Genomic DNA, 144,179 nt, shown 5'->3' on the forward strand with positions numbered 1-144,179 from the left:
GAACATAGCTCTTGGCCTCACTGTGAGGAGTTTCCTGAAAGCTTGGGGTAAAGCAGAGCCAAGTCTGGCGTGTTCTGCCTCTCCCCCTGAGCACCAAGCAGACGCTGTGGAGGGGATTTTATTCCAAGAGTGTTTAAAACTGTGTGGCTTTGCTTGGGTTTCGCTTGGAGTGTTCAGGTTCATTGAGCTTGCAGGCCATTTTGAGGAACCTGGCCCTCAACAATAAGGGTTCACTATTTCCAGCAAGAAGAGGCACCTGGGAGGCTTGGCCAGGGCCAAGCTCAGCCCTGCCTTTGTATTCTCTCCATGGGAAGACCAGAGCACCAGAACTGAACAGACTTGAGTCTGCAGGGAAAAGATTTAGCCCGACAGCCAGGTCAAAATGGTCAGAGGTCTTTACAGCACCCACCTCATTTCTTTCACGCTATCCTTTGACTAATCCAATATGAATCGCATGTCTCTTGGGATTTTTTTTATTATTATTATTTGCTTTTAATTTAATGAACAAAACACTATAACCCAAATATCTATACACTTTGGGGATTTTCAGGCTCTGAAACAAGCTTTCCAGCTGCCTTCTCCCTCAGCAAAGCCTAGGGGCCTCATGGTTTTGTCTATATTAGCAACTTAGGTGGTGTGATAAGAACAGGTCTATAGAGCAAAGCAATCATTTGGTCCCATTTCAAGGGTTTTCTTTAGTCTAGCTGTAGTCTTGTCCTAAGGACTGAATTGTTATTTAGCAGCTGGAATACATGCCCTTCTGGAGTTCACTTTATGACTTCGTTTCATCCTAAAGCAATCTAATTCACACAGAGACAGCTCTGCGATGCAAATTAAATAGGGATAGGGCTTCAAGAAGCCCGCTCCAAAAGCACATCCCTGATTCCAGTTAAAAGCCTCATTAATGTAGGTGCAACCTCAGAGCCGCCAGAGCCAGGTCCGTAACCCCCCTGCCCCCCGGGGTACCCGCCCGCAGCTCCCCGGGCTGAAGGCGAGGGTAGGTGCAGCAGCCGGTTTTGGTGTATTGGGGTGCCCTCTAGTGACTGGAGACTGGGCACTGGCTGAGACTCCAATACCATGGAAAAAGCCTTTCCTCAAACTTCCTTTGTATTTTGCTTTTGGGTTTGAAAAGTCTTTTTTTTTTTTTTTTACAAACTACCCCCAGCCCCCCTTCTGTGATTATTCAGGAAGTTTCTGAAGGTTGGAATTTTTTTAAAATGCTTTTTTATAATTTAAGAAGTCCATTATTTTATTGTTGCTTTGGAAAAATCTTGTTGCCAATTAAAACCAGGAATATAGCCATTTTAGGAAAGAGTAACCACAGAGTTACATCACATATAAGTCCAGAGTAACAGGTAAGATAAAAATGAGCAAGAAAAAAAAAGAATCGGGCAGGAGGGAAAGGTGACCATGCTGTGTGCCCAGAGCAGGCATTAGTGCCTGGGCAGCATACACACTGAATAGACAGAGGGTTGATGAGGCCAATAATGTAAACTAAACCTAGTTTGTATTTAGAGATTTGTTCTCTGGGCTACGGGCAGATGTGTTAATCTCACATTGAAGCGAGATCCAGCAAACAGCTTGTTTATGGTGATGGAAACATTTAATTTGCTGGAACTGTTCTGACATTCATCATCTAAAGTTGCCAGGTGGTAAAAATGTTTAGTTTGCAATAAACAATCATTAACATCACCTAACATACATGTCACTCACATGACAAGGGCACGTGTCTTATGGGACCAGACTTAACTGGGATGCGGGAGACTGGGACATGCCAAATCCTATCATTTGCTTAATTGCTGGAGTTGGGTTTTACTCTGAGCCTTACTGGATCTTATAACAAATAGCTGATTGCATAAACTGAGGCTTTAAAAGCCAGCTCCTAAAACTTTGCTCACTTAGAGGGAAATACTTGGCCAGAAATTAGTCCCTGAAGTATACACCCATGACCTGCTGCTCCCCCAGTATGTTAGCAGAACTATCAGCTTGGTCTTGTGGCTGTAGCTACTCTTCCTAACTTCTCCTTCAGAATTCAGGCCCAAATATATGTTTCAGGAGATTATCACCATACATACTGAAACACAGAGGGAATGAAACCAGTTGGTACTCCCACAGTATCTTTCAACATAATGGATCCCCAGCTGCTTATAAAACTTCAACCGTCCACAAAGAGCATCAAAGAGTCACTCAGTTACAAGACCTGGAGAAGTACAGTAAAGCCATCTAGACCTTTTTTCTCACAGTGCGGGGTTGTTTCTGATTGAAAATTTATTGCCATTATGTTCAATCTGTGCTTAAAAGTTTTTAGAGATTCAGCTTCTATTTCTCACCTCAGAAGGCTTTTCTATAGTCCAATACATCTTACCATCAGAAATCTTTTTCCCCTAATGTCTCTATTTTTAAATCCTCCCTTCTGGAGTGTAAAAATTCTACTCATACTCATTTACTACTTTACAATGTTCCTCTCTGGAGAGAGCTTCTATTTCTTCTTTGACCCACACAACCAAATGATAAATGCCCATGTTATTTCATTGCCCTATATCATGAGTCCCCAAAATGTTGCTCTTTTATCTCAGTTCACAAACAGGGACTGACATTTGCTGGTGTGCAGGTGGTTTTATATTTTTAAGCATTTGTGGCGTTGTTAGCTCACCAAAGACAGTTTGGCATGCTACTTTCAACCTGGCAAAGAGCATACAGGTAAGGGACTCATCCAGACTGAATTTCAAGTCAAGAAGTTTAGCCATGATTTTAATTGACCAGACTGGAACACAGTTGTGCAAACGGCAAACATTTGACAAGAGCACATGAGAAGGGCTTGTAATCTCAATTTTAGGAGTTGCTCAAAATTACTGACCTCAGAAAAATTAGTATATTTGTAACTATATGTTTGCAGTAATTAGTTCCTTAAGACTTGCTTCATTCGGTAAAAAAACACTGAGATCTAAACAACAAGGCAATTTAGAAAAAAATTGTCAGTTTTACATTCCTCCTCATTTACAGTGATTGCTCACATTTTCAGGAAAGAGACCTAGCTCAAAATGCTTGTATGTATGTAAGCCCCCGCACCTTCTCTCATAAGAAATGTGAGAGTCATCTTGTTTCATGGCATATACATTAAGCTAAGCTCTAAGGTCATCAGCCTCCCACAAGGGAATATAGTAGGTGTTTAAATTTGGCATAGTCACCCCCTTCACACATGCATACAATCAGTTCCCCAACATCTGTAGCACAGTTGACTTACTGCTTTTTTTGGTGTGTGTTAATTTGGCGTGTACACAAAGCTCTGACAGCATATCCCAGGCTGAGGGCCCGATCCTTGGCCCCGCTCCCCCTCCGAAGAGCAAACACAGCACAGAGGTGTCAACATTTGTTAGAGCTTCGCAGCTGGAAATTCCCCACGTGCGTTGAAGTGCCCAACACAAGTCCACCCAGTGCGTTAGAACTCCTCCTGCCCTGGTGCAGCTCCCTCGGTGGTGTTTGGGGACAGGACTGGTGTTGGACCCAAGCTCGGTGTGTTGCAGTCTTGAGAGGGGGAGGACATCACCAAAGAGTACAACCAGCTAACAGGCACTGCAACATTCACGGATGCAAAGAACCGAGAGGAAGATGCATGAGAGCAGTACAAAGGCCACACTATTTGAGATCAAAGGTCTACGTAACCCAGAATCCTCTCTCCAGCCACAGTCAAGAGCAGATGCTTGAGGGTGGAGGGCAAGCATGGCTGAGCCTTCCTGCAGCATGCCCTCTCAGCACATGGGCAAGAGTCTGGGCTCAGCTCCAACAAGGATGTGGAGCTCCTAACTTTCCACTGATTTCAGCAGTTCCAAGCAGATCTCACATCATTTGATTTTAGCAGGGAGTCAGAAACTTCAGTAGAAATAAAGAACTGTAGGATATAGACTCTACTTTTTCAAAATTTTGCACCACTCTCCCTGAAAAAAAACCCCAGCCTCATTCCCCCACCCTACCCCTGATTATAAAGAGCTTTTTCCAGCTCCCTGCAATATCTGAAAAACCGCAGACGGAATTTATGGAATAGTAAATGTCTGCTCTGAAGATAAAGTCAAGAATACCTGGAAACAAGAATAATATTGAACCTTCCTCTTCCAGCAGGACCTGACTGCAGTATCCCTGTGCAATAAAATACCCATCAATAACTTCATGGGAAAAGCCAAAATGGTAGAGTTGCCAGGTCAGCATGCACCAGAAAGCCAGAGTAAAGAGAGGCTTTAGGCTTGCAGGATTGGTCCTAGAATGCTAAATCCAGAGGTTATAATGGAGTTTCTCCCTGTGTCCAGCTGGCAGATTATAGCTAACTAGCTTTTCTTGTGAGGAAGAACAAAATGAATTTCTGTAGTGTGCCCATCTAAGGACATAAACGTTGTTTCTTGCAATCCCCTTTCTCAGAACAACATCACAGCAAGCATCCCCTGCTCCCGTAACTGGGAAGGAAGGGAAGGAATGTGCCTGGACCAAGCCACTCTGCACGAGAGGCCAGTATCTGATGTGCTGGCTCGTAAATGACACAGGAAGATTTTCTCTGAATATACAGCCTTGTCAGTTCTGCAGGGGCCATAGTTTTCCCTTTTACATTTCTTGGAGGTGTTGCATGCGCTTTCAAACAGGAGGTCTGATGTGCAAACAAAAGCCTTTCAGATCTCCCACAGAAGGTAGCTTTTTCCTCCCAAGCAAAAACCCTGACCAGGTGGACTGCCTGCAGCTGGGATGCAGGAGCAGCAGTAAGTTGTTTAAAGGTCATAAAAACCCTTGGGCCTAGCTTTTATTTCTGGAAGAAAAACCCAGGTGGCAGATGCTTCTCTGCACTCCTCCTAACATGTGCCAGCGAGAGCAAACCTGCCTGAGAGTTGTCTACAATGCAGGTGAAGAAGAAGTCAGCTGGGTTGGCTGTATAAAATATATCTTTATGTATACATTGCTGTGGAGTTCTTTATGGGGATACCTTAGCACCTCATAGACCTTAAGAAAGGGGGTCACTTCTCTGAGTGTAGACATCTGGTCATTCTAGGTCTGTGGGGTACCTGCCTGGCCTCCAGCTGCCATCTCAGAAACACATGGGTCTACAAGTTTCTTATCATCACCTGGCAGGCATGCTGCATACCTGAGCTTTTCCAAACAGCACTAGGACCCTATATCTTGGCACCCAAATCCCAACCAAAGGATTCTATCCTGGCTTTTTATTCCTATTTTAAGGACGGAGGAACCAAGGTAGAGTGTTATTCTGGACAACGGCTGCAAGAGCGTCCTCTTGTTCGGGGGGAAGCAATGTCTGGGAGGCCAAACCTTGTTTGCTGAGGATGCTGGGTGCTGCCAGCTTCAGGTGACCACAGTGACTGCTGTGAGTGTTCTGGTCTTTGGAAAACAGCTGCTGAAGGAGCACTATGGCACTAAGAGCTATTTATGGAACTTGGGATCACGCAGAAAGTCTGTACTAAAGACAAGGCTAAGCCCGGGCTCTCAAGCAGTGCAGTTTACTGCCATAGCCGCAGTGATCCTCAGCTACAATGGCTCCTTGTGAAAGCTGAGAGACTTGCAGATGTTGCCAGAGATAATTAATATTCTCTGTCTTCCATTTACCCACTCCAGGTCGTGGAACAGACCCCAAGCCCCCTATGGGACACAGGATGAATATCCATACAGCACATGCATGCTCTTGCACACTGCACTGAATTGCCCTGGACACGTCTGTGCTGCCTTTAACCCCCGTGAACACATACACACTTACACACGCAGCTCAGCAAGCACCCTTTAACTGCTCTGTACCTTCAGCTCTGCCTAAGTCCAACCTGATTTTAGTTCCATGCTTGGGGCAAGAGGGCAAGGGATGTGTTGCAATGATCTATGCAGCTTACAGCCAACGGCCCTGGGAAAGTATCTTGAGTGTCTATGGGGAAGCGTAGAGTTTCTGGCATGTACATATGCAAGGCAGCAGCAACATAAACAAAAGCAGCTGAAGCACATGGCATAGCATGTTCTGTCTTGACTGACACAACGACAGTTGCACCGGAGCATTGACTGGGAAAATGAGGAATGAAATGGCTGATCTGTATTGCCCCTGCTTTGCCGCCTGGGGCCTCAGGAGGAAATTGCTGGGAAGAGATCAGCACTAAAAAGCAGCAAGCACGGTTCCAGGCATGGAGAGTTCAAGGCTATCAGATCCTTGGTGGCCTGGGACTGCTGCCTCTAGAAGGGTCAATACAGAAAGGATTAACTCACTGGCAAAGGGCCCAGTGAGTGTGGGGCTTCCTTCCAAAACCTCCCAGCCTGAAGGGCTTTATTCAGCCCTAAGTCCAGATGCTACAAAACAAGAGGAACAGGAATTTCCCAAACATTTACTCTACTAGGGCTGTGAGGCTGGAAGAGAGAGGGGGAGGGTCATGCTCATCAGGGAAAAACAGCCCAGAGCAGCAAGGCAGGACACTTCTGTGAAGAAGGGGCAGAGACAGGTGAACAAGAACTACCTGGTACTTGTGCTGGGACCTGACTCAGAGAAGTCAGCTTCCTTAATTTCCACTGCCTGCAAGCCCAGAGGTTGCTTATGGCATGCTCAGCAGCCGGCCTTCTGTCCGCCTCCGCCCCCCATTTCTTATCTCTGTCACCGTCCGTCCCATCTTCCTTCCCTCCCCTTTGCCTGCTTCACATTTATACGTGGTTGACTTCCACATTTCTTTTATATTTGATCTTCCAGCTCTCTACTTGTCCCTGCCTTTTCCTTCCTTTTCTCTCTTCATTGTCCTGCTCTGCCTCTGTTCTGCCTCTCCTTTTTCTCATCCATAGCTTGTCCTTCCCAGGTGCTCCACTCCATTGGAAGCACCTACTAGAAGAGCGGGTCCCACACAGCACATTAGAGATGTGTAAGCACTAGCATTGCCCTTGGGCATGTAGAACCTGCACCTTTATGAGGTGCTGCCCAAGATGTCCCATGAAGTCCTTCCTGAGCAATGGCCCTGCATTCAGGAAGGAGGGCTCAGAAATATGTGCCATCCATGTCCTCTGCTCTGTGGGAGTGTCTCTGTTCCATCAGACGGTTCTTTCAGCATCACTGTGTGACCTTCAGACAATACTAGCTCCTCTCTCATGTTTTGTTAGAAAACATTTAATTTATAAGAGTTACAAAGCTGTGAAGGTTAAAAAGTACATCAAGGTTTGTGGACTCCAAGGTTACACAGTACAGGGAAAGATCTTCTGGGCTGAGTCCAGACCCTGTTATCACACAAATAACCCTCTTATCCCACACCTCTTTCATCCAGTCTGCTGGCAGACTCTTCCAAAGCCTGGCTGATTAAAAAGTTAAGGACTTTCTCTTAATTGCTCCCTCAACTTATTCTTCGTCCATTATCCCTAACTTGTTCTTGCACGATACGGTCTATGGTGTAATGAATCTCTTCTCCCTCACTTACAGACAAACCTTTTAGCTAGACTTTTGGGGAGTTTTTGCAGATTTAAGAATGGCAGACTTTTTGGTGTTTGTATGTGCAGTGCAGTTAGTACAGAAGTCACAAGCAGGACTATCAGCTATGATCCCACCATGCAATCTTCAGTGTCATCCTTCATCTACTTCTACTTGAATGGGGTTATCTAGCTGGTGCCATCTAACTCTGGAAGGTTACACTTCATTTAGATGTATTGAGTAAATTCTCAGCTGCACTGATACTCCATCTTCTAACGGCAGGGGTAAAAGGGCACAGGATTGTTTATGTTGGTTTCAAGCTCAATCATAATGTAGGGTTTTGTCTGAGTGGAAGTGCAGAATTGGAGCAGCTGGCAGAATTCATGAAAACTATAGGATTCCCTTCAGATCAAAGGCAGACACTTTCTTCTTCATTCCCACAACTGATGTTAAGGAACTCTGTTGTGTGCTTCAACAGAAAAAAGTCATGGTTTCCTCCCCCATCTCTTCTCTTTTTTCATTGGATCTGATTGAAAATTTCTCATCAAAGCTTTTTCAGTGGACATTTGAGCTCTTCATGAAGAGAAAAAAAAGGTCTCAGTGCCCTTGGAAACATTCAATTTTTCACTGAGTAAATAAACCAAATTATTTTTAGATAAGAACGGCAGTGTCAGGGGAGAAAAGCAGGAGGATATTGGCTCTCAGTGGAAAGGCAGTATGTTTTGTGTCAAAATGGAATATTTTTCAACAAGCTGTACGAGCTCATCAAATGTTCCTGAATTTCAACTTCAGAAAATCTCTAATGCCAACCCAAAAAAAGTGTTGAAAAATAACAATTGGTGTCTGCTTGCCAGTCTGTTGACTCCATTGCTCTTAGTCATAAGACAGGCTTCTGAGTGGGGACTTGTGTCTGTGTCTGAAGTTGAGACACATGCTTTTACCTGTATTCCAGAGTTAAAATTTTGTTTCAAGGAATCTCAATCTGATCCCACTTCTTGACATTGTATGGGGTTTGGGGAAACTGTTAGATGGCCATTTGCTCATTACTTATCAGAGAGGGCACATGCAGTATTAGGAGAAAGCTCCTTTCTCTTCAAAAAGCTCCCAATCCAAGGAGAAACCTTCCTCTTCTCACAGATGGCCGACAGCAGAATATTGTGCTCAGAAGCTGAGAGCCCGTGTGATACATAAGCCTGCCTCTTCTTCAAGCACCTGGGAATTATCTGGTGTCTGGGTAATCTGTTTTCAAAAATAAGGGGTCTTGAGCACTTAATAAACAGAAAGAATTGTTGCCAGAGCAGAAGCAAGAGTGACCTGCAGCTAGGCAGATCTGGCAGCAAGAAGATGCTTGAACCTGCCTAAGCAATCCTGGCGTCCAGCAGCCGGCAGTACTCATGGTTGGACTCCCAGATACTGGAGATGCAGATACATTCATGCTGCCGGCTGGAAGAGGACAGTTAAATCAAAAGTTGGGTATTTTTACAAAAGCTACCCAGAGGATATGATGGCCACCAAATCCCAGTGACTTGAATAAGAACTGTAGTTCAGCTTCCCACCCTGGATTCAGTTTGGTACGGGTTGTGAAGAGAGGAATATCCTGGAGAACAAAGCCAGGTGAAGTCTGTATGGAAATGTAATGCAGGTCTGGTACCAGGGCTTTGAGGCAGAGGGGACTCTTGGAGGACTTTCATTTTTATGTCAGGCTGCTCTCCTTTGCAAGAGCCGGTGATGAGTTTTGCACTGCTGAGTTATGCTGTCCTATGTGACTGTAACTCTGTTTATTTTGAAATCTTGCTGTGGTGGAGGGAATTTACGAGCCAGCAATATTTCTACTTTATGGCACTTCCTTCATCCACATTCCTTCGTCTGGTCATTTACACGGGCTGGGCCCATGAGGAGAGGTCAGGGAGGCACCCGAGTGGTATCTAGAGGCTCACAATGGAAACATGTTTTCTCACGCAAAAATAAGTAAGGGAGAAATGTTTCCATTGCAGAAGAGGAACAAAGGCTGGGATCGCAGCAGAAACTAACCAGGGCACAGCAGGCTGCCCAGCCAAGGCAATTAACAGCATTTAATGACAGGCACACACTGTACATAATGTGTCTATTCTAGTGACACCCTCTTTGGCTTTGGCACATTTAAGTTTGGTTGCTTTAAATAGTCAGCAGCTGAAATGCAAAATACAGATGCAGTTATATCTGAATCTGAATGAACAACCAAGGAACTATCCGAGGTGCAGGCACACGTCTCCCCTGGGCTGCATCTGAACATAAAATGGCTACTCCCCTTGGATCACAGCTGAGGATTTTACATTTGAAGAGGCAATAGATAAAAAATAAGTTCTCTATACTGATTCTCCATCCCTGCCCTTCTCAGGAGTTGAATGAGCATCCCAGCTGGGAATACTATTCATCCAGAGCTGCCTGAAATCTGTATCTCATCTAATTTCCTCATTTAAAAGTCTGCAGCAAAATGAGAAGGAGATATGTGAATTTTAAGTATATAAACCCCCAGACAATCCCACCAAAAGATCAAACAACCGCCCAAGCCTGAGAGGTCTACAAGATCAGCATAGTCTTACTAACGTACCAAGAGCACCCAAAAGAGCAATGTGACTAGCATCATAGCTGGGTAGTTCTTCTGATTAGGCTCCAGTTTCCAGCTGGGTCAGCAAGGTGCCACACAGTGGTGTAAACCTACGGGACGCTCTGTCACCATGCCCTGAGCTCAGTTGCTGTTTCTTGGCTGTGTATACCTGCACTGCACATCTGACCTTTAGGGCAGAGGGCTTCCCTCCTCCACGTGCATGCAGAACACCACCTGCAGTGGAGGGTCTCAGCCACTTCAATACTTTCCACATATTTCCTACGAGTCCTGTTAGTCTTGCTTCTGCCTTCCCACCCCCAGAAGGCTGTATTTCTGCTTTAGATTAAATAAGCAATTCCCACACAGGCAGTTTGTTAAATGTCCTACAATGACAGACAATACCTTAGAAAGGCACAAAGCGTTGATTTATCTGAGGTTACTAGCTGCAGCACGTGGTTTAAATCAGATCTTGGTCCATGACAGTGATATAAGGAAGAACTCCACTTAATGGTAGTGAAGGGAGCACATCTCCCTTCCTTAATCACACACAGATTTCCAGTTTGGTAGAGGCTGGGTTGCCTATTTGTCCTTCATTATATAAACCATAAACACACACTCGGATATGCAGAGCTCATCCACTCCGATCATCTATCAAGAATTCCAGATTCCTTCTCTGCAATCCAAAGACCTTCTTTACAAACTAACTTCTGTTCTCATCCTATTCTCATCTTTTCCCAACTGAACTGAAAAGATCAGGTTCCCAAGGAAGCTGGTTTTGAGGCTTCATGTAGATGTTCTTATTTGGGTAAGTACAGCAGTATCACTTGCAGAGATTTTAACATTCAGCAGGCTTGATTCTGTGACATCCCCTTTTACTCTACTGCTGAAACAGCACATGAGAATGCTCTTCCTCAACTCCAGTGCAAAGCCAACCAGATTAGTCTATGTGATCTCTGAACAGCAGCTTGGTGTTGCACTGAAAGACACAAAGAGTGCTCATCTAAGTCTGTTTCACAGCTGGATAGTTGTGAGATAATCTCTTCTCATTGAAAGAGGTTCAATGACAAATGGTTGGACAACAGTGTTACCTTAAATTGCCATGCCATTTTAACAGCTATGTCAAAATCTAAATCAGATGGGACATTTCTAAAGGTACAAAGCAGAATTAAGTGCCTGTTTCTCAGTGGCTCTCACGGGGAGTTGGACACCTCATAGATATTTGTGGCTTTGAAGAGAAAATCCAAATACTGGACATTTGGGTCTTGCCTGAAATATCCTTGCAAAGTTTTTTTTGGCAAAGCCAATTCTACCAGAAAGATTCAGAGAAAGCTTTTAAAATTCCATTTACCATCGGATGTAACTCAGACACGACATTTGTAATGTCATCAGAGCAGGACTGCTGACGTGAACAAGAGTGTTGGCAGCGACTTCCATGGGACCAGGATTGGGTCCAGTTTTCACATTTCCAAGGCATTCTTTGCAAAACGTTATTTTACATAAAGAAGCATTTGTTTGGACTCCAGATGTTCAAGTAACCTCCTGTCATATTTTGTCTGCATCCCAGCTCTCCCATCTGTGATCTGAAGTGTTACAAGGAAAAAGTGGAAGGATTTATTTTGATCTCACTTCCATCTGTTTTACACTCCACTGACTCCCTTCTTGATTTGTACCAGTGTTTGAGAACAGGGCCAAAGAGTAGCGGGTGCAATTCTGCACTGCTCATACCAGTGTAAATCCAGAAGACAGGGCATTCGCTCTGAACCGACCTTAGGCAATTATTTGCAGAGTTATTTGGGATAAACAGTTGTGATCCAGGAAATCAGCAAACCCTGTGCGGGCACTTGTTCAGGGAGAACATCTGCTATGAAACACTTCAATTGTTACCAGTGCTTAACAGATGGGCACTGCTGAGGCTAATGATTGTGAAATATGAACTTTACGATGTTTCTGAGCAGCCCATAGCAAAGTTACTACAGCATATCCAGCGCTAACATCTCTTTATTGACTCACAGAGTGCTCTGAAGGCAGCCCTGACCTAGAAGCCCTGGAGCTTTTGCATCAGTGCCAGCCTTGGTTACAGGATAGGAAACTTAAGAACACTTCCCTTAATGACTGTGATTATAACCAAACTTATAAGACAACCTGATCTGGGCCAGAATGGCCCCTGGTCATCGACGACAAATGCTCCTTATGAGTGTCAAAACAGCTGTGTATGCTGGGGGGTGGGGATCTTCCCTCTCCAGTTCCTAAGAAATGCTCCTCTACTCCAGGGATTGCCTGCACCATAATTCTCCATGGCTGATGCAGACAAGGGATGTCTGAGGGCAGAGAACCATTCTCACTAGCTTGAAACCAGCCAAAAATTAGTGTCAGGAAGATCTGTGTGGGCACCATAGATGAATCTAGAGTTTGCACCAGCTTCCATAATTCAGGTATTTGTCTAATGCTGCTGAGTGGGTGAAGATGCTTCTGGAGGCAGTTAAAGACTCCTGGTTCCAGTACTTAATTCTGTACGTACTTTGTGTTGCAGAATCCCCGCTGGAGGCAGTGGGATCACCAGCATAGGAAACCGGGAGACTTGAATTCCAAATGGGTAAAAGGTATCCAAGAACCATACAGAGAAAAGCAAAACAAAACAAAAAAACCCTACTGTCCAGGAAACTCAGAATGACAAAAACCTTCTGCTTCCATCTTCACTCTGGTTCATCAGAAATGGGCAGCAGATCCAAGGCAGTGGGGGGTGGTTTTTTATCCCTTTATGCTGCAAGAAAAAATTCTCAGAGCACTTTGTCAGAAAGAAATCATTAACACAGGAAATAAGAATTAACAGAGACTGCAATAATCCTTCCTACAAATGAGATGGACCCAGTTTGCCTCCCAGCTGCATCATTGGAAATCCACCAAGGGAAGCTTTTTGGACAAAAAGATTCTCCAGGGCCTGGTGCACAAACCATGTCACAAAGATTACAGGAAGTTGTCTGCAATGTAGCGTTAACATTTTTTACAGGAGACCTGAAAATTTCCAAGCCTGGTCCAGAACAGAATCCCCTGATGCTTGGCTATCCTGTTCCTCCCCAGGCCTGGCTGCTGGACCAATCCTAACACAGCCAGAAGCCCAAGGTGATATCACTTGCTAAGTATGAAGTTTGGGATTGAAATGCCTTGTCCTTTCTCATTTTGCTTGCCAGCGCTATCCCTCAGCTCTAGTCAGGGCCTCTTATTTGCCTGAGAACTAAATTTAACCAAAATAGTAATAAAGATACTTCGCATGTTCTTCTGACACTAAGAGAGAAGAATTGGTGGACAGATTATTGGCATGTGGAATGATCTCTTTTCAGACTTTCTGTAATAATGTGGCTATTAAACTAAAAGATCATTAATAATACACCATTTAGCTTGTTTTTGAAGGGTGGAGGAAGGATTGAGAGTATACGGACGAAGAGACTGAGGGGAAGAAGCTGGAACTTTACATGCTCCTGGCAGCAGGCAGGGAGACAAACTACAGCTGTGCATGTAGCACACTTTGATGTATTCGTAAGGCGTTGCGATAGCACAGTCATTTCCAAATGTATTTACTCACGGTGGTAGTCCAGCCAGCTGGTGTGTCTGTGTTCCAGGCTGGGAAAGATCCCTGGTCAGCAAAAGATGATAATACTGGAACTAGAGCTGTGAGGAAGCCTGGCTGTTTGTCTCTGTTATAGCTAGTGTCTCAAGGTGAAAATGTGAGAGTTTGCTTTTGAATTTTGCTTTTATGACAGCAAAACATGGTATGGGTTTGAGGGATGTAATATTCTGCTGCTTTGTTTTCCTTGCACTGAGAAGGGAGTGTAAGAGCTGAGTTGCTTTGGGCTCACTTAAGCACAAAATGCCAATCTTCAGATTTCTTTTTTTCTCTCTTTTTGGGCTCTTTTTTATTATCACCAGAAAGATACTCCCTCACGTCTGAACTGAAACTGCATATCAGAGGGAAGAGGTGTGTAATAATAGCAAACAGGAGACAGAGTTCAAGCTTCCTCCCTCCACCAAGTGAGGAATTAATTCTGGGAAAGCACCTCACAAACCCTTCCAAATCTTCCAAACCCCTCCAAGTCTCAATATTGGAATTAGAAATGCTGTACAAATGAGGGCTGTGCAGAGCCTAGGTTCTCAGCACTGTTAGTGCATCACAATCCATTTAGCTCACACCATTTCTCTGCCACCTGATAGTGCACGTCAGCCGAAGCGGGCCTGCCAGTGACCCCAGCTTTCTCTAGTAAAGAAGGGGGGGCCTTTGGGCTAACTGGAGACCCACGAAGGCACCCATGAAGTTACCACTCCATACAGGTACTTACTTCATGGCATAGCTCTTGATTTCTCTGGCTAACTGGTTGTCTTTGTGGACTCTCTTACACAATGTTTAATGTGCCAAGGCACAGAAGGATCCTGTAAAACCATTTGACATTGTTCAGCCCCGGGACAGGTAAAGGTGCTGGTTCTCACCTGACACATGCAACAATCTCTACTACATTCACACTTTCCACATCTTCCCTCACATTCTGTCCGAACTGTCCTGATGCAACTGAAAGCTATGTATGTATTCAAGGGAGTAGCTCTTATTTACGTAGGTCATTCAAGAAGGAAAGTGCTGGCTACACCTCTTTACAGCATTGAGAAGACTGTACTTGGTCAGGATCAGCCAGGTCACAACCCCCAGGGTGCTCAGCAGCAGCCTGTTTCATTGTGCCCATAACACGGTGGCCACTCCGGATTCACTCAGCAAACTCATACCCAGCTGACAGAGAGCATCAAAGGGATTTGGTAATTATCTGCTAAAGCCTCAAGCTCTCAGCAGGTGCCACCTGCTATGGCAAGCCCTGCCATGTTTAAAAAGGGCCACTTTGCTCCCCATCAGTTTTGAAGCTCTTTTTGTACTCCAGTGCTCTTCTCAGATATGGCAGTGTCACCGCAGGTGGGAGGGGGAGAGCCCTGCAGTGGGAATGGATGCTGCTTTCTTTACAAATCCGTTCTATGAAAGACTCCCCTGGAAAGGAAGCTTTGCCTTTGGCTCAAGATGCCCTGTGCCTGGGCAAGTCATCTCAGCAGACAGAGTGTCCTGAAATAGAAATAATGGAAACAGTGACAGCGCCTTCACCTAGCAGGCAGGACTGACGCTGCCGGAGCAGCGGACTCTTCCCCTGCAGCATGAGAACACGGCGCGTCTCATGGGAAACTGCAGACCTGTAACCCTGACGTGCGAGTGCCCGGCCTCACGAATGGGTTGTGACGGGCTGACACAGCTTCACAGCTTCTCTCCTGACTGATGCCCTTTCATACCTCATTATTCATGTTTATTCTGAAGTATATGTTTTGGCTGGGTGGGAGAATACAGTGTTTTTCTTTACAGTTTTTTTCTTTCTGATTTTTTTCTGTCTAGTAATCAGCAATCAGAGTTCTTATTCCTCTTGTAGGTCAAATTCAAAGACTGATGTACAAGACAGTGTAAGATGGTCTTCTTATGCTTTTCTTATCACCTACCTACAGCCCCAGGCAGATATGCAAAACACTCTAAGTATATACCTAGGGCAAAACCAAGCATCATTTCAATTAGAAAACTTGTCTCTGACTGGCATCTTTTTGCATGCTTCTCTTATTTTTTTCTTTCTAGTCTTTACTTCTCTGAGCCAAGCAGGTGATGAATTACACCAAGCTATGAATGATACCACTCTTACCCTTAACTTCACAGATAATTCAGGTCAAATTCAGAGGTGATACAAAGGAGTCAAAGTGGAAGTAGTAATGGAAGAGTCCAGAGCAACCCTCTCCCACATCATGCACTGTCAGGAGCTTGGAGGAAGACGTGACACATACAGACCTGAACTCCCTCTATGACCTTCCTTTACTAATGTAGCTTTGTAAAAATTATCAATAGACAAAGCAAGACAGTGCTTTCTCATACAAAGGCTTTGCAGTAGTTGTACTCCTGCCATAAACTATTGATGAAATTATTCAGAATGGAATAATCATTTGATTTCCTGCCTTCAGTCACATAAAGACAAAACATCCTGACAATAAGGCATCATCATACAGGAAAAAGCAGTAAGACAGCCCTCTCCTCGTGACAAATAGCATGGCTGTAGCATTGCTGATTTTGCACTGTTTGCATTTCATTCACCCTAGAGACTTCCAGAATGGACCTGGATACTACTACGCTAAGGTCTGCACACCCACACACAGAGGAGGCAGTTCCTAACCCTATAGGACTTTCAGGATTAAGTCAGTTTTAATTTCTGTAGCTCCTTCTCATGCCACCCAGAAGAATCCCTGCTGCTGAAGGTCAGTCAGATATTGTCTTTTTTTTTTAATGGGTTGCATAGATTTGTGAGCAGTAATACTGTTTATAGCTGTGCAGGTAAGACAGGGTTAAACAAGTTTTATGTTCAGAGCACCTAAAAGGGTCAAGGGGTCATTTCCTTCATGTGTAACCATTTGACCAGGTGCAACTGTGGAATTTTCCCTTCCTCAAAAGCCTCAAGGTATAGATTATTTCCCAGAGGTGCATAATTAGATTTAATGGCCCAATATTCTTTGGATATGGCAAAACTTAAAAATATTGAGCACACAATGGCTGGAGAGAGTGCAGAGATTTGTTTGACAAATACCATCATCAGCCCTAGCCTCACTTTTACATGAATCATCATTTAGAATTAGAGAGAAAACAGAAAGGGAAAAGTCTCTGTCTCAATCCCACCAAAGTGTGTGAGTTCAGCACTGATTTGCATGACTTATTTCTGTGTTACCTTTTTAAAGTAGCTGCTCTTTGCCTTGGCACTTCAGTGATCCAGTGCCCAAGAGTATATGATAAAAGTGCACCAGCTTTCAGTGTCCTGGAACCCAACTCTTCTATCAGAAGCAAGTAACATCTTTAAAGAATGCTAGTGAATCCCTTTGCTTAGGAATAACCTGAGAAAAAAAACCCATATGACATATATTCTTTTTTTGGTTCTTTATTACGGATACAGTAGACCTGAAAGGTCTTCTGACTTAAAAAGTTATTTCCCCATTTTGTTTCTATGTAGGGAATGACATACACACCTTACTGGAGCCAAAGGGAAAACTCCTCTTTTCTTCAAGAGGACCAGGATTGTACACCAGAAATACAAATTCTGGGTAAGAATTTCAAGACCATGCAAGCAGACAGCACCAGCCCAGATGTCGAAAGACTCCACTAGACACTGTAGGGCCTAATGCACATTTCTGCAAGTGCTGCAGTCCTAGATCCTGAGTGGTACTGAGGTAATGTGGGGTGTCAACAATTCCTAAACTCTCCTGAAAATATACAGAGTCAAAGCTCCAATGTAAGTTAACTGTTGGTGAATGAAACACCTACACCCCACTTAGCCTGAGATTCAACCAGTCAAAATTTAGATGTCTAAAAATGAGGCATCCAGTAGAAGCATGTTTTCCTAAGTTGCCTGTATCTGCATGGTGGCAGCTGATGAAGGCTGGCACTGCTCTAGAAAGTGATTTATTTCACTTGACTTAGGTTGCCTCTTGGCCCTATCAGTCTCCCTCTACATCAACTGAGGATTAAGACAACCAGATTGAGTAGGAGCTTGACTGTTACCTGCTTGGTTAGATAAATGGTATCCCTGTTCTACTACCTTTGAAAATGTTGCCCCTTTTCCATCTTAGAACGTCATGGATATTTCAGAACTGGTGGCATTATATCAGAAGATATTGACCTTAGACTCATGCTGAAATTAGGGTGGACTTAGGTTTTGGCACATTTGTATTTTCTGTTTGGTTTTGTTTGCTTTTTATTAGTAATGGTTTAACTCAACACCTGAGAAACCCTGCATGAAAAGAAGGTCTTCATTAAAATTTCAACACCATGGCTGCTTCAGTTTAGAGTCAGGAGAGCTCCCACTATGCATGTAATTGTTTTTCCATAGTAAAACACTCTTTGCTGAAGGATAATTGATATGAGGCTTAAAATTCTACCACCGAAATACAAATAAAGTTAATAACTTCTCTAAGTATTCATACAGGCCCTCGATTCCATCCTCTGGAGTCCCATCATGTTCTTCAGGGGTGGGCTAGTAAATTGTCTTCTTGGCTGCCGCATTGGCCAAGTTCACCCACACATATGTCATGTTCCAAGGAGTCTGATCCCATAGGTCTGTGTAACGTAACCAGCTTCTCCCCTGCAAATATGCAATAACATGATACCATTTTCTTTCTGATGTTAGATCACAGGCACAGGCAATTGACTGGCCTCTGAACTGATGAAGAAGGGTCATCAGGCACGCAGTCTGCATAGGCAGAGATGATTAATCAATATGTAAATGTGTGTCCATATACACAGACCAGACTGTGACTGTATCAGTTAAAAGCTGAGAAAATGCAAAGGCATAAAATGACTGCTTACCAGCATCACCAGATGAAACTGTCCATGAATGCAGGATTTTGCTTGCTATTAGCAATTTCTCTCCTGATTAGTCCATTCCTCAAAACCACCAAAACCATGAGAGCCCTTCTATCCACCAGTTCACCAAGCAATGTCTCTATTCTGCTCACAAACTGGGAAGTCGAGCTGGGCTGAGGGAACCCTGGGAACCCCTCAGCCTTCATTCTACTGATCCCCTGCCCTTGCTTGCTGAGGGAAAAGCTGGTGCAGTGCATACAACATGCTCAAATTCTTACAACTTCCCTCATCCTACGCCATATGGGCAGCATTACAGTCTGCTCAGCTAGTCACAAGAATACAGACACTTTCTAGCCCAGAAAGCCCTACCAGTCACACAGCTCTATTATGTTCTTGCTTATACAACCAGGCTAAGTCCCCAAATTCCTTGTTCCTGCAGCAGAGACCTCCCAGATGAGCTTGGTGATGTTATGAATGAGTGCTAGGCACTGGTAATTCCTTATAAGTCCTTGACCCACCCTATCTTTACAATGTTTATGGCCTTTTCTTCTAAGCAAAAGAGGTAAGGAGAGTTCAGTGGAATAAAGTACCAAACCTGCTATTGGGGGAGAGGGCAGACTGTGTTAAATAATACCAGTTTTAGCCAGATTACAGCATAATGGGTTTTATACTGATATTTTCCAGCATCTGCCCAATCTAGGAGTAACTCTGAGTGAGAACTTTCTTCCTGTGCTAACTTTTACACCCTATAGAGGATCACGGAACTATGACTGGGCCAGCAAAACTCCCAGTGGTGGGAGCATTCCCAGGACACCTGCTGCCTCCCAGGATCTGCTGTGGAGGGTTTCAGGCTGGGGATGACTGGTATATTCTGGTGTGCAAATTCTGTCTACAACACTGAGGAGTTTCTGAGCTACATGTTAGTTCAGAAGACATGTTCAACCAGGCTGCCTTAACTTTGGCCTCGGCTGCAGCACGGTTCTCTCCAACTCCTGGAGTAGGCTGAGGCTGAGAAAGCACAGAAGTAGTTTAAAGACACTGTCCTGCAACCCTTCCCAGGGATGGGATTCGTGTGCTATATCATCTGGAGGCACACCACGTAACCTCACCCTGTCAGCCCAGATCTAAACACGGGTCCCTAAAGGCATAGTTGTCTCTTTGCATGCAGTCTGTTCAAAGCTGTGGGAGCAGGGGACGATGTATGGCCACAAACAGCTCAGGACACCTGACCAATGTTTTCCTCTGAAGGATGGACCTGGACTTCAATAAAAGCAATCAAGAAGTGGAGGAAGCAGTCTATGTTGACTAGTAAAGCCACTCATCTTGTAATCCTTTAGGGCTGGCTTTGGTGGATCTGCAACATTGATGTATAGTAGTATTCTGTTGGGTTGGAGCTGCTCAGCTTGACAAAGTGATCTAGGGAAGGTGTGGAGTCACTGCAGTTATTTACAGATATTGAAAGCCTGTGTGCAAGCACCATGGAGGACAGACAAATTCACTGGGGTGCCAGAAGGACACATAAGAAGGTATAGAGAAAGGAAATTAACAAAACAGCATGGCTGTCAGGAGGAACTTGCTGATATTACTCAGAGGAATAATCTCCTTCCTGCTTCAAACACATAAAACTAGACTGGAAAAAATACTAAAAAAATATACAGTAGAAAAAGAAAACTGGGCTCAGCTTCCAAGGGTGGAGTGAGAGAGACCCCAGGAAGACTTTGCTGTCTATCATCTCCAGGTTTCTCTGAAATTCAGGCTCTCCTGGGAGTGCTCATTCAAATTTATGCAAAGTTGAATTAAATAACATTTGTCTACTACTGTGTATTTCACCATAAATTCCACTCAGAATAAAATGAAAAGATGTTTCTGGAGATGTGTAAGATCTTGTTAAGTGAACAAAACCAAGTGGGACTTCCTGCCTGGATGTCTTTGTCTTGAGATTATCCAAAAGCTCGCTCTTGATAGGGATTCCCCAGATTATTATTATTATCATTGTTGTTTCCTGTAATAAAAAAAATTCCTCAAAAGTTAGTTTGAATGAATGCTGAATCTGTGCTTCTCCAGCCAGGGAGCACTTCCCCAAGATCACTGGAGGCTGTTTACCACTGTTTTATGTCAGCCTGTCACTGATAGATTGACTGAATGCCCAACTGTGTCCGCCTGCCAAAGATCAATGGCTTCCTCCAGAAAGAAGGAGCCTGGGGGGGGAAAAGAAATGCCTGGACCAGTTTCCTGGTCTCCCATGCAGTTTATGGGTCTGATACTCTTCTTGCTTATCTCAGGGCAACAGCAGGGTTCATCCCCATCCAGATGCAGTAGAGATATGCAAGATAGTGATGCTATCAGTGCAGAGGTCATTGGTAGCTTAAAAATCACACAGATCTATCTTTTTTAGGTTTCCTCAACATTTTATTATCAGAAGAACTTAAGGTAAAGTAAGACAAGGAAGACAACAGTCTGGCAGACTTCCTTATGCAGCAAGTGATAGGTGAACTTTACAAAATTTAGATATCACTTGGTCTGGATCAATAGCTGAAATACACTGAAGTTCACTCTTGTGCCACCGTATGTAAGAGAGATACTGACAACTGTACAGAGTCCCAAGAAATGCTGCTAAGACAGTCAAGAGTCTAGAGAACATTAAATATGAGAGGCTGAAAGAACTGGGTTTTTCTAACCTGGGGAAGAGGTTAGAGAGGGGAGAAACTATTGCATCTTCTGCTTCCTGAAGGGTCTTGTAGTGAAGATGGAACCAGACTCTTTTCAGAGGTACACAGTGAAAGGACAAGACACAATGGAAACAGGTTGCAACAAGGATAATTCCAACTGGATGTATGGAAAACATCCATCACTGGGACAGCAGTTAAGTATTGGAACAAGCTCACAAGAGATGACATGGAATATCCATTCCTGGAAATTTTCAGAACTTCCTTGGATGACATCCTGAGCAACCTGATCTAATGTTGAAGTTGGGCCTTCTTTGAGCAGACAGACTAGGTGAGCCCCAGAGGAGCTTTCTGATCTAAATTTATTTGTGATTCTACAATTGCATTTATACTACTTGAGCCTACTGACTCAGGCTGAAAATGCCATTGAAAGCCATTGTATTTTGCTAGCACATCTTCTGGCTCTCTAACTGGAAGAACAAAGTTTGATTTGGATTCTAGAAACTGGACAGATTTATGTATGTATTGATTTTCCCATAGCTGTGTTCAATATGTGATAGGAGGTCAGGTACATTTGCTGTAGCATTTTATTCTTCACTGAGTTCAGAACACCTGAAGCAGCAGCACAGTATGATCCAAGCTCTCTGGCAAAAACCCTGCAGGGCCTCAGAAAACTTTCAAATCCACTTCAGATTTTAGATTAGGTTCAGACTGAATCTTGTTTCTTGTTAGGAATTAATTTAAAACCAGAGTAGTGGCCTTTTCTTTGGCCTCTCCTCACATACTGGCTTTAACCCAGTGCTCTTCCATTGAATCCAATGAATTTGTTACTGACAAACATGAGGATAAGTGGGCGGAGCATTTACAGACCTCTGTAAGAACAACAAAGAGAGTTCTGGCTGCTGCTTTGTGCTGCTCCACCTTACTAATTCATCCCTGAGCTAACAGCCTTATCACTCCCACTGTGGACAGCTGTATTACTCTTTTTTGCCTCCAGAAAGAGAGGGCAGGAGATGCAAAGGAAGAAACAGTGGGAGAGTCATTCACTTACTTTGGGACCCATTCCTAGCTCAAAGCCTGCCCTATATATCCATCTGTGGTTAATTATGAAGTCACAGAAACTAGAAGAAAGAAAAAAAAGTTTAAGTCTTCTATGACAATAAGGTAGATTGTTCCTATCACTCTTCCCCCCCACCCCCTTCTCTTATGCCCACTGACTTCTCCACTCCTTTTTTCAGGGAAATCCTGTATACTCTCACTGGGGAGTCTAATATATGCAGCAGGAAGGGAAACTAACTCAGATATAAAACTAAATACACTCCAGGAAAGAAAGGAGCAATTGCCTTGAACACAGCAGTAAACTGGATCCATTGCTTTTAACTAAAACTGAGCCCCTAATCCTATTTCTGTAAATCGGTTGCCAGTTTCAATTTCTTAGAGATACCAGTGTGGAAAACTGCTGATTTGCCTCCATGAACTGCCCTGTTTCAGCTGGAGATATGATCTTTCTTCCTCTTCTCAATTGTGCCAGGCACCAGGAAAAGGTTAGAGTGACCTGCCTGAGGGATGGCTGCCCCTTCCTATCACCTAAGTGATTCCTGCTCTGCACAGAGCACTGCTCTTGGGCGGCTGGAGCCTTCAAGGTGAAAAAGGAGATCACCAAAAAGCAGGAAGGCATATAATTTGCTGGGTAAAACTGCTGGAATGAGTTTGGGCCGTTATCTCTAAATACCATGTTTGGACACGACCTCTGCAGAGCTGTATCTTTGAATGGCAGTGCCAGACGAGGAGCCAGGCGTTTAGGCAGCACAGCTCGGAACCACTTGGACTGACTTCAATGGAGCAATGCTGGGTGACACCAGATGAGAATGTGGCCTCACAATATTTGACATCTGCCCCTCTACGAAGGAAAAGGATTTCTTGGCAGCTATCCTACCTTCAATATTTAAAAAAATGAAAATAGCCTTTATTGCTTTTTAATTGGGATGAAGGAGGGAGTATGTTTTCTTTGGATCTTACTTCAAAGCAGATGATCATTGTTGCTGAAAATAAAGAGTCTTGTTTAGGCCTCTTCTGATCTTACCCGCTAAGCAAAATAAACTCAGATGGAAGCATCCCTCTCCACTTGTGCTCTCAATGCAGGTCACTTCCCTTGCAGGTTTATTTGAAAAACAAGAAATGCCAGGCTTCAGTTGCCCATTCTCAGGAGATATTAGCACCCCTCTCCAGCCAATGCTTTTGTCCTTACACACTCAAAACAGAAAGAGAATAGTCAAGAGCCCTTGTCTTTGAGCTGTTTCTTTCTGCACCTTCATGTGTTACAAGAAACCACCTTGAAAGGCCACTAGCTCCATACAGGACATCATATGAGAGCTGTCATATGAATCCTACCCCTCCTTTAACTCAGTGTTTCTCCTGTCTAAAGGAGAAAAGAAATTAATTGATGAGGAGCTAAGATTATTTCCTTTCCCTGGCCTTCATATGTGCATCACCTTTATTTAAGGCAAGTACATTGAAGATTGGAAATAATATTGTAACACTGACAGGGAGCTTTCAAATTCGTTCTTCCTTAGTTGTCTTCTTTAACTAGAAATACAGCATTCAAGCTGAGAGGACCATTTCCTGCCCTTTTTCCTTCCCCTGAACATGGAAAACTGGATCCTCCATGATAATGTTGTGCCTCCTCCAAATTAAACTCAGGACTAAGTGACTGACAGTGTCCCAAAGGTACTACACAATCTAAACACTAAACAACAGGAGCACATCTGATGACCAGAATGTTTGCTGTACTTCTGAAGAGCCATTTAACTGCTTGCTAGGCAGAATTGGTTCCCTATAGCATATACTTTCTTCTTTTCGATGGCAGGGCAACATGCTTTGAGAGTCACCTGGATTCATCAAATAAGGATGTGGGGGAACTTAAGGATAAATTTCAACCTGATAGTCTACCACAAGATCAGAATACTGAGCCCCAGATACAGCCAGAAATGACCAGAAAGTGTATGCACATTAGCAGTTTAATAGCAAGGAAAAAGTTGAACACACCTCTGTCACCTCCTGTTGCAATACAGCTGAGGTCTCAGTATAGGTTTCTTTGTTGATACGTACTTCACTTTACCAGACACCAAGTAACAAGTATATTACAGAGTGCTAATTAATTTCTCAGTCTAGTACAGGGCATGTTGTTATTTAACATGTACACACAGGGTCTGGGAGTGCGTTACAGCATTTTAGAAAACCTGAAAATTTCAAAACCTGAAAATATTTGGCTGGAAACCATAACAGCTCTGTCATGGAGGCCCTGTGGGACCTTCTGGGAGCTATATTTCATGTGTTTCACACTCCCATTGTCCCCCAGGCACGATCCTAGGTTGGGCTAGATCTCCTGTGATGCATGATCTTCTCTCCTCTTGTTCTCTTCTCAGGCCTTGAGGGTGAAGCAAGAAGCAGTAGATGACATATATCTTGAGTTCAGTAAGGCTTGTGACACTGTCCCATGTGACATTTTCATAAACAGTGAGGGAAACACAGTCTAAATGAAACTTCTCAAGACTCGATGCCAAAACGATTCCCCCTCTGCCCCCACCGCAAAAAAAAATTAGGGAACAGTTATCAATTGCTTATACTCACCCTAAAAAGATATATTGAGAGGGATTACTCAAGGGTCTGTTCTGGCTCTGGCACTACTCAGTTTCTGTTAATGATTTTGGCAATAGAATAGGGATTACCCTTATAAAGCCTGAATATGATACCAAAGTAGTAAGGTGGAACAGAGCAAATAAAGGCTGGACGTTGTATTTAAGTTAAAAAAAAAAAACAAAAACAAAAAACAAAAACAAAAAAACAAACCAAAACAAAAACCCCCAAAAAACACACCAAACAAAAACAAACACACAACACAAACCCCAAAAAACCAAACACTTGGCCAATTGAAACAATTATTAGAAAGAAAATTTGGGAATTACCTGGTTGCAAGTCTATATTGACAAAGACCAAATACTATACTTAGGCAGAAATAACCAACTGCACAAAAATCAAGAGATGATGAATGACCAAGGAAACAACAGGTCTGCAGAGAGTGTTCTGGGGATCGCAGTGGATAAAAATCTGAAAGTCAGCCGACACTCCCATCCTGCTGTGAGAAAAGCCAACTTGAAACAAACAGAAGTGCCCTATGAAAGACTTTGCAAAAAAGCCTTCCAGTCTGTTCAGTAATGGCAAGGTCTTAACCAGAATATGGACTGCAGTTTCAGGCACTGAACTAAATATACAGATCAGTTGGGGACATTTCTCTGAAAACAGTGATAATGATTAGAGGATTAAAAAAACCCCACACAAATAAAAACAAAACAAAAAAACCCCAACAACACCCCCCACAGCCCTTACATGAGGAAAAGAATTTTAAAACTTGTATTTAATATTTGGAAGAAAAGCCTGGAGGCCAAAAATCTTCAAAATCATAAAAGGAAAACAAGAAAACAAAAACTTCCAATAGCCATAATTAAAAAAAGTACTCGAATATATGGCCTGGGGAAGTTTGAAGCTTTCATTGTTGCAGATTTTTAGAAACAGACTGATAAATATGTGTGAGGAAGAGGATGGGTGCAATTAATCTTGCCTTACAGCAGTGGGATGGGCTAGATGACCCATTAGATGAAGGTATCTTTTCCTGTTATATTGACAAACTTATGATTCTACGCATGATGAGCACAGCACCTAGACCACAGAGTTGCACAGGGACATGAAGCAAACAGCTCCCGTAAGACATTATGAGAACATTTCAAAGTGGAGTTCTGTCTTTTAGCTAGTATGTTTTGGTTAATATACTTCAGTTTTCAGGCATTCTAGGTTTTGACAAATATAACTGGAGATTTCTGCAGGAAGCAGACCATTTCCCCTCCCCGGAGAGTTTCCTCCTATTTAAGTCCCAAATTCTACACAGAAAAGTATTTTTGAGGCAGTCTTTCCACTACCTCCTTGTATTGGGTGCTGCATACTGGAAACATGATGTGGATTGCTAATGCTATAGCCTTCACAGTTTAGAAAGTGGAGCAAGGGAAAGATGATAGCTTTCACGCTGGAGAGCATACATATTTGTGAAAGGTGATTCCTCATTTCACAGCAATGCCAGAGGTCCATACCTTGGGAGCAACCTAGGAAGGAACTGGGTGACACAGCAGGGAGAAACAGCATGCAAGGTTTTGACTCCAGCATCCTCTTTCCTCTCCTGAGCAGGAAGAACTCCCTGAGGGTCAGGGCACTTAAATGCACAGCTTCTCTAGGCTTCTTAGGGAATCTCACTCTGAACTGACCTAGCAAATAAAATCACATCTACTGTGATTTCTGGCACCTCTGTGGTCCTTTTGCTATTGCCCTGTTGCTTTCCTGTCAAACAGGTTTAGCCCAGTGGCTCTGTTGGCACCTGGCAGTGAATCATCACAAAACTTTGCTGGTTTAGCTATCTTTTTTATCTAGTCCAATCCACAAAGATCCTCAGCGTTTGGAGTCTGATACTCAAATGGCAAAGTTGTACACCCTTCTCCATCTCAGTGTTAATGGTCACCACACCTCTCTCTGCCCCTTGAATCCTCCTGCTTGCACTGGAGTCCACACTGACAACTTGTGTCCCCCCTCCCTGTCCCTTCCTGGATGGCACTCAGGAGTGGGTGCAGTGCAAGGACCCCTGTAGCCTTCAGGAAAATTTCCAAATGGTCTTAACCTTAATTTGGGGTCTCATTCTCTTCCTTCCTTCCCCCTCCCTGCACTGGCTCTCCACATCCCACTGTCTGGGTAGTTGGGGATGGCAGCTAACCACAGTTCTGTCTAATGGGTCAGGAATGTGGCAGGGGCACCGAAGCACAGAGGTGCACTGTCCTGGTTTCAGCCGGGATGGAGTTAACTGTCTTCCTAGTAGCTGGTACAGTGCTATGTTTTGAGTTCAGTATGTGAAGAATGCTGATAACACTGATGTTTTCAGTTGTTGCTCAGTAGTGTTTAGACTATAGTCAAGGATTTTTCAGCTTCTCATGCCCAGCCAGGGCACCTGACCCAAACTGGCCAACGGTGTATTCCATACCATGTGACGTCCCATCTAGTTTAGGAACTGGGAAGGGGGGGGCAGGGATTTCGCCGCTCGGGGACTGGCTGGGTGTCGGTCGGCGGGTGGTGAGCAATTGCCCTGCGCATCATTTGTACATTTCAATCCTTTTATTACTACTGCTGTCATTTTATTAGTGTTATCATTATCATTATTAGTTTCTTCTTTTCTGTTCTATTAAACCGTTCTTATCTCAACCCAGGAGTTTTACTCCTTTTCCTGATTTTCTCCCCCATCCCACTGGGTGGGGGGCGGGGAAGTGAGTGAGCAGCTGCGTGGTGCTTAGTTGCTGGCTGGGGTTAAACCATGACATGCACCTACCGCTCCCTATCCCAAAAGGGAAAGGTGGCAACCACAAAAACTCCTCAAGCCCTGGAGGCTCAATGCTGCAGCAGCTTTTGCACAAAACCAACAACTTTGACACACGGTGCCATAGTGAAAACCCCAAAGATAAAGGAACAAAACCTTAGAGGTGTTTACATTCTTCAGATGTGCTGATTTTAGTGGGCAGCAAGTGCTTGATAGGCAAATCAGTAAATACATTCCAGGTGTCCAACTCACAGCGAAACCCCTTGTGATGCAGGGAATAAGTGCAGTTGAGGAGTTAAGCCTGAGGTCTTCTGTCCACAAGAAAGAGACAACTAAGGTTGCTGCATGGTAGGTGGCCCATTTATGCCTTCACCCAGCCCCCCAAGGAGGAAATAAACCTAAGCCTCCCCTTCCATTTAACTTTCTGTAAAGACTCCTAGTTCTTTCTGCGCCATCTACCCAAGACACACAGTGCACACACAGTCTCCATAAGAACAACTCTCCTTTGCAACAAGATTGACCCCACCATACTGTCAGAGCTCCTAAGGTGATAATGAACCTGAGTTATTTCTGGGGTGGGCTGAAGATACAGGCATTTGTTGCTTAAATGATTACACAAGGTGTTACTCTAATTACACATGGAGCCCACAGGGGGTGAATAGCAGCTCCCAGACTAGTGCAAAACAGCAGCCCCTTGATTCAGAGATCAAATTAGCCATTGGGTGTAGAGCAGAAGGGAAATGGTCTGGTGGCAGGAGGGAGGACAGCATGCTGGTGGGAAAGGAGCCCTTGCTTTTCCTGTCTGATCCTAGCACCTCAGCCTTGGCCGCGCAGCCCTGCTGGCCCCGGAGTTTCTCTTTAACCCCTCCGGGTTTGAAGAGGCTTTTATTTTTAGAAAAATCAGTGCCACATGCAACTGTCTTAAGCAAACGCAAAAAATAAACCCCAAATAAACTTAGGAGGTTTATAAGCAGTGCAAATCCAGGGTTATTCCTTCACTAATGGGGTTTGTCTGGTGTTACCAAGATCCGAGCCTGGGACGCTGGTTACAGGGAACACAATGGAACTTGAAGCCTAATTAACAAAAGAAATCCCTCCACCTGCCTTTAACCAGCACACATGTTTCCAATTGGGCTTACAGCCACAAACGGCTAAAATTGTGCTAAACAACTCTATTCAAGAGCACGTGGCAGAAAAATAGCCTCCCGAGTCATAAGCCAGATCCAGATGCTCAAGGGACCACAAGAATCAAAACAAGACCATGTTCAGGGATGTGGGCGGGGGGGAATGGGAAGGATAATTTTGCTAAGACCTTAATACTCAGCAGCCCAGTTAGCTGTAAATGGCAGTCATTACCAGGCTTGTGGTAAGATGTTGGTGCCTGTGCTGGTGACCACCTCAGCATGAAAGGAGCCAGGGGAACAGTCTTCACCACCACCCCTTATCTCTTTACTAACTGCAGTTAGGACTCTCATACAACCTATTACATGAAACCTACGCACTCCAAAGCACTGCAGCTGTCTTCTTGCCTCTGCACATAGCTAGGCATTTCAAAGGAAAACACACAGCAAATGTCCACTAAACTAACAACAGAGCCAAGTCAGTAACATTTTGCTCCTCAAAAGGAAAAGGTGTCTCTCGCTTTTGAGAAAGATAAAAATCTGCCAGCCATCTGCTTTTATCCTATGGTTGTGGTATGCTCAATAGCACTGTATGTTGACTGCCCCAAGTCTAGCTCTTTAGACAGACTTGGTGACAAACTGTAACAGGTCTACTGATACCTACTGTGACCCTGAAACAAAGGATTCACAGGAATCACTGCTGGGCTGGGTTGCTCCACTTCTGTAGTTGAAATGCAAATGTAAGTAGCTAATTACAAGCTCTTTTCATCCCAAACCAGAAGCTTTTAAGTTCTCTCTAATAATCACTAACAAGCTGCTGCTTGCATTTTTTTCTTATTTAGGAATGGTAGCATTCCCCGAGACTCACATAAAAAGTGCAAGGAGAATTCAGATAAAAGTTTTGGGTCCTGCTGTGTAGAAAGTGCTATCCAGCTGGATCATTTGCACCCAGCCCCAGCCCTGAAGTGCCCCCAGGAACCTGCTGTCTCCTGGAGACAGGAGAATCAGTGATGCCCAAGAGAAATAGTGATGCCCAGTGACACTCCCCCAGCTGGGGGCCCACCGATCAAATCAGGCTTGCTTCCAATGAAATGCCTTAGATTGAGCCTTCTGGAGTTTTCTAAGTTGTTACTGATGAACCAGAAACTTATCAGCTAGCCCTGGCTCTCTGCTTTCTACCAGTAACACAGACACTTGTGAACCACAGGCTCAGCCCCAGTATTCAGGGACTTGCCAAATACTGGAGCAGCCACTTCCATTTCAGGCACAGCAGGGCCAGCTCTGGAGCTCACTCACAGCCTGCACAGACAGGGAGGAGGATGGTGATGCTACACTGCGTAGGTGCAGAGTGCACATTCAAAAGCCTCTGTACGGCATGCGTTCAGTCCAAGAAGAGACTGGGTAGCTGTGGTTCAGGATACGTATGCTACGTGCATATGTGCATGGCACCAGACTGGCGGAGGTCTTTATGTTACTCACGATGAGCCAGAGTCATTGGTACAAGAGCTCAGTGCTGCCAAGTGTTATCTTATAGGGGGGAAGAGACAGCCTGATGGGCTGTCCCTTTGCCTGGGACAGCTGTTTGGTGTCAGTATCCTTCAGGTGGCTCCTAAGGACCTCTCAGGTTGTGGACAGGCTCTGGTTTGCAAGGCCCAGCATTACTGTTCTGCAAAAAGAAATGTAATAGGCATCTGGGATTAAAGAGGAGAAAAGCAGGGTTAAGGGTCTTTGCTGCATAGGCTTCCTTAGCTGAACACCACTGGTGTGATCAAAGCCAGCTCTGCTAAGGGCCTTCTCTTCCCAATAGCACAGCCTGGGAGGGTAACACAGGTCCTCTGCTGAAATTGCCTATTAGAGAGGACAGAGGTGCACTGTGGCACTGGGAACAGTCCTGCTCCAATCATTCCATGACCACTTAAATTATCATCCCTGGAACTTTTCTAAAGCTCTAAAAAATTTAAATATGCTTTCTAGCTTTAAGGTTGCTGTAAGTCCACTGGATTTAAACCTTGTGATATATATTTCATATGAAAGCTATAGCCAAAAATCAATTTAAAAGAAGCTGCAGCTTCTGATACCTAGTCACATATCTCTGGAAAGATGGAATTGGATTACTGTAGAGATACACGCTCCACCCTGCCTCAAACCCTGTGAATGCATGGTTGGGGAGGCAGCCAACCCACTGAACAAAGCCAAGTACAGGGGAGCTGGGGGACGGAGAAGGGGTGGGTTTTGCCTGGCCAAGTGCTTGAAAGTGACACTAGCTACGTGATCTGCCAATTCTGCCGGGGGCAAGTTTGGGATGCAGCCCAGCTTCTCAATAACCTTGCACTGTGCCAAGGAATCTCATGCATGCTGCACTGCTAATCAGCCAGTGTAGGTCCTGCTGGTTGTTCAGTCCCTGCCCTCACCTCTAACTGGTGACAGGAATGGTGAGGCTGCACCCACCAAACCTACTTCTAAAAGGGATTAGCAACCCCAGCTTTCTGCCCACAAAGGCTTTCTGTGCCAGCACACCAGTCCAAGGAGAGAGGGGCTGCTGAGCCTTGTTTCCTGCTGTAAAAGGGAAACGTGCTGCATAGCAGCAAGAAAGCAGGGATGTTAGTGATGCATCTACCTTTGAAATGCCGAACGTGCTGCCTGGAGCTGGCCAGTGGACTCATTACTAGCACCTGCTTGGAAATCTAGGAGCCGAGTGGAGTTGTCCTCTTCCACAGATGGAAAAGAAGCCATCAGACAGGGAAAACAGGGCTACTCTCCTGAAGTTTTCCTGGGAGAAGTAAGGTTTCTCCCTTGGAAACATCAGTAGTTGTCCTTATAAAGATCAAAGCAAGCCATGAGGCTATGTCCTCAAACCTCTCCTTCTTCCTTGCTGCTGTCAATCTTTGTTCAACCAAGCCTACAGTTGATGATACCCGCCCTTTGTTACAGAGCATGGTTGACAGGACTGCCTGGGAGCACAGGCAGACAGGATGACAGCAAGCCAGGGCAAAGAGCTGACAGCCCAGGATTAGCTAGGCATGTGAATTTGTGCATGCAGGCCTGCAGCGGTTCTAGGTCCCCGTACTCTCCTGGAGACTTTGTGACTCCAGTCATAGATGCAGATGGGACTATACCTCCCTGCTAGCAGAAGGAAGCTGGCTTGAAAAGAAAGGTTTCCTGGGAAGAAGAGAGTGATCACAGAAATCTCTGAGAAGGCCAAAACTGAGAAAAGAAATCTAGGATTTAGAAAAAAGGGGTTTGGGTGAAAAAGGACTTGGAATAAGATGCTTGAGAAAATAATAAGGTGCAGAAAGATAAAGAACAGGCATGAAGAGAAAGACAGAATAAGGAGGGAGGACAGAGAGAAAGGATGTGGGGAACGCAGAAGGAGGAATTCAGTATGGGGAGATACATCAGCATCAGCTAGGGAGGCAGAAGTGCTTGTGGAGACTGGATATGGAGGAGGGCATATGGAGTAGAGCAGCCCTGCTGGTAATATGACAACGATGCCTTGATGCCCAAATGTGGAAGCCTCTCTAAAACAAAAAAAAACAACCAACCAAACAAACAAAAAAACCAAAAAAACCCCATAAAAATCACACACGTTGCGGGGTCACAATATCCACCAGTGGAAACATATCTGTGGATGAGCCATAAATAAAGGAGGATACTTTGTTAGATTATTTTTAATGTCATAATTAATTTCTGTTCTTAAGTGAGATGAGCTATTGTGAAAAGTCTAGGGTCCCCGGCCAAGCATATAGCACCAGCTCTGTAGGCACAGAATAGACTTTTTCAGAATTTATCAGTCTGTTCAATTACTAGTTTCTGAACTGTAGTTCACCGAAAAAAACCCAAAAACCACAAAACCAAACAAAACCCAAAGAAATAAAACCCCTCAAGAAACCCTAATTAGTTTGGGGGGGGGGGGGGGGTGTGTTTGGTGTTTTTTTTTTTTAAGTGACAGACTACGTGGGTAATTTTCCTTGTTTCAAATTACATCAGGAAAAAAATATATGCATTTAAAACCTTCATGCTATTAGCATTAACTGAAATCTTCTACACAGCATGCATGGGGGAAGATCATAAGCAAAATAGTTTATCAGCTCTTGTTGTTTTGAAAGTTGCAGAGATGGAAGTGTTAGCCCAAGTACTCAATCTAAACAGACCTGACTTTTGCTTCACATACAAATCATGTTAAAGCACAAGTCTATGTCTGGCTAGAAGGAGAAACAAATGACACTTGGAAATGGAGAAGGGGATGGCTTTGAAAATTTTAGACCGGGATTTTCAGTTATGGCAGGGATTCAGATGCACCATCCCATTAATTTTAACAACTGCCTAAATTCCCTAGTAGTCTTTGAATAACCTCAAAGTTAAATTTTTGTTATTTTTGGATATTTCCTTTACTTGACCCAGGTTTGTCCTTTCACAGTGAAAAGAAAGAGGTGAAAAGAGTATTCTGTGCTTTCTGCTCAGAAAGAACTCTGCAGAGACTTCACTGCCTAGGTTAGCGGTGGTCATTGTCACTGCTGCCTTCTCTCCCAAACACTCATCTCAAGCCCACTGAATGCTCTTTGTTTGCCATGTTGCTGACAGAGATTGTACAGATCACTTGGGAAAGGACGGTAAATCATAACTATATGACAAGCTGCTTCTGACAGCAGGTCCCTCTTGTCCCGTTTCTGGAACCTTTTGGACTTTGTTTTATGCGTTTTTGTGGTCTGAAATATTCTATAAATCTCTTTGAACCTTTCAGAGCCTCCCTTTGTATCTCACTCACACAGTTCTGCAATTACCTATTGGACTGGGAAGGTCCAGGGCTGACAACTCACTTTTAGCCTGGCTACAGTTACTGCATCATTTCACTAGCAAGCTCCTCGTTTATTTTCCGTATTAAATTTTTATGAAGAAAAAAAAGTATTTGAGCAGCTATAGAAGATACATAAAGAGCAGACATAAAACCTTGAGCTCAACACCTTTCCATCTGCAAAAACATCCTTATACTTCTGGTTATTTTAATAAAGTTCTTCCTCAAAGAAATGTAAACACAAAAACGTGAGAGCTCTGTGAGGGAAAGGGGTTTACCTAGCAGAGGGCAGGGACTGAGGCTTTCAGCATTTTCACTGTAATTCATCCTCTTTGTGCCCCAGTTTTCTCCTCCATGATATAGAAATAATAGTAGTGCTCATTTTCCTTGGTAAAAAAAACATCTTTCTGACAGATTTGTTTTTCCATGAAGGACAAAAAATACAGTTTGTTTGAAAAGTGAAAAATGGGGGGGTTGCGAACTGAAAGGTGGGTTGCTTTGAGCAGTTCTCTAGGTAAAATTAGAATTGAAGAAAGCACTTTTTCTGGTCTGCAGCTGACACCCACAGGTGTTCCACACATTAGGGTTTAATGCCAACTCATATGCATCACCACAAGCTCCTGGTTCTACATTTTGCATTAACATAAGTTCATCTCATAAGCTTATTGGCATGCAAATAAAACACACACTTGAGTCCAAGGCAGCTGAAATGGCTGAATTACTGCAAAGTCAGAAGCCTACCAGGCAGTAGGAAGCTCAGCAGTGTGCCAGCAGAAACAGGGACAAATAGCAAGGAAACACGATGGGGAGAGGGAAAAGAGTGGCAAGTGGAGTAGTGTGAGGACCATGAGAAGGATCAGAACATTGGCAAGACTAGGAATAAAGGTCAGATCCAGGGTCCACTAGTAATTAGACAGACCATGGAAAGGAGAGGCAGCAAAGACGTTAGAAAGGGTACAGAAGATGTTTTATAGCTGGAGGGGAGGGGTATTGCTCTGTGTACAATTCTTTTGCTCCATTTTCTGACACTCTGGGAAGGTTCACAAGGAAGAGAGGCTGCTGAGACCTCCACGTGTTAGTGATACTGCCAAAAAAAAAAAAAAAAAAAGAAAAAAAAATCAAACCTTTCTCAGACTGGAGTGGTCTATTCTCTTCCCTGATGCTCTGAGGGCAGGTCCAGTTACTTCTTTTACCCTTCAAACTCTGCTGAGGCTGCCCTGCGATGCATCACCCACTGCCTGCTGCTTCTCCTCTGGGTCGGCAGCATGCTCGCTCTCCCGGCGCCTTCCTGAGCAGCACTCCAGTGCACAGTGAGCATCTCCTAATCGGATTCATATAGTCAATAAGTGAATACAGTGAGCTACTGGCAAAGGGCAATAGTAAATACGCCCACGCTCCCACCATCGCTCGCTCTTTACGCACCCATCTGCTTTCTTTCACAACACCACTGTATGTAAGCGCTTCCTCCCATCTGACAGATAGGACCCACAACAGGCAGCTTATGGGGTGGCACAGTGGTAGCGAGGGATGCTGTCCAGCCTCACAAACTAAACCCTATGGCACATTTGCAATGGCTTGCAGAGGTTGGTAACTCAGCTCAAAGTCCTAGATCAGGGACGTGCTCATGCTCCAATACAAGAAGGAAAGACGCGTGGCTGTTCAGGCTGGTAACGCTGTGTCCCAGCCACAAGTAGAGAAGGGGGTATGAGACAGGAGACCGTGATACAAGAAAGACTGGTTTGGAGCTTCAAGTAGGCAGCTGTTAAAACAACCAACCTCAGTCCTCAGCTCTACTCTTGAAGAAGCCCCTCTTTGTATTGGTTCACATCTGTAAGAGGTGAATTAGTAATGCTTCCACTCACTGCGTCTCTTTAGACATCAGGGCAGGGACGGTGACTATGCACAAGATAATCGTCTATCACCATGCTAACTCCAGACACTGGTGTACTCGCAGACCACAGGCCTGCCCTGGGCAGAGAAACCAGCTGCACTTCTGGGAGCAGGGTAAGCCTGGTAGCACAGCGCTGCACTGAAGCCAACGAACCTTGATGCTCAGCAGAGCTAACGACCTGGGATACAGCATCACACCAGCACACTTCTAGCACAGGCTCATCCACAGCTAACAGGAGGTCCCACACTGCATTGCCCAACCCCTGTAGATCAGTCTCTCCTGATTGTACCATGCTCAAGACAGTATGGCTTTGTGTTCAGCTGGACTTTCAGAAAGGTCTAGGACACTCCATAAAAATACATGCAAATAAGAAAATGTTAGATTAGTTAAGATTGCTTTTTTTACTAGCATTAAAAATGAGGAAACAGAAAACTAAGGATGAATCGCTGTATTAATGATGTATTAATGATGTCACTCAAATAGCAAAATCATACGTAATAACCTAAAAGTAAAATTGAAAGCTACCCTCAGTTCTACCTAAGGAGCATTTGAGAAATATTGTTATCAATACTTGCATCTAAATTTCAGAACCACCATTGTAAGCTAATTTCATTACAATGTTTACTCCTTAACAGTCTTTGAAATAGATGAAACATATGGTTTACATACGGTTAATTCACATCCTTGAAAGACACATGTAATGTCAGTCATTTGAAAAAGTCTTGTCCAATTCCATAATATTGAGCAGTACATTAGTAACACATGTTTTTGTGCTGGTTTTGGCTGGGATAGCATTAATTTTCTTCATAGTAGCTATTATGGCTTTGGTGCCCAATAACTCCACACAACACACCACCTCTCCTGTCCTGAGTGACCACCCTAAGAAATGGAGCCCAAAGTCATGGACTAAATGAACTCAATGGACATTTTGTGGACATTTCTGGATTTTACAAGGGTGGTCCATAGACTAAGGGAATTATATATGCATATTATGTCAAAGGATGGGAAGGGAGATGGTGATTAATGAGGATGTATTGGATAGTGTGGGACCTGAGCATGATGTAAATGGTATGGAAAAAGGGGTGCAGAATGTAATGGGTTTGGCTGAGATAGAGTTTATTTACTTCATAGTAGCTAGTATGGGGCTATGTTTTGGATTTGTGCTGGAAACAGCATTGATAATTCAGGGATGTTTTCATTACTGCCGAGCAGTGCTTACACAGAGTCCAGACCTTTCCTGCTTCTCACCCCACCCTACAGTGAGGAGGCTGGGGGAGGCACAAGGAGTTGGGAGGGGACACAGCTGGGACAGCTGACCCCGACTGACTACAGGGATATTCTAGACCTTATCACATCATGCTCAGTATGTAAAGCTGGGGGGAAGAAGGAGGAACGGGGGACATTCGGAGTTAAGGCATTTCTCTTCCCAGGTGGCCATTGCGCGTGATGGAGCCCTGCTGTCCTGGAGATGGCTGAACACCTGCCTGCCCATGGGAAGTGGTGAATGAATTCCTTGGTTTGCTTTGCTTGCATGCACAGCTTTTGCTTTACTTAAACTGTCTTTATCTCAGCCCACAAGTTCTCTCACTTTTACTCTTCCAATTCTCTCCCCATCCCACTGGGCAGGAGTGAGCGAGTGGCTGTGTGGTGCTTAGCTGCCGGCTGGGGTTAAACCACAGTTTAGTGTGGTTTATAGTTTTTGCCTCTGTATTAGTGACATAAGGAAATGCATGAGCACAAAAATCTTAAGAATGGGAATAAAAGTCCCACGAGTTTAAAAATCCACAGTAACCATAAAGCAATGGCTCTGAAGAGTGGCAAAGGACTTCCAGGTCTAAAGAACCAAAACTGACTGGTTGCAAAGTGCTTTCAATTGAAAATAGGAAAAACTTTGGAGACAAGGAAAAGGATTTTGTTCCTAAATAAATACAGTCAGATACCAATTCACAGTGGCTTCTGTGTCCTTCCTTATAAAGGGTTTAATTTTTAAATAATTCTGAAATAAAATAATACTCTTATTTAAATCTTTAAAGCTCCATGAAAACGGTACTTCCCATTTCAATTAAGACTACCATGCACCTGGGGTTCCCTGGAAATTAACTGTTTTTCCAGCCAGATACTTTATCAGGGTGAACATTGCCCAGGCTGTGCAGACTTCTGATATGCTGGCAGGTCAAACACCTCCATGGAAGAGCAGTAACTCCTACAGGGCTACCCATACAGCAAGAAGTCCTCTACAAGCATGTGGGTCAACTCAGTAGCAACTCCACTTCACACGTGTGCAACTCTTTAGCTCAAGAGAAGACCTTAAATCCCTGAATTCTATTTAAATCAATAAAATATATACCCTATATATATATATTCATAGTTCTGCAATACACTTAAAAAAAATGACCTCTGAAAGCAGACACTAAAAAAAAAAACCAAAACCCAACCCACAGTTCTATGGCCCAGTGTCGTGGTTTAACCCCAGCCAGCAACTAAGCACCACGCAGCCGCTCACTCACTCCCCCCCCCACCCAGTGGGATGGGGGAGAAAATCAGGAAAAGGAGTAAAACTCCTGGGTTGAGATAAGAACGGTTTAATAGAACAGAAAAGAAGAAACTAATAATGATAATGATAACACTAATAAAATGACAGCAGTAGTAATAAAAGGATTGAAATGTACAAATGATGCGCAGGGCAATTGCTCACCACCCGCCGACCGACACCCAGCCAGTCCCCGAGCGGCGAAATCCCTGCCCCCCCCTTCCCAGTTCCTAAACTAGATGGGACGTCACATGGTATGGAATACACCGTTGGCCAGTTTGGGTCAGGTGCCCTGGCTGGGCATGAGAAGCTGAAAAATCCTTGACTATAGTCTAAACACTACTGAGCAACAACTGAAAACATCAGTATTATCAGCATTCTTCACATACTGAACTCAAAACATAGCACTGTACCAGCTACTAGGAAGACAGTTAATTCTATCCCAGCTGAAACCAGGACACCCAGCAAATTTTTAGATGCAATATTTTCTAAAACAAAGCCTTCCCTCTCCCCATGTAATAAATAATCCAAATTTGTCACCCCTGCATCTGAGGTCTGCTTATGTCAGAAGTTCTAAATACATGAAAAAAAAATCACTATGCAGAGTGAATTAAAGCAGTGATGCCACTTTAGCTAAGCATTGTGAGTTTATGGATGAAATAGCACTGGCTTCTTATGGGTTGATTTTTCTGGGGCTTGCTAAGTTATAAGAATGTTGCATGTAGTCCAGGAGTAGCACTGGAGTAGCTTGAGCTCTCAGAAGAATAAACTTCCAAACAGCTATTTGTGAGCAGAGTTGAGCACATAGGTAATGCTCACTTGTGGCAGATGGCATCAACATTTTGGCCATTAAAGCAGCTCAAGGAACAGCACATGCTTCTGGCAGGGGGCCCTGAAGAAGAGAGACACCACCAGGTTGAAACTAATCACCTTTAGGATCTTAACCCAAAGCTTGCTATGCAGTTTCCAAAATGTGGGGATCTGCACTCTGCACTGGCACACTTCTGGAGAGACCCATCTGCCCTGCTGAGACAACGTCCTTCTCTTAAAGCAGTGCTGGGTCTCAGCTCTGTCTGCTAGTGCTCTAGTGGCTGCTGGGATAGGGAAGTTGAAGGCTGCTCCACTGTAGCAATCCCTCTTCACACTACGTATTCTAGATGTTACACTGAAATGAAAACAGCTGAGAAAACTCCCTTTTCACAGGACAGTGGTGTAAAGTTTTCCCTGCTAATTACTGTTTCTTAAATGGAATGATGTTGGCTGAAAATCCCCTGAACTTGAGAGTCAGGAAGCCACAGCTTTCTTTGCCAGAGGAGTCATTTGGCAGAAGAAACGTGCCCAAACAGCTCATAGCTCTCCAGGGGTGGCCTGGGGCTGTATCACCTGAATAAAAGGGAAGTATGGCTGGTGTGAATCCCTGTGACCATAAGCACCTCCTCTTGCTTTTAAAAGCTCTGTCTTCTAAAAGATAGACACACAGATGTTCAAATCTTAGCCAGGGTGTGCTGCAAGTCCACGAGGAACATGGTGACAGCAGTAACAGGATCGCTTTAGTCTCACAGTTCCCCCCACTCTGGCTGGCAAAAAGGAACAAAAGTTCTTTCCATGGCCGTGATCCCAAGTACTGACAGTAGTTTGCAGTCGTGCAACGGTCATTATTTGTCCTGGTGTCAAATTCCCAATGCCAGCGTCTCCCTGCAGCTCTACTCCAGTACTAGTTCTTTGTTCTGGACCATGCCCACAGCCGTAAACCAGGGCAATTCAGGTCCTGCATTTCTCAGGCTCCAGGACCCACCAACCCAGGGATACCTCAGCATTTAATGAGCTGCCTTCTCCTTTGACAGGCATGTCTCCAGACAGGACAGTTTTGACTACAGCAAATATATTCTACATATGTTTTTGATTAGGATCCACCCTGTTGTCCCAATATGTTCCCCTCATCGCTTTATGCTGTGTTACACAGGGTCAGTTTCTACATCTACATGTAACACGACATAATTATCAGTGACAGGGCACAAAGCCCCAGGGCAACACAGAAAGGGAGGCCCATGCTGCTCAGATCAGATGTCCACAGACAGCTGTTTGCTTGTCACCTAGGTGACATGCAAATAATATGTCAAGTTTCTGCCTGTTGCAGAAATTTGACCTTATCTTGCTAAATTGTTTGTTCTTCCTTTAATAGCCAGCACAGCCAGAGCGCCAGGGTGGCCACAAGGCATTTCCAAGAGATGTGTCCATGTTACCATCACCCTGATGCTCAGAGCTGGCTGGCATGCCAAGGAGCATGAGACCTGAAGGTGCTCTGGGATGTGGCAGCCATTAAAAAAAAAATTGCTGTTACGTACAAGCCACAATGGGTGAGCTGCTATGGGTCAGTGCCAGTGCTGACAGTTATGCTGAGAGATGCTGTAGGCTTTCTCGTTTTCCATAGATACACAGAGAGTTAAGGCTCAAACACTCCTTGTGGGAGAAGGAAATGGCCACAGTCCTCCTCAACTTCCAAATAAGGCTGGGACACCTCTCCCACTGAAACCATGGGCAGTTTAGGGTCCAAAAGCCTTCAGAGATGTTGGGGTGCAACCTTTTCTGCTACACATTGAGTGCCCTCCATCCCTGCTGTTTGCCTTGGCAGCAGTGTCTGAACTTGCTTTAGCAGGTTAGCTTTTCCCTCCTTATTTTGCAGTGTGTTGTCAGATGTCTGTTCAGAGAGGCTGACCCACATGCAAGTGTCAAACTTTACCTTAGCTTTCATGGGCTGAGTTCATCCTGAGATGAACCCGAGAAAAGGGTATTTTGGAAGCGTGCCCTAACTGCAGGCATGTTCACATTAGCCTTAAGTGATCCAGGACAGCCTTGGTACGAAACTGTGTATTACATGACCTGTAACATATATGCACTTGCCTTCTCAATTTCTATCCCACAGATGGGAAATTTGAGGCACCAAACAATTCTGGGACTTGTAGGTCCTCCAGAGAGCAGAGAAACACACTTGCCTTTGCGGACTCCCGCCCTGTACAGTGCCAGTGCTACCTCCACTAAGCGCACCCACCAAAGCCAGGAACCACAGGTGACCTGTAGAAATAGAAGTGCTAAAAATGAAGTGAACCCATCCCAGAGCAGGAAGGGGCCAAGGCCAGTCTGCAGAATGAGTTCAAATAGTTATCGGGGGGAGGAATAACACAGGGGACTGAAGCAGGTGATCTGACTCCAACTGGGCTACAGGGCTAGCCAATCCCCCTCTCCAGCAAGGGGTATCTCTGCAGCAGGGAAGATTTTCCCTTTCTTTTCTGTGCTGTGGTGCTCAGCTGCCCCTGCATTTTGCAGGTGCACTCAGCTGAGACTCGTCCCAGAGCCTTGCATTCAGAGCACATAAAAGCTTATGCCTCCCCCTGTGCCCATGTGTCACAACAGTGTCAGTCCATGTCACCGATCAGAAGTGAACTACAACAGGGCTATTGCACAGCCCCCCAGCACGGTTCTCACTTGCCAGCCACTGAAAGGAAGCTTAAAAACATGACTGAATGAGGCCCTTCTACAGGAAAGCAAAGATTCAGTACAGGCTTTTATAGCTTAGCATTTGCAATATTTTACCTGCAAAACAGGGTTCTTGAAAGAGTGCATTTGACTTGCTCAAAACACAGCCATTTCTCTAAACTTCTCCAGGCTGAAAGGCTTCTTCTAGTCTTGCAAAAGCATGACCAGAATCATAATTTGGCCTGTAGCCTATTCCCCCCAGGACTAGCCAAGCTGCCTGCCATACATCAGTCTGTAACACAGGGGCATTTGGATCTCCTGTAACCCACCACCTGGTAGCTGTTGAAATGATCCCATTTCCTACTTGCCTTTTTTTTTTTTTTTTTTTTTTTTTTTTTTTTTTTTTTTTTAAGAATTCAGTCATCTAGTCAGATCAAGTGGTTCAGAGAACTTCTTAGCAGTCAAAAACCACTGCTAAAAATGCTAAAATGCTCTTGGCTGTGTCCTGTCAAACTAAATCCAAACCTCATCAGTTTTCAACAAGCCTCTGAGAACACATTCAGTTGATATGAAATCAGACAGACAAGGACATTTTGCTGGAGCCAGTCAGTTTTGCTGAAGGTAAATCACACTGAGCTCTAACCCACAGCCATGCTCTCCAGCCAGCACAGCTCTTCTGGAGTCACACAACCAAGCACACACACACAAATGCATTATTTCCCATTAGGCCGTTCAGTAATGGTCTTTTTATAAAATCCTGGTTACACATCAGCTGCCTTCAGGAAAGAAGAGGCCACGTGCTGAATGTAAATAGTCTAAGGGCAACTTTAGTCCAGGACTTACGCTCTTTGAAGGGAGGTTTTGCCTTTGTTCATAAAGAAAAAGATGACTGGTAAACTGGAATACAGTAATTTTAACTCATTAAATGGTTAGGAGGGAAGCTAGGCTTCTTCTAGGGTATAACGCAACTCTCTAAAACATGCAATATGTTATACATCTCCTTACCTACTTGGTTTTACCTGAACATAGCCACCATCTTTTACATAAGATAAGGCACAGACCCATTTTTCTCAGGGTAGATACATAGCCTACATGCAGATGCACAGGCGAGAGGAGAGGGTCTATATGTGCCACATAACAGAGAACAGGGGAGGCACATGGGGCAGAGCATGGTGCTGGGGAGTTGGGGTGGGAGAGGCGCTGACACCAGAGATAGGGTTAGGACATGGCTACTACATTGCAAGGGGCAGCATGCTTGTAAACGGTGTGTCCAAGCCAATGCCTGCCCTCCTGTGCATGCTCCACAAACACCTTCTTCCCACCTGGCTCCATCCCCCAAACACACAGACCAAGCGGGACAATTTGGATCAAAGCAAACCCGGCACATGGCAAGGCAGGGGGACCCAGCCCACCAGCAGGGGCTCACCAACCCCTGACCACTCAGGAGCACCAGGATTCTGCTTTCTGCCATCCCCATGCAGCCCACAACAACAGCCACGGCACAAACCCAAAGTCCCCTCCGTAAGGATATACCTTGCCAGGAAGCCTTCATGAGTCCTCGGGTTGAGCAGAGGAGGCAGATCCCAGCAGGAAGGGCTACCACATCCAAGGACCTCCAGGTGCAAGCAAGCAGACCAGAAGGGCACGTGCATATCCATGTGCTCAGGGCTGGGACAACCCCTCCCCACAGAGCCCCCCATGCTGAGGGCAGGGGTCCTTCCCCTGCCCCTTCCCACCACGTGTGTGGGCCAGAGCAGGGCAAGCAGACACCACCCACCCCCAACCACATAACAGCCTGGACAGCCAGCCATGTGCTGAAGGGCAATTAAATTCCTCATTAGCTGTAATTAGCAGGCACCTGACACCCCGTAACAGAAGCCCAGCAGCAGAGGGGCCTCTGCCTAGCAGGAGAGGGCCAGTGGGAAGCCAGTTTTTGTGGCTTGTTTCATCAGCCCTCTTTTCTCCGAGCTCCCTGTGACTGTGCTGGAGCCTCACCAGAGGCAGCACCTGTGAGCATGAGCCTGATCTGCAGCTCACCAGAGTAAGGTGGGGACCAGACCTTCTCTGAATAGGCTAGAAATAACAGTCCAGGAGAGCTAAGCCTCAGGCTGAGCTGCAGCCACCAGCACGAGCTGCTCTGGGGGTTGGGGACTGCATGCTACTAACTGAACCAAGAGCAACTCCCGTTAATTATCCCACTTTTCCTGCTTCGTGCTTCTGACCTCTACAAAGGTACAAAACAAGGTCTACAAAAGTCTCCTTCTCTGGCTGAGACACCCTCTCACCCAGATGGAATCTTCAAGCACCAGGAACTTCACCTCATACCCCCAAGGCAGATAAAAATTTAACCTGGGCAGGGAGACCTGCCAACACTCTTCTTGTAGTCAGACATGTTACCCATTGCACTACTGGTCCTCAGCAAATCAAGTGGGTCAGGCAATATCATCTTTCCAACTTCATGGCCAGAAGGAAAGGGTTCCCTAAGTGGGCCACTGACCTTTTGGTACGACTTGGTTGCTTCAGCACATGTGGGTGGCAAACTGCTTTGTCTCCACAAGGCTCCTAATGTGTGTGGTCTGAAGGACCTTGCTTATTTTCAAGGCAAAATAATATTGGGGATGAAGGAAACCAAGAGGGAGCAATCAAAGAGAAGAGAGGAAAAACTTGCAAGTGCTCTTATTCTTGCTTCACATTGAATTGGCTTTAAATGGGGCTTTGCTAACTGGGTGCAAGGCTACGGGCTGATGCTATTCCATTATCAGCCAGTATCACGCTGTTTCTCATCATGACTTCCATGCTCTTACCAAGCTGGTGTGGAGACCTGCAGCGAGTGCACTGAGCAGCAAGTGGGAGCAGGTGGCAGGGCAGACAGGCATGTTGGGTGGCTGCGCCAGAACTACTTGGACAATGTTTGTTGAACAGTCAATAAGACTAATGTTCACTCTGCTTTTTGTAGGGGAAAAGCTTTGGATTGTCTTAAAAGCCTGTCCCATCAGCCACCACCTGTTTATTGTATGTCCACATCCTTTGATTAGTTCTTGAGCACCTGGCCTTCACTTTGCAGCACATGAGCTTCCCACAAGCTTTAATGCATTTATCTTCACAGATAAACGTGAGGGATGGGAAGAGCTACCAACTCCCTTGGACAGAGCAGATCTTTTGATGCAGGTCTTTTAAATCCTAGGCTACCCATTAAATCCCTCCAGTGTTTAGTGGTCTCTAATTGGTTTTTTAGGTCATTCATTATTTATAGTATGTGCATGGCTGTATGGTATTTCATTACCTCTGGAGAAGGATGGCAAATGCAGAGTTGGGAATCTCTGTGTCCTCCTTAGCTTCAGAGACACTGCAAGACTTCAGACTCTTTGGAGCTAATCCCATGCTCTTTTAACTCATTTGTAGAGTTACTCTTTATAAGAGGGGAAAGGATCAGTCAGCATCATGTACAGGTGCTATATTTTCACTTTGTTACTGTCATATTGAGCCTGCAAGTTGAATGTAGATAAAAGCTTATAGAAAGCAACATACCGTAAAAAAAAAAGCTATTATTTCTAATTCAAATTTAATCTCCAGCTGTGGTTCTTGCCATGACCCCACAAGAGTAAAAAGCCTTTCATAACTGGGCAAGCTCTTCCCATGAAGGCACCTACCAGTCTGAGCAAGGCTCCTCTTTTTTTTTTGATGCACTAAGTAGCCTGAGCTCTCCAATCCCCATACTGCAAAGCAATCACAAACTCTCTGATTATTTTTTGGAGTGTGTGTGTGTGTGTGTGGCTTTCCACTGCATCCTCTAATTTTTCAGTTTCTTTAAAAGTAAGCCCTGTTTTAAAATGTCCACAACAAACGTTCGGAAGGGGAGGCAGCGTCTTTTATTAAACTAAATGACATAGATGGAAAAACTAGACAAGACTTCAGTTAGTGAAGGCTTTTGCCTAATGAAAGATACTACTTTTCTCCAGCATCCCTGCCTTGCTTATAGCCTTAAACCACCTCATCTTCAGCAATTCCAGTACCACAAAGAAAGCATAGAAATCTTAGAAAGGCTGGACATTTAATCTGTACTGCCACAAAACAGCTTTATTATGAGGACTGCACTGCCTGGGCTGGTTTGTTGTTGTAGGATAGCTCACCAGTACTAGGCAGCTCCTATTTCTTAAACATAAATCACCATTAGAACAATTTGTTTGAGTTCAAAACCAACAATGGCATACTTGAATTGCAATAAATTAGTTACATAGGGTAGCACAGAGAAACACCAAAAACTACATTAAGTCAAGGGGGATATAGTAAATATTTTGATAAGCTGTTGTCAGAGCACAAGGCAGCTACTTTTAAGCTATATCTTCAATCTCTGTCCAGTTACAGATAATGGGTGAGCTGCCTCTGCCTCTTCCTGATTTGTCTTTTCCTCAGGATTTGAAAGTTAGGACTGGGGTAAAACATCCTCCCACCTTCAGGCAGGTTTTGAGATACAGCTGCCCAGGACATACAGTGGTTACCTAAACTGACACCCTGCAGTTTTCTTTCCCAGCAGCTAATGCAGTACCTGGGGAACAACCTAATGCCAAAATATCACATGTACAGAGAAAAAAAACAATTCAGGAAAGCGTCACTCCTAAAGAGAATGAGGCAGACTGTAAATCTATCCAGCTCAACCTCCCCTACAGCTGGGAAGGTCTCTCGCTTCAGATTCCCTCCATCTGTCTTTTCGGCATTGGCCTGTCACCACAGAAAGCTGCTGACAGATGGCCCCGATTCACAGAGCCATGCAGGAAATCCAGATAACCCATTATCACTGTGCAGGAATTCATCTTGAAGACAGGCATCCCTGCCTACCACTGTCTGCAATTTAATGCTCTGAAGTCCCATCATCATTGTAGCTACATCTTATTTATCTAGTTTAAAAAAAAAAATTGAAAAATTCAGCAGCACCGTGAGGCACGCTCTGCCTCGTTCAATAATGCTAGTGGCAGCTGCTTGTGCCAGAGGGCTGAGAATTGTTTGTTCTTTTCCTCAATAAAAATAGACTACAGAGAAGGTCATAAAGTTGCAATCAGAGTAGATCTGCCCTGCAGTCCTTCTTGCCCAGCAGCATGTTCCCAAGAGCAGCATGGATCTGGCAAAGCAGTTGTGAGATAATCCCTCAGCAGATCCCATTTGGTAATAAGGATTTCTCTACCTGCCCCCACAACCATCCCAGCAGACTTGCAAGAATACAGCCCTGTCCACCGCAGCTGCCCTGGTACCAGTGTAAGGGAACACATACTGCCATTTGTGTTCCTGCACAGCAAGGGAGATAAGTTGTACCAATACAAAAGGTGTCACATTGTCAACACTAAAGCTGAGTTGATGTAACTGCTTTGGCTTAAACAGAAAATTACATCTTTATAGCATTATTCTGACCAAACTTTTATGAGGAGACCAGGACATAGAGAGTGGCCTAGTGAAAAACAAAGTCTAATAGTACAATGAGTAAAAAAATTATATTCTGGATCAATTATTTATATGCTGCCCCCAAACACGCATCCTTAGACCTGTTAAGGAAAGAATGTTTATTTTATGGCTAAAGAAAGATACCAGCAGATCCAAAAAGCTGTTTCAGACATTAAATGAAAGCATTCCTGAATGGTGAAAACCATTGTGTATAGAAAGGGCACAGAGAAGGAACCTTTGAGAAACCTGAATAAGAAAATAAATCTCTCTTTATTTGCCTTGGAGAGTCTTTTTTTGATGTCAGCTCAACTTTTCTTTGAAACCTTTACCATCAAGTTGCATAGTGCAAAAGGGAAACAGAGATGTTTATTTATCAGCAGAGAATCGCAGGCCAGTCTCTGCCCGGGATGGCCTCTTTCCTCTTTACAACTGCTGCGATGGCAAATACATCTCCTAACCCTGGATAACGGGATTGCCCAGGAAAAGGAGTCCCAACAGCAGTATGCAAACCCCATCTAGATCTGGGGCGCCCAGAGGGACAGTGTGAAAATATTCACAGCAAAGGGTGAAACGGCTTGAAATTGCATTTGTCATATTCTATTCTTTATGAACATAGAAATATCCATTTTTTCCTGTTCCCTTCCCCAGGATGGTGGGGAAAATCACCATATTTCCTGAATGAATGAGTGGAAAAAAGGCCATTTGGAGTAAAAAATTAACTTGTAATGCAAAGCTAAAAAGACAAGGTTTTCTTGTGTATACTTCAATGCAAAAGCAGCTTTCCTGTTAAATTCCTTGGTAGTTTCATAATGTAAGAGTCACCCAACATAGAAGCACTGAAAAATACGTTAACTCCTTGAGTATCAGGAGGTTACAGCCTATGACAAGCTCAGTATTTTCTCTTTGCAGCTCCTAGCCACAGCACCCACCACCCTTATCATACATGAACCATGCAGAGAAACAAACTCCCTCCACAGTGAACTCCTCTCTGGGGTCTGAAGCCGTGAGTGCAGGGACCGTGGGTGGCTTGTGCTGCCAACACCTCCCGGTGGAACAGGGCCTGGGATCTCACACAGGCTGCTCTCAGATGGCAAACAATCTCCAGCATGAGCTGGATTTGGGCTGGTTCCTAGAAAGAAAAAATCTGAGCCGATTGGTTACTGTGTTTGGATTTTCTTCAAATGTGTCTTCACAGGCAGCGGGTGTGTTTCAACATGAACTCATTAACTAGCCTCCCTCCTCCCAGGGACTAGAACGCCTGAATGCATAATTTTCCTTTTACCCAGAAAATGTAATTTCTTATTGTCACCAGTGCCAGCAATTCTTTAATGCTTTAAAGAGAACCCTACCCTCTGGTACATCATTATGTTCTTCACGATCTCTCCCCAGTTGATAGCTCTATATAGTAGATGGGAAGCTCAACCAAGTGGTGGATCAAGGCCACTGAGAGAGTCCCCTAGCACCCAGGAAGCTCTGGGCACTGCTCCTGGGGTTACACATGGGGCAGGTGCAGTGAGGGGCCTGGAGAAGCAAAGGACACAGCCACAGCCTGGGGTAGGAGCACATAGCTGCAGTCGGTGGCCTGAAGCAGAGGCTGCAGACCATTGCACTGTTTGTCACCATGGGAGAGCAAATCCTGTCACTTCAGCAGGTGCCAGCCCTCCTGAGATCAGGTCTGAGGTGGCTTCAGACAGATCCTCTGTGCTGGAGCAGTGCTTTCTCAGCCAGGAAGGTCCTGATCCATTTTCCCCACCATCACAAACCTTAATGCCTTCAGCCAGCTTCTTATTTTCAGAGATTGGTTTCAGGACACCAAGATGCCCAGCTTACAAACTCAAACTGTTTTGTGCAGGTGATCTTTAAAACCAAAACTAAATACATCTCTCCTAAGATGACTTATTAATATTGATCCAGGCTCTGAGCAAATAAATGAATATACTTCTACTATTTGGATGGCTAAATATTTCCAATTAAGAGCGTTATGAACAATGCATAATATGTTTGCTTTGGAGGGAGGCTAAGGATTTAAAGCTCACGCTAGAAACATTAGCTGCTGTCACTAATGTGACTTGCTGACTCGAGTGTTTATTTTTTCTGTTTTTTCCCTCATTCCCTCCAATTTTTCAATTAAAACTTAATCGCCTGCCCCGCTTACTCACTGCAGAAGTGATAGGGAGATTATTAGCTGTCATAAAACCGTCTCTGGTCTCACACTTCTCTCTGGCAACACAGAGAAAAGGTCAGCTCTTGTACTGGCCTACACACTAAGCCACACTTTTATTGCAGTCTTGTGGCTTAAGCACTTGCTTTAGTAATGTGCATTGGGTGCTGGATGGTGTGTTCATGTCCCATATTACTTCAGCTTTGCCCAGGTGTCTTCTAGTGAGCTGCATTGCCACCTCATCAGCAGAAATCAGGATCCAGCTCCTGGGTGACATACTACTCTGACTTGAGTATGTTGATCTGCCTTTATGGCTTATTTCCGTATGTTGAATCAAACTAGGGTTGTCTCTGCATATGTGAGATAAGCAAAGAAGAGCAGACCTGTGTCCCAATTGAGCAGCTGTCAAGTGGAGAGAAATTTCTGTAAAGATCATTACCTTGCTATTGAAAGCAGGTCAAGTATGGACAGCACACCACCTTACCTGCTAGGAGAAAATAACAGCCTAGTGCTATTACATTCATTTCCTTAAATAAGCCTGTAGCTCTACAATGAGCAAGGCATTGTTTAAGCTTGTAACTAGAGCAGTGGCTAGAGGGAAGCTATAAAGGGAGTTTGTATATATGTGTAATGATAGCAGCAAGAGAAGAGATTAGATAAACAGAAGATCATTTACAGCATCATGTGCCTCACAAACCTCTCCTGGCAGGAGATGTATTACATCCACTCCAAAACAATTAGCTGGGCTGACAAGCAGGGAATATTCACCAGGGGTAGGTAGCAAGGGTGATTTGTCATAGAGACCCCTAGGCTATCAGAAGAGCAGAGGCCAGGGTTTTCCTGGACTCTTTTATGGCCAGTTGTTTATTTTTAAGAATTAATTTATTCTTCCTAGTGGGCTTGGTGCAGTTGCCATGCTAAAAGAGCTGTTGTGAGTGTCATATCCTTATGGGAGGACCTAGGGAGAAAAATGGATTTGGTTTCCCTGGTTTACTGAGTGGGGTTGAGGTCAGCAGTTTGGACCTACCTTGCACAAACAGAGCAACAGGGCCTGGAAACATCATAGTGATCCTCCGCACAGACACATGGGGCATGAGCTGCCATCCCCGAGCAGGCTTTCAGTCCCCCTGCCTCCAGAAAGGATCATAAAGTCTCCTGAAACAAGATTTTCACTTCGTACTGCTGTAAATGAAGAGATCATTCATCACCTGCAAGGATCTTTTCTCCCAAGGTACTGAAAATGGAAATTGGCTCAAGGCTTTTCAATAGCATGGAGAAAATTCCCCTTTCATCTGCATTTTTGGGGATGGCAAATTTTACAGGTGCAGCAGAGGTGGTCCTCCGATAGAAGTGTAAGGAACCGGTGGGGCTTTGAGGCCCCAGGAAATGTTTCAGAGTAGCAATTTGCTCCTTCAGCTCGCACCTATTTCGCACAACCCTAGACACAGCCCTACTGAACCCTTGCTATTCTCACTGGCTGGAACTGCCACCTACCTGGGAACCCCACGCAACAACCAACTACCCAAGCTATACCACAAAGGAACAAAGTGAGGCGCAGAGCTTGGTCAGTCTGCAGTGCCCTGGAGAAGATCACAGACCTGCTGGCAGAGCCATGGAGGCCTGATGCCCACCGCCCACGCGATGGTCCTTCCCATGGCCGTGGTTAGCTGCTGGCTATGTTGGGGGAGTGGGTGAGCCAGCATTTACCTGAACTGCAGATTCATGAGTACAGCCGCTCTGTATCTTTGTGAAAAATATTACTTGTCGTCCCTTTTTGCAGATAGTAGAGTGTTTTCATCTGGACCCTTTTGGCATTCCCAAGCATTGCCCAGATAGCAGCATAAAAAATATTTGCAACCACTTTCCATATCTAATTGCTTTTCCTCATTTGAGCCTGGCCTCTTAGAGGCCATGGCATTGTGCCTATTTCTGATTGGGAGGCTAAAAGACTTTTAAAAGGAGAAAAGTAAACAGCAGATAATAATAATATAACCTTTCTGCCAGGTGGTGTTAGTAGTAAGAACAGGCAGAATCAGACAGTGTCTAGAGTTTCTATTTAATATAACTAAAATAAATGGTTCTAGCCTCCACCTAATACCTTGCCCTCTAGAGTTTTAGGAATGCAGACTGTAAATCCCTGATCACCTTTAATGCCTGTTATTTTCTGAGCCCAGAGTTTATGTTACTCATCAACTGACTGAACTAAAACCCTTCTGAGAATTCCAGTCATCTTGGTAAAAATAACCCTAGACCCCATCTGCCCAAGAGTCCAGCGTCACTTCCTTCAAATAGTAACAAGGCACCTTAGCTACTGTCTTTCCTATGCAGCTCTGCCTTTCTGCCCTTGTAGGACATTCAGGCCACTACTACCACCTAGCAGAGACCACCTTAGTAAAGACCACATGCAACATGCTTCTTCAAAACACACTTGTGACTTGTCCATGGTCATGATGCTGGTTGATGAGGTAGCCGTCTAGCGTAGCCGCTAGTCCCACCAGTCTCCTTTAGGCTTCCCTCCTCTGGAGAAGCCTTCTCCACTGGCAGACAGTGGAGAAAGAAAAATTTTGGCCCAGAAAAGATGCGAAGATCTCACTGCTTGGCCAGAGGGCTGTGTGCCTGTGCAAGTGCATCCACTCAGCATCCTGGAAGAGGGACCTATGAAAGACGTGTTTCCCATGTAAAGAAAACCAACAGGGACTGCCGTGCTTGATGGTGACCTTTTAAAGTCCAATGGTAGGCCCTACTACCACTGAGGAAAGCATGAGCATCCATCCCCGAGAAGGCGTCACCAGGCAGAGGAATTTTATTTGGGAACCAGAAAGTCTCACTGTGGTTTGGGAAAGGATTTTCCTTCACTGTCCTCATTCCAGAGCTACAGGCAATCTTTTAGATAGACTGGATCCATGCCACAGCGTGCCTTGTAGATTTAGTCTGAAACTTGTACTTGATTCTTATGAGGAAAATTACCCAAATATGGCCTGTGTCTGGTGTGCAGAAGTCTTGAATTTCTTTATCCTAAGCAGCTCCTATCCTGACAAAAATGGAAAGGTAGCCTTGTCTGCGTGTTAAATATCGTATGAAAAATTCTAAACTTTAACTGCTTCCCTAATCTCCCACCAGGCAATATTTTTCAAAAGTTAATGAAATAATGACAGAAAATCCATTAATAGGTAAAAAATCTTCTATGGACTTCCAGATGGATGGCTTTTTCCTTTTTCCATGGACCAAACTCACATTCAGCATTTGTGATACAGAAGAAATATTGTCCATGACACCTCAATAGCAGAGTTTGCAAGGAAACTGTCTGGAGTGATTGGGCTTTCCATAGTGGCCTCCCACCTCCCTACTGAGAGTTGAATAGATCAAATCTGTTTCCAAAAGCAATAAGCTACTTAATTCATCCCAAAGCTTAAAGGTGCTTTCTAAGGCTAAGCAACTGGTTTCTTTTAATACAAGACAGAGCAGAAGAAGATCCTGCTTTACTGGATCAGCAGAGGATCCAAAGCAGCGGTTGCCTCCTTGCTAGATCAGGCTGTCACCATCTCCTCTAATGCCCTAACTAGAGCTGACCTGGTTGTCACATGCTGTGCTGCCTCCCTGCATGGAAGAGCCAAAAACTACTAAAGGCAATCATGTCCTGTGCCCACAAAGAGAATAACCCTATTTGAGACACATGTTTGAAGGAAAATATCTCCTTTGGGCACCTGCACACATGTTCCTTGGTGTGGGGATCCCATGGTTTGAAATGGACACCTTCTGCCTGAGCTCACTGACGCCTCACTGAGGCTCATTGCCTCAGATTCAGTTATGACATTGATTTGACTATTGTACTATCTTAATGCTCTTACAGCAGTAGTCTTAGAGCTGGGTTTGCTGAATTTTACACATATATGTTTATTCCATTTAACACAATCCACTGAAAACTCTCTTAAAAATACCTTTGCCCCTTTTTGCATCTGCAGCAGGACTGGTAACTCAAGAGAGCAAAGATACTCAACTAAGGTATTTAAAGGCACTTTAAAGGCTCAGTTTCTGAAAGAATGCCTCTGTCCTTCATTTCCTCCACATTACAGATGCTAGCAGATGGAGGAAGAGACAGGGTGGTCGTGCTCCTCTACCCTGGGCTGCAGAGGAGGAACCCTGCAGCATTCAGTACCCACTGACGTTTCTGGGGCTGGAGGCTTCATGACCAAGCATACTGCACTGCTGGAAAGACAGAAGGCAATGGAAGCACATACAGGGCTATGGCTTTATTTATGAGCCATATTTATGAACAACAACCACAGGGTAAAAGAAGACTTTAAAAGACAGACTGCTGCCCCAGGCAGAATTCCTACAAAGACTTTTAAGCATCTGAGTCCTATTTTCTATAGATGATCCAGATCTTAAAAATAGTAGCATTTTGGGAATAACAAAATACATCCACTTACGGATCTGCAAAAGTTTATGTCAGGAGTTCAGACCACTGGAAAAATACCTTCTCCCTGGGAGGAAAAGGAAACCCCAGAGACCTCACTGATTTTGGTATAGAGGCTGAATAGTTCATATTTCTTTGGAGGCTCATTCAGCCCTCTAATATTTATACAGCCACACTTTACCACACATGTCCAATGTACCTCCCTGGTAAACTCTTCTCCTTCCTGGCCTTTCAAGTGCAGGATCTCACCTGCTTGGATGTCTCTGAGTGATGCTCATAGGAAAACAACCCTTGAAATGCCAAACAGATGTGAAAATGCATCTGAGGAGGAATGTATGGGTAGTACCCATCTGTTGTCATCCCTTCCACCATCTCATCTCGTCCCCTTTCATCTGGTGCCCACCTCTGCCAAGCTACAGACAGGGGAGCTAGGTGAAATGCAAGACAGAGCCCTGTTTAACCTGACCTCTGTTTCTGCAGTGTGAGCTCTCCACTGGTCTTTACCTGGCTGTGTGAAATTCAGCTTCGCTTCACTGAACATTTACTTTAAGGTGGAAGAGTAGTGCTTTGGTATTTTGGTGAGGTTCCTATGAAGAGCTGGTCCACCTTAACAAAGACCATAAAGATATGAAAACTCAGAAGTCATTTGTACTTATATAGAAAAAGCACAGTCACCACCACCACCCACACATGTAGCCAGTCTAAGATGTTGTTACTTTTATCCTCAGATGCCCACGGGTTTTTTTCATTTAATTTTCTTTTTCCTGACCTGCTCTGAAAACTTTTAAACAAGCAGGGTTTTTTTGTCAGAGGAAAGTGCTTTTTTTTTTTTTTTCCCAAAACAGATGTTTTTGCTTTGAGGTTTTTTTATAACAAAAAAGGTTTTCTGGCAAAATAAACACTGCCCTTATTATAGTGATTATCAGAACTTTGTTTGATGGAATTATAAATGCAGGTAACGACTAATAAGCAGTATATGACTAGTTTCAAGTTTTTTTAAAAAAATAATCACATTCCGTCCCAAAAAGTACAAGAAATTTGCAGTGGATCCCTAAGGACTTTGTAAAAATACACAGATACAGTCAAAATGTCTCAGTACAAGTTAAAAATAAGATCTCTTGGAAACCAACAGAGTGACACCATCTTCAGCTTCTTCTAAGAAGGGGGTTTTTTTCTCCTTCAACCATTTTTCCTACATGGTAAATTCCATTTTCTATAGGTAATTGAATAGTTACATTAACCAAAACTCTCCTACAATCTTCTTAAATTATAGGCTTTTTTCTGCAAATGCTTTGAAAGTGTCTGATTTCCAGTGCTTTCAAAACAAATATCAATCCTCTCCATCCCATTCTTCAATGCCACATGGGACAGAAAGTGCATTCTTGTTGCCCATATTGAGAAAAGAGAGGACATGATTTGCTCCTTGCCTGTATCAGAATAGCTCCAATGCCTGCAGTAGAATCAGTCCTAAATTTTTACCACCACAAAGAGAGACTTAAAGTCTTCTTTTCACAGTGTCGTTTGCTCTTCTGTAGAAGTCCAGAGAGTCGTTATGGGGATTTGAATTACTTTGGTGCCATCCTCCCAGGGGACCCGCTGTTAACAGATTGTGCAGATTGTGCCTACCCTGCTCCAAGGCTGGGTGCTGAAGTTGTAGCTATGAAAGTGCACAGCTTTCTACTCAGAGAAGAGCTGTACACAGATGTGCAGATGGTGAGAAGACCCCAGCAGCAGCTGAGGCACTGGCTGGGTGCTATGAAGCCTAGGAGTTTCTCTCACCCTCTTACCAGAGGTGGCCTCGGACCACCATCCTCACTGTCAGCACATAGGAGCTCCCAAGAGCAGGAGAGACAATTCACCAGGGCTGGTTTTGCATTCAGTGCAGGAGGTACAAAGGCACACGTGGCTGAAAGCCAGGCTTTCAGATGTCAGCTTCTTAGACCTCCAGCAGGGATTTGGGGAACAGGGCTAGGTACCAAGTGAGGTCCTTCAGGGCAGTGTTTCTCCAGGGAGGCTCCCTTGGCCTCGGACACAGAGCTCGAAGCCTCCATCGCTTCCCACAGGTAGAAATGAATAGCAGTAGGGTGGTGGTGGTGTCTGGAGCCCCAGCACCTCCAGTGAGACACTTGTGAGAAGACAGTGGCTCCCAGTTCCTGTCTCCTGTCGAGGTCTGAATACTTTGGGAGCCAGGATTCCCACCACGCGTGGAGACAGGACACCACCAATGAATTCTTTGAAAAAGCAGCACTTGCCCTCACGTGCTGGGATTCTGCCCACCCCATACCGCCCGCCTCTCTGCTGGCTGCCTAGGAAAGCTTCTCCATTTCTGCTTCCTTGTCACTACAAACCATAATTACAAGGCAGAAGCAAGCACTGTTGATAAAAATAAACAAAGCAAATCATTACCTAGTAAGAATGGACTGGATATGATCTTAGTGTAGGGGAATTTGTGAAAGAAGCTTTACTTTAGGGAATAATATGTGACCTTTCTCTTTTTCAAGAGAAAGAGGCTCTTGGCATTCTTTGGCTCTTAATTTGCCTGAAACCTGAGCCATGTTGATATGGATCTTTTAATTATTGTCCTCTGTTGACCTGGACAAAGCATTGTGAGAAGGCTTCAAATCAATCATTCCACCGCTTTGACTGAGTGCTCACCTGTTCAAAGGTTTGGTTTTGGTTGGTTTATTTTTTTGAAAGACTTGCAAGCAAGCAGAAAGATAGAATATTTTCTACCATCAGTAAGCCCTTTTAAGCAGTCATAAGACTGGGAAAAACGCTTGTTCTACTCACTCATCCAAAAGCCTGGAATTAAATTCCCAGAGACAATAATAATTAAAACCAGAACAAAACAAACGAAAAAAAACCCCAAAACAAAACCATGACTTGGTTGATTGCATTGGAATGAATTTGACCAACAGATGGCAGCTATGAAAAGTAAGATGGGTCACTTTCCCAGGCACGTAAACAGAATAAAAGCACTATAACACATCTGCCATGTAAAAATGTTATTAGTCCTGCTCTTGAGACAAGTCATATTAAAAAGCTATTCTTAAGTCAATTGGTTTTGGTCTACATGCAGTAGAAAACGCTGTGCAGGGATATTCATCACCATGCTGTGGTGTTCCCTGATCAGCCTGTGACCTTGCAGCTTCCAGGGCACACAGGTTTTATTTCCTCTGTAGACAACCTTTTGGCACTCAGAGGGTCAGGATGGAAATGGAGGAGAAGGTGTAAATGCAGGAATGTGCAGGGACCGTTCTGCCAGAGGACATGCAGAGGGCTGGAAAGATCCCAGGAATAATAAAACCACCAACATTCAAATGTCAGAGCCTCAGGAGGAGAAACAAAATGTCTCACTAGACTGCTGTGTTAGGGGCCAGCACTCAGCTGGGGGACAGCCAGAGAAGGATCCCTGTCCTATGACACAACATAAGCACCCAGCCACCAAGTGTACGTTTGGACATGGGCATACAAACCTCACCTCTGAATATGCCTAGCAAATCCAACAAACACCTCCAAATACCAGGGCAGAGTTAGACATGGCTAGAAGCTGGAGTGGGTGTATGCTTGTAGCTGAGATGGAAATTTCAATTCTGTTGAAAAGTCTCCATTCAGGTGATAATTTTTAATTGAAAAAGTTATAAATCTGTACAAGGGGTTTTTTTAATTATTATTTGAATGGTTTCTAGGTAAAGTAATGATTTTTGATTTAAGAGGGTTTCAGTTTTGAACTAAGAAAATTTTTCTTTTCTGTCAGCTATATTTCTGGGCATAGCTGGTGCACGAAGAAAAGGCAGGCAAGCAATCTGGGACTTCCTACCCTTAGTCACTTTTACATGGGCACTCCTTCTGGTCTGCCACCTTCCAAGGGAGTACTTCAGCCAGGAAAGACGTGAGAAGCAAAGAAGAGGAAGAACTTGTTCAGCAGGAGGAAAAGCTCTGATCTGATCTGCATCAGGTGATCACAGGCAAGGATCAAACACAATGCAAAAAAGAAAAAGCTGCTTCCAGTGCCCTCAGGTTTTCTTCTGAGCTCAGTCACCTGCTCATTCAGAGACTGAAGAATTTGCTTAATCTCTGAATGCCCCAATATTCTTTTTGCAAATGTGAACAACATGCAAATTTGTTCCACTCAGCCATCCCCATAGGGCAGCACTTGTGGGAACATAGGAAGCAAGGAAAGCCCATGGAAATGAAAATTGTGCTTTTCAGAAGAGTTCAAAAACAGACATCAGAAAACACAGGGATTGCTTATCTAATTTGGGATTTAAAAATGAAGGAAGCAATTTATTGGTACAAAAGGCAAGAAAAATGTTGCAGGTTAAAGGAGCCTGTTGGTCTGGAAGGCTCAGGGCCCAGAGGCACAAACTGCACAGGCAGGTTGCCTGAAGGTACTCTTTGAATGCACATTTTTCTTTGTACTCATGATTTCAACATCAGGCACTGACCAGACCGAGGTGCTGAATAAAGGCATCTATAACAAATATAACACTGTGATAGCCTTGGCCATAAGGTGCACAGGTGAGTTAGAGGATAGGACAGAGAATCAGCTCTTACCTGTTGCTCAGCAGTTCATGCAAATGTTGAACTACCTGGTTCCTTTGAGACTAGCCCCTTCCCACAGAGGCAGAAAAACTAAATCAATTTTGGGGTGTGATTACTTGGCTTGCCAGTTTGGGAATGTTTGAAGATCCCACTAGGAGCCCTTGAACATCTTGGGAAATCTGATCCTGTTCTCTAAGACTTAAGAATGAACCAGAGCCAGGGAACACAATTAAGCAAATAAGACAGAAGCATTAATGCCAGAGCCAATGTATCTTTATTTCCCCAATTCCTGGGGCAGGAGACTGAAGGCAGGGCAGGGCCAGCCCATGCACACCTATGAATTGCACACACGGGATGCAGTGTGTCTGAGCCTGGCAGTGGATTCCTGGGAGGAGTGGAGAGGTGCTGGAGTGCAGAAGGGGAGATTAACTACCAGCTGTAGTGAGCAGTACACACTCACTGCCCATGGGGAGAGGGGAATTTGCAGATGCTCAGCAGTACTCTGCAGGCTGGCCCTGAGCCAGCTCAGCAAGCTGGTAAAGCACTTCCTTCACTTCATGCGTAGGGGCGGGGATGACATGTTCTCGCACACAGCCCCAGTTTCAGACAGAGCTTGCGGACACTTACTCAATATGAGTGATGACTGTGAAGAAGCTTCCCAGAACCAGCGTATGTTTTGCTCGGACTTGTTTTCCCCATCTGTAAGCATGCTGCGGCATTCACACTGTGAAGTGCTGAGAGGGGAAGCACGGAGATTTTTAGAGGCTGCCTTTAAAACAGCTAATGATGATGAGCTCAGCCAGGAACCTGGTGGGGTCAGATTGTGTTGCCATGCAGGCTGTTTCTAGCGGAACCAAGGCAGAAGCTGTAAATGTCAGGAATTTGTCTAACAAATGTAGCATTATCTGTCAGCAAAGCCTGCCAATGTGATGGCTGTGATTGGAAGAGGTAGATGAGAGATTGCTCACTGAATCAAAGTGACTTATCCTGGATTTTATGGACATCCTCAGCCAGCCAAGGAAGTAACAATCAGCTTGGAAATAGATGCATGATTCATAGGGACACAACAAAAGCAGCATAGCTACACTGCTGACTGCACAGTATGCACTGCAAACGGGTTTGCCAGTGCCTGGCAAGTGCAGCGCATGTTGTGCCCCCACACCTCTCGGCTCATTCGCAGCTCTGCGTGCACAGCATCACCTCTCCAGGTGTCAGAGCAGCTGGAACTAGGACTGCTGACTACATGGATTTTGCAGCTCAGATGAGATTGCTCCGAAAAGCCACAATTTCTGGTGGGGAGAGATACCTTTTTTCTTCTTTGTTTTTTTTTATTTTCTCTCCAGAACAGCTTCACTTAGTGAGTCTGAATGTAATAAAGTTCCTGCAGCAGCCAAGCTTCTATCCAGTCTAGAGGAACACAGATACACACACTTTCCTGAATGCCTGCCTCCCAAGCTGGTTTGGATGCCACTGATGAAAGTGAAACCTTACATGTAAACTCAGTCCTTGTATCAGCACACCACTAAACTGTGCTTGCTTCTCTCTTTTCTTTTCCTTACCCCCACTCTCACATATATATATTTTGCAGACTTGACCTGGAGATAAGAAGGACCCTTGTTCCCTATCCCATCACCTTGCAGCACTATGTCAGTTCTGGCACAAGTGCCAGTACAGAAGCCCATCCATAAAATCCATCAACTTCCTTAATCCCATCCACTGCTGGAGCAGGATGTAGTCAGGGTGTATCAGTATTTCTCAGCTCTTCCTTTAGACTGTAAACAGAGTCAGATCCCCAGTAGGCAGCAGCCCTGCCCAGCTACTATCCAGCCTCTGAGCTTTTACCTGCAGGGACACCTTCTTCTCCCATAAACTGCAAGAGGCAACTCCAGTCCCTTTTCTTCATAAATCTGCCAGAATTTCCTAGATGCTTTTAGTGGATGCAAGAGCTGTTCCCTGTTACGGAGTACACCATTCTTTCTGTCTGCAGGATCTGTAGGTTTTTAAGTCCAGAAGGAAATGTTACAGTCAAACAATCTGGTGTCTGGCATCACACCGGCTGGAGAACACCATCCCCTGTGGTGGGGTGAGCCCATTCTTCTGCTCAGGAAAGTCGTATTTTAGAGAGACACCTGGTCTTCATTTAAAGACTACATGTGATAGAGAACCCTGTACAGCCTCTAGCAAATTATTTCAGTAGTTAATTCTTTTCACTGTAAAAAAATCTGCACCTTATTTCCACGCTGAATTGGTCTGGCTTCAGCTTCCAGTTCCCTGGGTCTGCTTGGACCACACCTCCAAGAGAAGCGCTTTAGCATCCAGCTTTCTCCCTTGGCGATTCATGTAAAGCAGGATCTAGTCACCTTTAAAGCTTTGCTTGAAGTACATCTGCAAAGTCTTTTATGAAAGGTTTAACCCCCGCACTGCCACAGGTTCTGAGCCAGCCAGAAAAAAAAGCAGATGCATAAGTCAGGCCCAAAGACCACTCCAGCCCGGTTTCTGACAGTAGCCAGCCACAGTTCTTTAAATAAAAATATAAAACCCAAGGGAGGCAGAGTGACTCTTTGCATGACACATCTCTCCAGCTTCAATCTCAGGGGTTTAGAGGCACCAAGCTGAAGGTCATAGCGAGGTTTATCAGTTGAGGCATAGGGTCACCTAGTTTGCGTTTGCATGGTTTCCAATCTGCTTGGGCATGGGCAAATTGAACTAATGTCTACTTGCATAGCACTTCACGAGTATATTCTTAGATAAGCATAACAGATGAGCCCTCAGGGCAGGTTTTGCAGGTATCGTCTCACCCACTGTTATTATCTCATCATAAAACTTGATTGAAGATCTGCAACTTCCCACCAAGAGTCCCCAGTCACTTTCCCCTAAGGTTTTCCTATGCAGAGAGTGACCAGGACCACGTCTTGGTACCTATCCAGTCACACTTGGACTAAATTAAACACAGGGAAAAGGCTTTTGGCTGCATTTTGGCTGTCTCCTGGACCCACGGCTCAGCATTTCTGGCTCAGTTTACACCACCACTACAAATGCCCTAAATTGACAGTATCTGGTTTACATTTATGGCAGTTTATACAGCTCCTTTGGCTAGGTTTTTGCAAAATTTCCAGCGATGTATATAGCCAAATGCAAAAAATCAGAGTAGATTATTGTGCTTTTCCCTGACAAATATCACATGCTTCTCTTCTATGTTTACTATTTCTATGATGGCACATAGGCACACCAGCCTCAGCCCAGGACACTTTCTGTGCTCAATGCTATACAGTTACAGGAAGAAAAAGCCACTGCTTACAAGGTTAGGATGGCAAACACAAGTGAGGCCAGAATCTTCTGGGACACTGCCACCTTCCAGAATGAAGCGTTGCTTCCTCCCACACATGAAGGTATAGGGCACAGAAGCACTCAACAAGTTTCAGATATACTGACTGACTGGCAAAACCATCATCTTATGAGTTTGGCCAAATTTGAAATGCACCAAGCACTAGTAAGGGAGCAGGTAGCAAACTCTGTTGCTGACTAGCAGCTCATGTAATGTGCAATGAGAATGATGGGAGAAGAGGAGCTTGTTGATCCTGACAACAGCCCAGTATAGGAATTCCCCCCCTCTTCCAGATGAAGTTTGGACAGGACATAAGGCCTTCTGTTGCTGGCTGGGAAATCTGCCGAGCACCTCCCAGCTAAAATGACAGGGAACTTCTGGCACCAAGCCCACACTTCGTGTAACCCAGTAAGCACTGCTGGCAGAAGGCCTCCATAGCAGGAGGTGGGCTGCAGGTCAACACCTGATTTCATGCTGGTAGTCCAATGCCAACACTCAACCACTACATGTAGCCAGAGGGTGCGTATTTGCTCAGCATACTCCACCAACAACATCAAGAAGATTGCTGTAGCAAAATGGTATATGGGAAACCGATTCTTACTGTGACATTGCTGGATTCAACTCCACTTACTTGTGCCCACCCGCTCTCAGCAAAGCGAGCAGCACAGGAGACAACTGGCCATGATACAAACTCCTGGGAGTGCTGATAGGAAGCTCTGAGCTTTCTACAAGCATTTTTGTGGTCTGAGTTTTACTTGCAGGAATATTTGTGGAGAGCAACTAAGTGTGGGGAATAGCATCAGCATGGCTTCCCATCTTTTATCACACTCATATTTCAGCATTTCTCTCCTTCAATAGATTCACTGGTCTGATAAGTAGGTCACAAAGAAGTGGTGGAACATTTTCCCAGTTGCAAAATGCAATCCAGCAATATGACTGTTTGTATTATATCAGTACCGTTACTACTGTACCCCTCACGACACTGGAATTACATGGTACCTTCTGTAGTAGGCTGTCAACAGGCAGTGCTCCCTCATTACCAGCCCCTGGCACTTTGCACACATTGAAGGTGCAAGCTGTGTCCAGATGAGAACGTGGGGCTAAAGCCTTAGCACTGTTTGCTGTTAGCTGCAAGCCCAGAGTCCAGCTCCCTTAACTCCAACTCTCATACCTGCTGCTTGCTAAGGTTTAGCAGACGATCACCAAGGCAAGACTGGTTCAACCTCCTGTACAGTTACAATGAGCCACCCATGCCCATTGCCTTTCCATGCAAAAACACAACAGAAATAAATACCCTTCTGGTTTCTAAGAAAGGATAGCAAAAAAGAACAAGTTTACAAACTGGCTTCTTCACTCCTGTTTCTAATGGCTACACAACCACTAGCTTTATGAACTCAATAGTCTGTTAACACAGCAATTAATTACAACATGTACTGGGAAAACACAAGTTAGCTTACAAAGATATAGAGACGGAGCTGGTTGTTGGTTTGTAAGTGATCAGGAAAAACTGCAGTGGTCAGGATTTTTTTTCTTCTGTAAGCCTGTTGCTCTATCACAAACCCAAAGATCCCATGATGCTCACAATGCAGGCTAAAAGCCCACTGCCTGCAACAAGGACAATTCCTGCATGGAAAAACTGGACAGAGCATCCACTGGGCTCTGGGATGCTCAGGGGAGCAGCCCTTAACTTAGCATCCTTAGCTACACGTGCTCGCTTTCATTTGTACAGACAAGGAGGGAGCGCTCTAGAAAAAGAAACCAAACATAAAGCAAGAACTTCAAAAAATGGAAAGCTGCCAGCTTTACTATCCAGCCTCACTGCTGTAGCACTGACCATACCCTGATGAGCTTCCAGCCTAGATCATGGGACATTCTGCAGTGCTCAGCTCTGGCAGCACGCTGCAGGGATTGCAGCTGCTTTTTAGTGCCTAGGTATCACCTGGGTGTCAGACATTTCTTAGGAGCTCTCACAGCTGTGCCACTGCCCTCTGCACCCTCAGCCAGCAGTTATTTTCATGCCACGGTGCATCAAAAGTCACCTCTACACCACCTTCCTTCACATGTCTGCAGGCTGCACTACAATTTCAAGCCTCTGTGTGGTCGTGGTGATTTCCAAAGAGTCACTGGAGGGCTCAGGTGCTGCATTTATGCTTTTCCTCTCCATGGCTCAACAGCTCACCAACCTCTTCACTGTACCGCTGGAGGTACAGACATCCCAACTTCAGCCCAGCAGACCAGATAGGCACTTCTGTCCTACATCTGCAGGCTATGGGGTTTGAGTCCCTGCAGCCTTCCAGGGGCAGGGAGTGTCGTATTGGGGTGTCAGAGGTAGATGCAGCTGCTCAGTGTGAGGCCACATGCACAGTCAGCCCAGCGGGATGCCCCAGGCGTCCAATCTGCCTACTGCTCCACTTGCTGCCTGCACCACTGCTTGGGAAAACCTCTGGACTACTGTTTCCCCTCCCACCTTCTGACTGTCCAAGGCAAACTGCAGCACGTGGAGCTCTCACTCTTCCTCTTGAAACATGAATGTGCTACAGCTGGTCAGCAGATTATTTTTTAATGAAAAATGGCTGTAATATAATCGTTTGCCAGAAAATCAATTTTCAGAAGCAACAGCTAATCTTTCTTTTGAAAACATCCACCTCCTCTCAAATATTAGGGGTTTTTTTCCTTTCTCTTTTTAAGAACCATTTAAGGTTTTGATTGCAAAGCACACACAAACTCAAATGTCATCCAACATTAGAAATTTGGGAAGGGTCACCGCATTTTCTAATGAAAACATATTTTTTGTAGAAACTGTCAACAGAAAAAGAACATTGAAATAATACTAATAGAAAAGAATATGGAAAACCAATACCCTCAGCATCCCGAGTCTGGCCAGCATGTAGACAGAGGAGTCCCAAACTCACAAGGCAAGTGAACTGTCTGCCATAGCAGTAAGCCACTCTTCTCGGCACACATCTGCACAGTCCAGTCTGCATTGGGACCACGACTTCATAGCATGAAACACAGCAAAGCCCAGTTTGGTTCTGTACTAAACCCCATACAATAATGAACTACACTGGATAATGAGCTACAGAGGTCTCTACAACTTTAGAGGGAAGCAGCTATGAGTTTATTAGGTTCCCTACAGCCTTTGCCACAAAAGGACATTGATCTTTGCCAGGTCCCATGCTCCAGTCATCACAATTTTGATGCACACTGCAATTTTCTGCTGCTACCATTTTTATTAGTCTATTTAAAGACAACGCTTTAAACCTGTATTTCCTCTGGATCTGGAGAAGAACCATTCTTTGCAATGGATTGATACAGCTTGCTGTGCCAACTGCTTACAGAGACAAAAACAGCTGCCTGAGCCACCCCACGCTCCCAAGGGCTTTGCAAATCAACATTCAGTCCATGCCGATCTTCTCCACTTCCCTGCTCCCACTGAGGCTGGTGGCAGGCATGGAGCTTATAGCTTTGTTGCCCAACGCAGCCACACTGAAACCCCACAGCGGCAGGAAGCACAGATGCGTCCCAAGATCTAGACAAAGACTTCCTAACAGCAGGCACCAGGACAGCCGCTGCTGCCATCGCTCCCCACGCCGTGAGCGACGGTCGCATTGGGGCCGCCACCGTTGGGGAGCCACCGCTCCTCACCGCAAGGGAAGGGCACGAGGAGGTGCCCCATAGGAGCCTGCATCAGCCGGGCTTCCGGAGAGAGGCCCAGCTGCCAAGCTGAGCATTAATTACCACTGCGCCGGCTTTAAAAATAATTGCCCCAGGATGCAAGCAGCTCGCTTGCTTTTCCTCCTCGTACACCACCTCCTTGCGGCCTGTGGCTGAAGGCCCTCACGGTGGGGAAGGGAGGTCCCAGCACAGCCTCCCTCTGCAAGGAGGCTCCCAAAGAGTTTCCAGTGGAGGCCGGGTCTGGGGCCTTCAAATGGAAAACAAATCTCCCTGGAGACCCCCAGGTGCTACCGAGGGGCTGGAGGCTGAATGGGCAACTGCATACTCCTGCGGTGGCCACGGGCCTGGGCTCAATTCACCCCTTCAGCAGCGGGTTTCTGAGGGCGCAGCCCAGTTCCCACCCGGCCTCTCTTCCCCACCAGCCCCTGTTTGTATTACAGGGACACCGTCGGCCGGCCGGGCCCGACTCCCATCGCAGGCATCACCACAAGCCCCCGCTTCTTCCCACCAGGACCACAACCCCCACCCAGCTTTCCAGCAAAATAGCTGAAATTCCTTAGCGGGATGGGCCTAAACCAGGCATGAATATGCGACCCTACAAATAAACAAACTTCCCCCCGAACGTTGTTTGGCCCTTTTAATATTTCAGTCAGCACAGGAAACTTCTGGTGAAGGGAATGGGCAATATTTCAGAGGGGGGAAGCAGCCTGTTGGTCATGAGTTTAGCACGGAAAGCCCCCCCAGAAGGCCACAGGAGGGAAAGAGGCTGTGTGTGTCCATTCCTCATCCCTGTTATTTTCTCTCTGTTAAGCTCTGGCAGAGATAAAATACCACTGAGGGCCAGATTCAGCCATACGATCTGTCAATTTGAGTTGCCATTGTGGCCTTTTGCCGACCACATCTAAGGATACAAACTGCCTGATTCTAGGAGACAGAAGAATAAAAAGGAGAAACAAATACTGATGCATATTGCAATTTTAGGTCAAATAGCTTGGTTTTCTCTGCAGGCACCTGGTCCGGTTATTATAAGATGCCTAACAAGAAGCATTTTTTATTCTGTTTACATTCTGTGGTTAGATTTTCCTCTATTTTTCCTACATTGCTTTATTTGGCTCTGAAGTCTCTGAACTGCAGCCATGGCCAAAATGTTTCTCACCTGCTCTCATGGAGCCATCCCTCGTACTACAGAGCCACGTAGTCCAAAGAGGTGGCATTACCTCCTGTCAGCTGAGATGAGGTACAAAGTAAAACCTTTACCGTTAATTTCCCTGGGTGGGATGCAGTGACTTCTCCCCAGCTCGTACAGCCCAGACCTCTAGTCCAAGCGCAAACCCTTCTGCACCTCCACCTCATTCGTTTCAGCAAAGGAAGGGTTTCCTCACTCTCCATCCGTGACCCCCTGCCCTGGGCACTGACAGCCCTTGGGTCACTGGCACCAAAGGCAGCAGGATCTTTTCTGGAAGAACCGCTTTGGGGAGTTCCCCAAGCCAAATGCCTCCTGTGCTCGCAAGCAAGAAACAAATGGCCCTGGGAAGTGCATTTGGCATTCAGGGAGCAAGGAATAGCTTCAGTCTAGAAAATTGCCACCTTGCACAGACTGAATACGTTGCTGTTCACCCCGGCTGCTTGCTGCTGCCCTCCCTGCCAGAGATGGGATTGGGATGGTGCCCCAGGGGAGGGGGGCAGGCCCCCCAGCCCAACAGCGAGCCCCTCTGGCAGTGTCTGTGCAGGAGCATGGCGTTGACATCTGCATCTGAGCGGGGGGGGCAAGCCCCATGGGGTGCAGTGAGGGGCCAGGCTCTACCTTTGCAGCAGACAGGCAAAGGCACATCTGTGATCTATTTCTTGTGCTAACAAGGATTCCCTGCATGAAGTCTTTTAACTTCCAATTCCTGTTCCTGAAGATGAGGCTAATGATAGTCCTAGGATCTCCTATACAGAGAAGAGGAAACTTCATTAATGCTTGCAAAATCCCTCAGAAAACAGCCTGAGGATGAGCAAGGGTGACTTCACTGATAAGCTGTGAATTAACCTACAGCCTGAAGAGTTGGGTTTGCTTCCGACAGCAGAGCAGAGCAGCCAGAGGAAAGTAGCTGTGTTGGAAACACTCCTATTTTGCCCACCCGGACGGCAGTGGGATCAGCTTAGAACTGAAATAAGCTTTGGGGAGTCATTGAACTCTGACCTAAGCTAGAATAATAGGATGTGTTTATGTCTGACAATGGGGGAGCTTTGCAGAAACCTCCAGTGAGCTCCATATGCAACACTGTTTTTATGGTCCTCCTAAGAAGGGAATTTCAAGGGATCGTATATGCCTTAAGTGTAAATTATGACATGCATTAAGGACCACCCGCATCAAATGGATGGTCGCCCCAGCACAGGGTTTTCATGGTGAATTGAGAACAAATTCCACAGCCCCTCTGGTTTGCGCTTCCATAGAATAATATATTTTCAGGTCAGCAGAGCTGTCTGCTTCTCACACAATAGGTCCTTTCTCCCTTTTCCCCATACCTGTCAATTGCTCTCTGCCTCAGCCGTAATTTATGTTTTACTTCCGAACTGTATGACTAGACTCTGGAAATGTGTGACAGTACAGGAGCTAGGAAAAGCCTGTTCCCAGCTGTGGTCAGTTACCACTGACCAGAAATCCAAATGGGCACAAGGAAGCCTTGCAAATGCACTGCATTACTGCACAACCTACGTTCAAGATGGAAATGCCTCTACCAACTGGCCTATTTTTGTACATTTCATGCTGCATATTTTAAGGAAAAAAGTGGAAGCATTTAGAGGTCAAAAAACTTGCCAAAGCTGATCTGTGGATCAAAGAATACATGTAAATAGATATATGGTTGAAGGCAGGATATAAATCTCCAAACTCTCCCTTTAGTATCTGCTCAATACTGTAAGCTACATATAGGCTCTACCAGGTGTCTCTGGGACGGGTAACTTGTAATTGCCTGCAGAAACTCTAGCTAACCTGAAAGGACTAGATTTAGGACCACAAAGCTGTGGCTACTTTACCTTTTAATCTGCATTACTAGGTTATAGCAGAAATAATCATAGCTCCCTTGTTAAACTGGAGGTTTTCACTGTAAACTAAGAAGTAACTATTTTGATTGGCAGGCCAGAGACTGACTATCTTCCTCCAAACTACACTACAGTTACAGTGACTCTTCTGAAAGGTTCCCAATAGATCTATTGCATGCTTTCATCACACTCAGGTTAATTTAAAAATCAAATCTTTAGCAGGTACAGCATGCCATTGTTTTGCAGTTCTTGATCTCCAGTGATGTTACTAAGCTCACAGATTCTTTCCACCTTCTCAGAATAAAGAATGACTGATTTTTTTTGCATTGACTACATTTGAAACCTTTTTCTTTTCAGGATTAATCATTGCTATTATTTTCAGAATAGAAAGTTTTTCTTCATCAGATGCTGACAAATAATATTCTACTCCACAAATACTCTTTGTAAGAGACTACTTGCAGGTCTTCCGTCAGCTGCTTTGTTTGTATTTTTCTAAGTCTTTCTTCTGGTTCTTCATTATCCCTTCATATGGTTGCAAGCAAGGCAGTGCTATTGCACAGACTGTTTACTTGTTTAATAAATCCAGGTAGGTATCAGTATCTCTTGCTCTGCCTCAAACAGCATTTTCCAATACGGTATTTTCCACTGTTCCTTCCCCAGTGTGCAGGCCAGTCAATAGTACTTATCCCCAAGAGCAGCCCTGAAGTTGCTCTAGTGTATTACACTTTACACCTTGAGCTTTCTGTGGCAATGAAAAGCTTCTGTCCTTTTCTCATATGCAAGAACAGAACATATCTTCAAATTGCTGGGCCTTTTCTCCACTTCTTATCTGGAGAATGGTTTAATGAAACTGTCATCATGTGGGACTGCTTTATCACCACTATTAGACAGCAGGACACATCTCTGATGAAGGACTATATGTAATGCACACCCTGCATGTTTTTCATGCCTTCAGGCAGTAAGTAACAGTGGAAAATGCCAGGGAACTTTCTGCCCTTGTGGGAATTCCCGCTAGTCTAGATCTAGAGCAGCTAAGTCTCTAGGCTCCCCACTGAGACTGTGCTCTTACATCTCAGCCTCAGAGCTCAGAGAAATCCAGGATTTGGGTTTGCCAGGAACAAACAGAGGACTGAGAACTAGCCCTGAGCAAAAGCTGGTATATATAAATGACCCAAACCCACCATAATTTAGAAACCCCTCAAGATGCAACTTCTTCAGCTTCCCCAGAACACAGACTCTGACATCACTGTTATCAATCTGGCTGAACTGGTTACTCCGATGAAGAAATACCAGGGACATCAATGGACATCTAACACTACTTGATTGTGCAACTGGTCCCACCAGCCAACCAACCCACCTATAAGGATTGTGCTCTTAGTGACTTTTTCAAAACAATGCAGAACACTGAATATAACTATTACCTAATTCTGAGTTTGGCAGAACTGTCTCTTAGAAACAAAACAGGCCAGCAAATTTCATCTTCACCTCTCCCTTTTTGCTGATTCTGCTGTTTCCCATCACTGGTTTGCTCCTACCCTCCGTCAAGCTCCCTCTTCCCACCTCCTTTTTTCCATGTGTGTAACTCACTCAACATCAGATGCACCGTTTTATGCTGTATGTGTTTTCAAGACTTTTGCAATATAAATACATCTTGTCAGCAGGTTGTATTTACTGCCAATACATTTACAATCTGACCCTGGAATAAGCACTTCAATTTTTTTCAAGTTAACATGGTTTGGGTTTTATATAGAAAATATTTTGTGTTGAATGCTTTTCGAACTGCCAGCCATCTGTCTATTATTAGCATCAGACCCTGACAACAGGAATATTCTGCTCATTAAATCACTGTTGAGCACAGTGTTTAGGTTTTATCATTAAGAAAAAAGAAAGGCTTTTCATGTCATGAATGGTTCTCAGGAGATATGTGCTACCATTTAAAGCCAAAGCTAATAGGGTCCTCAGAAATCACTGTTTCATGTTTCCAGCTTCAAAACCAAAGGAATGCAGGCCTGAAAAGGACTTGCTGGAACATCAGGTTCACTTCTTATAGCACCACACAGTACAGTTCCTAGAGACTTGGCTCATGTTTGGTTTCTCCATATTGATTGGCAGCAGATGATCACTGTCATGTAGGCCCCTAAACTTCAAGATACCAGCCTATAGTATTGGGAATTGCAGATGGTCCATAAAACTGAATGGTAGGGTCTCTAAGCATTTAAATACATCTCCAAAGTTTGAAAACAGTAGTGTAGCCAATGCCAAATATTGGGCCTATGTCAGATATGACATGGAGAGGTCACATCCACAAAACTAAACTGCCAATTACATTCTCCCTCCCCTCTTGACTTCAGACAAAGGTGCAACATTTGGGCTTCTTGGCAAGGCAATGAATCCAGCAGTACTCCTTCTGCAGCAAAACTTCCAGGGGCAGATAATGTCTCTTTCAAAGAGGTGGCATCCCTCCAGTCATGCCCTAAAACTTGCAATATAAACTCAGCAGCCTTTTGCAGTCAGTGAAACTGATATTTAAGAAGAAACATGTAAGCATATTTGCTGCTTGTGCTGAGGACCAGACAATGAACCTCTACACACTGAGTGAAGTCAAATTTCTGTGTGCATACTGCAAACCAAGAAGGGCAGTTAAAGACAACGTTCATTTCTGTGAGATGGCAAATACTCTGACCTCAACTCAGCAAAATCAGCACATTGGCCCCACCAGGCAGCCAACCCACTTGTAAGGACTTTGCTCGTAGTGACTTTTTCATAACAATACAGAGCACTATTACCATAAGAGCAACCTTCAGGCATCAGCTCAGAGAGGCAAAAAAAGGTTCCTATCATCCTATTTTTGAGAATGCATCTTTTAATACTAGGATAGTAAATAAGTAAAGAAAGAAGGCAGCACTTCAGACTAAATGTAGTGCTGGTTTTGCATCCAGTTGCTGTTCAGAGGAGCAATCCTACTTCCAAGTTATTAATAGCAGCATAGTTTAATAATAAAGACATCTGGATGAAATCAGAGGAGGGGAGCAGAACCACATGTGCACAGGGAACCGAGGCATGTCTCAGGCTCACTCACGTATTTTGGTACAGAAAAGCCAGAGTATTTCATTGAGAGGGGAGGAGGAAGCCAGCCAGAAAGCACTTGAAACCTGGAGCTCTGCTACTTCTAAACTAAACATCAGTACATTTCTGCTTATCTCTTTACCCCTGCAAAGACAGCTTTTGCTGAATATCCAAACGTGAATGGAACAAGCCCACAAGGAAGGCAGCCAAGCTGAGTACCTCTGCCCAGAACTAGCTTTTCTCCTTGATTGCTCCCTTTTTTCATTTGTCCAATGTTTCCCAGCCTGTATCTTTCTCCTTATTATGTACAGAGATCATCCTGCCATCCTCCTAATTCATCTTGACTTGTACAACAGGCTCCCCCAGCCCTAGGTGCCTCCAAATGCATGTGGTTTGCAGTGATTAGGCAGGGCAGATAACAATTGCTTCTCACATACAAATCACAGTATGGATGTTCCTTGGCAGGGAAAGGGAGTTGCCTGCATTGCTCTACCCTTGAAGGGGGAGGATGAGCTAAGATGGAGTAGCTCAGTCACTGGGGCAACACGGGCTCTCAGCTGTGCATGAGCCAAGACATCCTTGAACACAAGTTACAAAAGTAGCACCATCCTGCACTGTCTTCCCTCCACTTGTCAATCAAGTCCAGCAGACAACTAAACACCACTGCCATTTGAGAAGGCAAAACCAGACAATGTAGCCAAATACATCACACAGGATCATTTGAGGGAGGTGCCTTGTTTGTACCTGCACAGGGAGAGAACTGAGGGCAACTGTGACCTGCAGGGTAGCCAGGGTGGGTGTTCCCAGCTCTGCCCTCTTTGGCTTACCTGAGGACAAAGCATCTTGCTACCCTGAGATTTTGCTGAATTTTTCCAGCATCATACAATTTTGTGGAGATATCCGAGAGACTCCAGTGGCTTTCCAATGTGGTGCATTGATTGCTGTTTTAACAGCCAGTCCAAAAATGATGTTAAGGTAAGGTCTTTCCTGCACTTGCTCAGCACAGTGAGAGAGAGCAAGTGACTGAGTTTTGCACACTAAGGAAACTGCCTGGAAAGAAGTTTTGTTTTCTGTTTACCAGACCCTCATTCTAACAGGTGCCCTTCTTTCACATATTAGGAGATAAAAGTGGGTTTGTTCAGCTGCTTCTACAAGTGGGTAGTTCCAGCTGGGACAAGCAGTGGGTTGGTTTGCTTGTCACACAGTCTGGCTGAGATGACCATACCCTCCTTAGGCTGACAAGTGTGAATGCACACAGAGATGAATTGGGGCACTTGTCATTTCTATTGAAGGCTGCAACAGAGTGTGAAAAATTCAGGATCCATGGGACCAGAAAGAAGGAACCAAAGCTGTGGAGATGAGGACCCTCTGGCAGGAGAGACCCATCTGTGCTCCAGAGACCATTTAGACTTATATAAAGATGACTACCACCAAATTTAATGTCTGATATCCAACCAACAAATTAAAGTGTTTTCCAAGACTCCAGAGTTGCCCTAATAAGTCAACTATATCCAGGGTGCATCACAAACAAAACCTCTGGGAACCAAGGTAGAACATCTCATTCAGCTGCCTCCCTCCCTCAGCTTTCACTGTGGGGACAAGGGACTTCTCTCCAGAAGCCATGGGATGGAGAAAAACTTGTGGACAATGATCCAAGGAAAGGCAAATGACCTGAGAATGGTCCAAGGATGGTCCTGGGGGAGGAGGAAAGACTTCATGGCAAGAAGGCCCCTGGGAGCAGGGAAATGCTTGAGCTCCATCTGTCCTTGCTCCTGCCACCTACCTCGCAGGTCTCCCTGTGCAGTGCCATACAGATGGGAGCTGCTCTGCAAGGATCCCAACCATCTGGCCTCCACCTAACCCATGCCACTGTGGCTTTTAAAGTATTCGTACAAATGATTAAGAGAAAGAAAACTTAGCACTACAGAAATCCCAACATTGTTTGGCTTAGCTGGGGTGAAGCAAAGAGCTCACATCAGTGTTTCCGGGGAAAATCCAGGTGGGCCCACTGAGTGATGCAAAGCAGGCAGGCAAGAACTGCTGCAGTCAGCTTTGCACCTCATTTTGCTGAGCAAAGGGGTTACCTCTGCTCCCCCAGAGTCTCATCTCAAATGGCCATAAGCTACTCTGTGGGTAGGATGAGGGATTTTCCTGGGGAAGGGGAGTGCTGAAATCCCATCAGCTCAGTAGAGAATCTGGGGCCACTGTAATGGTTTAGGGTCCTGTTGCAGGCTGGAAACCCTGTGTGCCAGGTGCTGCAGAGACATAGCAGGAGACAGTGTCCCTTCCCCTGCAGAGAGAAGCAAGAGTACATGGCTGGACACAGGCAGCACATAAGGTCAAACCAGGAAAGCAAATAAAGACTTATCAAAGTGTAAGAACTCAGGTCTGCCCCAGAGGTGAGACAAGAAACCCCCTTTTGCTTTGCCACAGCAGAGGAGCAAGCAAGTCCTTCCTGGAAAGCATGTTTGGGAATGCAAAAACTGCAGAGAGGGAAATACTCAAGAGAGAAGAGCAGCACACAGGGCCTCTGACAGCACACAGCTCTCCTAGATTTGCAGGGCAGCCTCTGCCTCTAGTACACCAGAGCTTCCTCCATCCTCTTAAATACAGCAGCTTACATATCCCTTCACAGCTGGCTGCCTAGCCCAGGGGCTAAAAATCACTACCATGCCTCCCTGGCAGATGGCAGTTTTACTGTTGTGCAAGCAGAAATCAAGGAAAACCACCTCTTCCCCAGAGCAGCTGGGGATGCGCTGTGGCTCAACACTGGCCAGGGAATCACCCCAGCTGACCAGCCCCACCACCCTCAGCTGCCCTTCACCCACAGCCATGGCACAGCAGAAAGCTGGAAAACCAGAGCTTGCTGCCAGCAAGCTGGGCTTCAGCAGGCTTTGCAGACCCTAAATACTCTTTGACCTGGATCATAAGGGTCTGTAACAGGTCCACAGAGAGTAAAGCCATTGGGGACTGTTCTGTTCCTTACACTACACTGACATCCTGGCCAGAAGGCTTTCTCCAGCAACTGCTACGTCTAGGCAAACAAAATCTAGGTGGGAGGGTGTAACTTTCAGAAAAGACATCCTTCCTCAGAAGCACTGGAGAGCTGACTGTTCCCCACATGATCTGATCCAGCAGTTGATCAGCACATCATGGGAAAGCTGCAGACTGGCTCCAGTGCAGACATGTGAGTGAATGTAAGGATTTATGGTGCAGCAGACAGGAGGTGATTACAGTTTGTCTCAATAGTTACCTGGGGACTAATGACCTTACACAGATGAAATGGTGAGACTATTAAAGCTGATTACTGAAAATACTCAAGTAGTCCTCTGACAGCTGGACGGACAGGGACATCGTTAGAATTGCTGGTTGGAGCAGTATCTGTCAGCATGCCGCCAGGGAAATACGCTGCAGGAATGGAGTCTGCTGCACATGATGCTTGCAGAGCCTGCTGGAGCAACTTTGCTTGTAACAAGCGATTTGTAAGTATAAGAACAAGGAAATCCTTTTTCCTTCACTTGACAACATTAAGTATCTTCCCACTTCCCCAGTATTTTTGTGAACTCCATTATCATCTGCTAAATAAATGCACAGCCTAGGAAGAAGCATTATTAGTATGGAACCAAGAGAGAGTAAGAGGAGGAGGAAGTGATACTAGGTGGCTGCACACAAAGAAGTCTGTGACATGCAGGAGGGCAGACTTCAGGGAATTGGATTTTTCCTGGGGCAGATACTCCCTATGAACTTTCAGTGGGCAAGAGAAATGAAAACTGCCAAGTTGCAGATCTGGATGGAGTTCTTATTGCAGACCACAGTCCCTAAGTCTCTTCTCTTATGGCTGAGGGAATGCCTTTGCAGTAATTTCTTCTCAAATAAAGAATAAATCTTTTCCCTAAATAGAAATAATATGGAAAACTGATCTCATTTTGGGCCTGAAAAGTCAATACATCTCTACTACAAATGGGACTAGAAAAGCAAGAACTCTGAGGAAATAGCATTAAGATACGAGCACTCATACCTTTTTTTCAAGATGCCTGTAGTGTACAACTGCAACACACAGCTGAAAAAAGCCAATATTTTTGATAATTCAGGAATGAAAGAACACCACAACCAGAAGCTGCTTAAATGTTCACATACAAATAGGTGGGGAAAAAAAAATATAATTTTTTTCTCCCATTATAAATCTCAACCATTTTCCTAGTCCCTGCTGAACAAACAGCTCTGTCCTAACTTTCTGAATATCAGCCAGAAGAACTCACTTATAAACTCTGCAAAGGATCATAAATTGAAAGAAGCTGACACTCCTTGGAAAGGAAGGATCAGAATAAAAAACAGCCTTGATAATTGGAGAGATCGTCCTAACCAACATGAAATTTGGTAAGTTCAAGTACAAAGCATTACCATTATAAGGGGAAATCAAGTGCAGAAATAGGAGAGAGAATGATGAACTATGCACTGACTGAACAGGAACAGCATAGCATAAAATGATCAAGTCAAACTCAATGAGTCGACAGTGTAATGCCATTGCAAACAAGATAAATTTCTTTCTAAGATGTATTATCACAAGTCTTATGTGTATATAACACAAGACCAATGATTTCACTCTTCTGGAATACAGTATTCATTTTGGGGCACCGCAATTAGAGAGATGTAGAGAACTGGAAAAAGTCCAAAGGACAGGAATAAGAATGAATGAGGTATAGAAAATATGGCCCAGGAAGAACAGATGAAGGAAGTAGATTTGTTTAGTCTACAAAAGAAAAGACTGAGAGATGTAATAGCAATCTTCTCACATTTAAAAGGTCAGGAAGAAGAGGATCAATTGCTCTCTGTGTTCACTAAAAGTAAGAGAAAAAAGAATCAGTTTTACTCAAGGCAAGGTAGTTTTAAAGGGGATGTTAAGAAAGCTTTCTGACTATCAGCATAGTTAAACATTGCAGTAGGTTACCTAGGGAGGGCTTTTTGTAAGAAGTCAGGCAAACAACCATAAGCATTGCCTAGAAATAATTCTCCTACCTAAGTGCAGAGTGATGAAGATTTCTACAGGCCCATTCCAGCACTACAAGACTATAATGAATCTATGATTTTTCATATTAACATTAGCCCCAGGAAAGACTTAACACCTCTGGCTTCTTCAGCTTTAGAGAGGCTAAATTGACCTTAACAAGGGACAAAATTTCATCCTTGGGTTACCTGCACCTTCCTTTGTTGCTGAGCGCAAATCAAATTAGTATGTGTTTAGCAGATGAAAACTGATAAATAGATAACAAGCATGCAAATGAACTTGAATGCACACTTTCCTCTATGCCCATAAGATACCACAGTTTGGCCCCAAATACTAAGCTTCTCAGAGCCATTGGACTCCCAATGCCACATACAAAGTGAAAAAAAATGTTTGCAATATTTTATTACGGAGAGTTACATTTACATTTCTGCAGCCCATTTCTTAGTTCAATAATAAGGATCTTTACTAAAATTTCTTTCCGGAAAAGTGTTATCGTTTTGGATTCAGTCCTGCTCTGGAAGAACGAGCTGACAGGAATTTGAGTGTCTTCAAATGTTTGGACACCCTCTGCCTCATGCACATTTGGGCCCATTAGCAATCACTAGATATCCAGGTTTCTTGCCCGGTCCTGCAGATAACTCCAAAGCACCCTCCAAAGTTTGCTAGTTTACACTGTGCTCCTGGAATCTGCCTTTATGTATTTATTCTGTCACCATAAAAATACTGCATTCTTTAGGTAATAAAAACAAATAGCAAACAAATTCACAGGTGAAACTTAATTCAGAGGTGTTACCAATAGTAGTGGAGACATAGAAAACACAAGGGCATTTAGAGAGATTTAAAAACATGCTCTGAGCATACTAGAACAAGCAAAGAGCCAGACTGTGGAAAAAGCAGGCAAATTAATGTGGGGAAAATAACCTGAAACAAAGATCTGCTCTAGGAGAGCAGGACCTGGAAGCAGTAGCACTGGCAAAGGCTTAGGAATCGCAGCAAGCAGCAAATCACGTCTGAGCTTGGAGACAGCAGGAGCTGCAAGGTGCTGTAAACCTGGGGAAACAGAGCACGTGCTTGTATTAGAGAAAAATCACAACCTTTTTACATCATACCAGGTGACAAATGGATAGCTTGGTCCCCTTTCTCGGGGATTCCTCCTTGCGCAGCCCAGCCACAAGCCATTCGGATATTTGTCTCGGGCATTCATGTAGCAGAAGATACTGGTGTCTCCCTCCACCCTGGCATGTCCTGCAGGCTCCATACCACTGCTAAACCCATCCTCACTCCCAGCATTCTTGGGGCAGAAATACCAAGCCCATCCACTGTCTCTCTCACATCCCAGAGGGGCTCAAACCATTGCAGGCAGTAACAGGGTGAGGCACAGCACCCCTCTGCTGCAGCTGGCATCGGGAGAGGTGCTCCTGAATGCAAATGCAGTCCCTGGGGATCAATTCCTGATTTCACTCAACTGCTGCATGCATGAAGAAAACCTGTCTGACCCTTGCCTTTGCTTCATTCTTGCTTTAATTGTTCCAGCAGCCTTTTCCAAGCCCCCCTGCCAAAGGCCTTTCAATCCTAGCGCTGCCTGAGCTCTGTTCCGAATCCAGACTTGGCACATAGCGAACACCATAATCAACCATATTAGCAGGGAATGGGGAAGCTGTCTTGAAATAAACAAAAATCATCCCTTCTGGAATATAATGCTTCTTTCACTGCACATGCAGGTATGCAAGTGAGATCAAAATGCTGCTCAGAGGAGAGTATCACCGAAGGAAGAGACAGAGCAACATGATTGCAGGGAGCCAACTTGATTTGCAATTGCACCCGGGCCAAGAAATAAACGACATCATTATCAGCAAACTGAAAACAGATCAAGGCTGAGCATGGAATTGAATTGTAATAGGAGCCCAATGTTGCTCACAGAGAACGTGGATCTGAAGGAGTTCAGAGAGGGTTTGTCGTGATGATAGATGTTGTCCCTGGATATTTATCCTGTGGTATTAAGCTACTCACCAAACGCACAGAAAGTCTGATAGCCAATGTTCATAAAATTCCTATCTGTGCTCCAACAATGCATCACCCTTCAGCTGTCACAGCCACAGGCCCCCCACCACCAGCAGAGGGTTCTCGTGCCTCCAGGAGGGAAAAGCAGCTAGACAAGCCATCCACAGCCATGGGATCCACATGTGCCATTTCCAGGCTACTTGTATGCTGCAGACAGACATCAGGTGGTGTTTCTTGTGGTTCAAGGATGTGGGTCAAAGTCAGGGCTGGTTTACGAAAGAAGTTCACTGGGGGTTATCAAGAACAAGCACTTCAAAGCCACAAGTATTTAAATAACTGCCTCAAAAGCTTGGGACTAGACAATGCCTGGAGGCAGGACATTTTTGGGTGGAGGGTGGGATTTCTCTGCCTGCCACAGAGGCTCTGTGATGACAGAGAATTTGGCAGGGAACCATCCAGCCCCCTCTCAAGGGATGTTAATGAATTCCCTCCCCAGAACATCCACATATCCCCACATCTTCCTTCTCTACATGCAGTTCTCCCTCTCCTTCAGCCCAGGCAGTTATTGTTCACCTTGCTGATTTTGACAAACACACAGGTAAGTAAAATATGTTTGAGAGAATTTGGGGGGGGGGGGGGGGGGCAGAAAATACTGTTTTCTGCAACAATATTTATTAATAATTGTTGACATAATGCTATAAATATGCATTTTCCCAATTATCCTAAAATTTAAAATTGTGGGAAAACACACAAAATCTTTAACTTTTTTCCCCTTAGGAAAATGCTTCTTCCATGATACACCCTTCTGGCAGGTACCAGCTCCTCAATACGCCGAATGAGATGAGACAAAATGATGGCTCAAGGGAACTCAGCTCAGTGTCCCTCCCCATGAGAGGATAAATGTAAGCTCTGGTGGGGTTACAACAGGCAGAATATAAGATGTCCAAGTCTCTACAATACTACAGGCATCCCACACATTAACATCTGACTGCACCGCCACACTGCCAGACCTGTGGAGCACAGTTAGACCGTGTCCCTTCCCAGCCCAAACCTTGATGCAGACCATGCGATCTGTTTCCATTCACAGCCAAGGCTTGCTGAGCTGCCAAATCAGCTACTTCCTTGCCAGGTCCATACATTCTCATCCCAAAGGCAAGTGGAAGCCATAGATTACAATTCCCACAAAACAAACCCCTTATATTATATTCATGTTAGGGGCTGCTTCAAAAAACAGTGCCTGAGAGAAGGTAGCCCCTGCCCTGCTGTAGGCTGTCTGTGGGGCTGGTCTGCAAGTGATGTGACCCACAGGGACCTCTCCCCAGCCCCCCCAGCAGCTCACCCTAGCTGCCCTTGGGGACCTCACACGGCAAACACAACAGAGCCCGTGCACCACCACTGTGCTAGCGCAACCCCTTGATTTGAAGGTGGAGCCCAAAACAGGGCTCCCATGGCCTTGCCACATCAGAAGATACCTTAACACCTGCAGCAGTAACACTGCTCTGGCCTGCACAATTTGTCACATCCAAGCTTGAGCAACTGTACATCTTCTCTACTGTCTGCAGCATCACTGAGCTGTGAGAGGGGATTACTGCATGGAGTAGGATACTTAACACAAGTTGTGCCCAAGAGCATACAAAGAACTAGTGACAGCATCAGAAGAAATCACAGAAATCCTGAATTCTGACATTAGGTGTCTCAGTCTAAAGAAGCTGGGTACCTAACTCCTCTAGGCAGCTCTAGAAACCCAAGTTTCATCTGCAAGGGGGGCACTTTATTAGAAGAGGGGGAAATGCTGATGTCATCCAGGCAGCTCTGAATGTCAGGAGTTCTGGATTCAGTTCCTGACAATTTGTTTTTCCTTTCCCTGTAGGTACTCAAGGACTCTTTAATTTAGCTTGAGTGACAATTCCTGTCTCAGAGGTGCTTGGTGAGTAGCCAGCAGCAACCCAGTAATAAAACACCTTTCCATTGCTGATAAGAGAGCATAAGGGAATTGTGCTGTAAGCACCGGCCCTGGAGAAGGAATGCAGGCAGCCTGCAATGGATCAAGCCCAACTTCTTCACTCCTCCCTCCCTCCCCCAAAATGGCCTGAGCAACAAAGCAGCAAAACCTTCCCTTGCTCGTCTTACTCATTTGACAGCTTTTTTTTGCAGCTTTGGCTAGAACAGCACACAGTCATGACCTACGCTTGCAACACTGCCTACCTACCATCTTTCTTTAAACAGATGGCAAACCAATTGCCATGGGGGATGCCCTTCTACCCAGGTCTGGGAGGCTCTCTCGGGAATCAACTTGCACCAAAAACCAGGCTGTTTTCCCTGCTGTAGTTTTGGGGGCTAGATTCAGCCTCTGTCCAAAGGCAAAAGCCATGTGGCCACAACACACCACAGCCTAGAGCACCTTTGGCCGCAGGTGGCACAAAGATGACTCTAAGGGCATCAGGACAGAGCGCCCCTGGCCCCACACCAGCTGATGGATAGTTGGAGGGTACCAGGGACTATTTACAGCTAGGGACGCTCAAAGTCAGACCTCATGGTTTGTAAAACAAAATGCTTCAACAGTAGGCCTAGCAGTTTTAATTTGTAAAACACTGCGAACAGCAACTCTGGAAAGGAGATGGCTTCATTTCTAACTCCCATGAGACAAAGCAGCCTTGAGACTGCAACACAGTCTTTCCTGAGCCACTGAATTTTACAGCAAGCCATGTACTAGGGAACTGGTTCAAGGCCAAAGAGAGACAGGGACTCCCATTTACCTTCCCAAGCACGTTTCTGTTTAGGCTGCAAATTAACACAGGCAGGGCCCTTTTCTGGGCAGGACCCTGCAGAGCACCATGGCTTTGGGCAAGCACCTCCAACAGTGGTAGCTACATAAACAGCCAAGTCAGTTTTTACAAGCTGGTCAGACACCTGGTTATGAAGCCCCAGTGACTGGCTACATGCACCACTTTATAGCAGGATACAGGAGGGCAGAGCCTATATATGGTACCTCTGTACATTTCCCAAAGTAATCATATTCTCCCAAACAACTGCACATGAGAGGTGATCCCCAATCCAGTGGGACAGATGCTGGACCCTAACACAGGAAAACGTGTGGTGGAAAGCCTCAGAAATTACTTTTTCTAAACACACATTTAGTCACCTAGTTTTTGATCATGAAAGCACTTACCTGGTAGCAGTATTGATGTATGACCATGAGAGAGTGTTTGTCAGGAATGCAAGAGCTAAAGGCATGAAAAACTCAGGATGATCTTTCAAGAGAAGCTGGGGAAAATACACCACTTACTGCCACAGCCCAGCTGCTGTACTTCCTTGTCAGCAAACAAAGCTGCTTTTTAGGATTCAAGGAGGAACACTCACTCATACCCCTGGAATATCCGACAGTTTGTGCAGGACAGATATGTTGGCAAGAACGGAACCACTCCCCCCAGCCCTTTCAAAAATATTTATGTCTTTTACTTTTTTCTCCTCCTTCCTAAACTTACTATTGAAATTTCAGGGATTGTATGGAAATTTGGACATGAAAACAACATTATCCAGAGCTAAATCCAAACCATTCACATCACTGTTCCTTTCACATATGCCTGTCTTTTGGAGTCCAGAGCAAGTATTGGACTCCAAAGGGAGTTCATCCCACAAGTGGTATGATCAACTCACAAAATGTTGCCTCCAGATCCAGCATCCTCCGATGCAAAGCCAAGTCTGATATTTCTAGGAGCACAATCAGACCACAGCGACATTTCCAGCCAAGCAGAGATGAAGTAACAGACTTGGTCTGTTCCTGTTTGGCTTCAGTAACTACCAGTAAAAAACAAGAACACAGAATGGTCACAGGCCTGCTGATAATTTGGGTTGTTTCAATTTGTGAAACAAGCTTCACATTTCTCTCATGACTAGCCATGGAATAACAAACAGACTGATCTAGTTTCACTGCTGCTTGGATTGTCAGTGTGATTTGTTCTCAGATGTTATAGGTTACATACTGCTTTACAGAGATACTCAGCAAAGCAGAAACCCAGAAAGCTCCATGAGCTAATGACAGTTTCCTAAGGGTCTCAGTCTCATGGTAGTTGCAAGCTTTTCCTGAAGTTGCAGCATAGCTTATTTCTCCTGAGCCCTCTCCCTCCCCCTCTTTTTTTTTCTTTTTTTGGTGGGGGTAAGTTTATAATGCCCAATGAGTTCAGCTCCCCGAAGTTTTGCCCCTTGCTTGAAACATTAACAAGGTCTTGCCCCTCTCTTCAGGCACTTATTTTCACAAAGCATATTGGAACACAATTACCTTTGAGAACTGTGCCTTTCTGGTAAGTTTGGATGAAATTACTTGCCCACAGTAAAAACACTGGATGGGAGAGATCAAAAGAAACTCATACCTGTACAAATGGATTAATTTTGTAACCTTTGTTTCCTTAGGAAACCGGGGGGGGGGGGGGGGCGGGGCGGGCGCGGACAGGACATGGACGGACCACAACCAAAAACACAAAAAAGAGTTAAAGTTACTGAAAATAAGGATGAGACTAGAAACAAATCACAGCCAACATGAGCAACCAACATACCATCCAGTGAATAAAGGCAGTGTGTGTGTTTCCTACCACTCAGCTGAGTCTGGTGACATGTTTCTACTCTTTGCAGAACAGATTCAGCTTTAATTATTTGCTTGACATTATTTTTATTGTTAACCTGGATGGGCCTGGAAAGAAAAGGGTTTAAAAAAAAGTTCACAGACTCAACTAGCTTTGTGAACGCATAAAACAGTTCACAAGGTTCATAAAACCTCAAAATCCAGAAAATCCTCCACCCCCAATTTCCTCCTCACTTCAGCTCCAGTCTCATTTTACTCATTGTGGGATGTTATGAGCTCCCTCCTCTAACGGACCAACTTTTACGCTCAGAGCTGATTACACTGCCTTCACTCTTTAACAACTCCATGCTGGATTGGAGCCTGCACTTCAGCAGAATCCCCCATGTAATGAACATGACCCTCCTGCTTGCTGGCCGATTGTGAACGAGCGCTGGTGGCGTTACTTGGCTTTGCTCTGATGCCAAGCAATTGTTTGCACAACAACATATAAAGTCCCTAATGCATCATTCTCTATTTTTCTTTTCCATTCTGCTGAATGAAGAGAAATCCTATTCAGCTCCTGGGCAAGGGAAGTGCATCCTCTCTGCAGCACCCGCAGCTGGGTACCAAGTGATTTTGGGGGAACAGGAAAGCTTTATTTTTTAACCCAAGCAGCAAACCTGAAGCAGCCTCCACTTCCTAAGGGCCACATTTTCTGGCCTAGTAAAGCCCTGAAAAAAGAATATTTTCAGAGAGAAATAATTTCCACTGAAATACAGCCTGTGAGAATACTCCCAGAGCCCTGAATTCCTGCTAGATCTCATGACCCAGGTCCGTATGTCCCATAGCCTGCAAAGCCAGTAGTTGTCAGTTCCAGCTGCTGCCAAACCCCAAGCAGGCGGTTTCAAGCCTCTTATAGGAAACATGGTGGAGCCACTGCAGTAAAAATGCCCTGGTCATTTTGTCTGCCTGATATCACTACAAAAGCAAATGAGGTCTGGAGGCTGTGTGGAGCAGAGTGTCTGGACATACAGTAAATACATGAAGCCTCCATTGCATTTTCAGGGGCCCACGCTCACAGCCCTCTCAATCCACTTCCAAGCGGGCTTCACTGAAGGCTATCTAATGTTTGCTTTACCCTTCATGTAAACCTGCATGGTGCCAGTGCAGGGAGATACCAGATGGAGTCCACGGAGAGCACCTACCTGCACATGGTGCTTTTTGTCAGCTTAGCAGCAGGCAAAGGCACCAGCAGTTGATCTGGTGCCTCTTGGGTCATCCTGACAAGCACAGTGACCACTGTCTCAGCAGGTCCAGAGCAGCTCTCCCACAGTGTTTTGCAGTGAAAAAAGGCAGGACATATTTCCATCCTTACTCCTTGAGAGCGCATTATTAGACAGATGGCAAATTTGGTCCTGTGTATGGCAAAGGCTGGAAACGCTATCAAGGGCCTTGTCTGCACCATCAGTGGTTGCTGCAGCTGAGGACTGGGGCACTGGTCACCTTCAAGCAATGTTCATGCATGGGGCATGTGAGTTGCAGATGCATTAGAAAGAGAGGCCCTGAGCCCAGTTTCTCCTCATGAGGACAATTTGGATTGATAGGGGAATTCAAACACTCATGCCTCAACCCTCCACACTGTTTGGCAGCCCTGCCAAACTCCAGGGACTGCAAAGGAAGCCTGTAAGGTAATGCTATGGGGAGACAGGCAGAAAAGAAGCTGACTCACCAATGAGAAAGTCCAGCCCAGACTGAAAATATAAAAGGAAAAACAACAAAAAAAGAGAATGAAATACCGCCCAGCTAATGCCAGTAAAAATGAACCAGCAACCTGCCACTCTTGAACACAGGCAGAACTGCAAACTTTCCTTAACTACCTAAAAAGTAAAATCAAATCCATATTTTTTTTAAGAAAAATTTACACATTGATCTGAAGCAGGCAGCAGCAAAAAAGCTTCAGCTCAAACAGCAAAAAGCTGGCAAAGATACCAGCAACTGAAAAGCAGCTCTTACAGGAGAAGATGTGCAGTCTATAGGCAGTGCTGCCAGGTCTGCAACCCGCAGCACGGCACAGCATTTCACCAGCCTGCCTGGGGGCAACCACTCCTTGCTTGGCGCTACCATGCACAGACTGGGTACTCTCTGGGGGCAGCAGGAGGGAAGAACACAGAACCTTAGCTTTTCTACCCAGCAAAAGGCTACCAAGGCCTTTTTGAAACAAATCTTTATGTATGTCCTATGCAGCTATTATTTAGAACATGATGGAAGTGCTAAATAAATCAAATACTTTGCAGTAAACACCTACTAATCAGTCTTGATGAACAGAAGCATAGTTATAATTGGAATTTAATTGCTGTATTAGTCATTTACTGAACATACGTCTTACATTAATGGTGGCATTTCCTTTCCCTACAAAGCACATTCAGTATTTCTCAAAAGACAAACAAATGCTTTTAAAGTCTCCTGAAGAAGATCCAGAATCCTTCATGCACAGCAGCTCCTATTGTGCCTGCAAGAAACCCTGAGCTGTTTGAAATGTGGTACTAATCACAATCACTGCCAGCAGTCAGAGACCTTTATCCAAATTGGGAATTTTAACTCACCGAAACAAATGAGTTACTTATGGAAAAGGAACCCCCTATTTTGCAACTACCACATCCAAATAGGCAGACAGACTCTTTCTGTAAACCAATATGGATAAGTGGCTGCAATTTTCCTAAGTTGCCTTTAAAACATGGGCTTTATTTTCAGTTTAGCCAGAAGTGACCTTGTGTGACTTCAGTTCTAGTCTCTCCTCAGTCTGCAAATTATTATTCTGTAATAAGCACAAGGCCCTCACTCATATTACCATCACGCTGTAGCCAACGTGCTATTTCTTGGAAAGAACAAGGCTGCCGGAGTCCAGGGCTAGTGTCTGAGAGCACTCGGTGGGTTACATTCATTACATAGCAAGAACAACTGAGAAAAAAATAAACACTTCTCAAGTCTATGACTAACTGAAGCTGTAAATTTCAAACACTTATTACAGAGTCATAGATTAGTAAAACAACACGGGACGTGTTACATATCAGAGGGTAACCTTTAAAGAAGGACTTATGCTCTGGGGAAAGTTTTAAAACAGAACAGGATGAAGTTTATGTGCCTTTTTTCATGTGGTTCTTATAATTAACCAAACCATCACAGAAAATCATCCTAGAGGTCTGGATTCAATCCAGCCTTCCCTAACACACATGTCCCATTATCATCTCCACTATTGAAGTACCCATACCATATTAGTTAAATAATTAGAACTGGCGAACAATTTTTCAACATATTTTTTTCCAGCCCCTGTTTACAAATTTCCTCTAGTCGGATTGTGGGGATTTATCCCTCTTTTCATTTGATAGAGCCAAACATAACTTTTCCCAAGGGACTAGAGCACCAGGTGATTCCCAAACTGTTCTTAACACATGTCTACCCAGTGTAAGTAATTTACTACTTAGGCTTTGTGCCTGGTCATTTGGGGCACATGGCATGATTTCTGATCACTGACTACATGACCTTACTTGACTTTAATACATTACCTTTGTTTCAAAGTTAAACAGCAAAACAAAATCTATTTCTTGGCTAAAAGCACGTTGGCTACAGGCTCAAAAACCACTCCCCATCAACAATGTAAATCTTCCTATATGCAAGAACTTGAAAAACAGCAAAAAGAGAAAGCTGCACAAGAGGACGAGATGGCAACTTAACTTCTGATTCAACAAATGTTTGCAAATAGGTTTCAGCTTTACAACCGCTTCTCTGTATAATCATAAAGGGCAGCCACAAGGGGCCCTGGAGTTGTATTTTTGTGCAAGATATTTGGGTGTTCAGACCTGGATCTTAGCTTATTCCATTATAAAGATCCACATAAAGGGAATTTGCACATGGGAGGGAGGCTGAGGACAATCCTTAGTCCGAGAAAGTTTAGCTCTGCGTACTGGGGATGGGCCATTGTTCACTGAAGGTCACAGTTCGTTGCGTCCAAAATGCTCTCAGACGTCACCTCTATTACACAAGCAGCTGGGATGAAAACCTACATCAAGAGAAATATGTTGCACACATTTTCTTCTCCATTTTCTTCCTCTCTCTCCATTGGTTTTCTCAGATTCAGTCAGTGAGAAAAATCTGTCTGGGCGAGGAAATATGTAAACACACATGTTAAGCCATGCAAATATCTGGAAAATGCCTGCTCTGCATAAGAAAAAGCTAATGATGGAAAGACACAGCCAGTGACTGCATCATTTATAGCAAGAGAACAATCTAAACTGATGGTTCTTTGCCATCTTGATATATATCATTGTCATGGTTTAACCCCAGCCAGCAACTAAGCACCACGCAGCTGCTCACTCACTCCCCCCCTGCCCCAGTGGGATGGGGGAGAAAATTGGGAAAAGAAGTAAAACTCCTGGGTTGAGATAAGAACGGTTTAATAGAACAGAAAAGAAGAAACTAATAATAATGATAACACTAATAAAGTGACAGCAGTAATGATAAAAGGATTGGAATATACAAATGATGCACAGGGCAATTGCTCACCACTCGCCGATCGACACCCAGTTAGTCCCTGAGCAGCGATCCTCTGCCCCCACTCCCCCCAGTTTATACACTAGATGTGATGTCCCATGGTATGGAATATCCCGTTGGCCAGTTTGGGTCAGGTGCCCTGGCTGTGTCCTGTGCCAACTTCTTGTGCCCCTGCAGCTTTCTCGCTGGCTGGGCATGAGAAGCTGAAAAATCCTTGACTTTAGTCTAAACACTACTAAGCAACAACTGAAAACATCAGTGTTATCAACATTCTTCGCATACTGAATTCAAAACATAGCACTGTACCAGCTACTAGGAAGACAGTTGACTATCCCAGCTGAAACCAGGACAATCATCTTAAAAGAAGAGATCTACTGGAGCAGCCAGATATTCATATCAGCCAACAGTGTACCCGAGTTGTATGAATAATATCTTAAAATAACAGATTGAGGTTGAGTTATAAAATAGTCACTGCTCAGCATGCTCAGTTTGGTGCAAAAGGCAACTGTGTCTCCAGCTCTAGTTGTAGTGTGTAGTTGTAGAACCACAAGACTGGAAAGGTTCACCTTGTTCATGATCGAGGTTGTTGCCTTTCTATACACTGACAGGGCTATTTATTTTGATTACACAGAGCAGTTTGAAAGAGCAGCTAACATCCACACTCTCATTCTTAGTTTTGTTTTTGATTCACGTTGGCAGTTATAGATGCATAGTCTGTTCTCCAGGTATTCATATGGAAGTGACCAAGACATGCCAAATTTACCAGCAGCTTCTCATTAGTGGCTCTTCCCTGATTATGACATCTGGTGAGGTTGATGACAATAACAGAAGAAAAATGTGAAGTTCAGTCATTTGGAAATTACTAAAGTGGAAGCCGTTTTGCACAGTATGATGTTGAAATGTTAGGAATGATTGAGGCCAGATTTATAGCTCAAGCAGTCTTGCATCTGTATTTCATTTGTGAACAACCAATACAAAAAACACCTTTAAAAAAATCTTAATTATTTCCCAACTGACCAAGAGCTCTCAATATTCTGTCAGCGATATAATCTAGACCACAAAATGTTGTTCTTGTTGAAAGGAATTTTCAGACTATTGTTATATGGCTAGTCCAATAAACCTGTACTAGTCAAGGCTGTCAGTATCCCACTTTTGGCCTACAGAATGATCATCAACTGCTGGTCAGTAGAAAAGATTCCTGTAATACTCCTGGAGAGAACACAGAGACCATTCACAAACTTTTAGCCATGAAGAAAGGACACCCAAAATTCGGAAGCAGCTCATGTCTGACCTTCCTCAATAACTAATGGTCATTCTGCAGACTGGCCTCCTGAAGTAGTTTCTCCCCCAATCCCACCCACAGTTCATCATGACAGAGAGGTATGCAGACATAGGGGAAGAGCTGAGAATTTGGTGGCTAGGCTGTTACCAAATTAACTACCTTTCAGGCTTATGCAAAACTCCTTTCATTTGCAGTGATGTTTTCTGAGTGTTGGGTAGTTGATGAACATGTCTGATCAGTTTTATGGCACACAGTGAGCACAAACTGAGATTAAACTGTACTTACTGCTACCCAAATGTTCTTACATAGCACAGAGCAGAAAGCTCAGTCAAAACTTAATTCTTAATTCAAAACTTAAGTGTCTTCTATATAGCACAGTTGATTTACACTGCCACATACAATCAACAAAGGTCCAAGAAGATCAGATTGATAAAATAAGTGAAACCATCTTTTCAAGACAGCCAGTGTACAACACACATGCATGTACTGTTTTTCAATGAAAGTTAAGCTCTTAATTAAGTGCCTAATCACTTTGAGTGCTCAGCCACAAGACAAAGATGCACTTAAATTCCTCCCATGTCCTTAGAAGGACAAAAATAATAGTTCTTTCATGAAGATGCAGCTCTCCTGCTTGCACACCATGTAAGGCAAGGTGATAAGACAAAAGTCTTATCCCAGATACAGTAGATAAGTATGCAGAGTAGAGACATTTCTAAAGCAGTTGAGGAATCACTGCCAGCAACAAAGGGAGGTTGATTTTTGCATGCATTTGAAGTCCATGGTTGGGTCATAAACCAAGATGCTCTGATTAACTTCAAAATTCCTATTTGTCAGTATTATGACCTTTGAGCTAGGAATCATCTTTGTTACCTGTCTGCCAGATCCTCCTACAGGCTGGTGGGGAAACTTGATGAGTTTTGGTGGAAAATTTCTGACAGGAATTTCTGATGAGTTGCTGTACTCCCAGAACTATACTCCTCCCCAACAACATAGTCCAACCCTTCATTTGCAAGAAACAATCAGGAAAGAGGAGAGATTCCAGCAGTCTCCCCTTCTCGCTGTCCTCTTCCTCTCAGAGGCAGGAAGGTGGAGTACATTGACTGCAGTGATGGAAATTCAAAAGACCAGGGGAGTTCTTTGAACAGATGCCTATTGCTTTTTAAAGTAAATAGGTTGCTCTCTGGTAAAGCATGAAGTGCACATAGTAAGGTAGGAAAGTCTTTCTGTATTTACACCTAAACCAGAATTCCCCTCTGCTCCGAAGGATTTACCATCTGCTTTCAGCACCACAGTCACACAGGCTTCACTTTCCCTGTGCGTTGACTGATGGGAGCTCTGGCTGGGGACAACACAGCTTACCCTGGAGACCCCCTGAGCACAAGGGATCCTGTCCTGGCTTAGCAGCTATCTCTTCTACCATACAAAGCACTGACCCCACAACTGTTTTCTGCAGGGAAACTGGCAGGGAGAAAGACATGCTTTACATCAGTGCTCTAAGTGCCCTGTCATCCACAGGCCATTAATGAGCTCCTGAACTGATAACATGTCAATAAGCAACCCAAGAGCTCACGGCCAGTTTTTGCCCACTGACCAAAAGCCATACCTGTTGGGAGGATGTCTCTGTCACTTGAGCACACCGTGGTTTGTCTGCCCCCTTCCCTTGCTGAGGTGACCACTATCTACCAAGGCACCTTTGGACACCAGAAGGGAATAATTAGAGCTACGCAGCAGCCCCCAAACAATAGATTTAAAGCTGTAACATCCTATACTTTGACAGGATAAGGGATTTTACCTCACACAACGTGAGGGACATTAAAAGCATGTCTTAAAATGCACTTAAAAATGTGAACCCATGACCTAGCAGTGATGAGACTTCTGAATTTTTCACATTGTCTTGGTAAGTTTTATCCAAATAAAACAAGTGGAAAACAATAATCAATTGCAAATACAAAATGGCCTCCTCTTTACGGCAACAAGGCTAAAAGGACCTCCCCTGTCCTGAAGCATGCAAAGAGAAACAAATTCAGTCTATAAAAACAAGCTTCCTAAACCTCAAAGATCTTGTGAGCTAGTAGTGTTCATAAGGCACTTTGAAAGTAAGTGGCACTTACTACAACACAAATGCCTGTTTGAATCAAAACTTGTGGTTGCACATATTGAATGCCATAGGGCTGAACAGTGAACAGAACAGCTAACCAGGAGCCTGATCTGGTTTTACCAGACTGACTCTGTTCACTGAGATTAATGCCTCCCTGTTGTCCTCATGAATCTTTCTGGGACTGGCTCCAAGCCTAAAGAGAAGTTCTCACATCCATACCTGTCATAGACTGCCCAACCAGCAAATGTCCATCTGCAGAGCTGATCCTGCAGGGAGCTGAACATATTATCTCAGACCACTACGGGCACCAGTATTGCTGGGCTACATCCCCAAAGACCTAACTGGACTGAGTCACACTTTTTTTGATCTCTAAATGATATATTAATTATTCAGGACTGCTTGTGTTGGAGATCACTTCCTGATTAGGCCATGTTCTAGTAAACCACACAGGCCTATTCAAAATTAAATTTTAAGGCAGACCTCTGGACTCAATAGCTGGTCTCATATGCTCAAAATTAGAATATAAGTGCTTTGCTGAATCAATGGTGATTACAGGGAAAGCAACAGCCTGCAGTAAAGGTAAAGGCCCCAGAAAGACACTAATTGTTGGCAAACAACGGCAACTATTAGCAAACATGAAAAATGATAATGTCAAGATACACAAAGTAATTATCTGTACACAAAACTGCAACATGAACCCTACGTAGCTATAAAGGGCTTTGTGAAACTGGCCATTTCTCAAGGTTTAGATGCATGTGAACAAGTTGAAACATAAATCAAAGATATAAGCCAGGAGTCCTCAACACTGGTGCTAATATTCTTGAGAGTCTGGACTGGACAACACCTTTCAAACAAAAGATATTTCCATAATAGATGCTGTTTATTTTCTTCTACTTCCCTGTTGGCAAAGACACCAACTGACCAATTTACTTCTCACTGGTTTCAAATTTTCTGGCTGCCCCTTCTGATTGTAAATACCAGTGGAAAAAGCATTTATTTGTTTAGAAGTACTCTCTTGGGAAGACTGATAAAAGCTATTCTTCAAAAACCTGAAGCATAGGCCAAATCTGAGAAGAAATTACCTTGGTGTTGCCAAGTCTTGTGATTTTCATCCTGCCTCTTCAACATGCAGGACTTTTCCTCCACAGTAAGCATTAAGAAAAGGAAATGGGAATCTTGGATTTTGTTTCTAGCGTCACTACTTACCAAAAGAAAACATATGAAAGCACCTGAGCAGCTCCTACCCCATGTCCTCACCTGCTGTGTCCCCCCAGGCAGCAGCAGCACAAGGACACTCCAATGGGAAAAGATGAGATGGGTTTGCATCAGTGCCAACTGGGACCATGGTGTTGCTGTGGACATGGTTGTGGGCACTGAACTCCAGCCTGGGTGTGGTCACATTACAGAGAACCAAGTTTTATTCCATGTTTCCAGTCATTTTGGTAAATAAAAAAAGCTAGAAAATTTATCCCAGACCCAGTTGCTCAAAATTCAGAAGGCAAATAAAGAGAAGGCAACAACTGTGGCATTTGTTTTGGTTTTTTTGCAAATAATGATTTTGAAGAGAAAACTGAGCTCCAGATGGCTGACTCATTAGCAAAGGTGCAGGATTAACAATGTTAATTTCTCTTTGAAAATGCATGTTAGTCAGGAGCAAAGGGGATTTATTCCTCGTCTTCCTCATGAATTTATAGTCTACAATGGACACTAGCTTTGCAACCAAGTAGGTTTCTTTTCATTAAAGAGCAGCCAAATTGAGCAAATCTGTCAGTGAAACACCTGCAGTGCTTCTGACAAACAAAAAAATGCCTGGCTCCATACCTAAACAAGTGATAAAGTTGTGGGGTTTTTTTTATATATGATGTTTCCCTGTTCCTATGGTCTTCAACATCACCTGAGTGTCCTTGAAGGAAACTAGTCTGTGGGTGATGTCAGTTTAGAGGAGACGGATTTCTGTGTGGCCATTGCCCTAAACATTGGTCAGCCTTTGGCACCTTTGCCCAGTGCAGTGAACAAGGCAGAGGGCATTATTCCTTTCTGTCAGTTATGTTATGGACTGCTTGCACTGGAAGAACAGTCACTATCCTGTTACAGTTTTAACTCCTTTTCCCACCAGAAGGCCTGTTTTGAGACCTCTCTCTCCAAGTGGATGAGTTCTGCCTGAAGTTTATCCTGTGTGGTCTCCTGCCAAATTCTTTTGTAGCGGAAGTTTGTGGCTAATCAGACAAGGCATTCAAGTCACTCACATTTGCAAAAGCCATCCTTGCTTTCCTTGGGAAAGCACAGCTTACAAATATCTTGTCTTCGTTCACATTTTTCATTTGCTTGCCCTCACAGGGAACTCCAGGGCAAAGCAGTGTGTAAGTTTGCAAGTGGTTCTGCAGTTGCTACAGGTTTTTCTTATCTACTGAAAACTCTGAACTCCCTTCTCTGTAGAGAAGAAAATTCAAGAAAGGTTAATCCTCCGGATGGAAAAGCTTTATCTGGACCTTTCAAACTGCATGCAGAAGAGTTTGGTACCAGCCTGCTGATGGAGCAGAATGCTGCATTCCCCAAGGTCCTTGGACAATCCCAAACATAAATGGTCCCTGGTTGGGAAGCGGGGAGGAACCAACCCCTGCTTGTTTCACTTGAGGGGTGTACACAGCCTGCTCTTCATGGACAGGAGGGTGGATAGGATGCTGCTGGCATCTGGAGTGTTCCACACAGTAATCTTGCCCTCGGCTGCAAGCATTGTGTATTCCACACTGGAAGCCCAGACAACAGAAGCAGCATCTGCTTGATTCTCTGATTGGCAAATCAGGAGCCCAAAGTCTTTGTGCTGAGCTGAGAAGTCAGTTAATAGCCAGGCTTCGGCCATTTCCAGATGGCATGACATGAGCTGGAGGAAGCTGATTACCAAGCAAATGCAAACAGTTTACCAGGGAAATGATTTCCATCAACTGTCAAAACAGCAGTTTGCCATGAGGTTCCACAAGCTCACTGGAGAGAAGTAACATCCATCATTCTGGGCTTGCCATTTCTTAGGAAGTGATTTACTCTTGATCACTTTGTCCCTAAGTTTACCCAGCTAGCTTGACTCATTGCGGCCCAGCTGAAGAGGAAAGATGCCTGGTGCAGCTAGCATGCAGAGACCATCAGCTGTCTCCCATCTCCCCAGCAACCTCCTCATACACTTAATCACACAGCATTTATACACCCATCCCCACTTGAGCTATACTGAACAAGAAAAGGCAAAACAACCATTGTAACAGCAGAGAAAAACTTCCAGTGTAGCCAGTGTTAAAATACAGCTCATGGACTATTGTTCCATCAGATGTCACCACACAGGAAGGACAGGACTCATTTAACAGCTTCTCACTATTTTCTTCCACCTCCATTGCTCAGCATGGGCTTCTAAGCCTTGCTGTTTGCACAGTGCTATTAGTTTCACCTCTCTTAATTTATCCTGCTTACCACTGCTCAGGCTCAGTGCCCCACAAACACTAAATTTAACAAGTTCCCATGAGGGTAGGGCAGCATTACCCCCAATTTACAGATAAACCAGCAAGGCACAGAGCTAAAGGCCAAAATAGCCATGCAGGAAATCAAGGCCCTGGTTCTTCTGTCTGGTTTTAGACATCCGCTTGAAGTGGGGTCATCATAGCTCCTTTACACTCCCCCCAAAGTAACACTAATGGCAGGCATCTACCTACGTCTATCAGTCCTATGCCATCTTGAGTGCATGCATGTGTTTTGGGACACAATTTGCACAGTCTTTACACTGTATTCCTAGGCTTTAACCAGCATTAGCCATTTAGCCACGCTGATCTTGTAACAGCATCTTTCCAACTGCTCTGCAACACTGCACATCCCTTCCAGACAACCCCAAGCCACCACACAACCCTCCTTTTGTACACTCAACACACAAGTTGATGACAGTGATTAACCAGTCTCATATGTAACCAATTACCCAACTTTTCAGGCAAGTCCCCAAGACTCCACACTTCACTTTGTCTCCATAAGGCATTTTTATCATGATGGATAACCCATCTTCAGCTCTGGGAAATTTCTCCTGGGACAGGTAACTTTCCTAGAGGTACAGACTGTTTATGCAGCTCTTCTAGGCAAGTAGAAAGCAAAGAGGAATCTGAGGGAGAAAGAAGGGCCAGAGCAGGTACAACTGCATGAATCTGACCAAAAGAAAGTGGATGGAGACTGATAGGAAGAAATGGCTCCTAGACCAAGGAGAAGTCCAGGAAAGTGACAGATTTCCCATTACTTCAGACCATTAAAGGTATTTTGGACAGAGTTCAGGAAGGAATAATTGCCCTTAGTTTTCACATGCATCACGTGCCAAATAACTATTATTTCAGCACTATACTGCAGAATTGTCTTGCTGGTATAGTATTTGTTTTCCATACCATTGTTTTGTAGATATTTCAGCTGCACAGAGAAGCTATTTTTTACTCATCTTAGTCTTGTTAGGTGGTAGAAAGCAGTATCCTACTCACACCTGACCTTCAAAATCAGCCAGGCCCCTTCCACTCCCTGCTGACAGGGTCTGCAGCCAGTGTTACAAAACCCTTCTGCATCCCTCATCCTAGGCAGAGCATTAATGTACAGAGTGCAAATGCAAGTGATCCTCCATATAAATTTCACTATATTCCTTGGCACAAAGTTCACTGAGCCTTTTGGTGTAAATTGCATTTTCTTTCAATCAGGAAAACATCAGAACTACAGGAAACACAAGTAAACATGTTAAACCAAGCAACACATTAATGTCCTCATGCTCCTGGTATTCTAATTGCCAAGATCAGGAACTCAGCCAAACATGTAACAGCCACCTTCTGTCCTTCAGGATACCTTTGCAAGGGAGAGGGCAGCTGACCTGATGGGATCTGGTACTTTTCCTATTACAGGGTTGAAACACAGCCAGGACAAAGATGCCAGTCCTGAAGCCAGTGTCAGGGTGTACTGGCACAACCCATGCAAGCTGCTCTACACACGTGTGCTAGTGTCACAGCACACTTGAAGGAGCACACAATTTCCAGAGGCAACTTCCTCTTGCTGTGAGATCTCAAAGTTTTTTCCAATGACCTTGGGGTTTTGCTTCTACTTCATGGGAATGTTTTGGATAGTCAGCTAAAGGGAGGAGCCAACTCCTTTGAAACCAGCCACAACCTCACCAACCTCTCTAAAACCCAGGTGTACACCTCCTTTGATAGCAGCTCTAGCCGTGCTGTCCTGGAGGAGCCACCACCACCAGCAGAGAAAAGAGGCAGTTGTTCCTCAGAGCCTAGTCTGTATCACTTGAGAACAGATTGTTCCAATATGTGGTGTTGGTTTTATGAGACAGACAAGTGTCCATTGGGACATAAGGTGTAATTATAGTGCAATTTCAATTAAGAGTCAAACTGTGGTCCAATAAGGTAAAAAGGTCAGTGCTATATCTAGCAATGCAGCTGGATGGTGGTTTTGCACTTGGCTACAAAACGAAGGGAAATCCTAACTGGGGCCAAAAATATCCCTGTCTTTAGCCATTATTTGCTGCCAAGCATCAATCCCAGAGCAAATTCTGAAAGAATATTTGCCTGGATTTACAGTTTAAACAATGCATTATACACTCCTTTGTTTTAGCAGGTTCAGGCTGCAACTTCCACTCTTTCCAGAAAGCTTTTTTCTTTTCTTCTCCTTCCCAAGTTTTGATTACAGAATAACTAGCTGAAGAGATTCTCCTTCGTAGTGAGAGCTTCTCAGCTGTTGAGTTTTAGATTATAGCAAAAAAGAAAAATAGCACACCATCCCGATGTAGTTTAAACAAAGATATAAGGAGCAAACACAGAAAACACTTGCCAGTTTATCATCAACAGTGGGAAATTATCTCAGAGCACCTCCTAGGGGACGAAGTCTGAGAAAACATCTGGAAGGGAATTTGACAAAGCACTCTAACTAGGACAACAAATAGTTAGCATAGCATTCAAAAGGGAACGTCAAGGCAGCATAACTTGTTTGAGCTCTAAAATTCCCTAGAAAATTCAATATGTTCAAAGGTGTTGGACAGTGCTTAACATCAAAAGTCAAAAGCTGGGCCAAAGTGACATGGAAGGGTATACAAAGCCGGAGGCTGAATAGGAGACCAGCTGAAAAACCAGAAGGAAAGCAGAGATCAGGTAAATTCAGACTGTGGCTGGGACTGTAGGTGAGTCAGTCCCAGCACTGCAATTGTTTATTGGGTCTTATACAAGTGGCTTAGGCCATTTACAGACCACTCCATCTTTACCAAAATTCAAAGAAAGATTAGACAACAGGAAAATTCTTTTTCTTCAAATAAATCTTACCCTGGAAGTAAACTCTTCCAAGAATTTGGAAGATCTGCAAAACCCACGTGGCTGCTTTTGCCCAGTCATAGATTTGCAAGCAAAGGACAACAAATTACAGATTTAACGAAATCATCAGTCTGGCTTCTCACATGGGGTCCGCAAATGTCTACACATGCCCATGAATGCTGCTAATCACAAGGACAGGAGACAGCGACAAGCTCTCCATCCTAGCCCCCTTTGAAAATGCCTCTGCCATTAGCTGGAATACCATCTATCCTATTAAGTTTTTGGCAGCTACAAATGGGATCTGGTTTTAAAACTGGGCCAACTGCAATGTCACACATGTCATGGTTGGCTGACATGAGCACATGTCATCCAATTTTAAGTGCAAATAGCCTTTTAGCTTTCTAACCACGTGAGAGGGCATCCAGGGGAGCAGGATCTGTGTAGCTTACTCCAGAAATAGAGGATGCAGCCTGTAGAAGGAAAGGCTGAGTCAGTCATAAGAGCAATGAATTTTACATTGAACTGGAATAGCAGGGCCTTTCCAAATAAGGCAGACTTCACAGAAATAATTGGTGTTCACCTGATGTCCACTAAAAAAAGATTCCCTTGGGCCAAGTAAAGAAAAAAAACCCAAACTGGGCACAGAGAACTATGCCAACAAGATCTGGGCAGAGATAAAATGGATCTGGAAGATAACATGAGAAACGGAATACAACGCTATGAAATTATCACCCCTGGATATCATGGAAAAGGAACGAACCCTGAAAAATGGAATGAGAATTGGCATGTTATTACCTAAGTGACAATATCTGAGAAACGGCAATAGGCATAGGTTCACACCAACTGCCTGCATCCCCAGCAAACCTGGCAGCAAATTATGGGTAGAATCAAACTAGTCTGCTCCTTCTGGCATGGGCAACATTTTCACCCTGTTCAACAACACTGATCAAAAATTGAATAGCTCAGAGCTGCCTCTTGTCCAGAGCTAACCTGCTTGCAAGGAACCTTTGACAAAGTAGACAGTGCCTCCATAGCAGATTTTAGGTTTCTTATTTATCTAGGCTTTCCAGAAAGTTGCCAAAGAAGTTTTAACCCCTGAGCAGAAGTTAACTGCCTTGATCTTGCTCACGCTAGTTGTCTGAATTGCCATCAACTTCACCAGGACAAACTTGTACCATGGAAAAAGGAAATCCCTGGGAGAGGTGCCTAATGGTTTTGAATACACTAACAGTCCATCTCCCAAATACACTCAGCTTATGTGCAATTGATGTGACAAATGCAGCAGCAGATCCATCATTTTGTTAAATGTTTTAGAAGACATTAGGCAATCTCATAATAATAGAGAAAGGTGTCTTACAAACTGCTGAGTTCACTTCTGTGGGAAACACCTTTTATTACCACTGGAAATACACCAACAGTATGTTTTGTGAGGCGAAGGCAAGTGCTGTTTTCTGGAGTCTCACGCCAACATGGAACTGTAACCTTATTGCAGTGTCAGCACCAAGACAGAAACCTCTAGCAGCCATGCAGGAACAATACTTTATCCAGCTCTCAGTTATAGTGCCTGAGCCAGAAATATGGACAGAATAAAGAATGAAAAAGTTTGTGAGTGTGCATGACTGCCCACAGCTGCACAAAATGTGGAGGAGAAAGCCACCTTGATTCAAAGTTGCTGTACAAAAAGTCTTGTCACTTGAGCTCTGCTTTGGTGATCCCCAAGCCAAAAGCAGAAGAGAAGCTGATCCATACAGCCCCAGGGTAAAAATGACAGAGACAGAGCCTTACACACCATCAACTTGAAGAAATTAAAGGAACAGACCAGGAAAGTATTGACTGGCAATTCTCAGCCTTCTGCACCTGACAGCGCAAGCCGCCAATTGGTTTGGCTATCTTGCCATTTCCAGTTTGATGTCACATGGGAAACAAAACTTCTCTTTGTCCTGACTGCTATTTGAAGCCAGCATTTATATCCCAAAGGAAGAGGCTTCCTTAAAGATGCTGGTTTCCTAACCCTACAAGACACATACCAAACACCACCCAGAGCTCTAGCTAATTAACCTTTTATCTCCTAAGCTCTCTGCCCTTTTGCTGGAATCATACCATGAAAACATCACTCTTGCTCCTGCACCTGGTTTTCCATCCTTCCCTGTGATCTCAGTGCCTTTGGCTGAAATTCTGAATTCCCATCTCCTCCAGGCCAGCCCTTTACATTCAGCTTCCCTGCAGCCTGACAGCCAGATGTGGAGCTCAGCCTGAGGGCCACTTCACTTTCCTTTTCAGACTGAAAAGTTGCATCAGCAACTGACAGCTATTTGGTTATATCTTTTTTAATAATTTGACTTGCATATGTCTGATCAACTGAAAAGTGCTCACAGCTGCTGGAAAAAGCAGACAACAGAGTGTCCAGCTTGCCCTGTGGATGCAACAGAGGAACCAGGATTCAATTTCTCAACAGGAATGCCTCCAGATCACACTGGACACAAGAATCAGTCCAGGAAGCCAAGCTGCTATACACAAACCATAAACTATCTGTCAACACCCAGAACTGATCCTGCCCAACTTTCTAAATAACCCAGACCCACAATGTTGTTCTGTTGAATCTCTAGAGCTCTGCCAACATTTCTTGGACTGCCCATCTCCAGCTGTCATGATATTGAGACCCATATTCTCCATACATTCATATTTCAAAGGCAGAAGCTGGGAATGAAAGTGTTACCCATTTCTAAAGCCTTCCCTGCACAGAGGTACCCACAAGATGTCAGAACAAGCAGCAGCTCACCACCATTCCCATTACACAGGTAACAAACCCGTTGAGCAGGAGGAGAGTTTTTTGCTCCCAACAACTTCCTAAAGTGCCTGGTGCAGACATGGCAGCATAGCACACCAGGTAGGCTGGTACCTGTACCTGCAGGACACTAGTAATCTGAGAATACAATCCAGGAAATAATCTAACACCTGCAGCAAGGAATACAAGGGGATGAATACATTTTATGCATTTAAATCAAAGGGTCCTTATAACTCCGGCCTGAAACACTTAGGAAAACTAGAAAAGTATAGTAACCATGGGAATATTTTCTTGCTTCTGGGCAGAGAGAGGTTAGTTAAGTACAGCCCTGGGCACATCAGTTATATGCAGTTAGACTCAGCTCAGAATCTGTTTACACAGAACTAGGAGTACATGTCATGGATTTGGGTTGTAGCTTTTATTTGTACAGTCCTCATCTAGGCTTCAGAGCTTTTCAGTATTAATCATAACATAAAAATAAATTAGATAAAAGATAGCAGAGCAGATAAGACAGCAATCCACACAGTACTTCCAGTCTGGTTACAAACTGTGGTGGATAGCAAGGTTTCCAAATTCTTTTGAAATATTGGAGTGCTCCAGGAATAACATGATGGATTTAGACTCAAGACACTGAAGAACTATGCAAGAAAACAAACCCTTTGATTTACACTCAAGTAAATCTTCCTCTGGATTAATCTGCCCAGCTCTGAGATAACATGTAGATTTTTTTACACAGCCTAACATAAACAAATCGTTCATGTGCAGTGAATGGTGGGGTAGCAGAAAGGAAAGCAGTTTGGGAGCATATACTTTCCAAGGAACGGAAAAACACTTTGTCATTCACTCCAAGTTTGGCTTTCAGAAGTGCTGCCAGAGCACTGAGTGTTTGATATAATCAGTCTGCTACCAAGAGCTTCATTTGAGCAGATTGCTGCCTGCATCTCGGGGCTGGGCGATTCCCAAAACAGCAGGGGGTCTGGGTAACATCACCTCACCCACTTCTGCTCTCCCTCAGCTAAACATGACACAGCAATTGTGCCTAGGGCTTCAGCCTGGTGAAGCTAGTGGGACTCATGCAACTGGCATTACTGGTCCCCGGGGGATACAAGGCTATGAGACTGGCAATTTTTCAGCAGTAAACGAAATGAGCCTTCACAACTGGGCATCACATACTTTTTTCCCCCATCTTCTGCCATCAGCAGCATCAGTCTGATGTTTCACTGCTCATTGCAGGAACAAGACACAGTGCTGCAACATGGACCAAGGTGGGACGGGTCCTTGTTTAGCCTGCACAGACCTTACAGAAAAAAAAAAACCCAACAACCAAATACGTCTTGATTTGTGTTCCCAGATTTTATTAACAGTAAGCCTAACTTCAGCAGCAATGCCCTCCCTGCCAGTCCTGGCTGGACTCAGCTCTTCGCCCATAAACTCCAGTCTCTGCCCCCCAAGGAGTCTCAGCTCCCTCGGGCTGGTTTTGAGCACAGTCTCTGCCGCACAGCCCGTCGCCCACAGGCTGTGAGCACACAGGTGCTGAGCTCTGCTGGGGGAAAAATATCTCAGCTCCACAGTTGTCTGCTTCAAAATCCCTGCTGTGTCTGTTAGTTTGTTTTCTTCACCAGCAATGTTTTAAGAACAGCTGAGCACTTGGATTCCCCTTTCCCTAGGACTGAAAACCAAGCAAACCCAGCTAGCACACACAGCTGCTCCTTCATCTAGAAAGAAGTGTTTTGCATCTGGCTAGGCCACTCCTCAAAAACATGGTGAGAAAACACACTTGGATAACAGTCAATTAACACAACAAAAGACACTTGGAAGTAGTACTTTGCATGCATGCTAAATGCTATCCCTTCAGCCAGCATCTTCTGGGTTTCTACCCCACGCATTTTCTCCATGGAAGGAAAACTTACCTATTCTCTTCTTGGCACACGTCAGGCAACATACTGTTTCCTCAAGACACAGACCTCTTGTTGGGATAGCCAAATAAAGCCCGAAATAGCAATATGGGTTCTTCAAGCAGTTTCTCTCTAGTGGTGCATCCACCAGATTCCTATCACTGGCAAGCCTTTGCCAAGTGACTGTGTGTATTGCACTGTAACAACTGTTATCGAGATCACAGTTGATAAGTGACAGTATGACAGGTTTTGGCACTTAGTCTGACGCACTCCAACATCTTTTCTCACGTGGTTACACTGCACCGCCTGACAGCAGTTTGAAGCAATAGTCCTTATACACCTTCACTGAAACTGAGGCACAGACCTGCATTGACCATCCCAGGGCCACGCTACCTGCTCACAAAGGCAGGATTGGAAAGCAAACCCAGATCTGCCAACCCTCAAGACTCTTGACTTCAGCAACAAACCACCTGATCACAAGTGACATCACTAGGATAGCAAGAGAACCAAGTCTTGTAGCTTTCAAGTCCATTCAAATCAAGGCAGGTCTCGGCTGAAGATGAGGTGCAGCACTGCCAAGAGCAAGCACGGACAGACACACAGACTGCTGTTCAGGGCAGTTTCCCACACCTGAAGCAGGACATGAAGGGCTCTATTTTACACTCCTTTCCAGCAATAGCAGAAGAAACAGCCAGAAGGTTACAGACATCAGCACATTATGTGGAAAGCTAAAGGAATCAAGTGAAATAACTCATGCTAGTTATTTTACAATGCCCCTGGCCCCCACCTACTGTGCTGTGGACAGACTGGTGGGGAGGGTGTGGAAGAAGCAGAAACCATCTCCAGCTCAACAGCTCCCATTACAACCAGCTGACTGCTTAATAGGGAGATCCTGGGTTTGGGGAGTTCTTAGACAAGTACAGCATTAGGTTAGTTAACATGCCTAAATTTACAGCTGTCCCAGAGGGCCACATTTCCTGTACTACAAGCCCCACAAGAAGGGGAAATTAGTTTTTTCCTTCATCAATGTCTGGCTCTGTTCCAGAGGCTTCGGCTTTTTGTCCCTGCAGGAGCTTCCCCAGGGAAGCTATTTCCTTGAGGTCTACTTTCTCCTTGTGCCCGGCCTTTGCCTGAGCAAGGGTTACAGAGGGGCCCCAGCCCCATCTTCAGTCTCCAAGGCTGAGGCTGGCCAGGATGCCTGCAGAGAGACCAGCCTTGCTCTGCATCAAGCAGCATCTTGCTGGCAGACACCCTCAAAGAAAAGGCAATTGCCCAGCAGCTGGTCCTGCAGTTGCCCTCTCTGCTTCCTCTGGTGAGGGACACTGGGACAGGAGCTGGCCCCACCACATCCTTGTGAGGCAGTGAGCACATACACCCCAGAGGGGCCAGCCTGGACCCAGGGTCCCTGTGAGGCTCAGACCCCTCATTCACACACAGCACCCCAAGGTTGCAGCACAGGGTCCCCACCAGCTTCCAGATGTAGGAAATCAAGACTCCTTCCCTTCTAGATAGTGTGGCTGACACCCCCACCCCAAAATCTGAAGTTTAGCCAAAAGGCTGAAGGGGGAGGAGCTGAAGTCATATCTCATCCTGCCCTCCTCCATATACATCTTTTCAGGCTGAAAACTCTGTGAGCAGCAAAATAAGCCCCTGAAAAAAAATCTAGTGACTGTGTGTGACCTTACCCCTGCAGCACATTGTCAACACATTAATTCATTTCAAGATAAAGTTTTAATAGATTCTGACCTCCAGCATCAGAAAGACTTTCCTCAACAGCCACATGGCCTGGCAGCTTGCTCCTCTGTGCATGCAATGCTTGCATGAACTTTGCAATAGAGTCAATGACAAGGGCATACATCAGTTTCTTAAAATTGTTAATTCTGTCTGTAGACACTTCGGATATCCTTAACCTTCTAGCTACTTGCTATCCATAGAGAAATCATTTGGGAAGACAGCCATGACCACACTTTATTGGAAGAAACACACTTAAGACAAGCCTATAAAGATCAATGTTCAACTTGAAAGGTAGTATCATTGCAGGAGTTAGTCAAGGGTATATTGGCTACTGGCTGAATTTCTTGACTATCACACAGCAGGGTTCAGTGAGGCTAGACTAGGCCTTTTTTGCTGCCCACTTAAGCACACAGCACAGCGAGCACGCTCAACAGCAATGAGATGATGGGAGCATGGTTGTGCAAAGGGTTTGGAACACAGGTGAATTTCAGGCTGCAGAAAAGCCACAACTATTCATCCCTGTGTGATCTTGGGCAACTCACTTCTACATATATTTTAACTTGACTGACAGAAAAATAAATTTTATATATAACAGAAGACTGATAAGCAGAACAGTAGATAATGCCTTCAAGGGCTGTCATACACAATGAAGTCTAATATGCTTTCAGGCTATTTTGTACTCTTCAATACCAATGTAGCAACAATTTGCCATTGATTTCAACAGAGGCAGGTTCATTTAAATTGTACTGAAACTTTGTGTAGGTCAGCACAATTCTGGTACAACACTATGGGCAACAGCAAAAGCAGAGATAAACTGAGAGGCCTGGGGGAGTAGGAAACGCCTTCAGTCACACAGTAGCAGCATCCTTCCATTCCTGGTTCGTGTAATGCTTTTAACAAAATGTAATACAATTCACAGATAAAGGCTGCGCTAAAGTTAAATTTGAGGTATGACATGCAGGTCTTGGCAGGGTTGTGAAAGCAATACATGGTGGAGGCCCAACTCGCTGCACAGAAGAGCTGGAATGGTGGCAGAGTCCTCCAAGAAAGGCACAAACAGTGTCTCTGTACATGCCAAGAGGAGGCACAAGGGAACCAAGGGGTTCCAGAAAGTGTTAGGGAGGAGAAAATTTCAGAGGAATTGAATGAAGGAGGAAAGATTGCACATGCAAGTCAGACAAGTCTTTTCCACAGGAACGGCATGCAAACTTTGTGAGCCTGTGTTGGCCTAAGCAGTAGCAACCAGTATCATCCCACTGCACATGGCACAACTCTCACAGCCCAGCCTGAGGATATGAACATGCAACAGCTCAGACCCAGGGCAGATCAGATAGCAAATGTATAGAAAGAGCCACATTCCCCCAGGCCTTCCACAGGGGCTTAGGAAAGGGTAAGGGATGAGTCAGCAAGACAAGCTCAGGCAGCACAGGCAGAAGACATGCCCTGGCTGCTTGCTGGGCTGGCAGTGCCAGCAGGACTCAGTCATCAGCTGCAAGCAGAGCCCAAGACAGAGCAGCCAGATGGAGAGGACTCAGTGGGCTGGAGCTATGTAGGACAGCCTGTAGGAGACATTGCAGCTCCTCTGTACAGAAAGGCTGAATTATGCACTGCTCCTGGGATCCAAGGGACAAAACTAAAAGCTGCTCATCTGGCAGCAGAGAGACTTCAGCAAAGAGCAGCACAGGGCTTTAAAAGAGATTGCTATTGGGTGAGTCACATACAGAATAAACCTCTTAACTGTCATAGCCACTACTGAGAAAGCAACTGAGCAGAACAGCCTTTCTGCAAACCAACTTCATCTTCACTGAATTTACATCACTACGTAACACAGCTGACAAATAAACAGCAAACAATACCTGTTAACAAATGAAACTTTTCCACCTCAGACATTCCTGAAGTACAGGTTTGCTTCCAAACAGTAACAGAGGAAAAAGGGACCCCCTTTCCTGAGCCATCCATCTGCACTCACCCTCCACCCCAACAGCTGTAGAGCTTCAGTTCTGCCTAATACCTCTCCAGATTTATTGGATGCCCAGCTAGAAGGCTCTGATTGTTCCTTGTTGCAGTATTTTGCCATGGGTGAGGAATGTGGGAGGGATCCATAATATTTTTATGACTATTATATGACCTTCTCTTAACTTGATGGGACAAGTCACAGGGCTCTCACTGAGAAAAGGGCAAGCATCCCTTGAAATGGATGCTCATGGAGAGGCATGGAGGTCAAATCAACAGTGGAGCCTGAACACTGGTAGGAGTTTTAATTATGAATTATGAATCTAGCTACTATACATTGCTATTTTGGGAGCTGCTAAATTAACAGGCAAGTAAGAAACAGGAGGATCTTCTCAAAAGATAGGGCACTTCCACCTCCCACCCATTAAGGGATTGTGAAATCTTTAAGTCCTGGATCTGAAACAGCAGTGATTTATGTTGCCTGATTTATGAAGGTCACAGAGCACCAAAGCAAAACCTGGCCTCCACTTCTGTCTCTCCTCATGCCAAGGGCAAAGCTAATCCCCCAGAATCCCTCTCACCAGCACAGATTACATTGCTTAAAAAAAGGGTATCGTCTTCCCTCAGTTCACTTGACATAGTCTGGAAAGTAAAGTTGCATGGTTTCTGACTAGAGCTAGATAATGCAACATCTCTCATAAGAAAATGTTGCCATGTTAAAAGCTGAGAGTTTTGCAAGCAGACATGAATCTAAAGCAAGAATAACTTCAATTAAAAGTGGAAATATCAGATTAAGAGAACTTGGATTCAGTAAAAGAGAATTTCACCTCCTCCCAAGACCTCCTTTATTTGCCTTTCTGAAAAAAGGTTAAAATTTCCTTTGATTTTTGTGCTAGAGTTGAAACAAATTTTACCACAGGTGACAGGAGATTCATAATCCTGCAGTCCCCATCCTAGGAAATTTCATATCTGTTAACTGAAAATGCTGCCACAGCTATCCCATAAAGGTGTTAAGCCACTGACCCAGTGACAGTAAGTGAAATTTGTATCTGCTGACACCCCTGAGAGGCAACCTTAGCATCAAAGGCAAGCTAAGCCCCAGCTCCTTTCAGGGTTCAGGAGACCCCAGTGTGGTAGGGAAAACCCCATTCCCAGGAGAGCAGAGTCACTGTGGGGTGTTGAGGGTTCACAGCAGGCACACCTGCAGAGAGGGAGGGTTTCAGCACCTTTTCTCACCAGAGCACAGCAGTATTAGGAGCCTGGACACTCAGCAATTAGCTCCCTGGAAGCACTGCTGCTCACACCAACTCCAGGCAAGCTGGCAGTTGGATGCAGAGGCTGCTTGAACCTCAAAACCCTGCTCATGTGCCCTGCTTTTTTGCCAGCAAAGCACAAAACAGGCCGGGGAGACTCACACTGTTAACAAGTTTTGGGGGAAAAAAAAAGTACTTTTTCATTCTCCTCATAATTAAAGCTCTTCTCATCAGAGGGCATGAGGGCAATTTACCTCCTCAAGGGGAGGGGGCTGCTGGTGTTCAGCTAATGGAAACAGGCTGCTGGCTAACGGGTGGTCCACAAGCCCTGTTTGTTTGTGCAGGGAGCAATCCCAGCCATGTCAGGTAAGCAGCACGCTGCCCTTGCTGCTCTCAGTAACTACACTCACAAACTGCCTCACTCAGCAGCTATACAAAGTCTACTGAGGACAAGACTGCTGAGCAGGAATTTAGCACTGTTTACACCACCAGCTTGGGTGAGCGGCACCATGTCCCCCAAGGACTCCAACACCACCAGCAGAGCCCTCACTGCTGCAGGATGGCCAGGGAAACAAACCCTGGGGCTTGAAGGAGAGTTATGTATTTCAGACTCATGAAAGTTTCATTTACTCTGCTGTAATTGCTAGCAGACGGAATGAGTTGCACTGAACACAGCATTTCTACCAAATATGTTTATGGCAAGAAAAAACCTTTCAGCTGGGACCAAAGCTATTTGTGGACACCAACCAGCTCCAGCAGACCTTTCAGGAGAACAGTCACTAGAGTTGCAGCAGGCTGTGTGCCACCAGAGATGCTGACAGGAACAGATCCACTCCACGCCCTCCACGTGTGTAGGGACAAAACATATTCTGAGCTTGTTTTCATTCCACTTTAGAAGCAGAACCAAACATGAAGCCCTAGACTGTAACAAAATGGGACTAGCTGCCCCTGCCCATCTAACCAGCAGCTATAACACTAGGCTAGTGACAGCACCAAAACCTATGGCTCGTCATACATTGCCTAGCTGATTAATTAACATCAGCTGATAATTTCTTATTTTCTTCCCTATCTTTGCACCAGACCTCACTCCCAGCAGTAGCTCAGCTGAAGCCCATAAACCCAAGGCCTCTGTTTTGCACAGACCCACTGGCAAGCAGTGAAACACTCATGTCTCACTCAAAGCACCTTGCTAACACATGGGAAACAAAACCGAGCAGGCCCCAGAGTACATATGCTGTAGCATCGAGGTTCATTTTGCTACCGCTGAGGGTATCACCTGGCCCCCACTAGGGTCACTTGCTCATTGCAGCCTTCTTAGCTACCAAGCCCCCCAGTTTCCAGCAGAGCCAGGCACAGCACAAGCTCCTGCCTGCTCTGCCAGGCACTCAGCAGTGCAGCTCCGACCCACAGGGTAGTGTGCTCCCCTGGATGAGACACTCACCTTCAGAGCCAGCCTTTCACCCAGGTGTCTCCAGCTCCTACTGCCAGGCAGGTCCTTCTTGCAAGGTGCTATTTTGGTGGGGAAGGAAAAAAAAAAAGAAAAATAAAAACAGTGGGAGAGTAAAAAAAAAAGAAAAGGAGACCCATGAGGTGGTCAGTTTGGTTGGAACCTCCAAGAGCAAAAAAGAGGCAACCCAGTTGCCCTGGGTGCACACCTATGCTTCCAAACCCAGACATCAAGTAACAGCAGCAACAGAGGGGCAGGGGTCACTCACTGATACCTCAAAGCCTGCTTCCCAAACCATAAGTAGCTGTACCCAGCTTACAGCTGCCTTCTCCACAAGAACAAACATCACCCAACAAAACTTACCCAGTTGCTGCCTTTGGTATTTAAGTATTCTGCTGTGCTCCCATAGGCCACCACAACCAGCCAAGCCCACCCTTCACCTGAGAGGTGACCTCCTCTCTCAGGTGAAGCCAATCTTGGCTCCTAAAATCCCAACCACAATTCCCTCAGGTGCAGCCTGGGAAGCAGAAAAAAGGCTGGGAAGAAACAAACACATGGATGCTAGCCAGTAGATGAGTGACAATATCTGTTGTTAACCCCAGATCACAGCTTTAAGTGTTGGGATAATCCTGTAACAACATGCTGAGAACATTTCTCGAGGGCATGATGGCAAGCTGTGCTTGGGCAAGCTGTGGCGGTGCACAGTATAAAGTGAAGTTCACAGATACAAATATGTTTGTGATCAGGCACGCGGTCTGTTTGCATAACAATGTGCCTGAAACATTGCTTTCTTTTTAATGGGAACAATTTGTCAAAGGGTTTGTACCTCAAAGCAAGTTAAAACTTTGTGCTTTAAATTAATAAGAATGCTTCTCTTTCCTAAATTTCTGGATGTTTCTGCCATCCAGAAACAAGGCAATGCCAGCTGGTTTGTAGTCAGCAGCAGAGAGGAGACAGTCCAAGCAAAGAGCTTATTAACAATCCACAATCTGAAAGTCATCTGATTTTTTAAATTTTTTTCCCTTCCAGAAAAGGCTGTATATAATTAGAAAATTGTGAGGAATCATGAGGTAGAGTTGGAGAAAGAGGTAAGAAAATTTCATGCATCTTTGGAGATTTTGTTCTGGTTTTTGCTGCAATTTTGACTCAAAAATATACCATGAGCTGTAGCACAAGCTCAGCAGGACCATGTTCACAGAATATCATCTGCTGAAGTCTGTCTACCTCCAACCTGATCTTAACTGAGAATTTCTGAATAATAAATGCTATTTTCAATGTTTGTTTTGACCAATTTTATACAAACATTTCCTGTGAAGAAGACAAAGGCAAATCTGAGACAAGTTACTCCTATTTGGCACCAAAGCCTCATCTGAAGCTATTCCTCAAACTCAACCCTGTTGCCCACAAGCAGACCAGATCTTTCCCCTGCCACCTTCAACGGGTGTTGTGGTGCTGGCAAGGGGAGAGGGCAACCCAGCAGCTGCACCATGCCCACAGTTGAGCAACGGTCCTGTCTAATGTTTCATTTTTAATAAGTATTCCCAACTGAAAAGAAAATGCTGCCCCACAGCATGTTTCTAGTAAACAAAAGAAGACAAACGCATACCAGACACAAGGAGTGTGGGAGGAAGAGTAATGCATAATCAGCTTCCAGCTGTCATCGCATGGTTTCTCCTTCTAGGGGGGTTTGCACTGAGGGAACAGTGGCAAATCTCCTGGGGGCTCACATGAGGAGAGGCCTGACTTAAAGCACTGCATCTAGAAACCTCAGGCCTGACTCTGGTCAGATTTACATGATAACCAAAAATGATAAAATCAGTATAAGACTGTCTCTATACAGACACATATATATAGACAGTCATAAGACTGGGTGGATGAAACTGAGTCGTTTTTGCAATTGCTGGGCAAAGGCAAGTCGTATTCAAGTGCAGCTTCCCCTGAGAGAATGTTTAAAGAAGGGTCTGAATCTGACCCCATTCACGTTCAAAGATGACCTCAACTTCTGGCCCTTTTTCCCGCAGCAGGAGGCACCAGCATTCATGGCCACACAGCCAAGCAAGCCCTGTAGTTACCTCCAGCCTCCTCAGTTTTCACTCATATGCCCCCTCCCTAACCTTCATGAATCTTCTTCCATCCTGTTTTTTAGCTTATTAAGTCTGTGGTGGCCTCTCAAACGTACTAAATATAAATGTGTGGACCCAGCTATGTAAATAAAGTGGCCCATGTGGTGAGCACACATGAGGGCAGGGGGCCTTTCCCATGGAAGGGAAGGCTGATTGCCAAGCAAATCCCAAGCCCTGCACTCCTGCACAGAGAAAGGGAGCCTAAGATATAGGAGCAGCCACAATGTTTTTTAAAATAGCTAATCTTTTTCTCTACCTAGGGTGGGAAAAGCCAGTTATTGGCAGTGCTAGGATCTGCCTCCAGCACCAGGAGATGGAGATCTGGAGGAAAGACAGTCAGGGGACAGGAGGATGTGTAGGGAGGAATTTTTATGGATGAGTGGTATGCAACCAGAAAGGGAAGCATTTCACCCGTCTTACTGTTGCTGGTATATGTGTACATCAGTGTTGACCAGGGTGCACACTGTATGGGGGTAGCTCTGGGCATGTTGGGAATAATTTATTTGAGCGACTCCCTTGTTCCTTCCTGAAAGAGAAGCTCAGACTGGAAAAATAGGTCAGGGGGACAGTTCAGGAGAAGACTGCCAGACAGCTGCCTCTCCATCTCCTGTGCAATATCCCATGGCAGCAGGGGATCTGACCCTCTGTCAGACGAGCGGATGTGCCCGGGGCTGCATGTAGTGTGGTGGGACTGGGTGTGCGAACTGCAAGCTCTCGCTGATGCACACCCTCTTCTAGGTTAGAGGGTGACTTTGCTACCTGCCCCACAGTGAGTCTCTTCTGACTAAAGAGGTCTTCATCAAGCTGCCTGCTCTGATACTGTCCTCTGTGCCTCCTCATAGGTGCAAAGGGGCAGGAGGAAGGTGGTCCAGGGCACGTGGCCACCTAAGAGGGTGAGCTCTCAGGTTGGGACAGCAGTGAGAGCGCACCCAAGCTCTGGCTTGCTGTCACACTATCACAGCACTGAGCCTGCTCCTACTTTTCAGCAGGCACAGAAGAGCCCACACCAGGTTCAGGGACTGGACCTTAGTGCAAAGGGAGATACAACACAGCCAATGGTACCCAGAATCGCAGGAGATACCCAAGCCAGACAAATATAATACATGGCAGAACTTCTGCCCATTACCACAGACTCACACCTGGAGATCTGATGTGATGGACAAACTCAAGTTTACACCCCAGCTTTCCAGCTGAGGCCAGGACAGCTTCCTCCTCTCCCTCCAAATCACACTAGCCATGACAGGGTCACCGGGTTTGCAGGGGAAGCCTCCTCTTTTCTGACCCAGTGCCCGGTGCCTAGGCTGGGGGACAGAGAGCTGGTGTTTGGGGTCCCTCCAGTGACATGTCTAACCTCATCTGACCCTCATCCCCAGGAGGTCTGTCTCCTTTGCTGCTGCTTCTCCTTGCTCTCAGCCTCCTTCTATTCCCAGCCCCAGCTAGGGGTGATGTGACAAACATCCTGGTTTTAAACCTATACACTTGAAACCCTTTTAGACAACACAGTAAAGGAGCTGATGGATCCTGCTCTGCTTGTTTGCTTTGCAGCCTCTTGGATGCAATGCCAAGTAAAATGAAGCCCCGGAATAAATCCTACTGAACAGGAATTTTTTCACAAATAACCTCAGCTACACATCTTGCAAGTCCTTGAGCATTTCTACATCTCTGCAGCCAAAAACATGTGTTTTGTGTTGCTTCACATAAATCTCTCTAGTTATTTATCTGCATAAACCCTTCTATAAATTGCTCACTGGGCCTCAAAATGCAGCAAGCAGGCTCTTTGATGTATGTCTCAATCACCAGGTGCATCAATCACTGCTGTGCACACCTTGTTTGCTCCCACGCAGGGAGAAGTTACCAGCCCCCTTTGCCAGAAAAGAGGGCAAAAAGTCAAACGGTTTTCATGGATGGATAAATGTCTGTGGGTAAACCTCATGCACAGAGCTTGTTTATACTGAGAGTTACTAGCACTCCCTCTTCCCTCTAGCTGATAAAATACTCCTCCTGCATCCATCCTCATTAAATATACTCCAGACGAAGAGCCTGCACATGAACAGTTAATCTCTTTGTGAGCTCCTTTTACACTATTGCATTTCCTCCTGTGGTGGCAACTCCTGTCAGTACAGGAATAAGTAAAACATCAGCCTTACTCTGTGGCGCTAAGGTGGTATATCAGTCTAGTTACAGATCTGCTTCGCATAGAGTTGGACTCACTCTTCATCATCACAGCACAACTTTCAGCATATATCCTGAGTCCTGGGAATGAACCGTGTTTTTGTGTTAAGAGTTTAGCTGAGTAACTTTCTTGATTGAGAGCTATCATTGGATTTCACAAGGGATATGAAGACTCATTGACAGGCAGGCAGGATTCGTCATCCTCGAGTGAGCTGTGCGGCTGACATGCTGTGTGATGCTGTCTGTATCAATGCATCACTCTGCCTCAGTTTCCCTATTCAAAATGAAAATGAGTCAGTCCAATAGAAAAACTGAGCGTTTACTTTATGTTGACATAGCACTCCTGTTGGCCATGTTGTCGGGTCTCAATGATGAGAGTCAGCCTGCATATACAGTGCACTATAACGTCACACTTCTCCAGGGAAAGCAACCCCTTGTGAACGCCCTCTTACCGCTGCACGTGGCTCCTGCCCTGCTGCTACAAGTCGCTGTCTCCCAGGTTGACAGCTCATATTAGCAGTGTTTTTGTAGAGGGGGGGCTGAAGGGATGGATAAGTTGGAAGAGGGGAGAGGGAGCCTTAGACAGCTTGGGCAGCAGCTCAAACACCTAGTGTGACAGCCCAGAGCTCATGTCCACTGGCAGCTACTGAGGAAGGAACTGGCTGGCTTTGGGAGCAGGCTACAATCTTTATTCAGGGGTCCCAACAGCAGCTGAACTGCTGATTCAGATAGAATATGTGTGATTGATTTCATCCCTTCTTCAGCTACATACAAATAGGCTGAGGCTGCTCTGGAGTATCTCACCGGTAATTTTTCTGCCTCTTCATTGCTGCTGTGTAGTTATCTTTGGTACCCCCTGGGCTCTGTGCTTTCTTGTGACCTGTGGTGTGGGGCTGCACTTCTCTTACTACCACCTACTGCTAGAAACAAAATGCTGTTATTAAAGGTGGGGATGGGTCTTCAAGCCCCTTATTCACCTCTCTATTTGATCACTCCAGTCCCATGGGACTTCTTGTGGGGTGAGGAATTTCTCAGTGCCACTGGGAAAAGTGGATGTGTGCTCACACAGTTCACTTCCTCCCATGGGGCTGAAACCATGGCCTTCACATCCAGATCACAAGCTGTGTCTATATTGCAGTAAGTGATCCTAAGCATAGCCTTTTCCATCTGCTCTGCCTGCCCATGTCTGCCTTACAGATCATTTCTAGCTGCCTCTTAAACAATACTAACCAACATACCCACCTGCTAGGAGGGCTTTGTCACATCAAACCTGATATACTCTGGGAGTGTTTTAGACTTCAGCCCAGATGTGCAGACTCTATGGAAAAAGGAGATGGAACTGTTTTTAGTGTGGCAGTCCACTGAGGCACTGATGCCAGCTTCAGCGTGACGAGTCTCTGCCAAGTTCTGCAGCAGACTGACTGCTTCACAGTGGGGAGTTCCCGCACGTGTGGCAACATGGTCTGTGTGATATGTCAGCTCATCTTTGAACACGGCTGGAGTCCCCACAGCCATTGTATGGGAGCAGCTCACAGCAAGGGAGCCTCACCAAGCCCACGCTCCTGCAAGAAAGGATGGCAACTGAGGGGCAGCAGGCATACAGAGGACACACAGGGACTTGTGCAGGGTGTAGCCATACCTCAAGATCACACACGCAGCTCCCTTCACGTCTCCCTTCCTTTTTTACATGCCAAGTAGAGATCTCCTGTCATCTACCTGAGAGCCAAGATCAGGCTCCTGAAGACCAGACATTCCCAAAGAAGAGGGACAAGGTCCCCGAGTCCCCACCACCAAGCCCAGTACTGAGCTCTGCTCTGTCTTCCCTGGGTATGCCACAGCAACCCCATCACGTGGAGGCTTCCCTTTCGCCCCACTCCCTCTCAGTGGAGGCAAGGACCCAGCAGATCCCGGCAACCAGCTCCTTTGCTGTGTTGCCCCTCAGCACGGCACAGACAGTCCCACTGGAGAGGGCTCGTGCCTGAGGCACGGAGCAGCCCACGGCTTGGTGCACCAGGCACATCCCTGATGGCGGGAGCAGCCAGCTCCCTGGACAGGAGGCTCGTGCATCCCGCTGGCTGGCATCCCCTCCCCCTCGTTAATCTGGGGGACCATGCCTGCCCCTGTCAGGGCTTTGCCACCTCCATAGTGCTTTCTTTGCAGCTCCCAGCCCCACTCCTGTCTCAGCCCTCCTAACCACTCACACTCTGCTGTCAGCAAAGAAACTTCACAGGCAACTGAGAAGCGGCGAGATTGGAGGCATTAATTTCCTTGGGGCTTAGCCTTGAACTTAGTCTCAGCTCTCCTGATGTCTCCTCTCCCTCATTCTGCTGCAGCATTCCTCATTTAACTTTACTGTCATGCCCCAAAGATCATGAGTTTGAATCATGCAATTAGAAGTAATACTACTAATAATATCAAACAAAGATTTTTTCCCCTTGGGAATTGGATTTTGAGTTTCTTTTTGCAGCTTTTCTCTGCAATTTTGTGAGCTACAAATATGTTTTCATGGAGAGTCTTGCATAATCACATGGTTCTGGGAGCTGGGCACCAGCCTCTGGGAGCCCTGCTGTTGAACTGGAGATCAGATGCATAGTAAATAAATCTACTTTTGATAGTTCTTGTTATTACAGCTTGGTTTAAGACACACACACGGGTTTTCAGTGCATACATACATACACACGCACACATATGCATACATCCTGATCACACACCTCTCTGCCAAGTATTGTGTAAAATACTGCAAGCTCAGCACACAACGCCCAGCCCACCCAGTCTTGGTGAGCAGGGTGTCACTGGGATGGGGACTGATCCCAGCTGTCCTGAGCAGAGCAGAGCCCTGGGGAATGGCCAAACAAGAGCCTCTCACACACGCTGCCGCAGGGTGCCAGCATTAGTCCACTTTTTGGAAAGCCTCTAAAGTTGGTGTCAAAGAGATGACCAAATAAGAGAAGGGAAATTTATGCTGACATGCTGGGAGGTCCCCTTCTGAGTGAGGGGAGTTAGCCTGGGGTCAGGGGGAGGAAGCTAGCAGTTTCACAGGGAAAGCAGGAGTCACCAGCAAGTCAGAGGCACAGTCTACTTGGACCCTTGGCCCTCATCCACAGGAGGGTGATGTAGGTGCTGTAGAGGTCTGTGAGATCCCCACAAGTACATAAAATGTGTTCCTACATCTAGTTTCTGTATAAGATTGCCTTTGCCACAGAGGTACCAACCTCTGTCCCTTTCCCCTGGCAGCACCCCAATGCCATCCCGCACCACAATGCGATGAGCTTTATTAACGCCGGACACCTGGATGAGAGCTCACCCCCCGGCCATTGCCAGGCACAAGGCACAGCCTGTGCAAATGCCAGGCCTGGCAGCAGGAGAAACGCCGTGCCTCTCCATCTGTGCCAGCAGTGAGAATGTCCCTAGGAGAGGCTGTGAGCACAAAAGCTCTCCACCAGCCTCTCCAGCTCACCCTTTCTGCTGGCTCAGCCTGCGGTGCTGGGGCTGCGCGGCCAAAGGCCTCTGGGGCTGGCTGTCCTGATGGGTGACAATCGGGACAGTATACTGTTGAGCCTTGACCCCATCCCTGGCGGAGTGGGAAATTCCCCAGAGGAGCGGGCGAGTGTTCGGCAGCGTGTCAGACACCCTTTGATCGCAGAGCATAAAGCAAACCAGGCCAGTTATTGATTCGTGTTCGCTGCAGCTCTGGCCTCTCCTCAGCCCCCTTCAGCTCCATGTGGTGTCTATCACGCTCTTCTTGTTCAGGCAGTAAAATTTCACGGTGCCCTCTCACCACCGCCCCGCAGAGGGCTGGCTCCAGCCTGCCTTTTGCGGGGAGCTCCGGGCTGGCTGCGCAGCGGTGGGATCCTGCTGTCCCCTGCCGGGCAGCCCCAGCACGGCTTGCAGCACTGCCCGGGGTTTGAAGACTCCAGAGGGCACGATTTAGCGGTTACAGCAAAGGAAGAGGGGACACACTTAAGATTTTCTCTCCAGCTCTACTGTTTATGTGGCTTCAGGCACCCTAGTGCCATGTTTTTTCCCTGCCCCAGGAGAGGAGGGAGGTCTGCCAAGCTCACCTCAGGATGCTCTCCGTTCATTCAGGCTGGTTCGGAAAGCTGTGGACCACTGGTGATACAAGACAGAGCGAAACTCCGGCTGACTGCAAGGAGATGTTTGTACCCAGTGAACCCACAGCTGCAATTCATTGGTGTTTCCAATCAACTGGGTCCATCTATCACCAGCCGGCTGTTGTAAAAATCCATTTTTCTCTCCATGACAGGTGACCTGGTGGAAGAAGGGTACAGGGAGGCAGCACATGGCACCACTGCAAAGGCTCTGGGCAGCTGCGTGCCGGCTGCCTGTCCTTCGGTAGCCAAGGCAGAGTGTTGGTGTCAGTCTCTCAGATGGACATGGTGGAAGGAGATCCCACCTCTGTTGTCACTGCTCAGAGAGGGGACCAAGGCTGCCAAGCAAGGCTGCTTGACGTGGTGGTTATTGCTGAGGGCTTAGAGAAAGGAGGGGGGGAAATAACAGAAACAAAATTCTAGATCATTGTGCAAGGCAGTTTGGGAACTGTTTTTACACGATAGGCAGGGATTGAGAATAGCTGAGTAAGTCAAACGTTCCCCTAGGTTTCTGCCAGAGCACAGCTTGTGGTGCCCTATGCCCCGTGAAGGGAATCTCCGCTCACCGCAGTGCTCTTGCAGCATCACCATTTTGCAGAGGCAATGCACGAGGTGCGTGCTGCTCCCCTGCAGCCTTCCAAGGGTGGCTGCTCAGCACAGACGCTGCACGGTGGCCTTGGTCACAGACGAACAGCCATGGTGGCCGTGCCACAGCAAAATTACTTGAGTAAAGCGTGAGGAGGGAGAGATGAAGATGAGGACTAACACGACCATGAAACCCTAATACTGAAACAAAATCCTCTCAAATCAACCCATACAGGGTTGGAAGCAGCCTGTAAATGTGAGTCTTGGCTGGCAGCCAAAGTGCAAATGGCAAGCCTCTGTGCAAGAGAAGTGGCTTAATGTGTAGTGGGGACCACTGCTATTACGTGTTGCAGCACAGGCTGTGCTGGTGCATAGGTTTTGCATGTTGGTTACAGTCTATTAAACCCCTCTAAGGTCATAAGTTCTCAGTCCTCTTCCGACTGCATAAATTCATTCCTAAAAATCTCACCAAAACACACTCAAATGGCTCACAGTTTCATTGAGGGTATCGCCTCTCCACTTGAACAGAGGCAGAATGAGAAGGGACCCCTCTACCAAGACAAATCAGGTTCATGTGAGGTTGCTTTGTAGGAGCATTAGCCAAAAAATTCCTGAATGGAGGAAGGAGCTGCTAAAGGAGTGTTGGTACATAACAAGTCTGAGGCTACCTGTCCTGCTCACTCCATGCTCCCTTCCTGGGCACAGGAGTGAGAGAAGTATTAGCGCACCGACCAACAGCAAGTGGGGAAGAGCTTAAGTTACCCCAGGCTAAGGGTCTCCCAAGGCAGGGGACAAGGACCCTCCTCAGGAAGGCTGATGTAGGCCCACTCAGAGGATGGAGGTTGGGGAATAGCTAAGGGAACACAGGAGGGAGACAGAAGGTTTAAATTGTTAACGTATTAATCTGCCTTTCCCAAATAGATTCTGTTCCTCCATCACCACTGCCACCACCCACCCACCCCCGGCCCCCCCATAAATTTACATTTATTTTAAACCCTGGGGCTTGTTGCTCTCCAGAAAGGAAACAGTGCTGTCAAGGGCACTTAGACAAAGTCATTTACTTTCTGGGTGAGAGTTCAGTGCAGTTTAATAAGAGCTCCAGAGTAACAGCCCAGTGCACTGCACTGCCCGTGTTGGCAACTGGGACCCCCACCACGGGAGAAGGCAGTGGCTTGCTGCATTGAGAGGTTCTGTGTGCTGCTGAAGGATGGGTGCTGACAATGCTCAGGGTTGCACTGTGGTTTTGCTATGTGTTTGTGTGTTTGCTGCTTTTCTTCAAGCTTAAGCTCATGGCTCTAAGTGATTCTGAAAGATTCTTATGTCTTCCTTTCATCTATTTGCTTTTTAAGTAGTTTTCTAGCTTTCATGTTTGTAAAGAAACACCAGAAATTCAATACATCAATGTTAAAAAAAACAAGAGCGCAAGGAAAAAAAGCATCCAGACTGTTTGCACAATCTCAGGGCTCTTAAGCCAGTTTGGTGATTTCTGGAAGCAGAGGGTGCTCCTGGAGCCCACAGCGATGTGCCGTGAGAGGGCACGGGGATCACCCAGGTGGTGCCCGGCTGCAGTGTACAGGGCAGCAGGGTGCCCCGGCTGGGCTCTTCCCCAGCCTTTGTGTGACCTTTCCCACTGGCCTGCCTCTGTTTGCCTCTTTGTGTCTCTTTTGAAAAGGAAGTTTTGACACACCGCTGAGTCATCAGTTGTGGAAAACCCACAGTTCCTTCAAACACCCGCAGTGGTGTGGGAGGACAAGAAGAAACAGGAACACCCAAAGGCAGTGCCAGTGCTGCAAGGCAAAGACACATTTTGGGTCTGCACCATTCAGCACTGCCCCTTGGGATGCTCTGGAAGCCCTTCTCCAGTGGGCTTTTCCATTTTTCACATGGAAAATGTGCTCTGCCCCCAGACCTTGTCAGCATTGCCTGCTGCAAAGTCCCTGCCACCCACCACCTTGAAAGGGTTCAGAACAACACTACCTGCAGTTATTTACAGCAATTAGGGACCCATTTCATGAGCTCAGGTATTTGGCTGTCCTGGGAAAATCGCGGTCTGAAACACAGACCAAGATACTGTGGAAGAGAAGCTGTCACTGTGCCCTTGGACCAAGTCATCTCTACCCCCAGGACATGTCGGTGCAACACATACCAGCCAGGTTCAGCTCTGTGGTCTCAGGCAGCTGAGAAGGGATCATGGGAGACAGGCTTGGCCGGTTGCCGCCTCCCCGCAGGGCTGCCTGTGCGTGAGTTGAGCGTGATTGACCCAGCCCCTTGCCTGCACAGCTGCCAGCCTCACAGCAAGCACAGCAAGGGGCAGGGGCTGCAGTGACTCACCCGACACCAGCCACAGCACAAGGTGAGCTCACTGACCTGTGAACCGGTGGCCCTGCAGGCACCAGACACCCACGCTGAGGCCGGGACTGTGCTGTTGCTCACATGCCCCTCCTGCCGGGACTTCAATGACCAGATGCTGCTGCCGACACCACCTCTTCTCTGGGCAGCAGCAGCTGGAGATTGAATCAGGGACCCCCAGGGAGATGCACCATGTTCAAGCACAGAGCAATGTGGGGCTGGGGTCCAGAGCGGGCCAGCGCTGTCCCATCTTGGCCTTCAGACATGCTTAGGGTTGCCCCTCTCCAGAAGCGGTGTGTCCTGCAGAGACAAGCCAAGGACCCCCAAGCTGCCTACCAAGTCCAATACAAAGAGGTCGGAGTACCTATGCACCCCACTCCACGTGTCAGGACACTTGTGTGACTGGTGCTGTTCAAATGGCTCTGGTGACTACAACGCAGAAATACATTTTGCTGAGGTTCCCAAGAAGAGAAACACACATCTCCCCTGCTATGGTCGGCCTGGGTCTGTAGGACCCTTGGGAATAGATCTGATCTCCTTGTTCCTGTGGCTGCACATCAGCGCAGACACTGCCCGAGCCATGCTAGTCAGAGCCTGGCAAAACCTGCACAGTGAGCAGCAGCCGCGGCAGGGGGCTCAGCTGCAGGAGGCAGCAGGGCTGGGGTGCTCTGGGAGCCCCACGACTTGCCAGAAGCGTGCCGCCCTCTCGCCAAGAGCAAACATCGCCATCCTCACAAATGGTTAACCTGCCGGGAGCTGCACAGCACTAATGACTTCACATGCATTTAATCAGCTTGGGCTTCCAGAGCCTCCTCCTCGGGAGCAGGAAAGGTCGTGCACCCCGGGTGCAAATGCTCCCAAAGCCGCACCCCCCCCTTACCAATCATTAATCACCGCCGGGCCGGCAACGCGAGCGAGCGGCAAGCAAGCAGGAAAAGGCCAAGTCTCCGCAGCCCCCGTGGGAGCAGCGGGAAGCAGCGCTGGCTGGTTCCCTGTGGTGGCAGCTCCTTCTCTGACTGCCCTCCCTGGGGAGGCCCCGGTGGAGGTGGCCAGTCCTGCACGCACTGCCCTTTCCTTCAGGAAGGTCACTTGGTCCTGAGTGCAGGAGTCTCTGCCTGCGGCTGGGAGCTGCTGGGCTACGCGCGAGGCGGGAGCTCTGAAAAGGAGCTTCTGCCTGGTCGTCGCCACGATCTTCATCTCTTCGCCATGCGGCACAAGGCATTTTGGAGTGCCCTGGAGTATACCTGCCGATTGCTGGGCATCTCCACCGCAGCAGGTAAGAGCGAGCTCTCTTTTTCTTTGGCACTAAAAGGCAATGAGCGGGTGTTGGGACCCCTAAGCTGTCTCCCTGCCTTTGGCCGGGTGCAGCCACTGCCCCATCCTATGAGGGGAACATGGAAACTTGTTCACTTTTGCTTTGGGACCCAGGGAAGGAGAGTGCTGCGTGCCCGGCCAGGCTCTTTCCAAATACTGCGGGAGGCACAGTGAGACATCAGAAAGGAAGAGCCAGCACTCAGTATGGCAGAGGACAAGCTAAAGCAGAAATGGAAAAGAAAACGAAATTATATTCTCGTAAAACAGACAGGATCACAGGCAAGATGTGAATGCGACTGGAAAGCGAAATAGTCATGGCTGCACAAAACTGCCGGGCTGCTCTGTGGGCTGTGACAGTGAAGGAGGAGCTCCTTGTGCTGTGCACAGTGAGATGTCCTGTGCCAGGCAGGATGGAGAGGTCCCAGCCATCATGGCACAGTTACTACCAAAGCGCTGCTTTGCCTCTCCAGCAACCCGTCAGGGAGCAGGCTCAGGAAGCAGTTCAGGTTATAGCTGCAGTATGAACATCATAAATTCACCCACCTGGCTGGTTGCATCCTCTCACCGACTGCCAGAGGCTGCTTGGGATCAGCATCCTCTGGGTTTGGTGACACATCCGAGCACTTGGTTTCAGGTGGAATGCAGGTGTTTTGAGCCAGATGTCTCAGGCACAGCGTTTCACCCAGAAGGACTGAACTATGGTGAATAACCCTCTCAAGTGGGGCGTCTCCAGATGGGACGTGGGGAAACAGCTAACGCAGAGGGCTCAGGGGTTCACTTTGGCACTGCTGCTAACTCACTGTTACAAGACAGGACAGACAGCACTCTCTGACTCAGTTTCCCCATCAGTAAAGCAGAGATCAAAGTGTCTGCTTTGCCTAAAGGCTGGAGGTGTGAACCAGAGGTTCCTGGTGAGAGGTGACTTGAGATGGTTCCTGTGTTAGACCCCTGGGAATTTCAGATTCGGACACTGCAGAGTAGGTCGCAGCAGGCCCTCCTACGTTCGCATTTCCTTTATCAACTGCAGACAGCCATGAGAGACACTTTGCTCAAGTCAGGGGCAAAGTAGAAAGCACACAGGTCAGCTGAAGAAAGCACGGGTCCCCAGGGGCCCCCAAAGCCCAGCCGGGACGCTGGAGGCTGTGCTCTGGAATGTGCTTTAAAGGACTGATAACAGGCAAAGATTTGAGTCTCTGAGTTTATACAAACTCCCAGTAGACAAGTGCACATCATTATGAGACTGCAACAGACAGGAGCTGGGACTCAGCTTTAACCCGCAAATGCAAATCTCTTCCTTTCTCCATCCCCATCCCCCTCAGGCCCACATGAGCCCCATGCTGGTCATATTCTCTCTTAAAGCTGTAAGGAAACTCATGGAGACCTTCCTGGGAGAAAACATGAACTTGTTGCCATGGGAAAGTTAGAACAGCAAAACTGAAAGTAGCTTACAATTTGGAAGTGTCTTAGTGGAATATAATCTTTCTCTTCTGCCTGCTTTCTTTTCATCATTTTCCATCATCTGCACCTTTCTGTAGTTCCTCTTGAAATGAACAGTACAGTTGTTTCTCTGCTGAGCATCACAGAGCACAGACAGCTGCACTACCGATCTCTGTGCTTTTCCATAGCTCTGATGCATTCCCAGTATCACCTGACTTTCCCAGAAGGCTAGTGAAGAATGGAAGGTGCCTGTGTTTTATTCCTCCGTGTGTCTTAATGGAGTAAGAAAAGAGCTTGATGCAGTGTTTAGTGCCTGATGAGGTGTGTGAGGTTTTTGCATGAAATGGAAACCATGCAGAAGAGAATCCCATGGGTTTTGTTTGAAAAAAAAAAAAAGATATGTAAGGGAGAGGAGAGTGCATCAGCCTCACTAATTGATTCTGAGAAAGCCCAGCCAGCTCCATAAGCTGCTTGCAAAGACAGAAGATTACCCACATAATATAAACCTCCACTTCCCCCAGGATCTTGGAGTGTAATGGCTGTCTGCAATGGTAGGGCTACAGGGTTTCTTGTGTGTGAGAAATCAAGACAGCCCTGCCACCAGCAGAGCCTCATGGCAAGTTAGTGAAGACTGATCAAACAGCCCCACAATTCACTGCAGTGTTTGGGGCATCTCTGTAGTGCAGAGATTTTAGGCCTTGTGATTTCTGCATCTAGGAGAGAGTCCTTACTTATTTCTTAATTCTCATGCTTTCAACCATTTAATTCCTAATCATGTGCCTTTAGCCACATGGTTTGGATAAGATCCAAATCAAGGCAGCAACTAGTCCAAACAAACACCTCGGAAACAGCCCTTTGCTTCTTGCAGATTCTTCATCCAAACAGCTTTGTGGACAAAGCAGAAGCTGTGCAAAATGAGGAAACCTCCCCATCCAGAGCAGAGACTTGAATGTAACAGCTGAGCTGTTGAATTCTGCATTCATCCGCAGGGAATGAATGAATGAATGAATGAACTCCACATTTGTAGGAAAGATTATAAAGAAGGGTTCTCAGTCACGTGATAGCGAAGGACAATACGTTGCATGTAGGATTACACAGCTCACACAGCTTCACAGCCCTCTGATGAGGCTGATTTCACTGTACCTCTGCTCGGGGCCGGAGAGGCAGCCTCCACAGAGGAGGGTGCCGCGTGGGCCCCGTGCGTTCCTCTGGCTGACAGGAGCCAGCAGCTGCAGGTGACACAGTGGGAACCAAAGCAAGACCGCAGCACCCTGGCGGGGCTTTGCTCGGCCAGGACAGGAGAGCTGTGTGCTCAGGCACAGACCCTCAGCATTGACCCACCTTGCAGGCTTGATGGACACTGGTCTGCATCCCGGTACTCTTCTCCAGCTGGGACAAACCACAGCTGAGATAAATGAAGCCAACTGGCACCTCAGGCCTTGGCCAGCATGCATTGAGCAGAACCAGCGGTGAACTTCCTGAGCACCAGTGGATGGGCAGGACTGCTCGGTGAGATGTGGAGACATCAAGTGCAGACAGGAGCACAGCGACTGCCTGGAGCGGTGCCCTGGCCATGAGACCGTGGCTCTGCTCAGCTCCACGCCGCTGGCACTTGTGCACTGTGACTGGCTGGCCACATACCAACCAACTTGCTGCAGCTGGTGTGAGGCACTGTGTTTCTGCTCCGTTTTGGAAATAGTCTTGTGGGGAATTGAAGGATGTTGAAGGAAATTTTCCATCCCCTGAAGCTATTGGTGCCCAATGGCCAGTCCAGGGAAGATTTTACCCTCACTAATACTCTTAATCTGACTCCCCAGTGTGCTGGGCTGGCTGGGGTACTGATATTCATTCCCTGGTTTTAATCTGCCTGCTCCCATTGTATGTTTTTCTGTTTGGATAGCAAAGGATCCTGATGCCATGGCTACGGGCCTTTGTGAAGGCAGCTGGCACGGTTCCCCTGTCCCCTGCATGTTGGGTGCAGCAGGCCTGGGCAAGCAGGGAGGGCAGGGGAGTGAGGCTGGCAGGCACTGGGGGAACCTGGGCAGAGAGGTCCCCAGACTGGTACTGGGCAGAGGTGGATGGGGCGGTGGGAGGGAAGTCCCTGTGGTAACCTTGAAGGAGCGGTGTGGCAAGGTGTGGAAGGGACACAGGACACTGCTGCTCACCTCCCCCGGCTGTCCAAGGCCAGCTGGTATCCCCACCTCTCCCCAGCCCACGCAGTGCAAGGATGCCGTGGTAAGGATGCAGCTGGGATGGCTTTCTGGGCTGTATGTCAAGGCCATTGTTCAGCTCTGTCCCCCCTGGCTTGGTGTGTCAGCATGAATCACTGGTGCTGGCAGTCCTAACGTGCACAGCACAGGAGGAGCAGCCTCACCAGCCCCTGGGGAAACCAGGGCATCGATCCTGGGAGCTGGTAGGGCACCAGAGAGTCGGGAATCAACCCTGCAGTCAGCATCTTTCCTACCTTCTCTTTCTAGTGCTGATCGGTGTGGGCGTAGAAACTCTGCAGCGAGGACAGTTCAAAAGCCTGGCTTTCTATCTGCTGTGAGTATTTTTGCCCTTGAAGTCAGAGCTGGCGGGGGTGACACATTTGACCCCTCCACCATTTGTAGCACCAGACTAGACTACAACAGCAGCAAGGAACAGTGTCTGAGGCTTTGGGAAATTCAGTTCTTCATATCTAGTTTCAGAAAAGTAAGCTATTTCTGTTAGAGAAAGTGATGCTACTGCATCACCCATGCTACTGCAGACTCAAGCAGGCCAGAGGTGACACTGGCTGCAAGTTGACGCCCCGGGGACAGAAGGGCTTTGAGCTCTCCTCCACAAACCAGCCAAGCAGAGGGTGTTCAGACCTCAGCACACAGACTCTGATGTGAACTGGATAGTAAATCCTGGCCCTCTATGCCCCTTCTGCCACCTGGAGAGCATACTCAAGCCCAGCCCTGCCCCCCTGACAACTCCACCTTTCAGTTTTTCAGGGGTTGCAGTTACTGTCTGTGAAGGCTTCTTCTTTATCAGTTTGTTCCTGGAGATGTGTTTCACGTGAGTAGACCCTGTCCAGTCTTCTCCAGCCTTGGTGGGACCTCCCTAAGGCAACTTGCCCCTTACAGGCAACAGCAGACCTAGCTGAGCTGCAAGTGTCAGACCAAAGGTCCTGCCCCTAATGCCGTGGCAAGTGCACTCAGGCAGGGGCGAGGTAACTGGGGCCATGTCCACAGCCAATTAAACCTGTTTTAACCCAAGCTTGTGCCACAATTTGCTGAGCATCAACACGACAAACCCTGGTCTGTAGCATCTGCTTAACACACAGTATGAAGCCCTACAAGGGAACGGGGTTGAGGGTAGAGCCAGATCCCCAGGGTGAGCTGCAGCTCCCTCTAAGAGACAGCACAGAAGTTTAAGTTAAAATGTAGAAAATCCTTATGTACTTCTCAGAGGCTGAGCACTTCTGCTGTCTTTTAGCACAAACTCAAAAACCCTGATACCTTAGAGGCAACACCTTACTCCAGCTAATAGGCGCTCAGCCAGTGGCCACGTGGGCGAACACACCAAGGAGAGATGGCCTGAGATGCTGACCTCTGGCAGATGTAGCCCCTGGCCTCTTCTCCCCGTGGGAGAGGCTCAGGCTTTTCTTACCTTCCCTGACAAATACACCAGTTTCCCGGAAAACCAGAGTGAGGATCTGCACATGTAGATGGGTGCGGGTTAGGTCCAAATCTTCTTGCCATGTGCTTGGTGACCCATCCCATAAGGACCTCTGTTTCTCTCCCCAGATGCAAGCCTGACTCCCTGGCACAGGCCTGCTGGAAGCGAGCTAGACGCCCGGGGAGCTTCCAGAAATTCCTGGGGTACACGCTGCTCTCAGTGGCTTGCTTCCTGCATCCCGTCCTCGTCTGGCATGTCACCATCCCTGGTGAGGAGCCCGTGCTGGGGTGGGGAGTAGTGCAGATGGAAGAGGAGCATGGTCTGTCAAGGGCCAGAGAGGGTGGGGATGTGCCGGGTGCTGGACCGGTTGCAGACGGTGCTGAGCTAACTAGACCAAGCACTGCTTGGAGAGCTCTTTGCCTCGTGCCAGCCCTCAGCCAACATGGCCTTCTCTCCAGGGTCTATGCTGGTGCTCACCGCCCTGGCCTACTTCCTGCTGAGCAAGAGGAGGAAGAGCCCAGGGCACAAGGAGACGCATCCCCAGGCAGGAGAGTACGTGGACCCTTCAGCCACCATGGCGGCCCCAACCATTGCCGGTGACACTGAGCAGACCTACACCTTCGCTGGGGCCCAGCGAGAGCAGCACCGCTCGCTGCTGGGCTACATGAAGAGCATCCTGAAGGGCAGCAAGGACAGGAGCCCGGACCCAGTAGCTCCTGCCCAACCTGCAGCCCCGCCAGCCCCACGCAAGCAAGTGCACTTCCAGGAGAAGGTGGTGCAGATCATCCCCTCTGTCAGCGAGAGCTTAGAGGATGTGGAGAGCGAGGCTGAGGAGACCACATCGGACACAACACCCATCCTCACCCCACCCAACGCCCCCGTCATCCTCGCTCCCCTCAGCTCCACGGGCCTTTTTTGAGCCCTCAGCAGGAAGGAGGCTGGGACAGACCTGCTACCCCTGGCGCTGGCATCTCTCCCTGCCGCTCCAGCAGCCGAGGGGCCCTGAGAGGTGGCCCCCCTTGCCCTCCCTGCCTCCAGGGTGACAACTGTGTCGCCTCCTCTTCGAGGGGCTGCCTGCACTACATGTTCCCACACCTTGTGACGGGGCCAGTGGTGGTCGCCAGCCCCTGCAGCACCATGCCCAGGGGACAGGTGGTTCAGCCAGGGTAGTGCCAGGACAGTAAGGTTTCTGCTCCCATGGCCTCAGCGTGGGTCACCCCTCCGTTACGGCACTGCACAGCACAGCAGCTGCTCCTGCCTAACATCACAGCCATGGCCTATGGCTCCCATGAGGCAGCAGCAGGCAGGAGGAGGGGACACCACCATGCCCCCAGAGCAGCCTCTGCTGGGGGCAGTTGTCTCCCTCCTGCCCTCGCTGCGCGTTGAAGACCTCGGGGCTGGGAGACGTTCAGCACAGGGCACCCAAAACGTCATTTCAGTGGTGGGCTGAGACCAAGCACACCTCTGGGGCTAGGACCCGCTAAGTGCCCTTCCCCAAGACACACTGACCTCAGCGGGGAAATCACCTCTGGCCTTGGGAACACCCATGCAGGAACAGGCAGGACCCTGGGGCGTCCTGGTGTCCCCTGCCCAGACAGCTCTCTTGAGTTAGAAGGGCTTTGGTATGATGTGGCAGCTCAGGCCATGAGATTCAGCACCGCACTGTCACGGCAGGCTGTGTGTAACTCTCAGCGTGTGTTAATTATGCGCCCCAGAGGGCAAAGGCAATAGTAAAGTTACAATGCTGTCCCACCAGTCCCCTCCATGCCAGCTCTTCCATGAACCCTTCACCTCTGGCTTAATCCTACCATATTTTCTGCCCTTTGAGCACCGTTCACCTATCATCAGGCATTTCTTTCCTGTTCAACTCATCCCCTTGGCTCTCTTGCACCTGAGGACAAAGGCTTTCTGCTTCCCCATGGCAAATGCTCTCTGTGCCTACAGATACCATCACCAAGGCCCTCTCATCAGCATCAGGCAACTCTTTTGGCTGCACATGGGAGACAACTTAGGTGGCTGGGTTTTCTCAGACATGCGACATGAGGCCACACTGTCACCATTGCTGGGATGAAGAGTTGTAACTGCTCTAAGCCCAGACATGCAGCATTGTGGTGAGGTGGTGGTAAGGAGAGAAGATCCCTGAGACCTGCTAGACTATTTATAAGGTAGAAGCCAGTGGGGCTGGCTGCTTTTCTTGGAAATATGTTATTTCTTATTTTTAAAATCTCAGCTCTCTGAGTCACTATCACTATGTTCATTTAGGAAAGCAGTGTAGTTTGAAGTGAAGTGTGAAAATGTGAAGTATAAGAGCTCAAAAATCAGAAGGAATTGAGATAAGAACTCAGTACTACTTTTTAATAAACTCTTAAGTGACTCCTAATTTGTGAGATGGATGGGGAAGAAGGTGGAAGGTACTGACTCACAATACTTGACTGCCTGTGTTTGATAATGTAACTCTGTCCACAAGAGCAGCTTATGAGTGGTTGCACACACTTGTCATTCCTACAGTCAGACATAAACAAAAAGCTTTTTGTTGCATCACCAACATTTAAAATGATAGCTGGTATCTATTCTAAACACAATACATGGATTAGAGGCCTCCTCCTTCTGGCTGCATAAATTAACCCTCCGCCCCATAATTGCACGCTGGGGAAGAGTCACGTACACATCTGTCTTTAGGGAGGGTTTGCACCTGCAAAAATGTCTTCAGAAAATTGTGCTTGTTTATAGCCTAATGCTGTATGACTGATAACAGCAAGTCCAGGATCCAACCACAGCTCCACCCTCAAGCTAACATGTATTCATCACATTAAGAAATAAAGCTATTTTCCTCCCAAGTTGGTGACCAAACAGCACACCTGCACCAACAAAGGTCCCGACCCAGCCATGCCAACAGGGTACCCGCCCTTGGTAACTGCCCCAAAAGGCTGTGCTCAGAGCTGGCTCCCCAGATCAATCACACATCTGCTTTGCAACTAGACCCACTCTCATTAGCAAACTCAGCTTTCTGCATCATCCAAGGCTCTTCTTTGAACATTGCATAACTAATTACACACACAGAGGTGCTCCCAATAGATCAAGTAATCTGCTGATGGGAGAAAGACCACATTTCTGCAGCGTTCTCTCTAGCCCTGAGCAAAGCTCCAGGGCAGCCTGGGTGGGGACAGCTGCTTTGCAACAAATCTTATCCTTCAGCCCTCAATCAATCAGGCCCACACTTGGTGCTGGTGGGGCAGCACGGCCAGCTTCCCAGCTGGAGAGAAGCAATGCCATGAGAGCACCTGTGGCACCCTGAAGTGTGTGGGGAGCAAATTTCATTGCTCTGTGAAATGCATAAAATGAGTTGCAATCCTTAGAGTCTACAGAATTATGTGTTTCAGTTTTTAGGCTCATCTTTTGAAAGTCTGTTGTAGGTTTCCCTTAGGAAGCAAGACTGGGGGAAGCTACAGGTGAGGTGGTTGTTCAGCCTTCCTGGAGACAGCACTGGACCTGGTTGCTTTTCTTGCCTGCTTCCTTGTGTTGGCCTGGCTCTTCTCCAGCCCCACAGCTAGCTGGCTCAGGAGATGAAGGCTGGAAAAAAGCTGCTTCTCTTTTCTGTGGTATTAATTTGCCTGTTCAGTTAAGGTCCATGGCTGGCTTACCCTGGAATCTGCCAAGAGCCTGCACCAGTGCCAGGGAAGTAGATGCTCCTCCAGAGGTAGCCAAGCTTCGCCCCAGACAGCACCAGATGGGTGCGATCCCACCCCAGGGGCTGAGCTGCTCCCCGGGTTGCCCCTGCCAGGGAGTCCATTTGTACATCCCCTGCCCTGCTCCTCACCACCCATCCCACCCCTGGTGCTATCTTCCAGCTCCATCAGCATACAGAGCTTGTTAGCCCAGAGAAAAAATAATTAGGGAAAAGAAAGCGGGTGGCTATCTTCTTGGGTAATGAGCCAAATAAATTCATGGGGGGAAGGGCCAGCCACAAAATGAAGGGCATGAGGCATAAATGCACCCCTTTCAGAGGCAGCAGGCTGTTATTGCAGCTCAACTGCTTAAAGAAATGCAGCCTCAGGCTTTCTTTAAAATCCTAGTGCAGAGGAAATGTTCTGCCTCAGGGGGTGTCAGATGACTTTGCAGAGGGCTCAGAGATTATTCGCTCAAGTGTGCGCTTCTCTGCTGGCCCCGCTCCCCACATCTAGCTGTGATAGGAGCATCCCAGAGGCTATTGAAAACACCAGAGATGCTGTAGAGCACTGTTGTGGGGGGTGTCTGTATATGAAAAACTCTCATATATGGAGGGTAACTGCAGGAAAAGAAAAAGAGAAGAACTTGATGCTATTAACTGTGCAGTGCAGCAATATCTGAATTTGAGCTGCCTGAACTCTAAGTCCACACAGCACTACAGGAACACTGCTGTATAATTTTTGCCTGCATTACAGTTAATTCATGATGCAGCTAATCCATTGAGATTAATCCACTGATTTAGAGTGCATAAAACTATAAACTCCTATAGAGTCACATACTGAAAGGAAAGAAGCTGAATCATCCAAAAGAAATACATGTGTAAGGTAAAACTCGGTGAGGTAATCCTGGCAGAAATTGTTTCCTTCACAATTTCCTTCAAAGATTTCCCTGCATGAGGAAAAATTTACCTGCTTTGCATGTACACGTGCAGTGGAAACACTCTACAATGTTACTTGACAGCTGCCATCACAACTTAGTAAACCTGTATGTTGCGAACAATTACTCCATTTTAAGTTTTGTATGAAGGCAAAACAGATTTTGGTGCAGGCTTCGGTTACAATTCCTCTCTGCCTCCAGTGCACACCAGTACGAGTAGCTGCTGCACAGCCCTGAAGGCAGGTATGCTACCTGCCCCACCACAGTGCTCCCACCTCACGCCAGGTGCTTAGATGGTCACCCTCCAAACTCCCTAGGCCCCCCCGGGGACTCTGGGCCCCAGTTCCTCTGAACACTACTCCCTATTTGAAACATGGGTATGAATGTTTTACACATACAAAGCAGCGTTAGGAAAATAAGGTACATTTGCAGAGAAAAGTGTTCAGTTTCTGCAGTGGCAATACTTGAAATCAGAAATGCACTACTCGTATCTGCATGTGCAACACTCACAGCAGCAAACACCAGTATTGGCAACGCTGGCATGGGTGGCTCCTAATTCAATATTGAGTCATATCCACATGCAGGAGAGGACCTGTCTCCACTCTATTCCAAATGCTGCATGCTCACACACCAGCAACCCTACCACTCCTCAGCCCTGCACCTTCTCTCATCCCGTTCAGGAGATTCTCCCATGTGCTGGACCAGAAATTCAGGTTCTGTTTTGGCTGGACTCCTGCATTTTGTGCTGTGAAGGAATTTACAGGAATGAGAAACCGGGTCCCAAACCTGCCTGGGATTCCTTGGAGCTGTCAGTTCCCTTACCTGCTTGGCATGGTGTGGGCAAAAGCAGGAATCTGGCTTCCAGCTGATATATATCAGCTTGCATACCACCGTACTTAGGTACATTGTACTTGCATACAACCTGCACTTAGGTTATATCCTAGTGAATGATTAAGGTACCTTTAGAAAAGTAATTCTATGCAGCTATTCACTCAGCATGTGACATTATTGAATCTTGTTTTGAGGCTCTATGCAAAACACCAGGAACCTGATTTTCCAACACAGGTCTTTGGATCACAGACTAAAGAGGGAATCCATATTTCAGACAGAAAAAAAAAAGGAGAAAAAGAAAGAAAAAACAGAAGAGTAATGTTTCCTGGCAGTTTCTCCTCATCCCAGCCTGTACCTAAAGGGGACTTCATACAGCACGGGAGGAAGTTTTGAACAGCATCTAATCCCCATCCCACTCTCATCTCTTCCTTCTGCTCAGCCTCTCCTTCCCCTAACGTTTTCCATCCCAGAGCTGGCCTCATTCAGAAGAGCTATTTAAAAAGAAGTATCTTGATCAGTCCCTGCTAAACAAAGTCATACACACTGTGACATGATTACACAGTTCCTCCCTGCCCTAAGTCTCCTTCCACTGCCTCCGTCTCCAAAACTCCCCTGTAAGAGGGGCTGGGTTTGGTAGTCACCCAGATGCCCAACCTTGCTTATCGGCCCCCAGCTCCCCGGCTGGTGCCTCACCCTCTGCACCTGCTCTTGCTCTCCTGGAGAGCCACACTTGCAGCTGCAGTTTTGGGCAAGGCTTTCAACACTGCAGAGGGGGAGTAACACCGACCAAATTGTGCCTGGATGGAAAGAAGGCGGCAGCCACGGGGGTCATGCCCAACAAAAAGAGACTATATGGCAGCCCTAACTAACTTGCTAAGTTTTTCTGTTGTTTTGGGGCAAACCTCACCTTCCAACTCTTGATGCCTGCTGATGTGCTACAAATTTTGCACAATAAAAAAGCAAGTTTGTTTTTTCAGTAACATTTTGTGCTAGACTGTATTACTTCCTTCAACAGCATGAGAAAACAAAAGTACACAAAAAGAGTTTTACTGTGCACAAAACTGAGCTGAAGAAGCTCTTCAACATTGCCTACTCTCTCAGCCACACTCAAGAATTTTCTGGGGGAATTTGGTATAGTGACAATACTTTTGAATTTGATATAGTAGCACCACATTTCTCCTTTTCAAAGTGGGAAGGCTTCGTCAGGGTTCTTTATTACTGCTTTTACTCTTGTGCCTATTGAGGAGACAATCCCCAGCATGGGAGCAAGCCTACCTCCCAGCCCAATCAGGTGAAGGGACTATATCCCATTTTATGTCACACTGAAGAGCTATGTCCCCATATCATGTGCTCAGGAAGACTGAGGCTGCCAATGAAGGTGCAGGTGTATTACAACACTTGGATCTGCTCCATGTTCCCAGACCTGGTGTGTGAACTCAGAAGGGCCAAGCAACCTGAAGCTCTTCCCTGGGCATATATATATTTGTAGCAGCATGGCAGGGAAGCTTGATCTGGGAGGTTCTTGAGGGGAAGGGCTTGGGAGGGGAATTACACCTTTTAGCTGCACCTTCCCCTCAAAAACCCAGGCCCAAGCATGAAAGTGATCTCCATCTTATTCCTCTCAAATTAATTATTTTACCTCCCAGCATCTGTTTCTCATGCAAGCATCTGCAAGTGCAGAAGAAATCACCAGCTGCATAAATGGAGATCAAAGTGTTTTCTCCAGCAATAGACACATTATGCATTTCACATTGGGACTGCATGTGGTCACCGTGTAAAAATATGACAATCTTACTGTCAACATCTCTCATGTGGAAGTGCCGTAAGAAGGGAACCAAAAACAAATTCCTGCTGACTGGTTTGGAAATGGATAAGGCTCTGCTGTTGTCATTACTTCTGGCTCTTATCCAGTACTGAACTATTGCATTTATGCTATACATATTTTATCAACCTCATGCTAACTTGTTTTATGATTTCTTCACTTCCAACTAGTAGTCACATGCACAAACATTCCCTCATTCAAGCTGTTTCCTTCTAAATCAAAATTCCAAATGAAAGCACAACATAGTCCCTCTGCTAATGTATTTATCAGATAGTTATAAATACAAATTATCTTTACTTTTCATATCCTGATGTTATTCATAAGGTTGCTGTTACTGTATGTCTTTGTTTTCTACTTACATAGCACTTTCAACCATGGAAAAGCTGGCACAAAATGGCAAAATATTTTTTGCTTTGTGTTCTGCAGCTACAATTAAGAATGCCCCAAAGCCATCAATTACAGCATTGCTCTTTCCTGAAACAGCACCATGTGTATGAATTACTCCATCAATAGTGAACACTGCGTTTTTAGAAAAGGTACCATGACAGATCATGCAATACAAACTACTAGACAAGGCAAAGGAAAACATACCATACAGTATTTATATTGCCATGGAAATGTTATTGCAACCACTGTGCTGGTTCTGCCCTGAAACAGCGTCCTGCATGCCATTCTGGACAGACTGTCCTTTCTTGTCACTTGCTTAGAGCTGTAAATGACAGCAGAGAAATACCCGGAGTTCAGCTCCAGCTGCCTGCCCACCTGCCTGCCCTAGCAGTTTCTGTGGTTTCCACCCTTGCGTGGCTGACAGCTGTCAACCGCTCGTATGGCCAACAAGGAGTGCATGGAGCTACCATGCAAAAGCTTAGTTTTGTTACTCAATAGTTTTATTGAAAAAAAGTAATTATTTGAGTTATTGCCCCACAAGCAGCTAAGTCAGTAAAACAATAGAAAAAGTGTAAGAAAAAATCAGCTTAGGCAATGTCTTAAACCTTTTTTATAAGACTGTCACTCCCATGTTACTGGCATTCAGATGAGCCATTCAGACGGGGTTTTTTTTCTTACTAAAAAAGATTGTACATCTCAGGCAAGGACAGTGAAAATTACAAGTTGAATGGGATGCAGTCAAAGCCAGTGTCAAGTAGAAAATTATTAACGATAATTAGTAATCAAGTTTTGCAGAGCTTTCATGTAACAGTAATTAGAAATTACAAGATAAATCATATTTCTGAAAACTTTCATTTCTTTTTTGAATGCTGTAGTTCCTAAGATGAAAGATATTTTTATTAATAGCATTTTGCCTTTGTTCTGTCCTTTTAGGAAAAAGTCTGACATCTTTGAAAAGTTTTCTTATGAAGCTGAGTAGGTGTGTATATGGCTCAATACCTGCACAGGATAGCTGCTAAGAAGAAGTAGCACTGAAGCCAAGTAGAATTTGTGTTTTACTATACTGTGGTTTATAATTTATTTGATCTATCTAATCATGTTTAAGATCTGATTTATTCAAAGTAGTCATGAGAAACTTTAACAGACCTCTGAGTTCACACGTCTACAAATCTACTCTGCCTTGGATGAATCACTCACAAATGGACGTGTATGAAAAGCAGTCAGGGAATAGTTTTGTGGGCAACATCTCAGCATTCACATCTACTATACATGCCTGATATTCAGAAAAAGACCTGAGACAACAGGTTGCATTATAGTCTCTTCTATAAGAAAGAATATATTGAGTTTCAGGAGGATACATGGGTCGGGGAATAGAGTAGATGGAATGGACTAGACTAGACTAAAATGGCAAGGGAAGGCAAAGCAAGACAAAGAAAGGCAAGGCAAGGCAAAGCAAGGCAAGGCAAGTCAAGGAAAGGAAAGGAATAGCTTCAGCTAATATAAATGTAATTCCAATGTAGGTACAATTTCAAGTTGCGACTACTAGAAAAGTGGAATTGCTGAGGGCTGTTTATTGATGGACCAGGGCTAAAATCCAATGATAAGTTAGTGACTGTGTTTTAAAATTATGATAATTTCTCAAATGTACATTTTTCCCACATCTGCTTGTCCCCTCTGTAAACTAAAAAATTTAATTATACTGCTGTATAGTCTGGAGAAAGAGACCAATGGTATGACTTTGAAATGTTACTTCTTCAGCTCAGTAATCTAATTTAGTAGAAGAAATTCCGTTACTAGAAGCACTGGGATTTCACTTAGGGTATTGATATGCCTGAGCATTTGGTGGGATGTAAAGGTGTATGCTAGACAGAAGAGAGATGTCTATGAGGCAAGAAAATACATATGAGGATCATAAAGGCAGAATAGAAAAGGGTGCGTGGGAAAGCTGAGAAACAGGAGGAATTCATGAAAGGCTGAAGAGCTGCAAAAGGACAGGTAGGTAAGAAAACATGACAAGACACTGAAATAAAAAGCAAACAAGAGACATGGAAGAAAACCGTGGGAGTAGAGGACGTTGACAGCACCGCAAAGAAGACTGAAGTACAGAAGGGTAGACAAGGGACAGGACACTGGCTAGGTTAGGAGGTGGCCTCACCTCATGAACAAGGAGAGGGTAAGTGAAGATTTGTTTCATTCACCCTGAGCAGAAATATGGCAACATATAGTTGAATTTGGAACTGAAATTGTCATGTATATTAGGAGCGGTTCCTTCCCCTTCAAAGACCAGACAGCAGACTGAAAAAAGCAAACATATAGCAAACATGTGGATACATGATAATTAATTCCCCTGTATAACTTTTCCATCAGCTTTTTATTTCTGAGACAGTTTGAACACGTTGTGCAATACTCTGCTTCTTGCAGCATAGCTGTATGGTTTCGTGGGAGGATCAGTGGGACAATGTGCACCACCTCACCGTGCAGGTGGAGATGACTGGATGGGACTCAGAGACGTGGCGCACTAGGGTGTGCGTGGGAATGCCACATTCTTACAGCACCGTGGTTGCAGCTCACCAAATTTTCCTCAGCTCATATGGGAGGTAGCACACCTCTTCGTGCTACGATTGTATTTAGCAAACCAGGTTCACCCTAAATGACCTCCCCTATCTATTACTAATAAACAAGACAAATGTGCATTGCGTAGTAAGAGGCTGCTATTTCATTTTGTGTCACTCCGGTAAATCCGCATTGCTTTGACGGGAAATATCAGGATGATTGTCTCCAATTATGTGCAATTACACTATTTCTGACTGTGGTTTCCCAGACAGAAATGCATGTGTGCATGCTGGGTAGCTGACGCATAGTGCATTTTCTGTTTCAAAGGCAGCAAACCCTCTGGGATTAGCACGCTAACAGAGCTAACCTCTGCAGCACATGCTTTTCAGTTACACACATGCTCACTCTATGTGTTGTACAGATCTGTGCAAGCACAATGGCCTGTTGCATGTAAGGAAACATACCATGACTAGAAAAATCTGGGCGTAAAGTAGCCTCACCACCAGAGTTAATACCCAAACCAAATATATCAGTAATGGGAAAAAAAGACCTCTAACCTGCACAACATCAAAGAACTGGACAAACAACTATGAAATACCTATCAAGTATTCTGAAGTCCAAGGATAATGTCAAACCCTATATGCTCACACTAATACTTGCCATGCTTGCAGTAACTATGAAAAGCCATAATTTGAATTATAATGGTGTCATAAATTAATAAATTTACTAAGATTTTATTGAAAGTTTGGTTGGCATTTCCATTAAAATTGCAGCTCCTCAAGTCATGTGAGGATATCAGACACTCAGCTCCTGTTCAAAGAGATGCCTCAGTCATAGAGGAAAATCTTGAAAACCTGGAGCTCCTGGAGCTCCTGGAGAGATCATTCATGGCTTTGAATACAGAGAACTGTCTAGTCTGCATTGCCTGTGAAAGGGAAAACTGTTTAGAATTCCTCTTGTAAACAACCTCCCACTTTTCATTCATCCTTTTTTTTTTTGCTATAATGTTCAGCTACCAATAGTGAACATTTTGCAGACAACAGATGTTCGCAAGTTTAACCAACTTGTGCCCATCAGCCATCACAGATGAAAAGCTTCTTCTACATCTGAAAATCTGGCTGCTGTTTTGCATAAACCAAGTGAAGGATACCTGCAAATCCAGTCTTCATTATTTACTAATATTTTTGTAAATAAAGCGATCCTTAACAGATAAGGATAAAACACTTCACACCCTCCAGACATGATCCAGCAAGAAACTGGTTCAGCCAAAATGAATACACACAAAGCCTAGGACAATCCCAGAGGCAGGCAGGATGCCCAAGGACATCTCAAATGGCACTAACACCCATGTTTGGTTTCTTCTTATTGATGGATCCAGGGTCTGATTACTGGCATGTTGAGTAATCTTACTCCCTTATCTTGCTACAATCTTTTGCTTTGTCCAATGTCCCATAGGTAGCAGTGGCCAAAGACAAAAAAAAAAAAAAGAAAAAGAAAAAAAGGCAGACTGATTAGTGGCTGAAATTCTGTGATTCTGCAAAAAAAATTTCCCCAAAATTCCCTCTAAGGTGAGTTGTCATCTAAGGGGAAAAATAGCCATTGTGAGTAGAGGGTTGCATGTGCACACCCTGTATGCATATACACCCTGTACTTAGATTTCACCCACTAGTAGTTGACAACTGGTGTACCATCTAGAGAAGTCGGTTCACCGTAAGCAATTATCTAGCTCTGGCTTTGTTTTTAATTTCTAGTAAATAAACTCCAAGGCTGTAATTCTCGGCAGTCCCAAATGAAAATTACAGACTAGTGGTCACAGAAGCCATCTCAGATCTGACCCACCCCTGATGCTGCTCCCCCTCCCTGGCACTGGTAGCAGCAAACAGCGTGGGGAAGGCATCACTTGTGGGAGTCATTGCGCGTGGGGAAGGCATCATGTGGGAGATCTGCTGAGCTAGGCAAGCCTGCAGTGGGGAAAGGAAGGTTGGCTCCTTCCACAGATCATCCCAATGGCCCTCTTCAGTGTCCTTTGCTGGGACATAAGCTGTGACAAGGACATGACATGGTGACATGGTTCACTTCTGTACAATCTGGAGCAACCTCCAGGGTGTTGAATGTGCCAGGTGAGAATTCACACTATGCAAAATGGTAACGTGTCTTTCCACGTATGTGCCAAAACCCTTGGAGACTGGGACCTGTCCATTTTTAGGTGAGTCTTATGAGGTTTTCTCTGAACAGGTCTAATTTCAGTTCCTCCGTTGTGGAAACTGAACCATGCATAGCCATGCAGAAAGCAATGGCACTAACTTCAGGGTGCTGTCTAAGCTGGTGCCTTCTGTGGAAAACAAATGCTTTCTTATGAAATTAAAAAGGTAGGTATGCATTATATGCACCTCGTATGAGTTTTACGCTGCACATTGCCCAAAAGGCTAAGGGTGAGTCTGTAACATCAGAGGGTCTATAATATCAGAGTAACTCAATTATGCAAAACACTTGCACTTGTCTTTATAATTTGAAAATTATACTAGTCTAAAAAATCTAGTTTTGCAGTAGCACAATCCCTTTTCAAAACATGAAGACAAGAGCAATCCAGCAACAGTGCAGATCCCTACAGTGATTTTATTCAAAGTCTGAAGGGAGGATGGTTTAGCTGCCTTCCTAAGGGAACAATGCTCAGGAGATTATGCTGTCTGTGTGTCTGTCTGTATGTTCCCTGGTAAATTTTGAGCCCTGTGGCCAGTTTTCATTGATAGCAGCATAGTCCTCTGCAAAATAATTAAGGCTTCATGTGTTTCATAAAAAAAAAGATGACCAAGTAGATGAGAAGGACTACAAGTGTCCTGACCACTAAAGACTGCAGCATGATTAGAAGTTTAGAAGAGCAAGAAGAGCAAGATACCCTAATCATTGGAAATATTTAACTGGAGCTTGCAATGAACTGTAAGGTACAGACTGACAGGAAATCAGTGTTGCTACATCTAGTGCTCAGGGAACAATTTTTTAAACATGGAAGAATTCTGATAGGATTGAATGAAAATTTTGACAGCATTGCTAGCTCCAAGAATCTACCTGCCTGTTAAAAATCTGTTTAAATATTTTTTCAGATATTCCTTTCTTTTTTTCAAAGCAAAAACTCGTCAGTGATTTCTTTATCTCCAGTAGTCCATTCCCCTAAGTGTCTGCCAGTACAACATGTAATAAGGACATGTGTGTCTTTATTGCTTATATGAATAAAATCTGGCATGCCTTAGGGCACAAAAGTAAGCATTTCAGCCATGATTTTCATTTACTTATTTGAATATTCATTCAGATTAACAGGAATGCAGCTTGAACTGAAATATCCTTTAGAAGCTGTTCAGACAAGTATTAGAAACAGTTTGTGCACAAAATCCTCATAGCTGAACATTCCAGATGGACAACGGGAAGCAAACAAAAGCCCTGGAGGTCAAAATTACATGGGCAGAATCACACAACCATGATGAGTTGTTCGGTGTCCTACTCATTAGACATGGACACCAGGATGACCTGAGCTAGACTGTGGATACAAGAAGTGCAGGGTGATTTGGCTGAGCAGTGCCGCAGTGGTGGCAGGGCATGCAGCAGAGAGATGCCAGCTTGGCTTTGCCAGCTGAGGGGCAGGATGCAGTGCATGGGATATGGACCCTAAAAGTGCTGCTGCTGGAACCAGGTCTGAGCTGGTACCTCTATATGCTGCTCTGTAGGGATGCCACCAGCTCAGAATCAGCCTGGGGATCACCACGCCATGAATTGTTGGGCAGTGAAGATGTGACCAGTTTTCCTGTTGGCTTTCAAAAGGACAATACAAATTACCGGTTTTTTTCAGACCTGTTTCTCCTCTAACATCGGAGCTCCTCTGCTACAGACTGACAGCCCCACTAGCAGAGAGCATGGAGCCACAAGACATCTGTGCTGAGGGAGATGTGCTCCTACACAGACCTTGGGAATTCATCATTTTTCAGACGGCCACTGCTACCTGTTCCAGAGGAGTGAAACAGGTGGGAGACCACTCTGCAAAGGGATCTTCCTGCCTCAAAGCACTTCACAAAATGCTTCCAAAGCAAAGTGATCACCCTAACCATGAAAAAGACATGGATTTCCTTTGTGGTGGTAAGAATTATGCCCTTGTCTGGTATTACTTGGCCTAATGAAAGAATATTCGTTTGTTTCGTGGAAACTTTGAATGTCTAGTGCAACATCAAATGGACCAGAGCTTGAAAGTGGTCCATAAGTTTCATTTGTCCTATTTCTGTGCAGTGTTGTGAAACTATGTGTTGGCACTAACATTTTAGAAGTAAACTTCCTTCACGTAGCAAGAGAATGAAATATTGTTGACATAAGTAACATAGAATGTGTAGACTCTTCATTTGGTTTTGAAAAGTATCACTTTGGGGTCAGCAGACAAATTGTGTGTTTTTATAAGGGAAAGCTTTTATTGAAAACACAGGCTATATTTGATACGCAGCTTTGCTATTTAAAGTGCATTTCTATAGCTAAGATTAAAACACTTTTATTGTGTTCCATTTTCCTTACAAAAGATAAAAATTATATTCTAAGCCCTAAGTGCAAAGTAATAATCTTAATTTTGAAATTATTTTTTATTTCATTTTTTATTATTTTATGGTGGACTATTTAATGTGGGAAAATTAATGTCGATGCCCAGAGCAGACCAGCAATTTGTATTGGTAACTGTATCTTCGCTTTTTAAAGAAAAAGGACCAGATCTATGAGTTAGCTATACCTTTGTTGTTTCAAAAGAAATTTCTACTGTGTATGAAGATAAAAGGGAAAAACAAGTGCTTTACAACTTGGAAAGACAAAGCTATGATTATCCAAGCTGTTGACCTAGCAAAAGTTAGCGGGTAGCTGGGTTTTATGCATGAAAAAATTCAACAAGCCAAGACTGAGATATTAGCAATGGAATTCGTATTTGAAGAGAATTTTTCAGGAGGAAACAGACAAGGAGAAAGGTGTTCATGGGAAGAGAGTCAGTGGTCCCAGCTGCCAGCCACCTCAGGGCCCAGCCCTGACTTCAGCTCACTGCCCACTCCGGGCGGCTGCCAACTCAACCCCAGCCCAACCCACTTACAGGCATACAAAAATTCCAGTTTGAACAGAGGAGGTTTTGCGATGCCATCTCTAACCCCCCAGCAGCCTCCTTCTGTCTCAGAGCAAACCTGTTACTTTAATTCTTAGCTCTAAGAAAAACCCAAGCCACTCTGTCCACAGACCCTCTGACCCATCCTTAAAAATAGCTGGGTAGCTCCTGCTGATGCCAACCCAAAATGACCAGAGCAAATTGCCTGACCCAACCCTAGCCTCATTCATTAGTCCATGCTTACCAGTGCTTAATGGCACACGCTCACCAGGACTGACTGGGGCACATTGACTAGCACTGACTGGTGCACACTGAATGTAACTCCTGCTTCGTGCTCTTACTGGTTCCAGTTCTTCTGCAGAGGATTTGAGTTCACACTTCTGAGACGTTCATTTAGCAGCAAGTGCAAGAGAAATAAATGGTGCTTAATGCAGATTTCCACACATGTGCATACAAATGTGTGAATTCCTTTTTTTCCTAGTTACAGTTGTTACATATGGGGGTGAGGAAATACTGCTGTATACATTACTACAAAATTAGCAGACGGATGAAAAGAATTACCTGTGGATTATGGGGCAAAACAATTTGAGCAGTTATGCAAAGCTCATTAATTGCAACAGAGACTTCATCCACCCTCAGAGGTGAAGAAATCTTGGCTTGCATACATTTTACAAACTTCAGCATCAGCCAAAAAGTACTGTGGAAATTATTTCTGGTTTCAGAAATTGTGTTTCCTTTGGATAGGTCAACAGAGGGGCTGGTGCTGAGCTTTTTGTTTGCAAGTTGCCCCTTTTATGGGTGACTGAGGCCTGGGCAGGAGGGCAGCACTGCCTGGGACATTCCCAGGCAAGGTGTCAGCAGTGTGAGCAGAAGAGAAGGCATGCAGCCCTCTCTGTCCCTCCTGAGCCCTTCCTTTTGACACTTCTTACTTTACCTTTGTCACATGAAAGATTCATAATTATGTAAGTGCCAACTCAGAGCTACCTCACTCATTGCTTAAGAATACTGTCCCACTCAGCCTAGTTGCTGGAAATCCTCCAGGCAAGCCGATGCTTTTCCTCCAGGAATATTTTTGCAGGCCTGACAGAGCTGAGGAGGATCTCTCACCCAAGCAGCACCTGTTCTACTAGTGCTTTATGCTTTTGTACTTGTGTCTCTTTGTGTGTGGACTCCATTGGAGGTGTAAGGGCCATTGCTGTACAGGGGGGCTCTGCCTTAACCCCCCCCCACCCCCAGCACGCCTGTGTTGGGAGCCAACAGTGCTCCAGCCAAGGCAATAGCATGGGGTGGGGTGGCTGAGGGCGGGCGTTGCACCCACGCTGTCAGAAACCAGGTATTGTCCCAAGAATGCCGTGGAGAACGCACTGTTAGACCCTGTTCTTAGTTTTCCGTGTTTTGCTCACTCTCAAGGAACAACTACTTATACCATTACGGCATGAAATATTTTTAAAGCCGTATGAGTGCACGGAGGGGTTCCTTCTGTTTTTGCTGCTATGTGTTCCCTTGGAGACTACTGGCTGGCAACTTGCACAAAAACAAGTCTGTCTCTCAGTAAAGCATACCTTCCTTTTAAAAGCCCTCCTTAACATAATTAAAATAGCCAAATATTTCTGATAGCTACATACAATAGCTGGATGAAGAAGCCAAAAGGACATATTTGATCCGTGAAGAACTGCTGTATTCAGCTGCTTGCAAATATCTTCCATTCTTAAGTCACTTTCAGAGCCAGGTTTAATTCCTGAGGCAGGAGGGAATGGGGAGAACAAAGAGCATAAACTCAGCACATAGTTAACAAATTATACAAAAGCACTTACTTATATAAGGGCACCTAGACTGACCAGTTTAAAGTTCATTTGCATATGACCACATTTGTGAAGCTGCAGCCACACCTCTGACAGTAACATTTCGACCCTTAAGCATTTCCACTGAATTCTACAACCTGTTTGTAGTGTAAGTAACTTCCCCTGAAACCTGCCAGCTTACAACAGAGTGTGCATGTCTGTGTTTAATAAAAATCAGCCTAACGCTCACCCTTCTTCATCTTCTTTCCCTACCTCAAACACTTCAAGCACATGTTGCCAATAAGCTGCAATGATAACTTTATCCACCAGTTTGCTATTTATGGTATTATGCCATTTATATATTGCCCTTTTACTCAGTATTGTTTTATTGAGGTTTTTTTTGTCAATGAAGTATTGCTTTACACTAAAGAATGAAGCTGGCTTGTTTACAGTGAGTTAATAGCACCTCTTAATGAGTTAGAATAGCATGAGGTATTCAAAGGCAACTACATATTTAAACAGTTCACTTGTGAAATTCATGTTGAGCTTTGAAAGACACTGAGATTTTAAAAAGGAGAAAACCTCATTTTCTTAGAGGGAAGATGAAAGATCTTAAAGTATATGACAGGGAATAAAGAGAAGATTCAAAAAAAACCCCACCCCATATGGAGAGTCAATGTTTGAAAACTTTCCATGTTCTAAACTAGCTCTTTGAAAATCATTTCCTCTCCTAAGTCCCTGCCAGAACCTGAACTTGGACCTTTATACTTCTCTTTGAAGGCCTGCTAGCAAATCTTGTAGGAGCTGGTCTTCTCCTGAGATTTTCTTTTGTATTTCTTTCTGGTCTGAAAATACTAAAGAGAATAACATCTGAGGATATATTAAATAATTCTGGTCCTAACCAGAGCCAGTGTTGCAAGAAGAAAGTATGGAAGCTATAATATAAATAGAAATATCAAAGTCTATTCAAAACCTTGGTAGATGTTCATCTCAGTGTGTAAGCTAATCTGTTCCGTGTGGATGAATGGTATCTGTTGTCGCCTGGCATGCAGGCGTGGCGACCTGGTTCAGGAACGGCGACCCCCGTCCATCAGCTTGCGGACACCAATGTGGTGGACAGCAAATGGCGTTTATTAGTGGTCGACACGGTGTTATATACCTTTGGTTTACGACGCCACTTCCGTCTGCTTACATCGTAAATTAAACACTATTGGTCATTAGGAGAGGGGCTCTAACTTTCCGTACAACGCGAGATCTTCCGACCGCCAGGCCCTAATTACCTACAATCTGTGAGACAGAATGAATCTTTGGAGCAACAAGTGTGCAGAACTGAACAAGAAAGAATAATTAGTTTCACGGTTTAAAAATACCAAGCTGTAATGGACAGAATGCAAAGTCCACCAGAATATACCAGAATATCCAAGGTAAAACAAAAAAATAATAAAATCCTCAATCATACTTCTGCGAAGTTTGTATTATAGTAATAGCTAGGACACCAGTTAGGGAACATGGCTGCATTATGCTTGTACTCCACAAAAAGAAGAGCCTCACAAAGGTC

The 144,179-nt window shown here is 45.5% G+C and overlaps 1 protein-coding gene and 1 long non-coding RNA gene across 2 annotated transcripts; one reads left to right on the forward strand and one right to left on the reverse strand.

Annotated features, from left to right (window-relative positions):
• Window positions 1–34,057: 34,057 nt before the first annotated feature.
• LOC142030655 (uncharacterized) lies at window positions 34,058–108,159 on the reverse strand. The gene is made up of 3 exons (XR_012650233.1): window positions 108,073–108,159; window positions 107,793–107,860; window positions 34,058–34,708 (listed from the first exon to the last, which is right to left on the reverse strand). It is a non-coding gene; the product is annotated as an uncharacterized LOC142030655 (long non-coding RNA).
• A 12,183-nt stretch (window positions 108,160–120,342) lies between these two features.
• TMEM72 (transmembrane protein 72) lies at window positions 120,343–126,451 on the forward strand. The gene is made up of 5 exons (XM_075026926.1): window positions 120,343–120,412; window positions 124,365–124,431; window positions 124,858–124,929; window positions 125,661–125,800; window positions 125,991–126,451. The coding sequence occupies exons 1-5, from the start codon at window positions 120,343–120,345 to the stop codon at window positions 126,449–126,451; spliced, it is 810 nt and encodes a 269-aa protein (XP_074883027.1).
• The last annotated feature ends 17,728 nt before the right edge of the window (window positions 126,452–144,179 follow it).

This window comes from Buteo buteo, chromosome 4 (genome assembly GCF_964188355.1).
Source record: "Buteo buteo chromosome 4, bButBut1.hap1.1, whole genome shotgun sequence".
NCBI classification, from domain to species: domain Eukaryota; kingdom Metazoa; phylum Chordata; class Aves; order Accipitriformes; family Accipitridae; genus Buteo; species Buteo buteo.

Bases quoted from the DNA above. Each gene is read 5' to 3' on its own strand.
- TMEM72 (XM_075026926.1), top strand. From the start codon at position 120,343: ATGCGGCACAAGGCATTTTGGAGTGCCCTGGAGTATACCTGCCGATTG. The intron at 120,413-124,364 runs GTAAGAGCGAGC...TTCTCTTTCTAG, and splicing joins GGGCATCTCCACCGCAGCAG to TGCTGATCGGTGTGGGCGTA. The intron at 124,930-125,660 runs GTGAGTAGACCC...TTCTCTCCCCAG, and splicing joins TTCCTGGAGATGTGTTTCAC to ATGCAAGCCTGACTCCCTGG.